Raw genomic sequence first — 143429 nt, forward strand, 5'->3', positions numbered from 1 at the left:
CCAGTCTGTTAGAGCCAGTAATCCTGTGTAAAATCGATGCAAAATTACCACTGTGCTTAACTACAATGTGCCATGGAACAACCAGGCACTGACAAATCTCTCTGTTTTCCCTGGGAAATCACATTCGTGGCACTTTCACCCCCAAATCTCAGCAGCAGCGTCTGTTAACACCGGTTAACAGCTTTGGGTACCCAGAGCTGCCTTCAGCTCACGTGAAAACGTCTCCTCACGCTCAGTGTGAGCCCAAGAACGACGCCTCCCCAATGCCCAAACTGAGGAACCTCAAGCAGTGCCCCCTTCTCCAAGGGCTGCGTTACAATCTGTGACAGAAAGGGGCTTCCACAGCCTGGAAAAGCTCCACAAGGAACTGGAGATTCCTGGGTCTCAGAGTAATTCTAGAGCTCAAGTGGTGACAGCCATCAGCTCCAGCTCAGACAATACATGCCAACGCCCATCACTGACCCAGGAAGGCAGCTCTTCCTGTCCTGCCCAACGCCTTCAAATCCAGCACACTTTGTCCCTCCAACAGGAGGCAGCTGATTGATTTCTAACACCACTCTTCTCTGTCTACTTCGAGATGAACCAGACATACGTTATACAAGCAACCAAGTCCCCGCCTGGAAGCAGCGGAGCCTTTTGCCTTCTCCTTCCCACCCCACTTTGCAGGAGAAGGAAAACAAACGGCAGAAGAGACGCTGAGAAATTCAACCACCAAATGGAGAGGGAACCTTTGAGAGCGGGAAAACTTATCCGTACAATGGAGAGAGCTACGCTGAATGAATAACACTGAAAATGAACCCTTCTTGCAGGGTAAAGTGCACAGCAATTCAAGACCTGCTGAACAGACCCCTGCCATTCTCAGCAATAAACAACCCCCAAGGCTCAACCAGCCAGCCAGGGTCACTGCTCTAAATCCAAGCGCAGCTGCACCGACCTGAGCCAACACGGACACAGCCGCCTCCCTTGGCCCACACGAAGCTGCACAGGCCACGCGCTGCTCCAACAGGAACGTGCTGGGGACACCCGGGTTTCTCATGGCGGCCTCTGCGCTGTCACCTGCACAAAGCACCAAGAGACCGGCAGCTGTGGGCTCAGCTCCGGGGGTTCCCGGGACCGGGGTCTCCAAGGGCCCGTTCGCACACGGATCCTTGTGCGCGCGCCCCGACCGCGGGCGCCTCTCCCGCCCCCATCCCGACCCGCCGCTCGCCTCCCCGGACCCGCCGCTCGCTCCCCCGGACCCGCCGCTCCCCGTCCCGGACCCGCCGCTCCCCGCCCCGGACCCGCCGCTCCCCGCCCCGGACCCGCCGCTCCCCGCCCCGGACCCGCCGCTCCCCGCCCCGGACCCGCCGCTCCCCGCCCCGGACCCGCCGCTCCCCGCCCCGGACCCGCCGCTCCCCGCCCCGGACCCGCCGCTCCCCGCCCCGGACCCGCCGCTCCCCGCCCCGGACCCGCCGCTCCCCGCCCCGGACCCGCCGCTCGCCCCCCCGGACCCGCCGCTCGCTCCCCCGGACCCGCCGCTCGCTCCCCGGACCCGCTCAGCAGCCTCCGCTCAGCAGCCTCCGCTCGCCCCAGCCCTGTAGCCGGAAATTGCGTCACCGGGAGGGGCGAGCCGAGCGGCGCTGCCGGCAGGACCCCGACAGAGCTGTCCGATTATTCGCCTGACCCGCCAAATTTTTATACGAAATGTGAATGAGTTGAACAGTTATTAAAATAACAAAGTCTCTGGCAGCCGTGCCGTCATGGTGGCTCAGAGAGTGGAAAACCCCCTGAACTGCAGGTCAGCCTCAGCTCTCAGATGAGCTCCTCCCCGCCCTCCGCACCGCTGACCCCGCAGCACAAAGCGCGACCGGCGCGTCCCGCGGGCGGACTCGGTGTCCGCGCTCGTTCGTCGCCTCCTCGCTGGCTGCAGCGGGACTGAGGGGCTGTGGGTTCCAAACCTGCGGTTTGCTGCCCTTGCACAGAGGAGAAGGCTCGGCTGCTGAGAACAGGTTCCGTGTTAAACTCGGCTGAAGAGAAGTTTCTCCTCCTGGGATCTCAGAACAGCAGCAGCTCCAAGGAACTGACAGAGCATGGGCCGCGGGCATTTCTCAGTGTCTGTGCTGAGAGGTTTGATCTGGGCGTTGTTAATGCCAGAAAGAGGTGGAAAGATAGAGAGATAAAGATGAGGGGTCGTGCTGCACAGAGTTACAGCATTTTTGCAAATGAGGAACTGAAATACGTAGCTTACGCTTTTTCTATGGATAAACAACATTTAATCCAATTCCTTAACTGTATTCCTTGAACACGTGTTCGTTAGAGCACAAGCCAAACAGCGCTGGGTGCACGGGCGATTCACTCTTTGTACTGGACATTCACATTAACAGTGCTGATAGTGGTTACATCACCAATCCCGTGTCCATTTCAATTTCAATTCCCCTGGTCCTTGGGTTACTCCCCAGGTTCTTTCTCCCGTCCGTGGTCCTTTAACTCAAGAGCCGTGTGTCCACCCTTTCTCTGCAGTCCGAACGGCTGGTTCTGTAGTTAATAAGGCAAGAAAAGGTCCTTCCCATCGTGGGGTCAGAGTTTCCTCTTCCAGGTTTTAATTAGTACTTTATCCCCAGGTTGTATTTTATGAATCGGAAACCCTAAAGGCAGAGTCTGATTTAAAATCTCTTTCTCCCTTCATTTAGTTCCTGCGACTATAAACTTCATATGCAATTTCAATTAGCTGAGCAATAGTTACATCCCTCAGCTCCTCCCTTTTGTAGTTTCTTACACTAATTTCAGACCCAGATCAGTCTGTGCGCAGAACAACACTGACTGCAACACAGCTAACCCAGAATTTCACATTCACATCGCTTCCCCCTCTCATTTACTCTCATGTGTACAGATGCATCTGAACGGGGAGCGTGGTGGCACTTTAATAATGGAACCGGTTCTCATTTTGTAATTATCTCCCCGAACAAAATTCTTTTGGTACCAAATATAAACGTGCGAAGTAAAAGGCTGAGCTCAGACACGCAAACCACACGCCAAGCTCAAATATACAAACAGATCACAATTACATTCATTGAAGACAATATCTCGATTTTAGCCTTGCGCCTTTGGGCCGCTCGCTGCTCAGCCGGGTGGAGGCACCGCTGGGGCTCCTGACAAACAGGGCAGTGCGGCTGGAGCCCCATCGGCACCCGCCCCGCTGCTCCAGCGAGCTGGGCTGGGCAAGGCTTTGATTGGTGTCCATCTGGGTGATACAACTGTTATCCCAAAACCAGGGGTCTGTACTCGGTGTGCACACGGAAGAAAAGCCACATTTAGTACACCGAGATGAGACACAGCCTGTCAAAAGCAGCACGAAAAACACACGTTCTCACTGTTTTCCCTACACACTACACTGAATTCTAAACAATGTAGCCTTGTATTAACTTTCCAAACATTAACATAATGTGTTTTCCAGTAAAACATAGGCTGTGTTGTAAATCCAAAGCGAGTAATGCCATGGTTTGCACAGTTCTGATGTGAATATTGGTGTTTGTGCCCAGCAACACATTGTATTTCATTGTGAATGTGCCGGAATATTTCCAGTCTGACTTTGTGTTGTACAGATAATGTCAGATTGTTTTTAGATCGTGTGGGTTCAAGGTTTGCACAGCTGAACGTGCTGCCGTGGTGTGCGTCTGTCTGTCCAGAGCCGGTAACGTGTATGTTTGTACAGCTTGTGTGTGATTTCTGTTTCTTGCAATAACAATTGTTTGGAGTGTGGTTTTTGCCATTTTCACATTGTATCACTCAGCTCTTGTTTTTCAATGCTTTTTTTTTTGCCTAATGGTTTTTGGAAAAGTTCTCAAAAACCACTGAGAAACCGTTATTGTTAAACTTGGTGCTGTTTCTTTCTTGTGAGTTGGGGCTTCAAAGAAATACCCAAACCAATACATTCCATACATTTGGAAGACAGTTCTGTGCAGCTAAATGATTCCTTTTCTTGTCCTTAAATACTTGGGCATTTGTGCTAGAACTGTGTAACAGGAGTGATATTGTTGGGGCACCTCTGAGTGTAAGTTTGTCTTGGATAGATTGCCATGAATGTAGACACTGCTGCTCCACAAAGTGATGTTCTGAAGTTCTGCATTTGATCTTTTCACTTCATCTGATGGAGCAGTGGAGTTTAATCATTTGTCTGCAAATGAAACTCCCTAAAAGGCAGTGTACAGGGAACCTGCGGCAGGGAGCTCCTGATTCCCACCTGACTCCTCCAAAGGCCTCTCTTAAAAGTGAACAAAAGCCAACAAAAGCTGCGGCCCCTCCCTCCTGGGCCACTGCGTTGGGCGCCTCCCCTGAGACCGCAGGAAGGTCCAGGCTCCTTGTCCTGAGTGGTCAGGGCATCGCTGGCAGGTGGCACCTGCTCGCCTGCTCAGGGCCACTCTTGGGTGCCTTCATGGCCCAAAATCCCCGGGGATGCCACAGGGCCACCCACTTTTTCCTCGCAGAGGGCACCAGTGCCCAGGAGGCCTGGACATAGAGGTGGGCAGGGAAATGGAGATAGGCTGGTGTCGAGGGTTAAGATTGCGGGGTGACAATCAAACCCTGGCAGATGTGTTGTCAACCTCCTCTCCCCCCCACTTCCCCCTTTTGCCCCTCCCTCTCCCCCCTTCCCACTCAGGATAGGCGATTGAGAGGGAAAGAAGGACAGAGAGAAGAGAGTTGGAAAAGTTAAAGATGTTTTACTAATGCTACTGATAAGAATAGAGAAAATAACACAAATATACAAAACCAATCTTGAAAGTCTCAGCAACTGCAGAGCCAGCACCCAAAGTCCTGGATTGGACTCTGTAGCCAACCGGAGCTGGATTCAGTCTCTCACTGGCCTCAGTTCGCAGGGACGACCAGCAAGGTCCTCTCCTGATGTCGGCCATAAGCAGAAGGGAAGGAAAAAGGCAAAAGGGAAGGAAAAGGGACGAGATCCTCGTGATCTCCCGCTTTTATATGAAGTATTCACGTGAATGGAATGTTATACACAGTTGGTCATCAGTTTCTCGTTGCCCCTCTCGTGAGATGTCCATCCGTGCTTATCAATAAGTTTTCATTCCATTGCTACGTTTATGTCCTGGTTTTGTTAAAAACAAGTTTCTCTTTTAGTGAATTTGCCTGTCAGCTCAAGCCTTCATGTCAGCTGCATTTTCCTGGAGAACCCAACACATGTTTTGGTTAAACCCAGCAAGGGAATGCAAACTTATTGATAAGCACGGATGGACATCTCGCGAGGGGGGCAATGAGAAAACTGATGACTGAGCGACTGACCAATGGTGAATAACATTCTGTTCACGTGAATACTTCATATAAAAGTGGGAGATCACGAGGATCTCGCCCCTTTTCCCTTTTCCCTTTCTTTCCTCATGGCCTTTTTCTTGTTTTGTTAACTACAGAACCAGCTGTTTGGAGGGCAGAGAAAAGATGGACACACGTCTCTCAAGCTAAAGGACCCCTGACGGAAGAAAGAACCTTGAAAGTATCTCAAGAACCGGGCAAACTGAAATTGAAGTTGACTCGGGGTTGTAAATGGACTGTGGTATAAGCATATCCACAAAGGGAACTTACCAACAGGATTGTGTAAGAAATGTCTAAGAACAGAAGATCAGGAAACCAGAGCTCGGTTGAGGATTCCAGTTGCCACTGGAAGAATAGAAAAAAAATAGCCAAGAATGGTGGGAGGTATTTACTGAAGGGGTGAATGGGAATTTAGAGCCCACCAGTGATGGAAAGAATAGAGTGCAGACAGAGAAATCAAATTCCATGTTGCTCCTGTTGTTCCTAGGAAGTGAAGGCCAAGAGTTGGGAAACGATAATCGCCACGCTAACGACAAAAACAGGAAAGGCGGGGACACGGCCCTCGCTGCCGAGAAGACGACGAACTCGGCTGCGGCTGCAACCTGCTCGGCCAGAGAGCGTGGAAACCTGGACCTGATCCTCTTGCCAGGAGCGGTGACTTATTCTTCCCAACTTAGCCTGGCTAATCCCTGTACCAAGTGCTACGAGCGTGTGAGAATAGGAAGACTAACCCAGTATGTTCTACATTATCACACTCGTATTAATTCTGGATGTTATGATAGAACAAAATTGGAGAAGCGTGAAATCCAAGGGCAGAAATTATGGGTAGCAACTAACCTAGAGAAAGGTGGACTCGCTGTAGGCTCTGCCTCCTGCCCTAGGGGAGAACAGAGGATCTGTTTTACACAAGCTGGTAGGAGGGGCTATTCAGATGGAGGGGGAGTGCAAGACAAAACTTGAAACAGAGAGGAGTTTAATAAATGCCCCATAGGAGGAATGCAAACTTGGAAAGATGGTGAATGGCCTGCACAAAGAATATTTGAATACTATGATCCAGCCACATGGGCCCAAGATGGAAACTGGGGATCCCGTACCCCTATATATATGCTAAACCAAATTATTCGGTTGCAAGCAGTGGTTGAAATAATAAGCAACCAGACGGCTGAGGCACCGAATCTCATAGCGAGACAATTGTCTCAGACCAGAGCTGCAGTGTACCAAAATCAGGGAGCGTGAGATTGGCTTTTAGCTGAAGAGAGGGGGGCGTCTGTGGGAAACTGAATACTTCGGAGTGTTGTTTGGAAAGAGATAACGATGGGGAAGCCATAATGAAAATAGCAGAGGAGATAAAACGCGTTGCACATGTACCAGTACAGAAATGGAATTCTATACTTACTAGCCATTGGTGGGGTAACTTATTTGGGGGAGCCTGGTGGAAGAAAATAGGCTTCATGATAGTATGTGCATTTCTGGGTTTACTGTTTGTGCCACGTATGACCCCGTGCTTTGTTCAGTTAATACATTCAGTAGTCCAAGCCATGCAAATCTCAGGCACGCCTATAGATCCTGAAATGGCAGCAAAAGGAACGGGGTATAAACTAATGATTTTAAAAGATAACACCAAACTGGACCTGGCCATCGCACTGGGAAGAAGAAACCCAAAAGGAAAGCGCTAGGAACTGCAGTGAGCGGGGTCACCACGCCAAAGAGCGCGAGCTCCCGCTGCAGCCCAACAGATGCCATTGCTGCCGGGGCACCAGCCACCCGGTCATCAGCTGCCCCAGAAGAGCCTGCCCCATTTCTGGCTCTTGACCTAATGTTTCTCTTTTGGGCCAGGCTGAGAAATCTTTGGAAAGGCAAGAAACTGCCTCCCCAGGTTAATCTCCTTTAATGCTCGAAGCCCTGAAATCTTGATATATTTGTTCACTGATAGCAGCCTTCTGTTCTCAGACTTTCCTGGAGGATGCATTAGCCGAATCCACTGCTCTGGGCTCAGGACAGGAAAAACCACTGGAGAGAAGGGAGCAAGTATGTGATCAATGGTCTCTTTGATGCACAAACCTGTAAGCTTATGTCATTGGGTCTTTGGTGCATTCAAATGTCCTCCCTAACAGACTCTGAGCCCAGCCTGAACTCCACAGTGGGACTCCAGAGCCATTTTTAGGCCTCTTGTTTTGCATTCGTCATGTCAGCCCTCACCATGAACAGCCAAATGCTCGGTGCAACCGCCCTGGCTGGTTCATCCTTCACCTCTATCCATTCTCCACACCTTCCCAACATCTTGAGGGGGAAGGTGAGTTTTAGTACGCAGCACATGGCTGTGCAGCAAAACCCACATCTGTAGGTGTGCTGGCTGGGGTGGTGGAAAATCTCTGAAGCTCTTCCAAAGCACCGGCCCCCCTGCTGTGACGTCCCTCTTCAACATCTCAGAGCTCAGTCTGGCTGGAAGGTCCCAATGTGAACACCAGTACTAATCCTTATTTGAAGCTCCACTCCTGTCCCGGCCTGCTCTCCCTATTTTGCCTGCTTTGCTGGGACACCGTCTCCTGCAACCAGAATCCCACCTGCCAGAAAAGGCACCCCACGGCCTCTGGGGTGAAGATGCTCTGATGTTTCCAACCCTCCCAGGAAACGGAGGGACACTTCAAAATCTTTGGTTATTTTAATAGTATGAAAGGGACTCAACAACTGGGCAGGACAAAACAGCTAGAAAGGTTCTGAAACTTCACTGACGTAACACAACATCCCTAGGGCTCTCTGTCCTCCTCTTGCCCTTAATGCTCGCGCTTAGCTGCTCGCCGGTGGCTCTCCATGCCCTTCCGTTTCACCTCCGTAACGATGCCTTTGAGGTCCGGGATAGACTGCTGAATCTAAGGTAGGGAAGAGAGATGGTAGAGGTCACAGCAGGGGTGGGAACAGGAGGCAGAGAGGAGCCCATTGGCCCTTTTGGAGTGCAAATTTCACCAACCAAAGTGAGCAGGAGGATGAAGGCAATTGCCCTGCTGGATCTGCACCACCACAATGGGCTTTTACAGGTAACTCAGAGGGGTGAATGAAGCCAGACTATAGCCATGGGTGTGTATGGGGATATAGGGGAAGATTTGGGGAGGAGGTTAGTTAAATGTAAATACGCTCAAGTGACTTGCACCTGTCTGTAGAAAAAGCACACACATCACACTAATTGTCTGACTGACCTTGTGTGCTTGATGAGTAGAAGCTCTGTGTTAGATAACACAGGCCTGGGAGAAACTCTGGGCACCTTATCACTGTGTCTGAGATTCCTGCTTTGTTGTGAGAAAGAGCGGGAGGCTGCGCCTGCCTGAAGCCTTGAAATACAGGCGAGCTCAGCAGGCCCAGCGATCTTCCAGCAGGGCTGAACTGACCAGCGCCTGCGTCCCCGTTTGTGTCACCTCTGCCTGGGAGCTCAGGTGTGGCTTCGGAGATCCCCCAGTAGAGAGGTAACTAAAATAAAACTTGCTCTTTGCAAATGCATCCGTGGCCTCTGGCTCTTCTTGCGATGTGCCTGCGTATGTGCACACAGCAACCAAGCGCCAGTGTGGTCTGAGTGGGGGTCCCTGGGGCAGGATGGCAGAAAGCCCCGCTGTGTTTGCTTTTCAGGAGAAAAATAAGCGCTAAAAAGGCACTTTGGGGGTGCCCAGGTGGATCCGGTGGTACCCAGGGCCCCCCCAGAGGGAGCACTGGCAGCAAACCGGTGGGCACCAGGGCAGAGCCAGCAAAGGCCCATCCTGCACCCCGGGTGGGGCTGAGGTGTCCATGGGCTTCAGAAACACCCCCTGGGACTAACTGGGGGGACGGGGTGAGGGGGTAACCAGGGGGCTGTGCAAGAAGCCGGGCTGACTGTCGGCAGCCGGAGGAGGGGAGCGCTTTGCTCTGGGTCGGGGGACCCAGAACTGGGGGGACGCAGCAGCTCCGCGCCCCGCCCCGGGGGGCCCACAGCCCCATGTCGCAGCACTTTGCAGCCGCAGGAAAGCGCCCGGCACTTCCGGTTGATGGGCGCTCTGGTCACGCCCACAGCCCTCGGCTGACAGACGTTTAGTGAAACGCCTGGGAGCGGAGAAGCTTCTGGAGCACTGACCGTATACGGGCCCAGCTCGGATTCCCTTGGGCTTGACAAGGAGGCTGTGGGACCTTCCGGCGGTTTCGGTGCGGGGCTGCGGGCGGAGCGTTGTCCTCAGACTGCGGACCCTGCGGGAGCATCCCGGGGAGAGCCCCCCCCGCCCCGCCGGCCGGTGGTTGTGTCTGCTGGGGACCCTGCGGAGCCGCCAGCTTTCGTGAGTGGGGATGTGCCTTTGGAATTGTCATTCAAAGGGTAGATGAGCACAGCTCGGCTTCAGCCGGGACGCCTCTGTGCCTTTAGTTTTTGTTTTTCCCTCACCTTCCCTTTCGCGCGGAGCGGCCCGGCCCGGGACGGGGGGGTGTGGGTGTGTGTGCTGAGGGAACACCTCGTACCCAGCAGCCTGCTCCGTGCCGCTGCTCCTTGTCCCTGCATTTATATACGATACACAAATGTAAAGCAAACGGGGGGGGTGCGTGGGAGCAGGAGCGGCTGGGGGCTCCCGGGCCGGGCCTGACGCCTGCAGCGCCTCACGCTTTCCCGCTCCCGTCGCGCCGCCATCTTGGGCGCGGGCAGTGAAGCCGCCGCACTGAGGCCGTGCCCCGTGCCGCCGGGGAGGAGGGGAGCTGGTCGCTCTGGGAGCCGCTCTTGGGAAGCGGGCGGCGCACCCCGCCGAGGAGGGGGAGTTAACGTCCTTCGAGTCCTCCTGCTCGGGTACCGGCGCCGTTCGGGCGGTGGCTGATGAGGTGTCTGTGGCGGGGCGGGGAGAGCGCGGCCGCTGTGCCCTCACTAGAGATGGCGGCGGGGCGGTCTCTGGCGCGGACAGGACGGCGGCCGCGGGGAGCGGCGCTCCAGCCCTATCTGTGATAATAAGAATTAAAAGTGTGTGGGGAAGGAATATATTAGTGGAAGATTCCCCAGCTTATTTATTAGAGACAAACGTTTTACAGGCTCTGGGTGTGGAAGCACAGTTACTGCCTGGGGGGGTGATAAGGAGAAAATTTGAGAGCTATTCTATTACCTGGAAGTTTGTGTTGGTTTTGGCCAGGGTGGAGTTAATGTTCTTTGTGGTACCTAGTATGGGACTATGTTTTTTGATTCGTGCTAAAAGCAGTGTTGATAATACAGAGATGTTTTTGGTACTGTTGAGCAATGCTTGCACAGGGTGGCCTGTTCTGCCTCCCACACTGCTCCACCAGCAAGTGGGCTGGGGGGAAGCGACAGCCAGTGGCACACTTATCTAAGCTCTTAGAGCCAGTGTCTTGAGTGTGTGCAAACTGCAGCAGTCACCGCTCTTCTGGTGAAAGAAAGCAGGAAATTAAACCCTGCTGCTTTCCTGTGGAGAGATGACAATGGGCTGCACCTCCTCATAGATGGGACTTCAGGGATAATTCAGGGGAAAAGACACAATGGGTGTGCCATCGTTGAAGGTGTGAGTGGTGAAATAAGAAACGGGCAGGTTACCTAATAACTGGTCAGCTCAAACATGCCAGCTATACGCTGTCAATCAGGCACTGCAAATGTTAGATGGAAAAGAAGGTACCATCTGTAACGGTTCTAGATATGCATTTGGAGTAGTGCACACCTTTGGGAAAATCTGGGAAGCATGGGGTCTAATTAATAGCAAAGGGAAAGAATTGGTTTGTGAAGAACCAGTTGGACAAGTGTTACATAATCTGATGTCACCAATAGAAGTGGCTGTAGTACATGATGTCCATTGGGACATCAGAGGGGAAACTCCTTTTGTGTCAGGGGAGATTGGTTATCAGATGAAATGGCCTGAGAAGCAGCCTTAAAACCTGAAGTGATAACTGTAAGTTATCTCACGCTTGAGGTCCTGGCCTCACAGGAAATTCCAGTTTTTGATGAAAAATAAGAAGTCCTCCAAGAATTAGGAGCCAGGGAACAGAGTGGGAAATGGGTACTCCCAGATGGTAGAGAAATGTTAAATAAGCAAACCATGAGGGAGGTATTAGCGATTCTACATCAGGAGAGTTATTGGGGAACACAAGCAATGTGTGACGTAATACGGGAATTTATACTATAGCCAAGCAAATTTGTGAAAGATGGGTGGTTTGTAAAAGAAGAAATAAAAAGGCACTTAAAAAGCAGCCTGCAGGAGGGCAGGGTCCAAGTTTACAACTCTCTCAAAATATTCAAGGTGATTTGCCTGTAGCTGGTCGAATTAAATACATACTAGTGTTGGTTGATCACCTTGCCAGCTGGGGAGAAGCTTTCCTCCTGAGCACTGCCGCAGCAGCAGTGGTAGCAAAAGTTTAATAACAGGTGGACCTCCACAGTTTGAAACTAAGGATTTATTTCTCAAAAACTGTATACTCGGGTTGTCTTACCTATCTTCTCTCAGGCACAAGGCCGTCTGGCACAAACTCTGCCTTTAGAGTTTGCAGCTCACAAGTTTCAGCCTGAAAACTGGGTCCTGGTCAAATCCTGGAAAGAAACGGAAGCTTCAGCCAGATTGGGAAGGAGCATTTCAAGTTCTGCTGCTCACCGAGACAGTGGTACGACCAGCTGAGAAAGGGTGGACTCATTAGACACGGATTAAAGAGCCAATGGAACCTCCAAAGGACAATGACGAGTGGCAAGTATTGACAACTGATGACCCCCTTCGACTAAAGATACAGAGATGAAAATGAAATGAAACCTTTGGGGATTGTTAATCCTGTGTATGTAGAATTTACAAATGGGTTACTTAACAAACGTCACTGAAACTGAAGGTTCCCTAACAATTTGAGTAGATGATTGCCACATCCTTAACTGTGGGGATGTACAGAGCTAAAGAGAATGGAGTTATGAAAAGAAACGTGTCCAAGGGGCCTGAGACTAAGGATGATTTAAATAAGTGCACAGTTTTTGTTACTGTCTCTCATTGCCCCTCCTGGTACAGTGTTATTTGGAGCACAGAGTTTAGGGGATGGACAGTGAGCAATGAACGGTTATAGAGTTGCAAAGAAAAATGACCCTATCTAAAGGACAGTCTCTCCCAGGATGTGAGTCTCTGCAGTGCAACCCTTTGCTAATTGCAAGGCAGAGAGCAGATGATTCAGTAAGTGGGGTTTATGGATCACAAATAGACATTAGTAGAAAAGATGCCCTGGGAAGGTTCAAAATATATGGAGGTACAAATGCCTGGGTAGAATGGATCAAATATATGGTGCAAAGCCTAAACAAGAACAATTGCTATGCCTGTGCAGCAGGAAGGCCTGTGGCCCTAGTGGTACCCTTCCCTCTGGGGTGGAGCGAAGATTGACAGGGGATGGAGTGCGTCTTAGCCTTATGCCAAGACTCTACGGCATGGAGAAATAAGTCGTGTCATACTCTCTCCCTCCTGTTTCCAGCTTTGCAGGGAAAAATATCAAAATTCCCCTGGCATTTTCAGGAATAATTGAAAATCATACTGCCTGTCTCTCACGACGCGGCAGGAATGATACCAAGTTCCTAGGAACATGAGTAGGTGTGCAGAGACACGGGAAGTTGGTCCTCATATGTCCTCAAATGCTTCTTGAGTGGATCTTTGGTGGTACTGTGGGAAGATGACACTTCATTCCATTTTATCCCCCACTGGGAAGGTACCTGTGACGCCGTACAATTGGAAATTCCTTTTACCCTGGCATTTGAACACTGTGATCCATCAGGGCAACAGAAAAAGGAGTTTAGGGCTTTCCCCTGATGACAGGGTTTATTTCAATTAGATTGGGGTCCCCAGAGGAGTCCCCAAGGATCACAAAGCAAGAAGTCAAGTTAGCTGCGGGTTCTGAGTCCTTTTTGTTTTGGTAGGTAACTACAAACAAGAATGTAGACGGGATAAATAACATTTATTTATAAGTTATACTAGACAAGCAATTAAATGAATCACCAAACAATTAGATGCTACTAGTAGAATGACATGGGAAAGTAACATGGTCCCAGATACGATGTTGGCAGAAAAAGGTGATATATGTCTAACCACAGCTTCAGCAGAAGAATTGGCTGAGAATTCAGGTGTAGATAGTCCACTCATGGGATTGTTAGAATCTTGGTTTGGAATATTGAGAGAAATTACTTCTTTAATCGAAGTAACAGAAGCACTGATTTCTATAGCATGCTACATCATTGCGTGTCTGCGAGGACTTGTTCAACACCTTATTGGACAGCTCTATCAAAGCAAGTGCCTTTAGGGCCACTGCCATGCTCAGATAAAATGATCCTGCTAAAAGAACAAGAAGAAAGAAAGAACAGCAAATGCATAACTCCAGAAGAAAAACGTGAAATCGTGTTGTCTAGGCTTGAAGCCACCTATACAACTGTATCATAAGAAAGTGCAAAACCTCCTCCATTTCAGTCCTGCAGCTCAGCACTAGTTTTTCCTCTTCCCTCCCTTTGTCCTGCTCCCTTTGCTTTCTACCTTTGTTCCATGTCCTTCTGCACAAAACCACCGTGACTCAGCCTAAGTAGATCTGCCGCTTATTCTTTTGTAGTGCCAGCAGATTGTGGAAGTAGAGTATAAAACCCATCCTTATGGAGAGATCTTTGCATTTTAGGCTTAGTCTAAGTGTCTCAAGTAGCCGGGGTTTTTGTTTGGGCCTAATCCATCAGGTCTGATGGCTTCCCTGCTCGTCTCCAGATGTATGTGGTAGAAAATATAAAGCAAGGAAACGTCCTTTGGCCCAGCCTTGCCTTATTTCCTTCTCATCCTGTTCTCTGTCCCAGCCTCTCTCACTAACCCCTCGTCTGGCTCCATGTCTCTTCTTTCCTCTCTCCTTTTCTGAAACTCTCCTGCTTCCTGGCTTTTGTCTTTCCATTCCTCCATTTCAGTCCTGCAGCCCGGCACTAGATTTTCCTCTTCCCTCCCTTTGGCTTGCTCCCTTCGCTTTCTCCCTTTGTTCCATATCCTTCTTTCCGACTTGTCTCTTGGAGACTTTTGGCCACGCTGGACCCAAGTCTGGGGATGTTTTGGAAACTTTTCCGAGGCCTCGCTGCTGACAGGGGGGACAGCAGGCAGTGACAGGCCCGGGGCTGACAGGCTCCCCCTCCCCTAGGGGGCGCTCGGCTGCCACACCCAGCTGACATAGAACCTTTGTCACAATGCCCGCTACCGTGGGGAGGATGCGGGCACTCTGCGGGTGACAGGGACACAGCCGGACTTGGTGTCAGCTCAGCAAGTTCTCAGTTCCCCAAAGAAGCTGAATGAGGTGTGTTTAATACAGTAAGGTGTTACGTATTCATAATGACCCCAGGAACGCCTCTACATATTCATAACCTTTCCCGCTTCTTCTTAAAATGAGTCCCAGGTGATCATTTCCGTAGTCTCCTCCTTGACCCCTCCCTGTTGCACCTGCGCAGTGCCATCTGGTGGTCTTGAGGAGGGTCTTTGGATGAAGGCTCCTTCAGCCTCGTCACAGTGACCTCTTTACCTTTGGCTCATTATGTTGAGTGGACTGGAACCCAAGCTGCCAAGTCGATTGAAATCAGACTGGTTCCCCCCTTTTGCTGTAAATCTTCGTTATCTCGTCTTCTCAAGTTTACATCTAGGTGCTGTAAAACCTCTTACCTTGGCATTCGACGAGGTTCTGTTTTTTCTTAACAGAATGGGTTAGTTAGTTAGTTAGTTAGTTCCCTCTGTCAGTTCCCCCCTTTTCGGGAAGGTTAGTAAATTCTTGTACTAACATGATGATTCCCTATTTAACCTTTTCTCGGACCACAAGTAAGAAGGCTGCTTCGACAGGAGAAGACTTATCTTTCTCCCTCAAAGAACAAACAAATTCTCATGTTGAACAAAACATTCGTGTTGCTCTTCTGGGGCAGCTGATGACCGGGTGGCTGGTGCCCCGGCAGCAATGGCATCTGTTGGGCTGCAGCGGGAGCTCGCGCTCTTTGGCGTGGTGACCCCGCTCACTGCAGTTCCTAGCGCTTTCCTTTTGGGTTTCTTCTTCCCAGTGCGATGGCCAGGTCCAGTTTGGTGTTATCTTTTAAAATCATTAGTTTATACCCCGTTCCTTTTGCTGCCATTTCAGGATCTATAGGCGTGCCTGAGATTTGCATGGCTTGGACTACTGAATGTATTAACCGAACAAAGCACGGGGTCACACGTGGCACAAACAGTAAACCCAGAAATGCACATACTATCATGAAGCCTATTTTCTTCCACCAGGCTCCCCCAAATAAGTTACCCCACCAATGGCTAGTAAGTATAGAATTCCACTTCTGTACTGGTACATGTGCAACGCGTTTTATCTCCTCTGCTATTTTCATTATGGCTTCCCCATCGTTCTCTCTTTCCAAACAACACTCCGAAGTATTCAGTTTCCCACAGACGCCCCCCTCTCTTCAGCTAAAAGCCAATCTCACGCTCCCTGATTTTGGTACACTGCAGCTCTGGTCTGAGACAATTGTCTCGCTATGAGATTCGGTGCCTCAGCCGCCTGGTTGCTTATTATTTCAATCACTGCTTGCAACCGAATAATTTGGTGTAGCATATATATAGGGGTACGGGATCCCCAGTTTCCATCTTGGGCCCATGTGGCTGGATCATAGTATTCAGATATTCTTTGTGCAGGCCATTCACCATCTTTCCAAGTTTGCATTCCTCCTATGGGGCATTTATTAAACTCCTCTCTGTTTCAAGTTTTGTCTTGCACTCCCCCTCCATCTGAATAGCCCCTCCTACCAGCTTGTGTAAAACAGATGCTCTGTTGTCCCCTAGGGCAGGAGGCAGAGCCTACAGCGAGTCCACCTTTCTCTAGGTTAGTTGCTACCCATAATTTCTGCCCTTGGATTTCACACTTCTCCAATTTTGTTCTATCATAACATCCAGAATTAATACGAGTGTGATAATGTAGAACATACTGGGTTAGTCTTCCTATTCTCACACGCTCGTAGCACTTGGTACAGGGATTAGCCAGGCTAAGTTGGGAAGAATAAGTCACCGCTCCTGGCAAGAGGATCAGGTCCAGGTTTCCACGCTCTCTGGCCGACCAGGTTGCAGCCGCAGCCGAGTTCGTCGTCTTCTCGGCAGCGAGGGCCGTGTCCCCGCCTTTCCCATTTTTGTCGTTAGCGTGGCGATTATCGTTTCCCAACTCTTGGCCTTCACTTCCTAGGAACAACAGGAGCAACACGGAATTTGATTTCTCTGTCTGCACTCTATTCTTTTCATCACTGGTGGACTCTCTAAATTCCCATTCAGCCCTTCAGTAAATACCTCCCACCATTCTTGGCTATTTTTTTTCTATTCTTCCAGTGGCAACTGGAATCCTCAACCGAGCTCTGGTTTCCTGATCTTCTGTTCTTAGACATTTCTTACACAATCCTGTTGGTAAGTTCCCTTTGTGGATATGCTTATACCACAGTCCATTTACAACCCCGAGTCAACTTCAATTTCAGTTTGCCCGGTTCTTGAGATACTTTCAAGGTTCTTTCTTCCGTCAGGGGTCCTTTAGCTTGAGAGACGTGTGTCCATCTTTTCTCTGCCCTCCAAACAGCTGGTTCTGTAGTTAACAAAACAAGAAAAAGGCCCCTCCCATCATGGGGTTGAAGTTTCTTCTGTCCAGGTTTTCATTAGTGTTGCCCCCATATCTACCAAAAATTCTACTTGTTTGTTCTTTTGGGTTTCTTCTTCCCAATGCGGGAAGCACCACCCAGGCTGGTCCCCCAGAAGGACCAAAAGGTGACTGTGAAAAACAGAGTTTTCCAGGTTGCGCCCGGGTTACCCTCCGTGGTGTTTCGCAGGCTTTCTTCACTCTAGAATGGCGAATCCAGGCATTCTGTTCTCTGATATTGGTAGCAGTCAGGGGGTCTTGAAATGGACCTTCCTATTATGGTTTCAAAGTTTTCTGCAAAAGACTTCACATACTCGTCAGTAAAATGTGGCCCTCAATCAGAGGATCTAACAGCTGGGCCTCCAAGCCTTGGTATTATTTTGTGTATCAGTGTTGTAGTCACCTCCTAAGCTTTTGCTGTCCTGGTAGGGAACGCTTCTGGCCAACCTGAAAAAACATCAGTTAATACCAACAAATATCGGTACCCCCCTTTTCCTGGGAGTTCTGAACAATCAGTTTGCCATTGTGGTCCAGGCCCATTCCCTTTCCCCATTTGACCCATTTCTAGCTTGGGCATATTTTTGGGATTAGTCTGGAGGCAAAGATCACACCGCTGTCACCTCTTCCACAGTGACAGACAAATCTCTAGCTCCTGTCTCCCTAATCAAATGTTTGCGTAGTGGTTCTAGTCCCCAAGGCCCCTTCTTCTGCTCTTCCCTTCCTAAAGGCCAAACCAGGTGGGAGAAAGCCCCACTGTGTTTGCTTTTTCAGGAGAAAAATAAGTGCTAAAAAGGCACTTTGGGGGTGCCCAGGTGGATCCAGTGGTATCCAGACCCCCCCCAGAGGGAGCATCCCCCAGCACCCCCAAGTCCTTCGCAGGGCTGCTCTCAGGCCCTCCATCCCCAGCTTGTGTTGATAGCCGTGGTTGCCCGGGGCAGCTGCGTCTCCCAGGCGAGCTGGGTCCCGCCCCGGCCCGCCCCCGGCTCCTCGCAGTGTCCCTTCCCCCGGGCAACGCGGCTCTTCCCCGCCAACACCCGCCGGTGCCGGCCGGATGGAGCAGGCGGTGGAGCCGGTGCCCGGCGCCGGGGCTGGGGGTGCCGGCGGAGCGCTGGGAGCGCTGGGCAGGCGGGGAGGCGGCGGGGCCGCTGCTGCGGAGCTTCCTGGCGGGGCCGGCGGGGCCGGCGCTGCTGCTGTGGCGGGGCCCGGCCGGGGAGCTGGAGCTGGGGCCGCCCCCGCCGCCCCCCGCCGCCCGCCGCAAGGGGCTGTTCTTCCTGCGGGCCCCCGGCGCCGGCCCCGGGGAGCTGCTCTGCGGGGACCTGCCCGCCGATGCCCTGCGGCACTTTGCCGCCCTCGTGGAGGAGGTGAGGATGAGGGGCCACGGGGGCAGGCTCAACATGAGGAGAAATTTGTTTGCTGGGAGATGGCAGAGCCTGGCCCAGGCTGCCCAGGGCGGGTGTGGAGTCTCCTTCTCTGAGACATTGAAACTCGCCTGGACCCACCTGTGTGATCTGCTCTGTGACCCTGCGTGAGCAGGGCTTGGACTGGGGGATCTGCAGAGATCCCTTCAACCTAACCAGGCTGGGATCCTGTGAGGCCTGGGCAGCCCCGGAGGTGCAGAGGGAGCCCTGGCACCCATGAGTACCGGGTGCCCCTCGCACATGGCAGCGGGGAAGGTGTCCCCTCCTACAGACAGGCTCCTTGGCCTCCCTCCCTTCTCTGCTGATGCACTTGTACCCTTAACTCTGCCCTTTGCAGTACCATGGACGGCTTTAGAACTCATATAAACCACCTGAATGCTGATCCACATCAGCTCTGTCTATCAGTGGGGTCCTTGTGAGACTGATGTACCCACAGGTGCTGGAGGGGACATCTGCAGGTCACCTACTCCAAACCCCTGCTCAAGCAGGGCCATCCAGAGCCAGTTGCCCAGGGCCATGTCCAGGTAGCTCTTCATTATCTCTAAGGATGGAGACTTCACAACCTCTTTGAGCAACCTGGGCCAGTGCTCGATTACTCTCATAGTGAAAAAGTGTTTTGTGATGTTCAGGAGCCTCCTGTAGCTCAGTGTCGGGTTATCTCAGGTGGGCTGATGTTTTCTTAAAGAGATCGTCAAGAGGTTCGAGTGCTTTTGCTTTGCTGTGTTATTAGCCTGAACTAGACAATGTTGTTTCGGTTTATTCCTGATGGCTCCTCACCTGGAGAAGTCTCAGGAATGAGGCTGTAATGGGAAAGCAGAGGAGCTGCTGGATTTGAGAAGCTCTGATCATGATGTTTGGTATATTAAGATGGTGACTGATAGATTGGATTCCCAAGAGCAGGCTGCCAGACTGGTTATCCTGGTTTTGTGAGAAAACACATTATTTATACGGGGAGCTTTTGTTTTGATGAGCCCCGTGGTCTTGCGAAGTCTGCACAAACAGTGGTTTTGCATCACGGCTGGCCAATAGCATTGCAAGCACCGTCTGCTATGGGTAGATGGTGGGGTAGGAACACTTTGGCAGATCCTGTTAAATCCTGTTTTCTGAATGCCTTTGGGAGCCGGGATTGTGCGTCCCAGCTGCGTGTTTGCAGGCTTTGCTCTCCCCTGTGCAGACATGCAGTATTTCTGCAGGGAGCAGATTGTGCCTGGTTTTCATCCTATTTTCCTCTCAAGCTTCACTTGAAGGCAAAAGCAGCGGTGGTGCTGGGTCAGGCAGATGGGGTGGGTCTGCGTGAGGGTGAAAAAGGTCTTGAATTTCCTGGGGTTGGGGTCGTGTGTTCCTCTGCCCACACTTTGTCTTTATTCGGTGAGGGGTCACAGCTGGTGACCTTGTCCACTTGTTGCTTCACTCCTGCGGTGCCGAAGGGAACACACCTGCTCTGTGGGCTGGGGCTTCATCCTGAGTCCAGTTATCATTTTAACAGTCAGAAAGAAAATGAACGGCTATCATTTGCCTGGTTACAACATCACTGGCATTAGCAGTCCACATGCTTTAAGTAATAGAGACACATCTTGCTAATAATGCAGCTAAAACTGCTGAAGGTGAACTCGTCAGCACCTGCCCGTGTGTTCCCTGGGGTTGTGCTCCCCCTTCCCACGGCTCCCTGGGCACGAAGGTGGCTGGTCGGGTCTTCTTCGGGTCTACAGAGCCAGCCACAGTTCCAAAGAGTCTTCAGCATCCTGGGACAGCACCATGGAGGTGCTGAGCTGCTTTATTCCGTTTCAATTTTATGTCCATTTGCAGCTATTTTTATGCCTTTAGTCACCTCCCCCCCCTCCCCTACCCCCACCCTGAGTCCAGTAACACAAAGGGCTGTTGTTTGTCACTAGGGACAACCTGGCTTTGTTAGGCTGTTGCCACAGGCTGGTCCCAGTGCAGAGCCAGCCAGGATAGGTGACAGACACGGTGTTGCTGTCACAGCTCAAACAAGCCAAAAGCAGCTCAAATCTGGGCAAACCCCGACCAGCCCCACAACCCCATGCTGCCGGGTCAGTAAAAGTGCTGATAAAGGCAAAGCTCCTGTTTGGTGGGCTGCAGCTGGGACCTGGGGGACCCTCACCACCAGTGTATCCCAGGGGGTACCAGCAGACCTTCCCTTGCAGCACACTGAGCTCAGCCCAGCCCTGGCAGGCTCAAAGGGCAGCCTGACGGCTGTGCCCATGGGCAGGGACATGGGGACCAAGCACCGGGGACAGTTGTGAGGGCAAGGGACAGCAGCCCATGGGGCCATCTCCAGTTGCGGGCTTGAAAGGCTGGGAGAGCCTGGGGATGGGGCTGCTCACTTTGCCTACTGGCTTCCACCCTCCTTGGCTGCTTGGATTTGGGGAAAAGGGTGTTCTGCTGTATAAAGTGGGCCTGTAGAGATGCCCGTTCATCATCAGCTGCCTCTATTTCACATGGGAACTGCTTGAGACAGCAATGAATATGGGTCTCCAGGCTTGGCCAAGCACAGACCTCAGAGCCTGGTGGCCCGTCCGTCTCCTGCTGCACTTTTTTCTCCATTGGTCTTCCGTGACTCCCGCTGTAGGTGATCGTGCCCATCCTAACGAACAAGAAGAACCATCAGGGCTGGCCACAAGTGGTGTCACAAGACATCGTGCGTCATGTCCACAACCTCAAAAGTACCATTTTCACACTTGTTGGCCAAGTAGACGGCAAGACCTTGCTGCCTCTCCCAGCTGGCTCAGAGGGAATTGAGGACATTGATCTGGAAAATGAGAAATCGTGAGTACCACCCCAAAATAACAGGTTCTGGAAGGTCCAGAGAAGCAGATGCGTTTGTACATCAAGTTGTCATCGTGTCTGGGCTGCGTGCGTGCCCCTGTGGAACCCCAGGAGATGTGTGGGTGCAGTGGAATGAATCACTCCTCAGACAGGACGTGGTGCGGGTGGGATTTTGTGAGAAGTTACTGCTTCCAAGGCAGTGGGGTGACCTGTCCTCAGCTTCCCAGCCCACTTGGTGGTGTTTCTTGCTGAATTAAGTGAGTTAATGACTGCAGGGATGTAGAATATTTTGAGGGAGAATGGTATGGGGAGAGAGAATCTTGCTGGATGTGTGAGTCTCCAGGTCAGATCCTGAACCTGAATGGATCTGATGTGACAATGACTGGCTGTGCAGAGAGGTGGCGACTGGCTCTTCATTTCCACCATTCACTTTATGAACAGTGTTGTTGCCCACACTGCTGCAGACATTCAGCCATTTTCTCCAGAGTGTAATTCCTATATTAAACCAGTGACAAAATCTTATGGGGTTTGATTGTTTTGTGGTTTTGAAATGTGAAACCCTGTAAAATCCAGCTGCCCACACGGCCATTGGAAGTAGATCCAACTGAGCAATGCACATCAACAAAGTTAATCACGTACTCTGTTTACTACAGCATGGAACGGATAGATAAATCTCTGGTGTATGCCATGGAGTCGGCCATCATAGACTGGAGCCACCAGATCCAGGAGGCACTGAAGAAAGAGTCTTCAGAGCCTCTCCTGCAAGGCAGCAATCCGAACCCGAAGGTGGAGCTGGAGTTCTGGAAGAACAGGTACCCAGAGCAGCCTGGCCAGTGCATGGTGCCCTGTGGTGCTGGTTTTGTGTAGAGGGAGAGTGCTGGTGGTGGAGCTGCTAATTCCATGAGTTGAGAAGAACAGGCCACTTGGGGTTCATGTAGGCTTCAACTAAGGAAAATTGCTCCCGCACAGAAAATCATCATGATCTGCAAAGTGCCTGGGAGGTCACTGGGCAGCTGGCTGTGTTTTAACTTAGCCCCACCACAGGGGCTACACCTCAAGGGACTTTTTTCAGAAATGCCCTTTACAGGATCCCAGGCTGGTTGGGCTGAAGGGACCTCTGCAGATCCCCCAGTCCAAGCCCTGCTCACGCAGGGTCACAGAGCAGATCACACAGGTGGGTCCAGGCGGGTTCGAATGTCTCAGAGAAGGAGACTCCACACCCGCTCTGGGCACTCTTTCGTCACTGTTCACTAGGAGCCATCCACAGGAGTAATTGCTGATGGACACCTGCTGGGGGCTGTCTGGAAATGGTGCATCTCAGCTGGCTGCTGTTCATCTGTCAGGGCCAGAGGGGCTTTAGATGCTCAGGAGCCTGGGAGTGGTATTTCCTCCTGCCCTTTGAAAACCTTTGTGCTGTACTGGTTCAGGCTGACTCGGGGCAAAGCCCTGCTGGCTGGAGAGCTGTTGCTAATGCCTGCAGAAACACGATGGCTTTTTTTCAGCGATGTTCTGTCAGTAGCAGAGCTGCTGTCATGCTGAACTCAGCACTTTCTGTCCTGTAGGGTTTGTCTGTGCCTCATGCAGCTTTCTCCCATTTCCACAGTCCATGTGTAGCTGGAGGAAGCCCTGAATCAGGCCCAGGGGAAACAGATGATGTTGGGGGACAGCTGATGGCCCAGTGTAGGTGGGTAACATGGCCACCAGCATCCTGGTGTGCATCAAGAACAGTGTGGCCAGCAGGCCCAGGGCAATGACTGTCCCACTGTACTCAGCGCTGGGGAAGCCAAACCTCAAATCAGTTTTGGGCCCCTCAGGCCAAGAAAGACCTTGAAGTAGTGGAGTGAGTTGAGAGAAGGGAATAGAGCTGGTGAGGGGCTGGAGCACAAGTGTGATGGGAGTGGCTGAGGGACCTGGGGGGTTCAGCTGGAGAACAGGAGGTGAGGGGAGACCTTCTGATCTCTGCACTGCCTGAAAGGAGCTTGGAGCCAGGGGGGGTCGGGCTCTGCTCCCCAGGAACAAGCGCCAGGAGCAGAGGAAACGGCCTCAAGTTGCGCCAGGGGAGGCTGAGGTTGGATATTAGGAAACATTTCTTCCCAGAAGGGGTTGTGAAGCATTGGAACAGGCTGCCCAGGGCAGTGGTGGAGTCACCATCCCTGGAGGGGTTGAACAGTCACAGAGATGACATTCTCAGGGACACGGGGCAGTGCCAGGGGTTAGGTTATGGTTGGACTCGATCTTGAGGGTCTCTTCCAACCAACTGATTCTGTGATTCTGTGTCTCGGTTGCTGTAGGTGTGATGACCTGGAATGCATTTACAACCAGCTGACAACGAGGAAGGTCAGGAACATGATGGAGCTGCTGGAGAGAGTTGAGAGCAGCTACATCCCAGCCTTCAAAACCATGCTAATGGATGTTGAGGCAGGTGAGATGCTGGGGCAACTTTACCACAGTGCTGGCTTCTGGCCTTTCTTCATGGCCTGGTGTGACTGATTTCAAGCCAAATCTTTCTAGTTTGTGAATTGAGACTGGGCTGCTTGTGCTTGAGTCTAGGCTTTTGTTTCCAGGCTGGGACAAGCTCCATCGCTGGTCTGTTGAGCCAGACTCTTGCCAAAGTTCAGGGTGAATGGGTTTGGGAATTTATTCTGCTGTAATAAAGTGTTTGCATTACTCTAACAGGACTCACCTCAACTTCCACCAGCTCCTCTGGTGTTATTATGCAGGAATGGGAGTTCAGACTAAGAGGACAGATCTTGTACCTAAGACTGCTTTGTTAGAGCGCTGCTTCTCAGGCTTTGGCCACTGCAGCCCGAATTTCCTTGCTTTGCTTTGCTTAGGGGAGTTGAGCGCAGCCCAAGGAAATATTGCAAATCCCTGTCTGTAGTGAAAAACAGTGTAGTCCTGCTGGTCTGTCCCTGCAGACCAACACAGCTGGACATCCATGTCCAACCCAGCTGCTCTCTGGCACAATGAAACCATCCAGACTGTGTTAGCTGTGCACGTGCTGGCAGAAAACACTGTTCTTCACCACTTCACGTGCAAACATTGAATCTCTTAAGGATCTGTGTCACACTCTGCATTGTGCAGTTTAGATGGGCTGGAGAAACACCCCTTATATAAGGAGCCAAGGGTTCATTGTTAAACTGATTAATACTTTAAGGGTTTAATCAAAATACAACAAATATTTGGTTTTAATCCGGCTACAGCGATACTAACCCTAATTGGATAATTTGGACTATAATTGTTAATTTCCATTACAGCGCAGTTCAGATTTGTGTGCACCTGCTTTTAAGTCTCTGCCCCTTTCCCTGGCATTGTACTGGTGTGGCTGCTGTTGGTGGATTTGCTGGGAGGGTGATGCTGATAGTGGGAGTCTCTTCTTCCTTGGTCTTGGGCCTTAGGGGTTATTTTTGCATGCATTCAAGCACTTCTGTCACTTCTTGTTGGTCCACAGGTTTAATTGCACAACGATCTGGTTTTATTAGTGCTTGCGCTCTGGGGTAATTCTTCAGGGTAAAACCACACAGCTGTACAGAGCTAAGCTAAAGCTTTCGACGAGTCAGACATCAGTTGCTTTACTGTTGACAGGTTTTCTATTACAGTCAGGACTAGTGGGGCCGTCGTCATCTGCCCACTGGACAAGGAGTTGCTTGAGCCAAAACTGAGCTAAAAAGGGCTCAGGCCAAGGCTGTACAGCCTGTCGTGCTGTCCAGCAAGGCCATGGCTCACAGCCATGGCAGCACTGTATTTTTGGTGCTGTTGGGCAAATTCCGTGTGACTTTTTAGCAGTTGTGGACTCAGGCTCTCCACGAAGCCCTGTCCCAGCTCCCTGTCCCCTGCCATCACATCAGCTTATTTCTGTTCTGGTTACTGCCGCAGGTGAGTGATGTTCACGAGTGAGTGACCTGCAGCACACAGGTGGCGGAGGGTGCTCAGTGCTTGTCAGGACAGTTTCTTTTCCCAGGCACTTTTCCATGTGGTGAGGCCAGCACCTAGCTGGGAACCCAGCACACCGCAGCTGGGTGGTTCTTACCGCTTCTCACGTCTCTCAACACAGCTTTGACTGAAGCTCAGGACGTTCACCTGCACCTGACACCCCTCAAGCGCCGCTTGGAAGACGTAGAGAGGGTTGAGTTCAGCGAGGTGAAGCCTTTCCTGCTCCCCCTGCTCCACGTGGTGTGTTTGATCTGGGTCACCTCCAAGCACTACAACATGCCCGTGCGGATAGTGGTGCTGCTCCAGGAGATCTGCAACCTTCTCATTGAGCAGGTCTGTGGCTGTGATGCCTGTGTTTGCAGTCCCCTGTGTCCCCTCTCCCCTTCTTCCTATTGTCCTTCCCTGGAAAAGTGATTCTTTAGGCAACATTTAACTTAATAAACAGGTTCAAATGTGTTCAACACAAGAAGCCCTTGTTTTCCATGATGGCAGAAGTGACCTCTCAGGTGTGATTTTGCTCTTCCAGGCCCTGGTGTACCTGTCTCCAGAAGACCTTCTGAAAGGGGACATGGAGGAGAGCCTGGGCAAGGTGCGAATGGTGCTCGGTATCCTGAACATGTTCAAAGAGGCATTTGAGGAGAGAAGGGAAAAACTGCACATGTATTATGAACCAGGCCAAGAAGTGAGGGAGTGGGACTTCAGCTCCACGATGGTGTTTGCGAGGCTGGACACCTTCCTGAAGAGACTGGAGATGGTGGAGGTGAGACTCTGGTCTTGAAAAACATTGCAAACCGTCAGGAGAACTCTGTAGCCAGGAGATCACTTGCTGGCATCTTTCCTTTCTATAGCTTCACCTGATACCAGGGAATGGGGCCACTCTTTTGCTGTTAGGTCTCCTGTTACAGCGAGTCTAAGACTGTGTTTTACTATGTCCTGCTCAGTGCATATGTAAGCTGGTCAGGTTGATAGGTGTGTTTTTTGCTCTCAGGAGTCCCGTTGGACTCCTTGCTCCTGTTGGGGCAAGAAAAGGAGGATTACTGGAGGTGTGGTTTGCACAGCTGTAAATAAAGCAATGTAATCTCCCAGGTCTCCTGGTGCCATCAGAGACAGATTTAGGTTATGGTTGGACTCAATGATCTTAAGGGTCTCTTGCAACTGAAATGGTTCTATGATTCTATGACACCCTAGAGCTGGGTCCTGCCTGTCTTGGAGAGGCCAGATGGCAGGATCCCCTTGGCTGTGCCACGTGGGCCTGGGGAGGAGCAGGGACACGTTCCTCACCAGGTTGTCCCTTCGCATCCTCATAGTCCATCAAACTGGGGTGCTGTGGCTCAGGGGTGTCCCTGTTTGCCAGATCTGTCACCTGAGGCAGGGACATTGGGGTGTCATCCCTGAGCTCCCAGTGTGGCCAAGGGCTCCTTGAGCCACAGGAGATGTTCTGCAGAGAGCAGGTCTGAGTGTGAATGTGGGAGCTCCCTATGCTCTCCTTACCACATGGCTGTGTCTGGAGACCACAGACATACAGACACCATATGTACCTGTTATACAGACACTGTATATACCTCTTATACAGATACTGTATGTACCTCTTGTACAGACCTTGCATGTACCTGTTATCTCTCACGTGGCTAACCACACACATTCATCTGCTCTCCACACACATCCCAAATGAATTTCTTTGTTGATTGTTGCTGCGTTCTCAGTGTGTAGGGTTGGATGGCCAGTGTACAGGTTGCTGGTGTTTGCAGTTTTACTGCTTTAAATGTGCCATATACTTTTATGTGTTCCTTAATTAACTATGTTGAAAACTGTCATGACTGGTGCCTATTTTAAAAGTATTCATAATGATGGTTTCCAGGAGGGTTTGATGTGAAATAAACCAAATTATGCTGGTCAGTGTAGAGAGGAATATAAATAGACACAGGAATAACTGCAGGTTATCATGAGGACAGTGTTGGTGACAGGTTTACTGGGACCCTGTAAAGGCTCTGGGGCACTGACTGCTGGGATTCCATGGATGCCATGGGCACACTGTGGATATGGGCTGCAGACAAAAGCCAGTGGGGAGGTTTTGAGCTGGGGCACTGTGCGTTTTGACCAGTGTCTGTTTCCTCCTTCCGTGGCTGTCCCACACTCCAGGGACAGTAGAAGCTGCAGTATCTGGAGTCAGAGGGAGAGCCTGCGGAGTGAGCTGTAAAACAATAATTAAAAGCATAGTGCACACCAGCCTGTTAATGAGGAAAACTGCTGCATCTCTCTCCGTCTCAATTTCCCCTCATCACTTCATTTCAAGCAACCTTGCAAGACAAAGCAAGGGACAACTGGTATTTCCACATTATTTTTTTGCCTTACTAGGTATTTGTTCAAGCGGATGTGCTGGTGTGTCGAAGTGAATATGAATGCATATGTGCATTTGTTTTCGAATTTTCATAAAAGCTGCAGTTACACTGGTGCATGGGTAGCCCATGAGCACGTGAAGAGGGAAGGATCCCTTTCCTTTGGTTCGTTGCACTGTTTCATATTACGTGTCTGTGGTAAAACCTGCTGCCCTGCTCGGGTGGCCCCAGGACAAGTGCAAGCAGAGAGTGGCCACCAGTACATTCCTGTGCACATTTCTCCTGGTCCTCTGAGACAATGGATGTTCAACCAGCCCTTACTTGGCCCTACCTAGGGAGACAGATGAGGTGGGATGGCAGCAGAGCTGCCCAGTGCTGCCACCACCACTGGGGGAGCGGGACATTTTCCCAAGAGGTGACACTGCCAGGCTGCAGAGGATGGGAAGGGAAGGGAAGGGAAGGACCCGTGTGCCACCTCAGCAGAGAGGGCCAGCGGGGCAGGTGCTGCAACACCCACTTGGACACGTGGAGGTTTGACTGCGCAGGAGCTTTGGACAGTTTGGGTACCTGTAAATATTAGAAATCTGTCCTTGGTTAATACCTATAAAATTGGGATTCTTAGCTATGCTGGATGACATATAAGAGTCTCATATCCTGCTTTGGATCTGTCCTTTAAATACACTTAAAAGCGATTTTACAGTTGTCATGGTATTTCTAGTGGCTGCAGCAGGTCTCACTGGGCAGGGACGTGTTATGAGCAGCCACTGATGCTCAGGACAGGCAGATCAGGCTCCCCCCTTCCCATCCCTGCCACCCAGCCTGAGCACCAGCGCTGTGCTTGGGAAGGTCCCTCAGCAAGTGCAACTCTGTCGTGACAACTGTTGTCATCTTCTTTTGTCAACATCATGACCTGTGTCTCCCTCCGTTGACTTTGAAGGATCTCCTGGCAACTTCCTTGGACTTGATGAAGCTGGAGAAAATTGAATTCAGTGGGATTAAAGGGAAGACCCTGGGCCAGCAGGTCCTGGACATGTATGAGGAATTCCAGGAGGCATACAAGGTGTTTTCAGAGCGAACCTATGACTGTCTTGACCTGACCAACACGGTAGGTGGGACCAGTTTGCGGGAACATCAGGAACATGTGCATGTTTCCAAAGCAGCAGTTTCCTGCTATCTTCTTCCCAGCTCTTTCCTCCTTTCATTATGATCTGATCTGGTACTGGAGGGAAGAGGGAGCCGCTGGCCTTTCCTGCAGAGATTTGGGACTTCTTGCACGTCTATATCTAACATATCTTGCTAGATCAGCACCTTAGATCAGTGCAGCTGGGAAACTGGGATTTCCATGAGTTATGCACAAGCTTTTGCTGTACATGGTGCTTGCTGAGGTATAAGAGCTATACCAACACCCACATCTCTTTGCTTTCCTGCTCTTGGTATTTACCATGTTTCCCCAAAAATAAGACCTACCCCAAAAACAAGCTATAGCGTGATTTTTCAGGATGCTTGAAATATGAACCCTATTCAAAAAATTAGCCCTAGTTACAGTTCATAAAAAAGTCAATTTAAATAGGGTCCAGGCAGCTATACATGTAAAAAAGTAAGCATCTTTTGCAGCAAAAATTAATATAAGACTCTGTCTTAGTTTTGGAAAAACAAGGTAGTTTGCCTGATGAGGGCCAACTCAGATCGTCTCTGGGATGTGTTCGCTCCTGCCTAGATGAACACATGGCATCTGGGGCTCTCAGAATTCAAGGATGCTCTATTTTATTATCAGTAGTGCTTTAATTAAAGGAATATTCCCAGCCCTCTGGGACCTGCCTGGTGTGGGGACGGGTGGCTCGTGCTTTGCTTCCTGCAGCTCCCAGTACATCTCTGCAGGGGGTGGCACGTCCCCAGTGTTTCTTGCTGGAAAGCTGCTTGCTCCATAGCACCCCTCCTTCAGCAGGGCAGGCACAGAGGAGAGGTGACAGTGGCTCTGCAGGAGGTGGCTTGGGTTTGGTGACCCCATGGCCATTTGTGTGACTCTGAGTCATGTTTGTTCTTTCAGTGCTCTAGTTTTGCACCCTCTGCCACTGCTGGAGCCGTTTTTTTTAGCTAAAACATGGCATCTGGATCTGCTGGAGCTCAGCAGTAGCAATAGTAAAAGCTATTTCCTTGCACTTTGTCCTTTGGAAAAGAGACACATGACCTCATTTTTAGTGGTTTTGTCCAAGCTAGAACAGAAGGACTGTCACGGACTGTCAAGTTCAGTCTTTGATTTGGACTCTTTTACGTGTAGGAAAACAAATATAGATGTTACTCTTGAAGTTCAAAGGATTTATTACAATTGAAGCAAGAAAAGCAGTGCAAGAAGATGATAGAAATTACAGAAACCCAGTACTGTTGAGTTTGAAAAGGACCTCTGGAGATCACCCAGTCCACCTTCCCTGCTCAAAGCAGGCTCAGCTAGAGCAGGACTGTGACTGGTCAGGTGAAATATCTCCAAGATTACCTATGTCCAAGTGTGGAGACTCCACAGCCTCTCTGGGCAACCTGTGCGAGTGTTTTGAAACTGCCTCACTCACAACCAGCTCACCATGGAACCACAGGCTTGTTTTGACTTGAAAGTAGGTTGGATTTGGGACTCAGCAGGTGCATCCGTGGGTTTTCTGGATGATGGTGTGGTCTTCAGGCCAAGTGGTGGGGGAGAGGGTGTGGAAATAGTCCATCTTGCCTGTAGGCTGAAGATAGTGCCATGTGGGCTGTGGAAAGGCCTCAGGACCAAAGGGTCCCTCCCAGAGAAAGGGCCAACATCTCAGCCATGGGACAGCACAGAAATGTTCTCAAGCTTCGTGAGGACTTTGCCACGTTGCGATGGCTGAAGATTGGCCAGAGGAGTGGCTTAGTTCACGGTGAATAAGAGAGGGCATCTCTGGATCGAGGAGTTACAGGTACCTTCCTAGTGCCATCTTGCAGCCTCACAGCTTGTGTTTTGCCTTTGTGCAGGACTTTGAGCAGGATGCCTTTGGTTTCCAGCAGAAAGTAGAAGACATGGACCGTCGGCTGGGCACCATTTTCATCCAGGCTTTTGATGACGCCTCCAACTTGGACCACGCCTTCAAGGTTTGTTTATCGCTCCCTTGCTCTTCCCTAAAAGGGAAATCAGGGCACCCGGCTCGGTGAGAATCACGCTGAGGAGACCAGGCAGTGCTGGAGCCACAGGCACATGGGGCTGGTGTTTGCTGGTGGGACAGTGGGACTTGTAGCTTTTGGGCTGCTCTTGGTTTGGGATGCTCAGGCTGGTGGGTCCCTCACAAAGCTTTTGGATGCCAGGAGATATATTTGTGTCTCTCTCTGCAAGTTGGGGGAAATCATGCTTTTTCTAGGATTTCCTGGTGAGAATTGATATTGTTAGTATCAATTTGTTAATATTATTAATACATGGATCTGTTTCAGTTTTGGAAACAGGTTTTCTAGAAACAAAGCTGGTTTATTTATCAATTAATCTATCTTGCAGAAATAATAAATGGTATTTTTTTAAAAAAATCAATATAAGCATTTGTAGAAAAGACTTTAGCAAGTGACAGTGTTTATCTTTGTAAGTTTTTTGAAGAAAATAGAAAATCTTGAAGCATTTGAAGAACAACAGTTGGAATGTGGTCCAACCCCAGAGAAAGTCTGAGAGGCCCCGTAACAAAGGGAGCAAATTTCCTTTTTCCAAAGTGCCCATCGGTGCGGACAGTATTGAAGCCTCTGGGCTGGGGAGGAAGGTCCCAGCTGATCTCTCTGCAGGAGTCGGGGTTGTAAATTTTTCCCCTCTTCTTTTCCTGCGTGTTCACCCCAACAGCTGCTGGACATGTTCGGGAGCCTTTTGGAGCGACCGGTAGTCGCTGCAGATGCTGCTGGCAAATACTCCGTCCTCATCAGCATGTTCAGCAGGGCCCTGGACCACGCCAGGCTGATCTACTCCCGGCACATCCAGGCAGAGCTGAAGCTCGGTAGGTAGAACGTGCTGAGTAAAATGGGTTTTACAGGGAGTTTGATTGAGATTAATTTGGGGGGGAAATGATTTATTTTTCTAAGGAACCCAAAACTTTACAAATTGCAGATGTTTTCAGCCTCTGTAGCTCCTAGTGGCAATGGAAATGCCTGGGAAAGCTCTGTTCTTAGTATTAAAGCAAATAATTGGTTAGGAGTAAAAATACCCTTTTTCAAATGTGTATGCATGATATGTGACTGGGAATGGAGACACATGCTGAGCTTTTCTCCCAGCGAGGCTGTGACAGGAGGTTTCTCTCCACATTTGTGTGCTGCCTCCAACACCCCATGGGACCTGCAAACCCACTCATGTGCTCCTCAGAATGAATTTATTTTGTTTCCCTTACAATGCTTAAAATGCAAAGTATGCGAGTGGGACTTTGTAACCAAGGGTTTAATCAGCCTTTTCCAAGTTTATTATTCCCCGTGACTGTTGGCACAGGGGGGAATGGGTGGATTTCTATCAGATTATGAGGATTCAAGTGTGTCATTTTGAACAATAACCTATTTACTTGCCTCAGAAAGATCATACTGGAACGAGACAAGTCCTGGACTGGAGAGAATCATGGAGAGAATCATTTGCTGTGAATTTGTGGTTATTGTTCTGTGGCTGTTAGATAAGACGGACAGAAGTAACTCCTGGTCAGAAATCCCTATGTCAGTGTTTGTGAGGGGCGGGGAATGTGTCCCAGGCAAGGGACACCTCACATCAGCTCAGGTTTGGACATAGTCTGGGCTTCTCGTTCGATCTCAGCTCCTTATTCAAGATCCAGAGGCACTCGCCTTGGTCACAGACCTACATCAGTGTGGCAGATGTTGGATTTAAGGAAGGAAGCTGGGAAATCAGAGCAGTTTTCTGCAAATGAGGTTCTGTTGTTGCCTCTTTGGGAGAAAGGAGAAACAAAAGTGGTTTTGCTGGGATTTACTTGGATTTGCTCAGAGGACTTGTTTACTTCCAGCAGGTTTCTCAGCACTTGCCCAGCGGTGACTGCTCAGGCGCTCCTTTTTTCCAGCTTTTGGTTAAGTTAATTCAAGTTTTGTCAATATGTCCTCCAAAATCAACAACCATCTTGAGGAAAACTTGGATATTGTAGATGAAACAGTGGGGAAAAGACAGCATGATAAGAATTCCTCTGGCCTGCTGTTCCCTGGGCTGTACAGCCCTGGCAGCGTGGCCAGGGCTCTGCCTCCCGCACTCTGGGACACCTTTGCTCTTCGGTTTGAGGGGCATGAATTGGGCACCGCCAAGAGCTTCATCTGCCGGGAGCCACACTCTGCTTCTTTCTGTGCCTCTTTGACCTCAGAAAGTGGTGGCTGGTGAGCAGAGGTTGCCCTGCTCTGTGCAAACACCGGAGCATTGAGTATGTTACGGAGACCAGTGTTCCTCCAGCAGCTCTGGGCCCTTGTTCTTCCCCCAGGACGTGGTTCTCATTTGCCAGTTGCCATGCAAACACCCGCAAAAGGGCGCACTGGGGCTTGGAGAGCTTTTGTGCAGTGAAATGGTTTTGGGCGATATGGTGGGGTTGGAATGTAAGATCCCCAGCCAGGCTCTGCCTGCAAGGTGGTGGGTGGTTTTGGGAAGGGGTAAATAGAGACTGCAGCCTCACAGGGCTAAATGTAACGCTGAGCTTGTCTGTTGTGCCACCAGCTGCTTGGACTCTGCTGAAGGAAGAAGGGTGATAGAGAAGTATGAAGAAATGATCCAGCTGCTCGACAGGTAAGTGGTGGCTCAGGCATGACTGTAACTATATGAAAAAAAGCCAAACCTTATAGAATCATAGAATTGTTTTGGTTGGAAGAGACCCTCATGTCCATCCATTAACACAACCCTGGCACTGCCCCGTGTCCCTGAGAACCTCGTCGCCACGTCTGTCCACCCCTCCAGGGATGATGACTCCACCACTGCCCTCGCAGCCTGTTCCAATGCCCGACAGCCCTTTGGGGAAGAAATGTTTCCTAATATCCAGTCTGAACCTCCCCTGGTGCAACTTGAGGCCATTTCCTTCTCCTTCTCTAAACCACCTTTCAGCACGTTTGCAAGCCCAGGGCCTGAGAATGTCTCTTTCTAAGCCAGAAGGAATTTTGTGATGAGAGAGGAGGAGGAATCCTTTGCTACACACCACAGTCTTTCTGTGATATCTTGAAATGAGAAGTTTGCATGGGAGGGACAGGGGCTGTGCAGCCCAGCAGAAATGTTGGAACGAGATTCTTTTGGATGTAGGAGATGCTGTGGTAGAAAACCTGAGCTGACCAGAAGTCTCAATCCACTTGTGCCCATTCACAGTGTACTTACCGTGGCTGTAATGTGTGTATTCCACAAGTGGGAGTGGGATTCGTTGCACCTCACTTAATATCTTAATGTTTGATGCTAAAACTGAACTGATTGCTCTGAGCTTTTGAATGTTTGTCCCCAAATTTGAATCCTCTGCTAAGAATGGTACTTGGGGGATCTTTGTTTTCCTGACTTGATGCTGTCACTGGTTTTCAGGTGTTTGTCTTTGAAGCCAAGATCTTTATGGAGGTGGTGTGGGTGGGTTTTAAATATTCCTTGATGTTCTTCAGCCCTCAGAAGTGGACTTGGCTTTTATTTGGTTCTATGTCTTGGTGTGCGGGCTTGGCAGCTACGTGGTGGATGTTTTAATTGGTTTGTTTGTTTTTCGGCAGGTATCAGGAGAAGCTCTATGCAGACTGGTCCCAGACAGTCTCTGAAAAATCACAGTACAACCTTACTCAACCGCTTATCCGGCGAGATCCAGAAACCAAACTGATCACAGTTAATTTTGATCCCCAGGTAAGAACTAGCTTTCCTGTCTGCTGGAGGGCACGTCTCCAAGCTGTGCCCCACCGTGCATGGCAAGTCTGGTGGGATCGCTACTAGATCTGTTCTGCTGAGGTCCCTGGAGCATCTGTTACGGGTGACATGAATTAACCATCCCCTTTGTGGGCTCTGTCTCCTGGTAAAATATCAGGATTACAGTTTAAGCAGCGCAGATTGTAATTAAAGCCAGAAAGTCTGTGAGTAGCCAGATGTTAACTGGTGTCAACATCTCCAGAGCAGGTTGGTTTGACGCTGGTGTGGGGAGCGTAGGAGCATCATCCTACAGACGTGGGTTCGTGTTATGTTTACCTGAAATCTGAGCTTCCTGAAAGGGTATAAAAATCCCAGGAAAGGTTTGTTTTGTTACTTCAGTGTTGTGGCTGTTGGATTTCCTTAATTGTGGTGCAGGAGGCTTCCAGTAGGTCTCTGTTCCCTAGGGCTGCCCTCTCCAGCACAGGGAGGCCTGACCATCCCCCTGCCCAAAGCAGAGGCAGGGTCCAAGCCAGCAGAGTGCAGAGGTGGATTCAAAGGTGCTGGGGCCTGATGAGAGCTGGGGCCTCTCAAATGTGAAATGCCATTTGCTGCGGAGGTGCTGAATCTCAGGGGCCTGGGAAAACATCAAACACTTCCCCCTTTCCCTGGGACTTGCTGCTGTTAGAGAAAAGTGTTGAGGTTCCAGAGCTCATTCCAGCTTGGCTCTCAGACAAAGGATTTGTCCAGCTCCTTGGAATCTCCTTGCTAAGGTGGGAAGCAAATGGCCCCAGGGGATGTTTTCCACCCTTCACCCTGGTGCCAGGGTTTGGAGCCTGTGACGTGCTGAGCATGTTCTCAGCTCCAGTCTCTGAGTGCTTCTGCGCTGCTCTCAGCTTTCCATACTGAGGACTGCCTCATGTCCTCAGGTGCCTGCTTAGCAGCCCCTTCATGCCCTTCAGAGCAGATAGGAGCACCTCATTTTGCCTAAAGGGAGGATGTATTTGCAACCCTTCAACATTAAAGAATCTTCCAGAGCTCACCTTCCATGGAGGAGAGGGAAAGAGGGTAAGACATCCTTGACACCATGGTGGGGATGTCTCAGACATTCCAGTGCATAAAAGGGAGGGGAGTTTGGTTCTATCTCACTTGGCCTCCTGCTCCCTCAATCCCCTGCTTTTCCCTTCCTCCCATCCCATCCTCTTCCATCCACCTCCTCAAACTGCTCCCTTCACCCTTCTGCGCTCCGTCTTTCTTTCCTCTTCTTGTCATTGTGGACATAGTCACTTTAGTATTGTAGATACTCCTCACCCCTGCCATTGCCCATACAATATACTGAATTTCTGTCACCCAGCCAAAATGTGCCGTTTCAGGAGCATTTTCCCTCTCACAAGCCACTAAACTGAGCAAAGATTTTTTTTTTTTGTCTTAGAAGTGATATATTGCGTTGGAAGACCTTGCTGCTCCGTTTGTTGCAGGGACTCACTTCTACTTGGGTTTATAGTTTAATAACCCACTCAATCCCGTTCCATCACAACTCAAAGATGCTTTTGGTTGTGCCTCCTCCTGCAGGCACAGTATTGCTGAAAGACTGTATTGATGAGGATAGCTGAGAAGACCAGAGATCATCATGGCTTTTAGAGGCTGCACAGGGTTTGCTGGCTGGGTAGTTAACAGAGCTATATGTCTTTGATTGGGAAGCAAATCAGAGGCAAAGATCAATGGGAGGGAGATGGTCTGGACTAGGAGGTGTCCAGGCCCTTCTCAGAGCGTACTGCTTTGTGAATAAAACAGCAGGAACCCCCTAAGATCCCCAGAATTGACGGGAGGGTGTCTACCAGGTGAATGGGGAGGATTGTCTCACATTCAGCTCTCTGCCTTGTTTCTGCAGCTGGTGTCGGTGCTGAGGGAGCTGAGCTACCTGTCTGGCAGCCGGCTGGGAGCCATCCCACCCACGGCAGCAGAAATCTATTCCTCCAAGGAGTCATACCGGCAGCTGGCGGCCAGCTTGGAGCTGATGGTGAACAGATACAACAAGGTCCTGAAGACAGTCCTGGAGGTCGAATACCCTCTCATACAGGAGCAGCTGTGGGATATTAACTTGAAGCTGAAGAAGGCAGAAGAAACACTCAACTGGAAGATGGAGGGTGAGCTAGCTCTGTGTTAGGGCAAAAGAGGCCGTACAGGATTTCACAGAATCCCAGACTGGTGAGGGCTGAAGAGACCTCTGGAGATCTCCCAGTCCAACCCCCCTGCTCATGCAGGGTCACAGAGCAGATCACACAGGTGGGTCCAGGCGGGTTTCAATGTCTCACAGAAGGAGACTCCACACCCGCTCTGGGCAGCCTGGGCCAGGCTCTGGCACCTCCCAGCAAACAAGTTTCTGCTCATGTTCAGATGGAGCCTCCTGTGTTTCAGTCTGTACCCGTTGCCCCTCACCCTGGTGCTGGGCACCACTGAACAGAGTCTGGTCCATCCTCTGACAGCCACCCTGAGATATTGATCCCATTGATCAGATCCCTCTCAGCTTCTCTTCTCCAGCTCAACAGCCCCAGCTCTCTCAGCCTTTCCTCAGAAGAAAAATGCTCTAGACCCCTCAGCATCTTGGTAGCCACCGCTGGGCTCTCCCCAGTAATTCCTTGTCCTTCTTAAACTGGGGTGCCCAGAACTGGACACACCACTCAGATGGGGCCTCACGAGTGCAGAGCAGAGGGGGAGGATTCACCTCCCTCGACCTGCTGGCCACACTCCTACTCACGCAGCCCAGGTACCATCAACCTTCTTGGCCACAGGGCACATTGCTCATGGTTAACCTGCTCACTTGGGTCTCATCAGATTCCTCCCATGTCCCCAGCCTCCATCACCTGGTTCCCAGTGACAGTTCACAGCAGGGCAGGGGACTCTCCAGCAGAGCCAGCACTGGGGAGACAAAGGGCAGCCCCCAGCCTGCCTGCTCCTTCCCATCTTACCTTGATCTGCTTGGGCTGGGGACAGGATCCTGATCCCTTCAGCTTCCCTCTGGGCTTTTGGGGAAGAGAGGCTGCCCTGTAAGCAGTGATGCTGAGGAAACGGCAAGATTGGCGTTTGTGAGAGCTGGCAAGGCTGGGGTTGAAGAGTCTGCTCCCTGCCCGTGCCAGCCCAAGTGACCCACTGTGTGGTCATGTCCCTGTGTCCCCAAGGCACTGCTTTCTCCCTGAGTTGTGCAGGGACTGGGACCCCTTGGCCCAGCCATCTGGCTTGGGACAGACTTCTCCCGGTGGGGGCCAGGGCCACCTCGTTATCCTTTCCAGCCAGATGAAATACTGTGGTTAGTGGTGAGGTTTGTGCACCGTGACTTTGGGATGATTTAACCAGTGTTCTTGCTTGATCAGTTTTAACTGCAAAGCAGAATGGAGGAAGACAATTTGTTTCCTCTTGGTGAAAGCAAACTGCTCGCTGTTGGAATATATATTTCTGTCATCAGGCTTGTGGTATGAACAGGAACAAGTGTCCTCCCTTGGGAACTTGCAAAGCAGAATTCCTCATGCTGAAAAACTCTTTCTCCATTGCACACCAAAGATGAAGGGACTTTCCTGCAGATGAAGTTCCCTGAATCTAAATGCAGCCCTCGCTGGTACCTTGGGCTGTCACAGCCTGTGTTTGTGGGGCTGTGGGTCCCTGCTCTAGTGACAGTGGCAGGAACACTCAGCCTGTTGTCCTTGTTCTCTCTCTGGTAGCAGATTAAATCTGGGTACGGGAAAGGGGGAAGTGTCAGACGTCCCCACGGTGCTGGTGCTCCTGGCAGAAAACAGAGGCTGCAGCTGTACCATGGATTGTTGGGGTAGGAGGGAGCTAGAAGTGACTCTTTTGGTTGAGGTGGTAAGTCTCTTGTGTTAATGATGGGTGAGAAATACATGAAACCGTGGGGGAAAAGTCTTATGGAGAGTGCACAAGAGCTTGGCCATGCAGCTCTGAAAAAAAGTAGTCAATCATCTCATTTTTTACCAGGTGTCTGGGATCACATCTCCATGGTGATGGATGATGTCCATGACCTCGAGCAGAGGATACAGAAAGCCAAAAACAATGTTGAGGAGATCCAGACCATCGTGGGATCGTGGGCGTCGCCCATATTTGTGAGAAGAGATTGTAAAAGAGAATCGCTGCTGAGCCTGGAGGACTGTCAGGACCGCCTGGAACGGCGTTACAGCCTTGTCCGAGAGTCAGGGCAGAGGATTCATCTGCTGGTGAAGGTGAGGGGGGACCTTCTCCAGGGGTTTGTTGACTCTTCATAGGCTCTGGGTGTCTCTCCGCTCTGGTGAAAATGTCCAGAGCTGCTTCACCTTAAAATTAACTCCCTTAACTCATTTGAAAAACTTACCTGTTGTTGATTAAGGAATACTTTGATGGGTGAGCTGGTACAGCTGAGTGTGCGGGGCTGCTGACCAGGCACCGAGTTTGGAGCAGGAGCGGGAGCCGATGCAGCCCAGTCTGGCTCCCAGTCCTGGTTCTTGTGAAGCCACTAGAGGGGAGTCGTGCATCAGGCTTTGGGATCCTGCTCAGAGGAAAAACTCCTCCGAAATATTCACCTTAAAATGGAGAGGCAGCTGGCTGTGGCTGACCTTTCTGCTTTAGGCTTGTTGTTCCTCTGTGGGAGCAGGAGGTGACGCTGTCAGTCCAGGGAGAAGCTGAGTAACAAGAAAAAAGCTGCTGTCTGAACCCTGGGTTTTTTCCAGTGGCTTTGCCAGAGCTGAGAGTCCTCTTTGCAGAGCAGGAGAAAGCCCAAATCTCTGCGCCTCACCTGCCCAGAGGTTTTAGCGTGTCAGGGACAGCACCTTGGCTGGAAGGCAGATGGATTTTAGGTCCAGCCCACTCCTGAGGGTCACCATCTGGCCTTGGACTCTGGAGAGACTGGGCTGACCCTCTCTGGGACACTGAGCCCTTGTTGCTCACCTTACTTCACTGTCTGCACTCAGCCTTGGGCTTCTGACCCACTTCTGTACCCTCTGAACCCACGGCGAGGATTTTACTATGCCCACGTTGTCCTGCTGCTACAGCTGTGACAGGCTCAACCACCTCCAGCTACACCCAAAAGATGGGAACACTTCCTAAATTGACCGGAGAGAACATGGGGCTGTGGCCAAGGCAGAAGGGCTGGCACCGCTGCTCTGGTGGCTCACAGGGCAGGACCAACTGCAAAGCAGCATGAAGGTCCTGGGGAGGGAAAGGCACCGTGGCCCAAAATAGGATGTCCCCATGCCTCTGTCCTGCTGTGCTGGTCAAACCTGGAGGAACAGCAGCAAAGGGGCCAAGAGCTGGTCTGCTGTGTTTCCCTTGGGTGTTCAGGTCTTCTTTTGAGCAGGGGAGTCTTGAGGCTGCTGAGAGAAGAGCACAGAGAGTTTGGGTACGTGCACTCACAAGCACAGGCAGGACAGTGAGATGCTGGCTTGCATTGCCCTTTTGCACCAGGATGAGGCCTCTGGAGTAAAGGTTCAGTAGAACACCAGTGACAAGGGGGCATTGTCAAATACAAGGGCATGGGACGGTGAAGAGGGGGTGGTGCTTTCAAATGGGCATTCCCATAGTGTTCAGTCCTGTGAAGTTCCCCTTTCTCTTGTGTCAGCAAAATGTGGAGGTGAGTCTGCAAGGCACCAGAGCCCTGGCTTGCTCTGTTAACAGTTTAATCACTCAGCGTTGATGTGTAAAGTTGGGGAGCAGCAACTCTGGGTTGACTCAAGCCCAATTGGCAATGCCACTCTATCTTGAGGAGGCTGAGGCCAGACCTTCTTGCTCTCTGCAACTGTCTGAAAGGAGGTTGGAGCATGGAGGGGGTTGGTCTCTTCTCCCAAGTAGTAAGAGATAGGATGAGAGGAAGTGGCCTCAAGTTGCACCAAGGAAAGGAATAGGCTTTGGAATAGGCTGCCCAGAGCAGTGGTGGAGTCACATCCCTGGAGGTGTTAACAAATGTACAGATGGGGTTCTTAGGGACATGGGTTAGTGGTGGAGTTAGGTTATGGTTGGATTCGATGATCTTGAGGGTCTCTTCCAACCAGAATGATTCTATGATCTCATGTGTGCCAAGCTGCCATGCCACTGGGAATGGCACCCTCTCCTGTGTCCCCAGAGATGAAATACAGCCAGCTTTGAACCCCTGGCAGCAGACTGCAAGCTGGACCTTACGTTTTTTTTGAGCCCGTGCCTGTGTTGAGAGCCCCTGGCAGGCTTAGGAGAAAGAGCCCTCAGAGGGCATAGCAAGGCCGGAACAGGATCACGGCAGAGCCTGGGAGGTGCAGGGGATGGATACCCAGGCTGGTCTTGTGGGTGTGGAAGAGGAGACGCAAGAAGGATGGGGCCATTCTGTGGCCTAGAAAACCGTGAATTTCCTGACTGTGAACTTGCCTGGAGGTAAGGAACGCAATAAGCTGAGAAGGGAGGCTGTAAGCCAACCCTTTGTCTTCTGATCCCAATCTTTAACTATTTTCACTTGGTTTATTTAAAAACCCTTTTCTGAATTTTAAAGTTCTCTTGTTTTGAGATGACCATTTGTAGGGCAGAGGTGTAAGCAGTCCACTTGGAAGGACTCATCCACCCAAGGTAACATTATACAGGCCACAAGGACTGAGGCTTCATGCATTGGGATGAGCCTTTGGCCCAGGTCTGCAAAGCACCCTTGAGCCCTTTGGCCTCAGAGAAGAGGGAGGAGAAGGTTGCAGGGCTGCTAAGTCTCTCACGCACTCCATTTTTACCTTGTGATTATTTTGAGTTGCTTCAGATGACAAAGCAGCCCTTGACAGAAGGAGAAAATTGTGGCCATGCTACCAGCAGCAACATCCGTCTGTCTGGTTTCTCACCCCCCGCAGGGCTGGTACCTGTGTGCTCATTGCCATGAGTCCTCAGCTGTGGGCAGCTCTTGTAGGACAGACTCAGCCCCGCTGTATTTCAAAGTGTCGTCTTTTTCTTCCAGGAAAACCAGAGCCTCTTACTTGCAGACCCAGCATCTGACATCTGGAAGGCCTATGTGGATTACGTGGATGAGATAGTTCTGGATGGATTCTTCACTGCCATTGAGTGCTCACTCAAGTACCTCCTCGAAAACACAGGTAACTGCTGGTTCCTCAGCTCTGGCCGTGATACCATCTTCAGTCTCACCAAAAGGAAGTTTCTGTTTTGTGCTTTGACTTGTGGTGGTCTTTCTACTCTGCCTCTTGCATTGTCTACAGCAAGTGCTGGAGGAGCCTCCAGACTCAGAGGGTAACTCTGTCCCCTGGTCACTGGAGCAAAGCCTTGCTCAAGGGAAGGGACAGAGATGACTGTGCACCATTTGCTGGGATTTGTGAACAGACAAAATTGAGGCATCATTCCAAGTCTGTTCTTGGGCATCAGCCATCTCCTGACCTCCCATGCACAAAGCATCAAGGTGACACAACCTTTCGTTTGTGGAGAGTCTCAAGAGTTGGTTCTGTGGATGAAAGACATGAAAGAAAAACCTCCATCACTGAGGAGTGAGGAGAGGGGTCACCAAAGCAGAGCTCCTGCCTAAGGCTGCCACGGAGGGTCACTCTGCTGAGAGCAGCTGTGTCCAGCTAAAGCACATCTTCAGAACGCTTCCCTCCTGGATGTGGAGGCACACTGAGCTGGAGAATTGCATCCAGTTCCTCACCATCTTGTTAAAAACAAGCACATAATTTCACATTTGTGAAACCAGTTGGTGTTTTATTTTTTCATGCCTTTCTCCACTAAATTAAAGAGCCTCTTGGTTCCTGTTGTTTTTCTCCTCTTTAAGTACTTATGCGCTGTAATTGTTCAGCTCTCAGACTCCCTTTTGATTAGCTGAAGAGCCTGGTCTCTTTAAGGCTTCCCTCCACAGCATTTTTCCGGTCCTTAAATCACTTGTGTCTCATCTGTTCTCCAGTATCTCCTGTGGGTACCAGAACACCAGCTGGTTTGGCAGCCTCCCCTCTGCGTTGTATGCAGACACAATGTCACTGGACCCAGCGAGTGGGTGTCCCACCTGCCTGGTGTCCCTGTGGGGCATGTGTGTGTCTTGTGGTGGGATGTTAGTGGTGGCTCTAGATCACTTTTCTCCCCTTCAAAAATAACCTGGCACCTCTGTTCTTCCCTACCAGATCCCAAGGCAGGGCTTCCTCCCCTGTTTGAGGTGCAGCTGGATTTGGTGATCCCAGATTTGATATTTCAACCCTCCTTGGACCCTGGCACAAACGACGGCTTCTACGACGTGGTGGAAGGTCTTCTCAACGACATCTACCGGATCTCATCGCTGGTGCCCAGGCTGGCTGAGCACAGCGGCTTCCTCCACTACCAGGTCCGTGGCTGTGGAGCTCCCTCACGCTGTGTGGCAGTGAGGAGGTGCCACGCTGTCCCCGCATCACTGCGAGCTCCTCTCCTCTTCTCTCCAGGCTGACATGGAGGACATGGCTGACCTGGCCGACATGCGCCATGAGCTGATGGGGCGTGTGCAGGCCGTGATGGCGGCCTGCTGTGATTACCGCAGTGCCTTCGACCACTACTCCTACCTGTACGGGGAGGACAGAAAGGAGTTCTTCCGCCAGTTCCTCCTCTACGGGCACATTCTCACTGCGGCAGAAATCGAGGCCCATGCAGAGAACGGGGTCCCTGAGTCACCTCCCACGCTGCAGCAGTTCCGAGAGCAGATTGACTCCTACGAGAAGATCTATGAGGAGGTGAATCGCATCGAGCCCATCAGCATTTTCCAGAGTTGGATGAAAGTTGATGCTCGGCCTTTCAAAGCGTCTCTGCTGAATGTGATTAAACGGTGGAGCTTGGTGTTCAAGCAGCATCTCATGGACCACGTCATGCACAGGTAGGAACCGTTCTACCTCTTCTTCCCAGAACCAAAGTGGGTTTCTCTTGTGTTGGCTGGGCTTTATCATTTCACACTGATAAGCAAAAGGCTAATACAGGAGCAAGAGGAGGGGGCACACACCCCCTGCCAGCTCCATCGCATCTCTGCTAACTTTCATCCCCTCGTCTCTGCTGGGAGCAGCTGGTCCAGCTGAGTGTGTAAAGTGCAAACAGTTCCACGAACTCGGTACCATCGACATCCTGCGAGCTGATGCTCCTACGACCTACTGTGTGGTGTTGGACAGGATGTCTGTTTGTCTGTTCATCCTGGTCCAACTAATCTAATCTCTTCTAGGGCTCTATGCTTATTTTGTTGAATTTGCCATCAGTAAAGCTGCATTAATGCCATGAGATACTTGCTCCGTTTCTAAATGCAGTGCTCTTTTGAGTGCACTCTTTGTAAAAAAAGTAATTTGGGTTGCCTGGCATGAGCAGTCATGGGGAGGCAGTTTCAAGGTTACAAAAAGGAGGAGCTTTGGATGTAAGTTTTGAATTAACATGTGTTCCCTGCTCTGAATAGCTGCTCAGCCGCCTGGTCTCTGCAGGATGATGTGTTAGGTGATTTATTTGAGTAGTAGCAGCTGAAGGATGCCACAGGGCTTGGATGCTTACGAAGAAATATTTACAGACATATGTACTAGTGAAGGCTGCTGCGTGTGGTGGCTGCTGTGATCTCTTGTGTTCTTTTCAGCACGATAATTCCTGTGCAAAGAGGTTTTTGCATAGGTTAGAACAGGCATTTAGGAGTTCTTATTAAGAGCTCCTGACTCAGCAGTTTAGTCTTTAATAGGTGAAGTGTTTAGGGCTATGTTTTGGTCCAGCAGCATCCACAGAATTTAAGCGGGCACTTCAAAAGTAAGCGTTTTGAGAAGGGAAGAATGGAAAGGACCAAAGATCCAGGAGCCCATCAAGCTCTGCTAACAGTGTCCAGCAGCTGGTGAGATCAAGAAGCAGGTAGGGAAACTTCCCCCAAATAGTCTCCTTGTCTCTAACCATTCATACCTGAGGACTTTGAGAGTCATGGGTTGTACCTTTGTATCTAAAGACCTGGATGGATTTTTTTTTCTCCCACAAATGTTCGGTTGCTTTTCTGAACCGCTGTGAATTTTTAACATCTGCATCCTTCTGCAGCAGAGACTTACCCTCTGAAATAAGGCAGCGTGTGAAGAAGAATCCCTGTTTGTTGTAGCTTTACAACCTACCAGGTTCATTTGTTGAATTCTTGTATTGGAAGAGATGACATGAAAACTGTCCTTTCACATTCACTCTCTTCAGACCACAGACCCGAGCTCACAGGTCTCCCTTATAGAATCATAGGATAGAGTCATAGAATCTGTTTGGTTGGAAGAGACCATCAAGATCACAGAGTCCAACCATAACCTAACTCTGGCACTACCCCATGTCCCTGAGAACCTCATCTATATGTCTATCCAACCCCTCCAGGGATGGTGACTCCACCACTGCCCAGGGCAGCCTGTTCCAAGGCCCGACAGCCATTTCTGTGAATAACTTTTTTCCTAATACCCAATCTGAACCTCCCCTGGAGAAATTTGAGGCCATTTTATCTTATCACTTGCTACCTGAGAGAAGAGACCAACCCCCTCCATGCTCCAACCTCCTTTCAGACAGTTGCAGAGATCAGGTCTCCCCTCATCTCCTGTTCTCCAGGCTGAACAGCCCCAGCTCCCTCAGCTGCTCCTCGTAAGACTTGTGCTCCTCAAATGCCTTTTCTCCAAGCTGTGAAGTCCCAACCCATTTATCCGTTCCTCACAGGAAGCTGTACCACATCTATGGATCCCTGTGAGCATGAACTGTGGTTCTGATGCCCTCAGCATGTTGCCATGTGATGGGCAGAGTTAGCCAGGCCTTTCCCTCTCCGTGCCAGTCCAGCTGCCTGGATGATTCCGGTAGGAACTGCTCTCATTTGGTGCTTTCCTGTTTTGTGTTCTACAGCTTGTCTGACCTGGACGAGTTCATAAAAACTGCTGACAAAGGTTTGAGCAAAAAGGTTGAAAAAGGCGATTATGATGGTTTGGTGGAGATCATGGGGCATCTCCTGGCCGTTAAGGAAAGGCACAGTGTCACCGATGCCATGTTCGAGCCCCTGAAGCAAACCGTCGAACTGCTGAAGACGTATGAGCAAGAGCTGCCGGAGGAAGTCTATAAGCAACTGGAGGTGGGTGAAAAGCTGCGGTGGGCACGGCGGTTTGCCAAGTAGCCAGCGTCAAAGAGTATGAGCTTAAGAGCATTGCAGGAATATTTAAAGCCCCACTCCCTGTCATTAGAGGGCCTCAGTGGATAGTATTTTACTATTGTGGGATGTGCCTTAATAGCTCTAAATTTTGGAGTTATATTGAGGTTTTTCTTTTAAAGCAGAGATTAAGCCTTTTGTTATGTATGAAAAACATAGAATTGCCTGCTCCAACTCTCAGCGATTACTCTTGAAAAAAATTAATGCATTTTCAAATACATCTGTTAATTAGTTTGAATTATAATTATTTTTAAATAAGCCAGTTCTTGGCAGCTGTGGAGATGGGAAGGATAATGTTGGCAGAGGAGTCGCCTTCTCATAGGACTTCAGTCCTCCACTAGGTCTATAACACCCAATCTGCTTGACCCAAAGGACATCACTGGGAGCACGTTATGAAAGTATTTCAGCACCTTTCCACATCTGGCCCTGATGAATCACTTTTTCTTTGGGGAATTCTTCTCATTTCTGGACAGGGGACCATGAGGTGAAGGTTGGAAAAGCCTGTGGGATGCCCAGCCAGCCTTGGGGAACTGGCAGCAGTCACCATGTTACGGTGGAGGAGCGTGTGGCTGCATACTGATGGATACCCCTTAGTCACGGGGCGTTGTGTGCAGAGGGCTCTGTGTAGGACACCAGGTTTAAGGCAGAGCTTTTTGGGGAGAAGTTCCTCCCTCTGCTGCAGGCTTGGATGGGACCTGAGCGGGGTTTGGCAATCCCCCAGTTTTCTGCTGGTGCAGCCGTGATCCACGGATGGTTGTATCACCAAATCTGACACGGGTAAGGGTCCTAAAGATAACTGGATTCCTACAGACACCCTGAAAAACAGAAGAGCTGCATTAAATGAATGTTTTGGCTGCTACAGCAGCTTCAGTTCAGCATAAAAAATGGTGCTATGGGGAACCCAGCTCTGCTGATTCCTCTGCCCAAGAGCTGCTTGCTTGGTGCCTGTTTGTGCGTGTAGATTTGAACAACTGATTTATTTTTCTGACAGAAGAAATGAGGTATGCAGGGCAGCCATTCAGATGGAGGAGATAACAAAACAGTTTCGTTCTTTCTGGCAAGTGACAGCAACACATAGTTGAATAATTCATTCACTGCTGTACACAGTAGGAAAACCAAAGTAAGTTCCTCCAGGTACCGCTCCCTCCATGGCCATGAAGATGGATGGGCTGGAGCTGATAGTTTGTATGAGAAGGACAAGGAAGCAGCTCCATGTGTGCCCTGCTATGGTCATGGATAGTGATTTCTACAGAGACTGGAACATGAAGTGCCAGAAAGAGACCCCTCAGGAGGGACTGGCCCTGCTCTGGCCGCCTCTGCTGCCTCCAGGTTATTTCGCTTCTTTGCATAGTGTTGGTGCATCTCCATTAGTCTTCTCAACTATGTGCACTGGGATGAAAAGAAGCCCAAAGTCTTTCCTGTAGGCTGGCACAGTACCTGGGGAAGTGGGAGAGCAAAGCTGTGGGACTTGAGGACAGCAGAGCCCTGGCTGGTGTCACTGTCTGGGGTGAGGATTTGGCTCGAGAAGTCTAGTGAGAAGAGAAGAAATCAAATCTCTTTCTGAATAAAATCCCAGGTGCAAAGGGTGGATTGTTAGCAGTGCTGTGCACCAGCAGCTTGGATGCAGTCCTGAGAAAGAAACTGTCTTATTTAGTACTAATATTATACAGGCAGGCTGGAGGGATTTGCCCCAGAAAGCTCTGTAGAAGTCCTTCTGGCATAATATCTTCTGCTCTAAGAGCTGGCTGGAAATTTCCCAGGCTCTGTTTCTTAATTAGCTCTGGGAAGCCGGACGATCTGATGAACTTGCATCCTCAGCCCACCCTCCTGCCTCCAGCCAGCTCTGGGTCCCGCTGGGCTCGGTGTCAGGAGAACTGTGCTCTCTCAACCACCGAGCCATCCTGGGAGCCCAGGATCTGGTCTGGGACCCTTCTTCTGAAGTTATTTAACATGTTTTTGCAATCAGAGCAGTCAGTTTTAAAGTCTCAGTCTTCATTCGTCTTCAAAATTGTGGATAACTGATAAGTTTTATCCCAAATTGTGTTTAGCTTTTGCATCACAACAAAACTTCCTTGCAGTTTTAGGCATGGAATCTGTTGCTTTTCCTGTTCTGTGATTGTCCATAAACAGATCAGTCACATCTTATATCAAATAGCAAATACTGCCTACCGTCATTTAAATTTTGCTTGCAGGAGCTGCCAGAAAAATGGAACAATGTAAAGAAGCTGGCGATAGCTGTGAAGCAGCATGTGGCTCCTCTGCAGGCGAACAAAATGACAGTTGTGCGCAAGAGCTGTGCGGCGTTTGATGTTGAGCAACACAGATTCAGAGAGCGATTTCGGAAAGAAGCACCATTCAGGTACAGTGAAATTATAACATCAGAGAAGCCCTGAGGAAGAAAAGCTTCATGGGATCATCTCGGAGTGTCCTGAGGATGTGTTCTTGAACCCTTGCATACATTTCCTACCTGCTCACGGTGTTGTATCTGTTATGCCCTGGGTGTTTTGTCCCTGCAAACACTGTAAGGTGTTAGCAAGAGATTCAATCTGGATGCTGAGTGCACAATATTGCTTAAAGGGGTTGTCAGCAGTGCCATGTGGCTGCACCATCAATGGGTGCTATAGATGTATCATGTCTGCTTTGTGTCTCAGAGGCACCATTTGTTTTATGTTTTCTTTAGAAGTTGTTACAATATCACTTATGAAGAATAAACATTTCTTTCTAGGTTTGACACCAAAAAGCCTTATCAACTGCTGGATACAAAGCACATTGAGATTAAACAAATGGAGTCAGCCATGACCTCGATTTATGAATCAGCTGGTCTGTTTGAAGTCATAGTGCCAGGCTATAAACAACTGAAGCAGTGCCGAAAGGAGCTGTGTCTTCTCAAAGAGCTCTGGGATATGATCTCCCTTGTGGGCACTTGCCTTGATGACTGGCAGACCACCAAATGGGCGGATATTAACGTGGAAAACATGGATCTGGAGTGTAAAAAGTTTGCAAGAGAGATTCGGAATTTGGATAAGGAGGTGAGGGCGTGGGATGCTTTCACTGGGCTGGACAGCAAGGTGAAGAACATGCTGACGGCCCTGAAAGCTGTGGCAGAACTTCAAAATCCCGCCATTAGGGAAAGGCACTGGAATCAGCTGATGCAGGTGACGGGTGTGAGGTTTGTGATGGACTCGGACACCACGCTGGCTGACCTCCTGAAGCTCAACCTCCGTAACTCTGAGGATGAGGTTCGTGGCATTGTGGACAAAGCGGTACGAGAAATGAGTATGGAGAAAGTCCTGAAGGAGCTAAAAATGACTTGGAGCACCATGGAGTTTCAGTATGAGCCTCACCCCCGGACGAACATCCCGTTGCTGAAGTCAGACGAGGAACTCATAGAAACTGTAGAAGACAACCAGGTGCAGCTGCAGAATTTAATGACATCCAAATGTATTGCTTTCTTCTTGGAGGAAGTGTCCATATGGCAGAGGAAGCTGTCCACAACAGATTCCGTCATTTCTCTCTGGTTCGAAGTGCAGCGTACGTGGTCTCACTTGGAGAGCATATTCATAGGCTCAGAAGATATACGGGCACAGCTTCCTAAGGTATGAAATCCCAAATCCTATTTTTCCTGTGTGGAAAGCGTTGAAGAAGAGCCTCCATTACACAGAAGAAGGTTGTCTATATTGCCGTGTTCCCCCAAGCAGGACTGTTCTCTTGCTGCATTGCTTTCTTGGAGGCTCCCTTAATGCTACAGCAGTTTCCCCAGTGTTGCCCCAGGCTGTTTTTGTACTGTTGGTTGTGCCTGAACCCTGCTGAGAAACTGTTTTTCCTCCCCTCCACCATTGCACAGCAGATGCAGAGTTCCTGGAGGCTGAGCAGGAGGCTGCTGGCTTCCTTCAGTGGTACAGGCATGTTCCCTCTTTCCTTGGAGGGGAGAAGACGGAGATAATTACTCAGATGGTGCAAATTGTCAAATCAGAGCTGGACCAGGCAGCTTTGCAGTATCCGCTTCCCTGCCTCCAGTGCTGGTGCAGCAGGAGAGCAGCTCTTCTCCCACTTCAGCTTCAGAAAATTGAGCAGAGTTGTCACTGATGCCCTCCTCAGGGTTGTGACCTCCTCAGGGCTGTCTTTGAGTCCAGCTTCCAGTCTTATTCCCTATTCTCTTGATTATTTAGAAAATCTTCCAAGCTTGTTCCTGGCCCCGCTGGACCACTCGCAGCCCTGTGGAGGAACCTGCCTTTCACTCACGAGTGACCCACAGTTGGCTGTGTGACCCCCGTCCCTGTTCACGAGCAGCATCGCTGACAGCACCACTGTGGGACGAGCACCCACGAGGGGATGTGCGCAGCCCATTGACCCCTGGACAACACACTGTTCTGTCTCCAACCCTGCACTCTGCTCTGCTTGGACTGTTCCTCCATCTGCTTCAGAGAGCACGCTGTGCTGAGTGTCCTGGGGGCAGTTTTTGGCCCCTCACACCAAGAAAGCCCTTGTGGTGCTGGAGCAAGTTGAGAGAAGGGAATGGAGCTGGTGAGGGGCTGGAGCACAAGTGTGATGGGAGCGGCTGAGGGACCTGGGGGGTTCAGCTGGAGAACAGGAGCTGAGGGGAGACCTTCTGATCTCTGAACTGCCTGAAGGGAGCTTGGAGCCAGGGGGGTCGGGCTCTGCTCCCCAGGAACAAGCGCCAGGAGCAGAGGAAACGGCCTCAAGTTGCGCCAGGGGAGGTTGAGGTTGGATCTGGGAACAATTTCTTCCCCAAAGGGCTGTGGGGCATTGGAACAGGCTGCCCAGGGCAGTGCTGGAGTCACCAGCCCTGGAAGATGTATAGATGAGGAACATGGTTTAGTACTAGATTTAGGTTATGGTTGGACTCAGTGATCTCAATGGTCTCCTCCAGCTAAATGATTCTATGATTCTGGGCACACCTCGCTCACTGGGCAATATATACAGGTGCTGATAACCAGTGCCCTGAGGCTGTACCATGTGCCAGCAAGCTCTTAATATCCAGGAGCTATCTAATGTCATGTATGAAATTGCATCATGATTTACATTTGCATCCTGCTGGGCAGCTGTCTGCATCTCAGTAGCTGTCTGGCAGTGGTATGAACCATAGAACCATAGGATGTCCTGACTTGGAAGGACCCATCAGGATTGTCAAGTCCAACTCCTGTCCCTGCACAGGACACCCCACAATTCACCCCATGTGTCTGAGGACGTTGCCCAGTCTCTCCTTGAACACTGTCAGGTTGGGGCTGTGACCCCTCCCTGGGAGCCTGTTCAGTGTCCAGCACCTCTGGGTGAAGAACCTTTTCCTCATGTCCCACTGCCCTCCCTGGCACATCTTCTGCCATTCCCTGGGTTCTGTCACTGTCACAGAGCAGAGCTCAGCCCTGCCCCTCCTGCTCCTGCTGAGGAACCTGCAGCCCCATGAGCTCTGCCCTCAGTCTGCTCTGCTCCAGCTGAGCAAACCCAGGGACTTCAGCCGCTCCTCATACGGTTTCCCCTCCGAACCCTTCACCAAGTTCATGTCCCTCCTCTGGACACCCTCCAGTAGCTTTATCTCCTTTTCTCCTGTGTCCCCAGCCCTGCACACAGTGAATGCTGCAGGTGAGGCCGCCCCAGCACAGAGCAGAGCGGGACAATCCCCTCCCTGCCCGGCTGGCCGTGCTGTGCTGGATGCACCAGGACACGGGGCCCTCTTGGCTCCAGGGACACAGGTGGCTCAGTCAGCAGCTTCTCTTCCGTAAAAGAAAGACTGAAGCTCAAATTCTCTGTAGCTGAGCACCCTCAGGATGCATCCAGGGCTGGGGGGATGTGCTGACAGGCTGTGGGATGCTCACCTGGAGCTGGATCTGTGGCGTGAGTGTAGGGAGGGCTCAACCTTCCAGATGGAGCCTTGCTCCTGGGGCTGAACACAGGGTAGCGTGGAAGTGTTACCTGGACTGCTTGGAACACTTGTTCAGTGTCCCGCCTCACTTAGGAGGCCTGACCTGGGAAGAAGGGAGGAGCAGAGATGTTTTGAACATAGCTTGCTTTATTCTTCAGTGTTTAGCTCCAGAAATTCAGAGTCCCTGTTAGATATGGAGCATAATTGTTGATGTGGGCCTCCGGTGCTGACATGGGGTTTCCGTACCCTCATTGAAGGCAAGGAAGGGCTCTCCTCTACAAGAGTCATCATACCCGTTTTGTGGATGGGTGTTGGGATTCCTGTGCTGTAGCAGGAGGGGAGGAGTGCACTCACATGAGGCTGGGAGCCTTTCCACGGTGTGGGAGCATCTCCTGCTGCTGCAGCCAGGGAAACTTGGTACTTCACCTGGACATGGGAGAGAGAGATTTATGAGGTTTTCCAAGGGGAATTAAATCCCATGAAAATGGTTGGTCCTAGACATTGCCTCCTGCATGGAGCACTTTATCCACAACCCCTTTGGGATACAGTGACAAGAAGGCAAGTGCCTGTTTGCAGACTAGTTTCAGGCAAGTCAGTGGAAGAGCCATTCTGGAATGGTGGAGGGGTCCCTGTCTGCACTGGACAGAAGGTTTTCCCCTCAACCCAAAGACAGCACCCAGAGGATGGAGACCTTTAGCACAAAATCCATGTTTTACCATGAGCATGTTTGTGTTGCTTTTTAGGACTCCAAACGCTTTGAAGGGATTGATGCGGACTTTAAAGAACTGGCCTATGAAACTCAGAAAACCCCAAATGTGGTTGAGGCCACCAATAAACCAGGTCTGTCCCAACAACTGGAGGACATTCAGAGTAGGTAGGTACAACTTCAGTCCCAGGATTTTGTCAGAGACTGGGATCAGCTCTAATAAGTTGGTTTAACCTGTGCTCCAAGGCTTTCCTTCTGGACTGTGCGTTCTTTGCATTCACACATTGAGTCTTTTTATTCATGATCCATCACCCTGAAGCCCCCAAGGTGGATTCTGGCTTTGCGTATGTGCAAACTCTTATCTTGAATATTGATTTGCACACATACAAAGCTAGGCACTCAGTTGGTTTTAATAACATGTGGCCTCACTGCCACCCCAAATTTGGTGTCTTAAATATCTATTTAGCAGTCCAAGCAGGGATATCTGCAGCAGAGCTGATCCCATGTGCTTTAATTAACAAAATTATCTTGGTGTGTGTACCCTTCACAGATGGTATAACTAAACTCCCTGAGAAAGACCTTAATGTCCAGAGATGGATACAGTTCTCACCTAACATATGAGCTACTCTACCTGGAACACACCTAACAAGTTAACGTGAGAGCTGTTGTGTCAGTAATAACTATCCATTTAAAATAGAGATCTAATTTTACTTCCTAAACAGATAAGGCCCGTGTTCCCCACAGAGGACTAACTGCATGTTATTTATGAACTTTGAAAGCTCAGCAGCAGTTTAACATGTAAACACTGAGAGATTCATTTTAGAACGGAGCAAACAAGTTTCTTTTCAGGCTTCACAAGCACAAAAAGCTGAGTAGGTTTGAATCAGACTTTAAAATGTGCTCATTAGAATAAAAGCAGTTTTGGAAACTTTCATCCTAGTGTGAAATCACCTGTGGCAGTTGAGAGCTTGTCTAAAACAGTAAGTCAGACTGCAAAGCCTTTCTAGCCTCTTCTTCCACCTGTGTTTCTGCTTTTTGGTGAGGATTCTCTGACTCTTTGTCTGTTTGACCCTTGGGAGTGGAGAGAGATCTATGAGTTACTATGTGCTTTGTTATCTATTTGGAAAATGCTGTAAAGGACCAGCCTGCAGGCTCAGCTCATGTCTGGCATTTCCCCATGGGAGGGGAGAATCTGCTCGATAACCCAAACTGTAGCACGACACATTAAAGGATATTCACCCGCCTGTCCTGGGCTCTATTTTTCTGCTCTTCTCCCCAGGTTGTCCCTGTGTGAGAAGGCTTTGGCTGAATATTTGGACATGAAAAGATTGGCCTTTCCCAGATTTTACTTTGTTTCTTCAGCAGATTTATTGGATATTCTTTCCAATGGCACCAACCCACAGCTGGTAAGCCTTGCACTATGTCACCTTCACATTTTCCAGCTGTCAGTAATGTCAGGGTGGAAGATGCTGTCTAGGGACTCAGCTGTAGCTTATCCTTTCTTGAGTGCCTTTTCTCCCACCCTCACTTGGATTAACAATAACTCTTTCACTGCTGGCCTTCATCTGTCGTCTCTGAAAGGCAATGCGCACACTGTATGTTGTCCCATCTGTCCCTGGTGATGCTTGCAGATGGTTCTGAAAGCACTGCACAGAGCAGAGCTATGTTCTTGATACCATAAAAACAGTGGGTTTGTTTCTGCTGGGATACAGTGAGGTTGGGGGAAACCATTTCTTGAGGATCTCAGCCAAAACTTGTTGCTGAGCTTGGTTCCCCAAGCTGGGATGCCAGCAAACAGCATCTGTTGTTGAAAGAGCCACAGACCGATCATTCAAATGTGGCAGTGTTGACAACCGAGGGCTTGGAGACGTCTCTGTTTTTAGGCAGAGGAGACATCTGCTGGTCAGCCGCTTCTTCCTTCCCCCATGCAAAGGTCTTTGGGATGGCCTGTTTACAGGGGAAGAGCAGAACACAGCCTGGAAGAGGTAAGACAGCTGGTGGTCAGACAGTGGCTGTGGCCAAGGCAGGACTTCCTTGGGTTGCCACCCACCCCTGCACAGCTCTGCTTGGCCTTGTTTGGGACGCATCTTTTATTCAGAGGTTGGTGCATAAAACCAGTCAAAACGTTCACAGCAAAAGGCGAGTGTTGGATGATGAACAAAGTCCTAATTCTGTCTTTTGGTAGCGAGTATTTTCACTTTCTTCAGGCTTTCCACCATTTTCAGTATTGATGTGAGCACAGGAATGGAGCAGGTTTGCATGTGTATTTGGAAATGCTGTTGTTTACCTCTAACCTTTAACGCTGCTTCTATCTGTGTCTGCTGCTGGGTGATTTCAGCCCACAGAGTATCATAAATACATAGTTGATTGATATTTAAAATGAAGAGGAAAAAAAAAACACAGGAAGCAAAGATACTGTGTTGAAATGCTCTATTGAGTAAGAAGAAATTCCTGGTGTTTTCTGTTATTCAAAAGTATTTGCAGTAAAATCAAAGTAAATGTCAAGCAGTATCGTACATAGATACACTCTCAGCCTTCCCAATGTAGTTTCAAAGTCTGATGATTCCTAAAGGAGGATTAAATACACAATGACATTATCCTCGTGAACTGGGTGCTGAACTTGTGCAGATTCAGGTGCGTTCGGGCTCTGGCAGCAGGATCGCAGCAAGTGCTGGGGTTGTGTCCGAACCCTCCAGACTGGACAGGGTCTGGGAAGGGGCAGCTGGGGATTTGTGACCAGAAGCTTCTACATGTAAGAAAAAGTTTCTACGGTTTACTTACGGTTTGAAAAGAGATAAGCTTATGGCCTCAAGATACGCTTAATGGCCTCAAGTTGTGCCAGGGGAGGTTCAGATTGGATATTGTAAAAAAATTCTTCCCAGAAAGGGCTGTGGGGCATGGGAACAGGCTGCCCAGGGCAGTGCTGGAGTCACCATCCCTGGAGGGGTTTAAAAGACATTTAGACGAGGTTCTTAGGGACATGGATTAGTGCCAGAGCTAGGGTATGGCTGGACTTGATCCTGAGGGTTTCTTCCACCCAAAATGATTCTGTGATCTGGGGGGATGCTGAGTGCCCTGTGCTTCTCAGAGTCACTTAGCACCTCCCAGGGTTTGGCCCTGCTTGTATGTGTGTGAGAAGCTGCGTCCACTTGCAGCACAGCTCATGAGAGGGAGGGTTGTAGTTCTTTGTGAGTCAGTGAGTCAGAATTAGATGGACAAATCCACCTCCACCCTTCCTTCTCTGAAAGCATCAGAGCATTGGGCATCTCACGCAGAATCCCAGAATGTCAGGGTTGGAAGGGACCTGGAAAGCTCATCCAGTGCAATCCCCCCATGGAGCAGGAACACCCAGCTGAGGTTCCACAGGAAGGGGTCCAGGGGGTTTGAATGTCTGCAGAGAAGGAGACTCCACAACCTCCCTGGGCAGCCTGGGCCAGGCTCTGACACCCTCACCATGAAGAAGTTTCTTCTCAAATTTAAGTGAAACCTCCTGTGTTCCAGTTTGAACCCATTCCCCCTTGTCCTATCACTGGTTGTCACCGAGGAGAGCCTGGCTCCATTCTCCTGACACTCCCCCTTTATATATCTGTAAACATGAATGAGTCCCCCCTCTGTCTCCTCTTCTCCAGCTCCAGAGCCCCAGCTCCCTCAGCCTTTCCTCACACGGGAGATGCTCCACTCCCTTCAGCATCTTGGTGGCTGCGCTGGACTCTCTGCAGCAGTTCCCTGTCCTTCTGGAACTGAGGGGCCACAACTGGACACAATATTCCAGGTGTGGTCTCCCCAGGGCAGAGCAGAGGGGCAGGAGAACCTCTCTGACCTACTGACCACCCCCTTCTAACCCACCCCAGGTACCATTGGCTTCCTGGCCACAAGGGCCCAGTGCTGGCTCATGGTCACCCTGCTGTCCCCAGGACCCCAGCTCCCTTTCCCTCATTTCTCATCTCCCCTATGGGAGTTTTTCTACCTCTCTGCTGTAATTGAGAGAGGCAGCTCCTGTCTGGGACTGCTTTGGGAGCTTCCCCTTTCTGTGGGGACGTCAATCCTAGGAGAATCTCACCTTCATTGGCGTGGGGCGCGCAGTGATGCAGTTGTGTGTTACGCAGTGGTCTGGAAGAAGTGCTGGTGACCTGCTCAGCTCCCAGCAGGCAGATGCTGATGTTGAGAGCCCACAGCATCTCCCTGTTGGCTTTGCAGACTCAGATGGAGGTGAACAGGAAAGAACTGAATTATTCTTTTCCTTCTGGAAGAGTGCTTTTGGTGAACATGGTTGTTCTATAGGAGGTCTGGGCTGTTTATCATAGGTCTTAGGCAGAAATAAAGATCTTTCTTCTCCATGAAAGAGAATTTAGGATATTTCACTAGCACAAAATCAGTTTCTAGTAGTGGAAAAACAGGAAAGTTCATAGTGAAGAAAACTCCACGTTGTGCTGAGAATAGGATGAGGTGGAGAAATGGCTACAGACTTCTCATCACTACATGTAGGGAAATTTGGGGTAGGAGTCATGAGGTGTTTCAATGTTTTCTATGCTTTTGCTCTGTATGGAAGATTTCCCAATGGAGAAACATGATTTATTAAGGCATGTCTGTTTTCTAAATTCCGTAGAAATAGGTGGAAGTATTACAAGAGACAGCAAGAGGCTTTTGTTGGCAGTATGTTGGCCACATTTGAGAAGATGTGGTGCTACCTAAATATCCAAGATATTTTGTTAACATGATTTTGCTTGTGACATGTATAGTGATCTTCATTCCGCTCGTCCTATCTCGGTTGCTTTATTTACACAACCCGTTTTGCAGGTGCAACGTCATCTTTCCAAACTCTTTGACAGCTTGGCCAGGATGAAATTCCAGCTGGACTCTGAGCAAAAGCCAACCAAGGTTGGCCTGGGAATGTACAGTAGAGAGGAGGAGTACGTCAGCTCCAGCGAGCCCTGGGACTGCAGTGGGCAGGTGAGAGGGAAGTCCTTGTCTATCAGAACTGTCCGGTGGAGTCTGCTCCCCTGCCCCTCGTGTGAGATCCCTTGCCAAGACGTCATAGAGCTTCACTGCTCTCCCCTGGTGCATGAGAAAAGCTGGAAGAGGTGGTGATTTAGTACCTCCTTACACCACAACCTTTCGTGTCACTCTGGATAGGTCCTCACTAAGGGGGGACGTGGATGTCGCAGTCCACTGTGAGAGAAAGAGCTGTGCCATTTTTCTGACTAGGTTTTTAATTTGATTTTTTCTAAGACCTTTTGAAGGTTAGTCTTAAAGCTTGCTACAAATATCCTCGGTGAGGGAGGGGATGCAGACTGAAAAGAGACTAAGCTATTCCATAGTACCTCTGCACGGGTGTGTTTGGCAGGAGAAGGCCTTTTACCTGTTTCTCAAGTCTTCATTATTTCATACCACGAGTGAAAGTATGAAATGTAAGAATCAAGCTACTGCTCAGCTTATCTATCCTGGTAGTTTCACCTTTCTGCATGGTCTATTACAGGAAGCTAAAGTACGTAATACCGGCTACTGAGCTCCCCAGCAATGGAGCTTGCTGCGTTCAGTCTGTCTTCTTGTTGAGGGCTTTGCCTGTGAAATATGAAATTCAGCAGGAATTGTGTTCCCAAGTTTGGCAGCATCTTTCTTCTGCTGCTGGCAGACTGCCCACATCCCACCAGGGATTCTGTCATGGCCTGGAGGTGGAACACACCTGACCAAATTATTCATTGACGGAGTTCATTTTGGTTCCTCCTGTAGCTAGAGTTCAAGAAAAAAATCTGTCTTCTGTTCTTGGTGTCTGGAAGTAGATGCTAATCCTACAGTACCAGAATTAGCCAAATCTACCCAGTCTGAAGGAGGCTGTGAGGTTTGGTTAACTCATAGAATGTCCTGAGCTGGAAGGGACCCACCAGGATCATGGAGTCCAAGTCCTGTCCCTGCAGTGACAACCCCACAGGTCACCCCGTGTGTCTGAGGACGTTGTCCAGTCTCTCCTTGAACACTGTCAGGTTGGGGCTGTGACACCTCCCTGGGAGCCTGTTCAGTGTCCAGCACCTCTGGGTGAAGAACCTTTCCCTCATGTCCAGTCTAAAGAGAACTGAGATGCTTGCCTCATTTCCTATCTTCACTAATTACCAAAGGCACTTAAGAAGAGCAAATGTGCTACTGGGATTTAATCTCTTTTCCAGGTTGAAGTCTGGCTCAGTCATGTACTAGACAGCATGAGGGCTACTGTGAGAGATGAGATGACAGAAGCCGTCATGGCTTATGAGAAAAACCAAGGGAACAATGGCTCTTTGACTATCCTGCCCAGGTATCTGCCACTGCTTCTTATCACCACTCAGGCTGGCTCGTGGAAAGGTAGCTCTTGGGTTCCCCATCAGTCCTGCCCTTCCCTTCTTTCAGCAGCTGTGGACAGGCATGTTTCTGGCCTCCACCTTGCTATCCAGGAGAGAGGGAGGATGAGTTGTCCTTTATCCTGGCGGTCTCCTGATGGAGTTTTCAGGCTGAGCTCCATGCTCTGGTTGGGGCTCTTGGTTGGGTGACAGAGCCCAGGGGCTTGGGCAGTGCAGTCTGTACAGCCAGAGCAGTGAGAGGTGCAGCAGGAAGGCAAAGTGGTGAGGCCTGATAAGAGTGAAGAGCCCCTCAGATGCACCTCTGACAACCTCGTGGTCTCCAACTCTTCCTCCTCTGCTGTGTCAGGCATGTGAAAGGTGCTGATTTACTTATAACTAGCTGCTAAATGTGTCTATCACTGATATGGTGTTTTAAATGAATGTCACGGAGCAGATCCTTGTTGTACTGTCTGCTGTGACTACTGTATGAAAAAATACTTAATTTCATGTCACGGATGTTTCATCCTTGATCTCCCTGTGGATCCGACACTCTTGAACATAAGGAAGCTTTGGTATTTTCCCTGATACTGAACCAGCCTATTTCCCTAGGTGGCGCTTTGCTGCACCCAGATCTGGTGGACAACCGAGGTTGGGATTGCCTTTGCCAGGGTGGAGGAAGGCTACGAGAATGCGATGAAGGAATATCACAAGAAGCAAGTGACCCAGCTGAACACCCTCGTTACCATGCTGATCGGGCAGCTCTCCAAGGGCGACAGACAGAAAATCATGACCATTTGCACCATCGACGTGCATGCTCGGGATGTGGTGGCAAAGATGATAGCACAGAAGGTTGGTGTTGGCAGTTCAGCACAGTTCTGTGGGTGCTGGAGAGGGGGCTTCAGGGGGCCCAACCACTGGCCATTCAGATCACTGCCGGTCTCAGTGGGAGACGTATGACTAAATTTATTTCTACAATGTTTGTAGTAAGTGTGCAGAAAGCCCCTGTAAGCCTGCAGAGCTGTGCTGTGTCATGGCCCTGCAACACCAACTTGTAGTTGCTGCAGATTCACACCAGGAGTGAGAGCGCGGCACTGCGTCCTGGTGCCAAGACATGTGCTGGTGGATGATGGTGGTGTGTTGGGAGGCTGCTGGACTCAGTCTCAGTTTTGACTTTAGAAAGTAAGAAAAAGCATTCAAGCTTTGTTCTTTGTAGCGTCCTTTGTCTGGTGTGGGGCCACAGGGACTTATGTGGGACTCCCTTCTCCTGCAACACCTCTCCCACACTACTCCCCTGTCCCTGACACCATGCCAAGTGTTTAGCCTTGCAGGTGGGTGGGAAGATGCCCTGAATGTATTGGGTTGTGGCTCTTCCCTCATCTGTGTCATCTCAGAGGCAGCCAGGCTGCTCACAGGGTTTCTGTCTTCAAGGCTCAGCTGGGCTCAGTGGTGCCTCGGTCCAGCCTGGGGTGAAGTGATGCATCTGGACCTGCCTGCTGGTTGTGCAGAGAGCGCTGGCCATGCCTGTCTTTGTCCACCTGTCCCCAGTCTGTTTCCTTGGTGCTGTCTGCAACCTCTTCCTTGTCTAGATGGCCTCTGCTCCTTCTCTCACTCTGGTTGCGTTATGAGACCTTCTTCATGACTTGCTGCTTCTTAAATCTATTCAGGAGTCTTTTTGTAAGGCTCTTTCTCTTGGCCATTAATTTTTTCCTCTCCCACCAATGTGGTCACTAATTTGGTTCCTCCCCTTTACTGATGGGAGATGGGGAGGTGACATTTCTCACCGCATTGCAAGGAGGCGGCCTTCCTCACCACACCTGCCTTGCAGTGAGGACCAGTCATCCCCCATGAAAATTTTATAGCAGTCGCTATTTTGGCCCCCGAGCTGCATGTGTCTGGCATCCCCGGCCTTCCTGTGATGGTGTTTGTGGGTGTGTTGCAGGTGGACAATGCCCAGGCCTTCATTTGGCTGTCACAGCTCCGGCACAGATGGTCAGATGAGGAACAGCACTGCTTTGCCAACATCTGTGACGCCCAGTTCCTGTACTCCTATGAATACCTTGGCAATACCCCTCGGCTTGTGATCACTCCGCTGACCGACAGGTAAGTCCCTGGGACACAATGTCATAGCTGGGCTTTGCCACACAGGTAGAGAGAGAGATGCCAACCAAAGATGGATTTAGTTCAGACACCTGTATCCCTCTTGTTCTGTCTCCATGTCCCAGCACTCCAGTGGTCGAGCTCTAACTCTTATCTGGTTTTTGGTGGTACCCTCTGGGGAATTTGTACATCAGATCCCTGGGTGGGATTCAGCTCACACATTAAAACACTTGTGGGTGTCTTCCTGTGCACAAGATGTCCACAGTCCATAAAGCTGGTGAGTCTAGAGAGCTTTCATCCCATCTTGAAGCAGACATCTACCTGGTTGCCTCAGTGGGGACACCTAGGGTTACTTGAGATACTCTGTGTTGTCCCACCTGGCTTCCAGCTGCCAATCCAGAAGTGTAAAAGTCTCCTATGGACCCCTTGTCATATCTCTCCACCCTATGTGACATTTCAGCAACCAAGAGCATCTCAGGTGGCTCTAGTCACCTGTGTTAGTCAGCTGCGTCAAGCCCCCAGGTATCATCAGGTTTTGTTGGCTATATTGACTACACCTCTGTGGCTTATACAGGTAGTATAGATACTCACATGTGGACACCACCCCAGTGTCCATCATCAACATGATGGAGAAACTTTGGGACTTGCTGCAGCTTTGAGTTGGGTTCACTCATAGGCCACCTGAGCAGGTTTCTGTCAGTGACAGGTCTTCCAGAAAAGTTGTCCTTTTCTCATACTGCCTGAGATGTGCCCAATATCCATGAGTTGTATGAGGATCCAGAGAGAACACAAGCTGGACATGAAGAGGTTTGGGCAGACCTTGGTGGAAGATGAGTATCTCTTGGAGAAAACAGAGCTGAGCAGAGGTGGTAATTAATGCCAAGAAGGCTTTCAGCTCAGACATGACCCCTGCTCACGTACAGCTTTTCAGAGGAGAGGCTCTGCTGAGTGCAATGCTCTAGTGCTATTGCCCTGCAGCCCACAGTTGACCTATTGGACATATTTCCTTTTTTCATTCATCATTCACTGTGACAGATGTTACATCACCCTGACCCAGTCACTGCACCTGACCATGAGCGGAGCACCTGCAGGCCCTGCGGGCACTGGCAGGACGGAGACTACGAAAGATTTGGGGCGAGCCCTGGGCATCATGGTGTACGTGTTTAACTGCTCCGAGCAGATGGACTACAAGGTATGGCTCCCACCTCGGCTGCAGTGCGGTCACATGGGGCTGGGGATGCTCAGGGCCCGAGCAAACCTGAAGGATGAGAGTAATCCAATGGTACCTGGGGTGCATTAGGAGAGGTATGACCAGCAGGTCAAGGGAGGTTGTTCCTTCCGCTCTGCTCTGCCCTGGTGATGCCACATCTGGAGTTGTGTCCAGTTCTGGGCTCCCCAGTTTAAGAAGGAATAACTGCACAGAGTCCAGCAGTGGGCTACAAAGATGCTGAGGGGTCTGGAGCTTCTTTCTTGTGAGGAGAGACTGAGAGAGCTGGAGCTGTTGAGCTGGAGAAGGGAAGCTGAGAGGGATCTGATCAATGGGATCAATATCTCAGGGTGGGTGTCAGAGGATGGACCAGAGTCTGTTCAGTGGTGCCCAACGCCAGGGTGAGGGGCAGCGGGCACAGACTGAAACACAGGAGGCTCCATCTGAACATGAGCAGAAACTTGTTTGCTGGGAGGTGCCAGAGCCTGGCCCAGGCTGCCCAGAGCGGGTGTGGAGTCTCCTTCTCTGAGACATTGAAACCCGCCTGGACCCACCTGTGTGGTCTGCTCTGTGACCCTGCGTGAGCAGGGCTTGGACTGGGGATCTGCAGAGGTCCCTTCAGCCCCACCAGGCTGGGATTCTGTGATCACCTCTCTCCAAATCCCTGCTACACTCCTTTAAGCTGAATGCCTTTTCCTTCTCCTCCCGTTCCTTCTCTAAGATTTGCACAAGGTTCTTCAGGAGGCAGAGACCCGAACTATCTTCTCTGCCTCATTATGCATTTCCCTTCCTTTCTGGAGTTAGATTTCATGTGTAATTCTTCAAAAATGTTGGTCTGTTCAGTTGAGACCAAGGCTGTGCTGATAGTTGGACCCTGGTCGTTTCTTCTCGGCGTGCTCGCGACCTGGCAGCCCCTGGCACGGGGAGGGACCTGTCCTGGTTTTCTCAGGATCCTCTCCCAGAATAAACCCAAAACATAGTGAACCTTCAGCCGCTACAGAGCACTGAATCATTAGGCTGAGTCTTGCTCTCTGCCAGTCTGGCACGGTACAGTGATTTTGGTAGCCTCGGATCATATTTCATTTAGCTTATGGGCTCTCCCAGGAAACGGGACCATCAGTAATTCAGCACAAGTGACCTTTAAATGAAACTGGTGCACAGATATATCGAGAAAGTGCAATTAGCAGATAAAGTGGCAAGCTGCGCAGAGCTATAAATATTATAATTGAGTTGTGCCTGCTGTTTCCATGCACTTTTCTAAATACCCACAATAGACTGTAAATTGCTATAAATAAACAGGCTGGGAAATAAAATCAATTTTTTGCTGGAGTTGATTCCATTTATGATTTCACTCCTGTAATCTTTGTTTTTGTTTTGTTTTTCCAGTCTTGTGGGAATATTTACAAAGGCCTTTCCCAGACGGGAGCCTGGGGCTGTTTTGATGAATTTAACAGGATCTCAGTTGAGGTCCTTTCTGTGGTTGCTGTACAGGTGAGTGGAGAAACCCTCATAAATAAATACAAACAGAGCAGAGCCATTCTGCAGTCTTTGGAGCAAGGGTAAAAATGGCAATTGCATATTGCCGGTTTCAGTTCTGTGTATAGGCAGGTGTGGGATTAGATCTCAAGATTAATCACATGAATATCACAGCACTGCCAAGATGTCGCAGTTACGTGCTGCAAAGATATTTGTCACTTTTCTTGCCCCAGTTACAGCATTTGTGCCAAGACAATTCTTTGTAGCATCTTTTCCCAGACCACTACGCACCATGGCTCTGTACCTGTTCCTCCTCAGGAAAGCACTCGTGTCATTAATCTGCTGTGAGATAATTGCAGCACATCGTTTCAAGACAGAGAAGCTGCCTTGACTTGCGGCTGCTCAGTCTGCAATGTAGGGAATAATTTTCACAGAGGGGAAGAGGGGTGTTTGGGGCAGATCCGCTGGACTTCCGGGGGTTCCTTATCACCCCTGGTCAGGCACAGGTTGTGTGTCATACTCAGGAAATGGGAATACATTCAGGATTAATTTTCTTAACCTGTCTCCAAAACTGTATGGCTGTGGATTTAGTTCTGGTGTCTGTAACGACAGCTCTGCCAAGTGGCTTTGGAAGGTATTCCTGGCCAACTGGCACCATTCCTTGGAGGAATGTGTGCAGCCCCGTGGTGCTCCCAAAAGCCAGTGTCGGCTGGTGACACTCGGGAGCTGGAATCTGGGGCAGATCTGCGGCCCTTGCTGACGCGCTTGCCCAGGGTACCCTGACACCGTGGGATTAAACCTGGGACAGAGCTATTGGAGCGGTGCCCAGCTGGGCATGGGTGTTTCCCCTGGCGAATGGTTTCTCATCTCCTCTGTAGTTTAGCTGCTCAGTGCATTGTGTTGGTGAGTCTCGTGTGAAGCGCAGCAGCATCCCTGGAGAAGGGCTGGAAGGGAGACTGGCCTCCCCATCGTGCCAGAAAGTCCTGTGCTCTCGTGCTTATATATATAATCTGTCACTTCGCGTCCTCCTTCCCCTCCTCTTACCAGCCCATGAGGAAACCTGGCATTATTTTATACAGGGGAAGCCTTGGGGGGCTTCAGTGCAGAAAACTGAGGTGCCAAAGTGCCCAAGTTCTTCAGGATCCAACTGTCAGCTGAGTGCGTGTTTTAGGATCCTAATATCTGATTGAGGTGCTGAATTGTTCCTGGACTCCCTTTTGGGCTCAGTGTTATAGAAAGATATAAAGCTCAGAAGTTTCTACACTTCTGTAAATGTTTCGGTCAAAGACATTGTTCTTAACCCCTCCATGAACTCCTCATTCTTCTCATCTGTTTCACTCATAATTGGTACCTTATGTGGCATCCCAGAGAAGCCCCAGGCAGGTACAAGAGTTTATGTATCATTCCCTCTCAATTTCTCTTCCGTCAGGTCCTAGTTTAAAGTTGTCATTGAAAAAAAGTCTTTGAGGATCTTGAAATAAAAAGGGAAGCTGAACAAAAGAAGCCCAGGAATGACTCAACTGCTGATGGTTCCCTCGCTCCTGGCTGGAGCGTGGCAGCTGAAGAAAGCGGCACGGCCGTCATTCCATCATGGTGTCTCCTGGCTGCTATTAGGAGTGTTACCATGGCGATGTTTAATTGGCTGTCTTACTCATGCAGCTGATGTTGATATGGTTCCTTACAGGGAAAAATTCGATTAATTGCTTTACTTTGAGATGGCAAACAGTAGTGAGGTTAGAGCGGTGAATAGAGAGAGATTTGCCCCTCGCTGAGGTGCTGTTTGCAGAGAGGTGAACTCTTCGGAAGGAGAGGAATGAGCAGAACAAAGCTGCAATCAGGCAAATATAAAAAACAATATAATATTAGTGAGTGAAGGTGTTAGGAGAGGTTTTACAGCTTCTGCCTTCTGGTTTTGGTTTTAAATCAAACGTCTGATGTCCCAAAATCTTTAAAAGTGGTATCAAGTGGTCAGTTTACAACTGAGCTGAGGCCAAGCTTATTGGGAGGTGCTACCCCTTCTCTGGGCCTGGTCAGGGAACGGAGCAGGCACAGGAGGGTTTTGGGATGTCCTGAAGAGCAACGCTGTGTGGGGAGAGGTGAGATGGGTAAAGGGAATAATGGGCCCATATTGCGATAGACTTTGGGGAGTGCGTTTGGGTGTTGGCTATGTTGTGGATACCTGTACTGCCCTGTGTCTCTCTCACACATCAGACCTCTGCTGGGCTGGCTGGTTCAGAGATGGTGGAGCCTTTGGTGGTGTTTTTGCTGTGAGATGTGCTGAGCAGTGTCCCACAGGTGATGTCAAAAGCCAAGGTGAATGCAGGCAGTGCTGGGGACATTTCCCGCTCCTGAGTTGCTCTTCCTGACCCACGTTCATCATTGTCTCATGGAGCAAAGGTGTGAAGTCTTGCAACTCCTTTGCATTTTGACTTTCCACTCTCTTCAGCTCTTTTTTCTGCTTTGCCAGAGTTTGACTGAGATGGGAAATTGATATTGCCATGCTGATGTACTCCAAACAGTGTATAAAGCTTTATGCTGCCGGTGAAAAATAAAACAGTGATTAGCCCCATTTGTCACGAGGCCAAGAGTAACGAAGGAAGCACCGTTGTCTGATGTGTTTTTCATAAGTGAACGCTGATACTATAGTACTGTCTTGATTTCTAGGTGAAGAGCGTGCAGGATGCAATACGGGAGAAGAAGAAATCCTTCAATTTTCTTGGAGAAGACATCAACTTAGTACCATCAGTAGGCATTTTCATCACCATGAACCCTGGTTACGCAGGGCGAACAGAGCTACCTGAGAATTTAAAAGCTCTCTTCAGGTGAGTCCAGGTCAGGGTTTGTGACCTGGCAGAAACTGTCTTTTGGAACATCCAGGCTCGACCTCACGTCCTTGGGGAATTCACTTGCACAGGGCATTCGCAGGTAGTTTAAGCCTTGCACAACAGGCCTGGGTCTGGGCACGCACAGGCAGGGCAAAGGAGCTCTGTCCCTTGTCGTGGGGAAGGCAGAGGGTGACCTGGCTCATAAAAGAAGGCCTAGAAGATGAAGCTGCAAATGCGCTGCCTGTAAGACCTGTAGTCAAGAAATACTTGTTCTGCAATGCCTCCTCACCTGTCATTTTAGGCCGTGTGCGATGGTTGTGCCAGACTTTGAGCTGATCTGTGAAATTATGTTGGTGGCTGAGGGATTCATCGAGGCCCGGGTGTTAGCCAGGAAGTTCATTACTCTCTACCAACTCTGCAAAGAGCTCCTGTCCAAGCAGGTGAGCCTGATTCTGTGGCTGAGTGGTATGATGAATCTCCAAAATCAGCAGAAACATGGCACTGTGCTGCTCAGCTCCATGGCTAACGTTTCACAGCTTTTATTTAATGGCTGCATTTGCACTGGCTGCTGGGGGAGGAGAGGGTTGGTGATCATCGGAGCAATAAAATTTCCAGACTGCTTTACTGGAGCATCTGCAGGGACAAAAGCGTTTGACCAGCTGCATTAATGGGAGACCTTTCAGTGAGTTTAAATGACACCATGTTTGGGGTAGTATTCAGTGACCTTTTGCTTTCCAGTCTCTTCCTATTGATTCTCCTGCCTGCAAAGGGTTTATGGTGTCCCTCTCTGAGTTCAGCCTTAGGCTGGTTCCAGGTCTTGTTAGAGTTACTGTCAGTGCAAAGCAAATCAGATTTTTCCTTGTCATTATTTGTGTAGATCGAAGCTGGGTCCAGAGGAGACCTGAATCAGGATTCCTGATGATACAAACCTGATCTTGGCTGTGCCAGCATGAGGCTGGGTGGGATATGCTCTGTCGCAGAAACTTGGTGCTGTGCCTTGAGGGGCCTGGTGGAAGCCATGGCCTCCCACACAGAGCAGTCAGCTGTCGAGCTGTGCTCTGGAGGGTGTTAACAGGACAGAAATATGAACAGTTGTTTGTTGGCTTGAGAGTTCTTCTCATGCCGTTTTGTGGTACTTTTTCAGCAATGTCTTTACTGACCCCTTATTCCTGGACCTCCTCTGAGACCAAACAGGCTTGTCATCTTGTGATGGGCAGGGTGGAGAAACTTGGGTCTTTGGGGCCTCATAATGGACTCACAAGCCTTTCACCTTGGTGGCTCCTGCAGATGCAGGGGGCTGGCTGGCCTTGCGATAGGTGCTTTATGATTTAGGTGAAACAAATTGCTTTGGTCTCTGGAGTGCAAATCCTGCTGCTGTCTTACTGCCAACTGTGAGCCCATGTGATGGTCTGAACAGCTGAATTATTTGACTCTTTAATACTGTCCCTGACGGGAATCTCACCTACTGAGATGGAAACCAGGTCACTCAGGCTGGAGAAGGTCTCTGGCCACAATGCAAATAACAGATTTAGATGTATTTTCATTGCTTACTAGTCTGGCAGTTTGGGAATGGTGGTTCTTCACCCTACATGGTACTGTCTAAGCATAAACTCATGCCTCTTTTTTTTTCTTCCTCTGGTGTAGGATCACTACGACTGGGGCTTGCGTGCCATTAAGTCAGTGCTAGTTGTTGCTGGCTCCCTCAAGCGAGATGACCCAGAGCGACCCGAAGACCAGGTTCTGATGCGCTCTCTTCGTGACTTCAACATCCCCAAGATTGTGACGGATGATGTGCCGGTGTTTATGGGGCTGATTGGGGATCTATTCCCTGCACTGGATGTGCCTCGGAAGCGTGACCTGAATTTTGAGTCGTTTGTGAGGCAGGCTGTGCTGGACCTCCGGCTGCAGGCTGAGGACAACTTTGTGCTCAAAGTAAGACCAAGAGATCTTCTGCTACACCCACATCGCCATCAAATCATTTGGGTTTTCTCAAACAGCTTTGCTTCTACAAAGAGAGCTCTGCACAGCATTGTCCTTGCAGGCAGATCTCGCTGGAGGGCAGTCAGCTGTGCTGGGTCTGAGGCAGTTGCACCTGCTCCTGAAGTCAGCACTGGATCAGTCTCTGGGCTTCCAAAGGGGCCAACTTTTGTAGGCTCATGAAAGTGTAGCCCCTGGAGAGCAGGGCCTCATCGGGTGGTGGTTGTCAAGTATAAACAGCGCTGAAAGTTTATCTGCAGGCTGAGGATTTCACCCATTGTGATTAGAGTGGCTGGACCAAACTCAATTGTCAAATCTGCTTGTGTCTCAGGGTCACGTCTTTCTAAAGAGGTGGCCCAGTGGGACCTATTTTATAGACCTGAACTTCAGTTTGGCATCTTTGTCTAAAATTTGGGAGTGTTTTTCTCAGGTGGTGCAGCTGGAGGAGTTGCTGACGGTCCGGCACTCTGTCTGCGTGGTGGGTAACGCGGGCACGGGCAAGTCTCAGGTGATGAGATCCCTGAACAGGACTTACCAGATAATGAAGCGACGTCCTGTCTGGACAGACCTCAACCCCAAGGCAGTCACCAATGATGAGCTCTTTGGCATCATTAACCCAGCAACAAGAGAATGGAAAGACGGTAGATGTCATTTCATGTCTGAAATATGTAGATAAAGACGGGTATTTTTAATGAATTTCCCGAGCAGCAGCAGGGTGACTGGTTCTTCATGTGCAGGTCTGAGAGCCCAGGTGCTTGTCTGCTGCCTACAGCCACATGACAGTTTGTTGTTGAAAGGATACACAGGATGTTTTAGCTCTTTGATCTTCAAATGGGAAATATAGCATAAGCCTACTTGATCCTATTGCCCTAAGAATAATTTTAATGCCCATTAATACCAACACTTACCAGTTCCTAAGTGGGGCAGGCAGTTTTTGGGAGTTGGCTGGACCGGTGATGGAAGAGATGTCCCTCCTGCACTGTGGTGTGCACTGGGACCCCAAAAAATGTCCCATCCCCAGGTTTTCATTGCTGATAGCACGCACAGCAGCCTTAACGTCAGTTTTTCCACTCAGTATGGCTGCCCGATCTCTGTAGCACACCAGCGTTTGCCAAGCTGTTGATCCTGCTTACTCCTGAGGAACATTTCAAACTTGCTGGAAGATTACAGAAAATCTGGAGTGGAAATGTTGGGTTGTGACTGATACATAAAGGCAGCTTCGATTTACGTGTGCGGCGGGTTTGGGAGGTGTGGGGGAGGTGAGGGAAGACATTACCATGAATCATCCACAGCAGCAGATGAGCTGCCACCCACCTCCCCTGGCCCCGCCATGGACCCTTCCCGACCCCCTGCTTTGCTCCAATGCCAGGTTAATTTCTTTCTAATTGTAATTAGGGAGCCTAAATCAAAGTGGCAGAGGGACGTGCAGGGTACAGCCTGAACTGTGCAGACTGGCTGCAGCAGTGGCTGCAGATCGAGGGCAGCGGTGACACCGAACAGCAGGAGGGACATTTTACAGGTGACTGTCCAGTGGTTTCTGGCCTGCGATGGTTTAAATGAAATAGTGGCACTCCTCCCTGAGCTTTCAAGGCAGATATTTTCTGCAGTAACCATTCCTGAAAATGTTGTTTCATGTTGTCAAAGACCAGCAAGGCAATCTTCACCACAGCCTAGCAAGAGGTGACCTGTTCCCTTACAGATCAGCCCCTGCTTTTCCGCTCCCCAGTTTTATCCTGTCACATTATCAGAAGTTGAAAAGGTCCTACATGTTAGGTGGTAAAAGGTCCCATATGGGAATCCCAAAAGTGTTCTTTGCAGAACAAAACTCTTCTTTTAAACCCCAAGAGAGCCGTGTGCTGTGGATGCACAAGGTCGGGACAGAGGCGCTTTCCTCTCCCCGCTGCCGCGGTGTATCCGAGGGAAGCCCTGATGCCCTGAGACAGCAACTGTTTCTGATGCTAATAATGTCGGAGTGGTTCCCGAGGCGTGTGTCCAACACGTAAGGAACTGGCTGGAGGCAGAGGCGCTGAAGCGTTATTTTTGTTGACCCAGTCTCGGGATCACACACCTGTTCCAGGTGAGCCGTTCTGCATTTGCTGAGCACAAGCTTTGTCTTCAGTCAGATGGTGCCACCAGCTGTTCCTGATCTGGATCACAAAGAAATAGCTTGTCCTGGAGAAAAAAAGAAAAAAAAAAAGAGTCCTTGTCACAATTCACTGGAAGAGAGGCTTTTTTTTAATGTTTGCCTGATGTTTTTTCATGAAGACCAGCATCTCCCGAGGTATTTTCACATGTAGAGGAGAGCAATAGTTTTGTGGAGTTTTCATTTGCTCTGCAGTGCTGCTGCTCTATTCCCAGCCTTCGTGGTCTTCTTAACATTCATTATTTACTCCCCTTGAGACTCTGTATCCTCTCTCTCCTTGATTTTACCAACATTTTGTTCTGTCATTCAATGTCATTCTGTGCTTGTTCTCCCCTCAGTCTCACTAAAGCCATGACCCAGCGTTTAATGCATCTTGATTGCCCTGATATACTTTGAGCCACAAAAAAATATTTATAAGGATTTCCTAGGCATATTCAGGTGGTTTTCTCTGCATTGTATAACTCATGCCGCCTTTTGCCTTTGAGTAGCTACTCTACATTTTTCTTATCCCTTATGATTCTCGGTGGGAATGAAGCTCGTGCGTAGGTCTGCAATCATTTTCAGTAGTGATAACTGATAACCCTTTTTTCACTTTAAAGCAAACTAGAACCGTATTGTGATATAGTAATATTTACGTATAGGCACATAGAGTTTTGCATGTTTGAGAGGAAAGCATTAATTAGAGTAATTTTTACTGTGTTGCTGGAGAAAACCGTTAGAGCAGGTGTCAAGTTCAGTGTTCATCACCATCTTCCTGTCACCCTCCCAGGCCTGTTTTCATCAATCATGCGAGAGCTGGCCAACATCACGCATGACGGTCCCAAGTGGATGGTACTAGATGGAGATATTGATCCAATGTGGATTGAGTCTCTTAATACTGTGATGGATGATAATAAGGTAATGAATATAAGTTAAAGAAGGAGATATTCTTTGACTGCGTGGCATGGTTCAGCCTAAAAATGCAGATGCTGAAATAACACCTCCTAGAATAATGCGGTTGTGTTTCTTCAGATACACCAAACAATATCACATATAGAAAATGGTGCATGAGGGGAAATAGCTCAAATCACGGTTTCATTGTAATTTCCCTTCCTGGAACTGGGCTCATGGATAATCACAGATGTCCTGATTGTAACTCCAGGCCCTTCAAAAATAGGGTGGGGTCATAATTCCACACCTTTTTCCGCCGCTCGAAGGGAGTGCTGTTCCTTTGAGTCATGGAAGACAGTTCTACTACCTGCTGGAAATCAGCTGCATTCCCTCAAGGAACTGTGCTGGCAGCAACCAAGCTTTTTAGTGCAAAGTGCTGAATGCTTTTCATTCCTGTTCCTGGGGAAGATGTCATTCTGTCTGTCTGTCTGTCTGCCCAATGCAGGTGCTGACCCTGGCGAGCAATGAGAGAATCCCTCTGAACCCAGCGATGCGGTTGGTGTTTGAGATCAGCCACCTGCGCACAGCCACCCCAGCAACCGTGTCCCGAGCGGGTGAGTCCTGGCCTGAGCTCCGCACTGGGATTTGCCGTGAACCCAGGAGGATCTAGTGCCATTAACCAGTCTTCTGTTGGCCAACTTGACTCCTGTTGCAAGTACCCAACCTGAGATCACAGCGGCCGTGGGTGGACAGGGCAGGTTTCTGACAGACAAACTGAGGATCCTGACCCCAAATGCACATGTGGAGCTGTCATCATCCTGGAGATTTACCCAGAGCACTCTGACTGTTGGTGGGTGATCATGGCTTCAGCGTTGCTGAGTGCTCCTGTTGTGCAAAGCCCTTTGGATGGACTTTATGAGGAGAAGGACAGTATCTGTCTCAAAGAGTTCTTGATCTTCTGAAGAAGTGCATGAAGTATGGGAGAAGGGAATGGAGGTGTCCCCTAGTTTTACACATGGGGAAATGGGGCCCAGAGCAATGAAACTGCTCAGACAAGACAATGTTCTGAATTTAGGGCAAGGTCATGAAAAGCGCCGTGGTTTCAAGGGTGAAGTTTCTTCACTGTTCATGTTTCTACTCTGCAGTGGGGCAGGAAAAGGGGGCAGGTAATGGGACGTCCCGTCATATTTGATAGGGTTTTAGTTGTGTGAAAGTACCTGGTAAACTCTGCTGGAAGAAAGGAACAGTTTCTGCTATGTCTTTACTATATGTTCTCTCTTACCCTGGGCCTAAAGGGATCCTGTACATCAACCCGTCGGATCTGGGCTGGAATCCTCCAGTGAGCAGCTGGATCGACAGGCGAGAGATCCAGTCCGAAAGAGCCAACCTGACCATTTTGTTTGATAAGTACCTGCCCATTTGCCTGGACACCCTCAGAACAAGGTACCATCTGATGAGTGATTGTGTCACCCGTGGTGAGGGCATGGGGACACCTGCCACTGTCCAGCCCAGCTGTGCTGCGCTGGGTTGTGCTGCACATGATCCTCCTTGCCCCTGGAAGCCCTGAGCATCATTGGCTTAAGCTCAGAGAACCAGCAGGGCGAGGTGGGCAAAGTGACGCTCCTGCCTGTATCGTGTTGGTCAGATCTGGTTTTCATCTGATTTTGATTTGATTTTTATTGTATTTCCTGTATCAACTCTCTATCTCTTGGAAAATAATTCCGGCAGATCCCAAAGAGAAAGCTTTTCAGCCTCCTGATGTGTCAGGCTAGACCTGAGCCCACTCCACAAGTTATTTTTCATTAAGAACTTGGGTATTTGGAAGGGTCCTAGTGCTTCTTGGCTTGATTTGGCTTTAAAGCAGTGTCCACAGGGAAGTCATGTGGTTCTTGCTTATCATCATGTGAAACCATTCTCTTTCTCATACTGTGGTGAGGACTGGCCAAAGTAGAGTCCCAGGAAACTTAAGGGAGCATCTCCCATCCTCTACTTGCTTCCTATAGTTGCACTTTCCTTTAAAAACAAAAGAAAAATCAGTGAGCATGGGAGATGTCAGCCAAAAGGGGGATGTGTCAGAAGGGTCTGGAATCAGGACTTAAACATTGTGCTAGGGAACTTCTCTCTGTGGGACCAAGTTGGTTTTGACTGTTGGTAGCAAAGTCAATCGGACGTTTCCCATTCTGTTTGCTGAACATTGTCTCAGAGCGTGAAATCCACGGGATTAGCTGCAGGCAACCCTGAGCTGAGTGTTTTGGTAGCTTGCTTAATTCAGAAATCGTAGAACCAACCTTTCAAATAGCTATAATTACTTTATGGAGGACTTCAGTGCAGCTACAATATTAGTTTGGAATTCTGTAAGTGTAGCTTAAATGAATGTAAAATGGCAAGATGAAAGGGTTTATTTTATTACTCCTCTATTTGACCGCTTTTGAACTCATCGTGCTCGCAGGAAATCATTGCCTTTAGCAAGTCTTCCATTCTGCTTCTTTCAAGAAGATCAAAGTTTTAAAATGCTTGAAACTTCTGATTATTGTTATTACTTGTATATGTGCCGGTGCCAGCGGGTCTGAGTGTGAGAATGGGTGTTCTCTTTATTGTACCTGGGAATAGGACACGTACCGCTGACAAGCAGAATGCCAGTGTTCTGAAAGAGCATTTCTAGTCTTCCTGGGTTGTGATGGACGTATTGCTTTCTAATTTCCATCCCTTAGATTTAAGAAGATTATTCCCATTCCTGAACAGAGTATGGTTCAGATGTTGTGCTACCTCCTTGAATGTCTCCTGGCAGAGGAGAACACACCTCCTGACTGTCCCAAGGAGCTTTATGAACTTTACTTTGTCTTTGCTGCCGTCTGGGCCTTTGGTGGATCAATGTTTCGAGATCAGGTAAGACGGAAGATGCCTCTTCAGCATCTTTCACACAGTTTGTTTGTGTGGTTTTGTGTTGTTTTGATTTCTTCATACTTTCTGAAACATAGTGCTGTGCCAGTAATGCTGTTTTCCTGGGGCTCTCATATAGGTGATAATAAACTAGAAACACAACAATTCCTTTTACGAAAGGCCTCGTTATCCAGGGTGTAACACCACCGGAGAACAGCTGAGGGGTCAGTGGTAAAGGTGGAGGGATGTTTGCTTATGCAGATGCATTTCACTGGGGAGAAACATAAGGTTAACTTATAGAAGCCTGTGGATGTGCATAATGTGATCAAATTAAGACTGATTTATCAGATGGATGTATCAGTGGAGCAGTCTTTCAGCCTTCTGACTGCACAGGTAGACGTGCTACATAACACAAACCAGCCGGTGTTTTGTCACCAGGGCAGAGCAGAGCCGGAGGAACAACCTCCCTTGACCTGCTGGTCATACTTTTCCTAAGGCACCCCAGGTGCCATTGACTTTCGTGGCCACAGGGGCACACCTACTCTTGGGTGGTTGCATCCCCTAGTCAGAGGACGCCTTATCCTCAGATCTAAAGTGTGCAGTCCTGATGTCTGGGTCTGCCCACACTGCACTGCTGTCAAGGGCTTGGAGATCCACGTCTGATCTCCGCTGGGCTTGTGTCAAACTCTGTGTTGTCTGGACTATGCGGGAGGTCTCTCCACGAATGTAACACCAGACACCCCTCCCCAGCTCGGGTGGAGGCACTGCCGTTCTTGATGGCTGCTCAAGTGCTCCCAGGGGTCTCTTTGTGTGTTTTCATGTACCTTAACGCCAGACCTAGAGTGTCTGCTGGTCTCTTCAGATTTGCTCCGTGCCAAGGATCAGATGCTTCAGGAAGTGCTGAACAACACAGCTCAAGCTCAGCTGGGTGCTCACTTGGTGCCATCACACCTTGTGACCATTGAATGACCTGTGCGAGACCAGCTTCCTTGGTCCTTGTGGAGCCTCCATTTCCCATGTGCCAGCTGGGAAATACTCAGCCTTAGTGTTGCCAGTCTAGGATGACTTAAAGAAACAAAACAAAACACAATAAAGCCTGGGAAGCACTACTTGTCTTTGCTTCAGCAGTACAAGCGCAAGTATGCTGGTGTGCGGTGCTGTGGCAGCTGGCCGCTGTGTTCCCCATGCCGCACAGTCAGTCTCGGGTGCATCAGGCCGGGCTCCTGCCTGCGGTAGTGGCTCTGGGTGGGCTGCAGGAGCAGCTGCAGGCACAGCGACCCTCCGGGAGGCTCCGCCGGGAGCCTGGCTGTGCGTTACTGCCCGCGATGCTCTGTAAATGTCAGAGCTGAGAGTGCGAGGATACAGCAGTCCGAGCAATGGGGAGCCTGATGAAAAATGATCCAATATAAAATCTGTTTATTGCTTTCCACTGAAGGTGCCCTTCGCGCTGACCTTTCGCGGCCGAAATGTCAGGAGAAACAGTCTGGGAGGCTTCCCACTACTCGGTGCTTGTTGGTGGGTAGCGGGGCCCCTGTATAAAAACAGATGATAGATTTGCCATTTCCTGGCTCTGAAATTAGCGGTAATCCATATGGGGTTTTTATTAAGGAAGTGGTTTGAATTCCACACCGTTCTGGCAATAGAGCTGGGGCTGGAGTGGCTCCATTGAACCGCGGGGTCAGGGAGGGCGGGCAGCGCGGCACAGCGCGCTTGCAGGCGGTTTGGCTGTGCGGGGTAAGGGCACCCTTGTGGGAAAGCTTTTAGCAGCCACGCACGTCCCGCTCCACTGCGGGCTACTCTGCTGCCGCTGCTGAGGAGTTATAACAACAGGAGAATGGAGAATTACAGGGATTCTGCCTCTCTGAATAGCATGAGTCTGCAAAATCGTGGATACTATTAATGTGTTTTTCAAATCCACTGGTCTTTTGAGGGACTGTGGCTCAGGAGGCTTTATGGAGGACACTTGGTTCAGTTCAGCAACAAACCCAGGTTTCCTTATGGAGGCCGAGCAGCCTATGGACAATGTGTTGGTGACCCCACATTGTATGGCTATGGGGAGGAGAGACCCGCAGACACCCCAGGAACAAACTGTGCTGTTAAAACGGGCTAAATGATGCGTCCGGTATTTCACAAACATCTTTCTCACAGCAATTTTCCTCTCCTCCTCCCCTCCACCTCTCTCCAGTTCCCATTGTCCACATGGGAAGGTGTTTGGGCAGAATGGCTGGCCCAATGTCATACAGGAGACCTAGGGCAGAGGAGGGGACTAAGCACATTTTGTGAGTCCTGACCCAGCATCTAAAGCAAAACTGTCACCCCAGTTGAAAAAATTCAGATGCTCCAAAATCTCCATGTGTAGAAAGATACAATGGGGAAAAGCAAGGAAACGGGTGCTTTGAGGGGAATGTGGCAGCGCAGAATCACGGCGGGGTCAAAGGGGCAGACCCTCGCTGCTGCTTTGGTACGCTGGTGTCTGCAGTCCTGCTTGTCTGAAACGTTGTGGCTTGAAAAGAAGCCAGAAGACAACAACTCACTCTGAATAGAGTGGTGTGATTGGTGAGGAAAGGCTTTGGTATGCATGCTGTGACTGACCGTGAGCACAGATGTAGACGGATGTTGTGTCCTTGTCTGTTGGAAGAAGTAGGCACCAAGAATCAATCAAGTGGTCTGTTTAGTCATAGGCACGTATTTCTCTTTTTCAAATTGATCCATCTATCTAGTCTCAGACATACCAAGAGTGATCAACACAGAGGATGAATTATTTAGATGAATAAATAGGACTGATGAGCAGAAATGAAGAAAATGAAAAATTAGGCTTAATAGCAGGAAAAATGATAAGAACTTTATGCTGTGGAATGTATTTTAAGGACTAATCCCGCTCTGGTGGACTGGGATAGATAACATTCTCCATTACTAATTAATTGATCCAGATTAGTGTATTTTCTCCACTTTTTGTCTTATAGCTTGTGGACTACAGAGTGGAGTTCAGCAAGTGGTGGGTGGCAGAATTCAAGACTATCAAGTTTCCCTCTCAGGGCACAGTCTTTGACTTCTACATTGATCCAGAAACGAAGAAGTTTGAACCTTGGTCTAAACTTATTCCTCAGTTTGAATTTGATCCAGAAATGCCCTTACAGGTATGTGAACCTTGCACGTGTTTTGTCTGGGAAGAGCACATGCATTTTAGTGACTGTATGCAGGCATTTCAATTGAAGTCTCATTCGAGGTCAAGCACTTCAGAATAAGAATGGCATTCCGTCCTGGTTTTGTTAAAAACAAGTTTCTCTTTTAGTGAATTTGCCTGTCAGGTAAAACCTTCATATCAGCTGCGTTTTCCTGGAGAACCAGATCCATGTTTTGGTAAACATAGCAATGGAATGTGAGGTTATTGATAAGGACAGATTCGCATCTCGCGAGAGGGGCAATGAGAAACAGGTGACCAAGAAGCTGACAAACAGAGTATAACATCCCATTCACGTGAATACTTCATATAAAAGTGGGAGATCACGAGGATCTCGTCCATTTTGCTTATGGCCGAGATTAGGAGAGGACCTTGCTGGTCGTCCCTGCGAACTGAGGCCTCATGACAGACTGAATCCAGCTCCGGTTGGCTGCACAGTCCAGTCCAGGACTTCAGGTGCCAGCTCTGCAGTTGCTGGGGCTTTCAAGATTGGTTTTGTATATTTTGTATTATTTTCTCTATTCTTATCAGTAGCGTTAGTAAAACATCTTTAATTTTTCCAATTCTCTTCTATCTATCCTTCTTTCCCTCCCAATCACCTGTCCTGAGTGGGAATGGGGGAGAGAGAGGGGCTGAAGGTGGGGGAGAGGGGGCTAACAACACATCTGCCATGGTTGTATTGTCACCCCACAATCAAAACCCTTGACACATTCTTTATGAAGTACAACTCAATTACCCATCTTTCTTTACTGTACTTTGACTGTGAAGACTCATCCTCCATCCATCTTCCAGAGCTGAGTGATGTACATGAGGCGCAGGCTCAGAGACACCTATGAGCCAGGGCTGGTGTGCCCAGGGTGCGGGATGGAGGTGCGTTTGGCCTGCAGAGAGAAGCAGGATGTGGGACAACGTAGTGACAAAGTCCCTGAGACACCATCTCGTCATTCTGCGTGGCTGAAAATAGGGTTGTTTATATGATTTGGACGAAAAATGAGAGTTGCTGCAGGTAGTGAATTGCGTTTGCCAGCTATGCCTTTCTTTCCTTTTAGAGGTGCCACAGTGAGCAGATGACTTGTAAAAATTGTTACCATTTTAGCAAAATGTGTGTTTGCGGGGAGATCCAGATGTTGCTCTCAGCATCCCGCTGTCATTGTTTCGTCTGTACAGATAGTTTGACTTGAATGGTTGGTAGCAGTGTATTGTTCCCTTCCTAGCGCCATCTAGAAACTCAGGTCACCGCACTCATTCCTGGCTCTCCCAGTTTGATGTCTCCTCAGAACATGGCAGTGGGGTGGTGCCACAGATGGGTACACTTACCTGCTCGTTTTGCCCCTCTCAGGCTTGCCTGGTGCCCACCACCGAGACGGTCCGTGTGCGGTACTTCATGGACAGGCTCCTGGAGCGCCGGCGCCCCGTGATGCTGGTGGGCAACGCCGGCACGGGGAAGTCTGTGCTGGTGGGGGACAAGCTCTGCTCACTGGATACAGACGCCCATGTGGTGAAGAAGGTCCCGTTTAACTACTACACCACCTCTGCCATGCTGCAAGGTAAGACAATGGCTGAGATGTGGGACTTCTGCCTGGCAGGTCACCAAATTCCTGGGGTGTCCGTCGGGGTTTGGAGCTGGGTGTGCACTGTGGGCACTGCACTGGCACCCACTGACTCTTAAATCCCACTGTGAAACTCACTGGTCCGCAGACTCCTGGTTTTATGGAAAATGGCATTTCCCAACATGAGGGATTGAATTCTGAACACCACGACTCTGGTTCAGGGCTGTGCAAAGCACACACTTAAATCTGCTGCTGTTCTCTACAGCACACAGCTCGTACTTGACTTGAGGTGTGTCTTTAATACGCTTGAATTTAAGCCCGTGCTGAATAGAATGGGTTGCTTGGCTGGGATCTAAGCTGTCCTCAGAGTGCAATGCTGGGAATTGCATCCCAGTTGTCAGTGAGGACAGTGCTAATGGGGATGTGCAGGTGCTGCTGGTTCCTGGGCTGTCCCCCGCATCCTGATGCAGCCCCGTGTGCTCCCACGGAGCGGGTGCCACATCCCACCGCCCCAGGGGACACGGCTGCTGACCCTGGGAGGCTCTGACCTGGGGAAGCCCATGAGAATATCTTTGATGAGGATTTTGGCACATCAGTGAAAGATGAAGTTTGAGACCAGGATAAGGTCAGTTCTGCTGTGTAGTCTTTTCACAGATGAAGAGAAAGAGGGAATTGTTGAAAAGTGACTCATTTTGGAATGGTATTTTCACTTTCAGTTGACCTAAAGAGAGAGGATAATTTTCTACATGTATTTATTAATCAGGAATGAAACAACCTTGCTTGTTTTGAGTTGAACAACAGCTGTGGGTCACTGTAAACCAAAATAACTTCCTTTATGGAGTTTGGTCTGACCCAAGTGTCCTGAAATCCCTTTACTCCCTCTACAGGACCAGCACCAGTGAGACCAAGGTTTTAACCTTCACCATGTGGGTTTTTCCTGGCCAGGTGGCCCTGGGGCGAACACGCTCACGGCCATGAGCATCACAGCCCCTGTCTGTGCTCTGCTGGGCTCCCGACACTGCAGATGTTTTAAGGAAGGTGTCAGAGTTTAAAGTTGCCCTGTGGGACTGATCCACTCGCAGAGGTGACAGCACAGGCTCAGCCCACGCTGTGTCACCTGGGGCTGTGTCGTGGAGTCACGGCAGCTTTCTGGGGCAGGTCTGAAGGGTTTTGGGTCTTGCTAGTGTGTGATGGCTGCAGTCTCCCTCCTCCCTCCCAGGTGCCCCTTTGCTTTTTTCCCTGTGTTGGGGTCTCTGCAAAATGCCCTTGAGCTGCTAAATGGGCTGAGCTGTCTGTCTGTCTGTCTGTCTGTCTGTCTGTCTGTCTCTCTGTCCAGCTGCCTGGGTGGGGGACAAAGATGCTGAGGGACCTAGAGATTCTTTCTTATGGGGAGAGACTGAGAGCTCTGGGGCTGTTGAGCTGGAGAAGAGAAGCTGAGAGGGATCTGATCAATGGGATCAATATCTCAGGGTGGGTGTCAGAGGATGGACCAGAGTCTGTTCAGTGGTGCCCAACGCCAGGGTGAGGGGCAGCGGGCACAGACTGAAACACAGGAGGCTCCATCTGAACATGAGCAGAAACTTGTTTGCTGGGAGGTGCCAGAGCCTGGCCCAGGCTGCCCAGAGCGGGTGTGGAGTCTCCTTCTGTGAGACATTGAAACCCGCCTGGACCCACCTGTGTGATCTGCTCTGTGACCCTGCGTGAGCAGGGCTTGGACTGGGGGATCTGCAGAGGTCCCTTCAGCCCAACCAGCCTGGGATCCTGTGATTCTGTGAATGTGCAGCCGTTTGTCTCCAGCTGGATGGGCGAGTGTGTGCAGGTGTTATTTGTACAGGCAGACCTGGCACCGTGTCCCTGGTCATGAGCTGTGGGCTGAGTCAGTGATTTTCTTCCCCTGCACAGAGGAGCAAGTTGTCTTGTGTGTGGATGAAGATGTGGTGGTGAGATTTGCATTGAGAAGCATGATTTATACTGCTTGGCCTGGATCCCTGCTGCTCATTTTTTAGAGTTAATTTGTCCCTTTTTGTGTAGTTTGTCACTTGGCTGCTTTATTCTTTTCCCCAGCAGGCACATCTTTAAATTTGTAAAACATGGGCACAAAGTAATTTTGGATTTTTTCTTACTTAAAAAAGATCCTAACCTGAGTTCCAGTAGTTCCTTAGACAAGGTGCCTGTTGCTGCAGAGATGTATAAGATGCAGCCCTTAGGGGAAGCAGAGTTGTTGTTCAACCCATCCCTGCATCCTGTGGCTTCCAGAAGCGCCATGTGCACAGGGGTTAAAAGGAGCCCAACACTCTCTCTGCCTGAACCTGGGGCCAGTTTGGGGATTTTCTGTAGTTTATTGTGACTTAATACCACATTCTGTGGCATTTGCCCTGGGCCTCGCTCTGCTTCGTGCCCTCTTGGGCCTCTGCCCCTCCATCAGATGTAGCCCTGGCTTCTGTCATTCAGAGAAATTGCAATAAATCTTGTGGTTTTTTTGTTTGGGTTCTTTTTTTCCCTCTCCCTTGCTCACCAACCAGAAGGTACGAGGTGTCCAGGCTGTTTCTTTGAGGTGCTGGTTTGAGTATGTGTCAGGATCTCACACAGACACACCGCCCCTTATTATTATTGTGAGATACGGCTTTGAATTAAAATACCACTTCCACGAACATGTCACTTGATCCCCAGTAATTGCATTTCAGTGTGATGAATCTCTTGCATACTTGTTTAACCTCAAAAAGGGCTGATTTTATATGTTAATTAGGGACTAATTAAATTTAAATTAAATGCTTATTTGAAACACTTAATTTAACTTGCTACCAGAAATTTCAAATATTGTGGTTTTATTGAACGGGGAGAGAGGCTCCGCTGAGGAAAGATTCATCATTTTCCGTAGCACAATCCATTCCTTTGTGCAGCAACTGTCTGTGACAAGAAATCAGCTGCGTTTTGAGTGGTGAGCAAGGCGAGCTGTCTGCAGTGCACCCAAGCAGGAAAAACCCAGCGTTTTGAAAGGTCTGTGATCTGAAACAAACCAACGGAATATAAATCTTCCTTAACAACTTTTGCACGTGATAATAAATGGCTTAAAAAAACTCCCAGTCCCCTTTACATTTGCCAGTCTTCCCTAATTACAAAGAATTGCTACTTACCGTGTGCTGCTTTATAGCACCTTATAGGTCTGTTGCCAACCCAAAACTGCTAATGAAACAAATTCTTCGAGTAAGCACAGGGCAGAAAACCCACCCGGGGTCTGGGCAGAGGAGCGTTGCTTCCGTTTGCTTTTCCACTTACTGAGACAGTAAAGGTTGCCTGGGCTGCAATCAGAGGAATCAATAACCTATAGAACATGATGTGCAGCGACGTGGGGTGATTTTTATTAAATATCAGCCCAGGATTATAAATATTCCCCACGTTTTATGAGCTAGAGCAACATATGACCCCAGCCTTCTGCTAAAACAAATTAAAGTCTTCCAAGGCTTTGAAATGCGAAACTGTTCTCTCCGTGCTTTCCTTTGCGTGTGCGTGACCCTACTTGAAACTAGGTGGTAATTTGACAGCTCGTGTTGGAATTAAGTCTTGTCACATTATCTGGAGGGTTGGGTAACGCTGGTGAGAAGATCAGGGAGCTTATGATTATTTGATGCATTTAAATAAAAGTGTCATGTTGGTTGTTCTGAAGATGTCCAGGAATTTGGCCCTGAGATCGCCTATTTTTGTCTAACAGGGTAAAAGATGCATATATTCACAAAACCAGCAGCTTTGCTCGTGGGCTTCTGTGCCCACAGCATCCATCTCCCTTTCTCCATCGCAGCGCCCAGCGCCTGCTGCCCTGGCCACGCTGCAGTTGCCGCATCGCCGGGGCAGGCAGCAGGGGATGCTCACTGCTCTGGCACAGCCACCTCTGCAAGCAAGATTTCGTTTAAAAAATTATGCAGAAGAGATTCAAAAGGCTTTATCTTGCATGAAAAGCTCTTGTTTGCTCTGAGGTAGACATGTTTTGTAGCAGACGAAGTTTGTTGTATTTTTGTTTGGAAGGAAGAGTTGAGAGCTTTCTGATTTAAGTCAAACCAAAGTGCTGACCAAGGGTCCCTGCAGGGCTCCCAGCTGCACTGTAGAATCATAGAATCAGTTTGGTTGGAAGAGACCTTCAGGATCATCGAGTCCAACCGTAACCCAGCTCTAGCACTCTAGTCCCTGAGAACCTCATCTCCACGTCTGTCCAACCCTCCAGGGCTGGTGACTCCAGCACTGCCCTGGGCAGCCTGTTCCAATGCCCCACAGCCCTTTGGGGAAGAAATTGTTCCCCAGATCCAGCCTCAGCCTCCCCTGGTGCAACTTGAGGCCGTTTCCTCTGCTCCTGGCGCTTGTTCCTGGGGAGCAGAGCCCGACCCCCCTGGCTCCAAGCTCCTTTCAGGCAGTTCAGAGATCAGAAGGTCTCCCCTCAGCTCCTGTTCTCCAGCTGAACCCCCAGGCCCCTCAGCTGCTCCTCATACAGCTGCAGCTGGGGGACATCTCAGCTCCTTGAGGGGCCGCTGTAGCTACACACAGCACAGCATTGAGCTGGGCTGAGAAATCATTTTTATTTTGCAGCAGTTGCTCTCCCAGTAGATGAGCTTTGCACCTCTGCCTCCCTACAGGTATGCTTGAGAAACCTCTGGAGAAAAAGGCTGGTAGGAATTATGGCCCTCCAGGTACCAAGAAGCTCGTGTACTTCATTGATGATCTCAACATGCCCGAGGTGGACGCTTACGGGACAGTGCAGCCCCATACGCTGATCCGGCAGCACCTGGACTACGGCCACTGGTAGGAGCCTGCTTGGGCTTGGTTGTCGGAGACCTTTTTGTTCAGCTCCAGTGCTGGGGAGTGGGTTTGAGAGAATCTCAAAGCGTGGGTCCCTCTTCCCATTGCATACTGCTGGGCTAGAGCTGGTTGGGAGGCTCTGGGTGAACTGAGAGTTGAGCACCCTCAGGGCTTCCCCTGTCCCCAGCAAACAAATTCACTTAGAATCACAAAACGTCCTGAGCTGGAAGGGACCCGCAAGGATCATCGAGTCCAGCTCCTGTCCCTGCACAGGACAACCCCACAGTTCACACCGTGTGTCCGAGGACGTTGTCCATCGCTTCTTTAATACCTCTTGATTGCTTACTCATAGCTGGGTTGAGAGGAGCTTTGCTCTGCTCTTGCTGTGGCTTGTGACTGTGGTCCCAGTGCAAAGCCTGCGAGGGGAGCGCGATGCTCGGCCTTGCTGCCCCGCGACGCTGAGAGCAGAGGCGGCTGTGGATTTGGCCTCAGCTGGGGTGAACCCCCCTGCTGTGAGCACCTAACATTGTCTTCTGTCAGGCAGCAGCAAACAACCATTATCTAGGCAGAGGTGATTTGAAGGACAAGCAGTGACTGTTTTGGAAGGAGATTGGTGTGTTTTACACTTTAGCCAGCAGCTCTGTGTGGGACATGAATATTTGCATCTCTCCACAGGGAATACAGGGCAGGGACGCATTGCAATTTCCACTCTCCTCAGCTGTGTGCATGCCTGAGCTCTGCCAAAAGCTTCCGAGGAACAGAGACAGTGGAGCGGAGGCAGAAATCTTGGGCTGTGGGTGTCAGGGAAGTCAGGCAGATAGAGGGTGAGGGAGCTGCGAGGGAGCGTTGGAGGCACAAGGGGCTGCAGCGAGGAGTAGGGGGATGCAGTGAGGCGCAGAGGGATGCAACGAGGTGTGGGGGATGGAGTGAGGCATGGGGGATGCAGCGAGGTGCGGTGGGATGCAGCAACGTACAGGGGATGCAGTGAGGTGCGGGCGGATGCAGCAACGTACAGGGGATGCAGCGAGGTGCGGGGGGATGCAGCAACGTACAGGGGATGCAGCGAGGTGCGGTGGGATGCAGCAACGTACAGGGGATGCAGCGAGGTGCGGGCGGATGCAGCAACGTACAGGGGATGCAGCGAGGTGCGGGCGGATGCAGCAACGTGCAGGGGATGCAGCGAGGTGCGGGCGGATGCAGCAACGTACAGGGGATGCAGCGAGGTGCGGGCGGATGCAGCAACGTACAGGGGATGCAGCGAGGTGCGGGCGGATGCAGCAACGTACAGGGGATGCAGCGAGGTGCGGGCGGATGCAGCAACGTACAGGGGATGCAGCGAGGTGCGGGCGGATGCAGCAACGTACAGGGGATGCAGCGAGGTGCGGGCGGATGCAGCAACGTACAGGGGATGCAGCGAGGTGCGGGCGGATGCAGCAACGTACAGGGGATGCAGCGAGGTGCGGGCGGATGCAGCAACGTACAGGGGATGCAGCGAGGTGCGGGGGGATGCAGCAACGTACAGGGGATGCAGCGAGGTGCGGGCGGATGCAGCAACGTACAGGGGATGCAGCGAGGTGCGGGCGGATGCAGCAACGTACAGGGGATGCAGCGAGGTGCGGGCGGATGCAGCAACGTACAGGGGATGCAGCGAGGTGCGGGCGGATGCAGCAACGTACAGGGGATGCAGCGAGGTGCGGGCGGATGCAGCAACGTACAGGGGATGCAGCGAGGTGCGGGCGGATGCACCATGCCATGGGTCCCCTCCCAGACACATCGAGGCCTTCTGCCCATGTGCTCAGCAGTGCCCACTGGGCACTGTATTGCATGCAGGAAGTTATCATCTCACCAATATAATAGGCTCAGGTAGGATCTCTCAGCAAAGCATATTTTATTAACGATTTTGCAAGGTCGGGTGTTCCACCTAAAGGTAGGCACACAAAACAGGGCAAAAAGCCACTGCTTATATCCACCCCTAATCCCAACTGCAAATTCCCTCCCCAGTTCCCCGTTGGTTGGGTACGGCAGGGTTTACAGACTACCTGACACTTCCTAGCTGCCAAGGCTCAGTTTACCTGTCTCACGACTCCATTCTAATAACCCTTCCCATTATTTCTTTATTTTCATTGAAGGTGTGTTTTCTTGACTGTCTGAATTTTAACCACTGGAATGGTTTTCAATTCCTCCACACCCGCTCTGGGCAGCCTGGGCCAGGCTCTGGCACCTCCCAGCAAACAAGTTTCTGCTCATGTTCAGATGGAGCCTCCTGTGTTTCAGTCTGTGCCCGCTGCCCCTCACCCTGGCGTTGGGCACCACTGAACAGAGTCTGGTCCATCCTCTGACACCCACCCTGAGATATTGATCCCATTGATCAGATCCCTCTCAGCTTCTCTTCTCCAGCTCAACAGCCCCAGCTCTCTCAGTTTCTTGTCACAAGAAAGGTGCTCCAGATCCCTTAGCATCTTTGTAGCCACCGCTGGACTCTCTCCAGTAATTCCTTGTCCTTCTTAAACCAGGGAGCCCAGGACTCCCTGTCCTCCCCCGGCAGCAGCAGCCTGCTGACCCTTGTCATGTCCCACCTGGCGCTATGGTTGGGGGAAGTGTGACTGAGATTTGTCAGTCCCCTGGGTTGGAAAAAAGTACATACAATCCTGAAGGTCCACAAACAAAAGACCTTTATTTTTTGTAGCTTGGTCCAATTGGCAAATGACTCAGTGGCAGAAGGATTTATGTTACTTAAGCTCAATCGATAAACAGTTTAGCAGCGAAAAGATTCACATGAAAGAGTTTTGTGGCACAAGTGGGGCTCTAAACCTTATGTTACTGTATTACTCACAAAAAGGAAGGCAAAGAAATAGGAATATAGGAAGGAAAGAGAGAGGAAGAAAAGAAGGGGAAAGGAAGGGGGAAGGAAATGGGAAGGGAAGGAAAAGGAAAGGGAAAGGAAAGGTCTCACCACCCTTAGGGCTCCGTGGTGTGTTTGAGGGGTTTGTAGTCTCAGGTCCAGTTCCTATGCAGGAATGCTTGGGTCTGTAGTCAGGGTTCAGCACCCTGTGGTGTGTGGTTCGGTTCCCGTGGTCAGCCCGGTGGGTGGAAGGGTCCCCAGGGTGGCACCCTGCCCGTGCTGGCACAGGTTTTATAGGGTTTATAGCCCTCGGGATCACCTGGGCTTTTGTGCAGGCGTCACTGGGGGTGATTGTGGAAGATGGGGGAGGCCCGAAGGGTCTCTCAGCCTGGGCCTTGACACCGTGTCGGGCCTGTCAGCGCACAGGCTGCGTGTCCTTCAACACAGCACTGCCTGTGTCACCCAGCCTTTGTCTGTGGCTGTCACCTCGGCCTTGACATGTAAATCACCATTCACCTGCTCACGATGGCCCGTCTCCCATGACTGGGTGTTACAGGGCTGGGTTTGCCACAGTGTTTGAGAGTCACCCTTGTAGTCTCTCACACCCTGTCCCGGGTTGGGATCAAACCAGAGACACTCCTGCTGTTTTCTGCCATTTCCATGCAAGTGAAGAGTATGGCCCAGGGGCTTTGCTCAGTGCTTATTACTGATAGAAATATTAGCTACAGGTTGTTGAAGCTGGAGGATTTCCACCAGGAGCAGGACTCGCGTGTGCCAGGCCGTGTACAGATAGGCCGGCAACCTGGGCCTGGGCCTCATCTTGGCAAGACGCAGAATTTGACCCCCTGAAGACAAGCGGCCTCTGGCAGCCCAGGGACACGTACTGAGAGAGGCAGTGGCCGTGGTCACTGTGCTGCTGCTTGTGTTTTGCCCGAAGGTACGACCGGACCAAGCTGTCGCTGAAGGAGATCACGAACGTGCAGTATGTGTCGTGCGTGAACCCGACGGCGGGGAGCTTCACCATCAACCCTCGGCTGCAGGTAAAGCCCTGCACAACGGCAGGTGCATCGCTGGGTTTATTTTGGGGTGGATCATTTAAACGTGAGGTTAGAGGACAACCACTGGCAGATCCTGCTGTTGTTTTATCAGTACAAATGGCACGAATCTGTCGAGTGACTGTGATTCCTAATAGTGAAGCACCGAACTGGGTCCCTTATTCCCTTGTTTGTTTTTCCTCGCATTCTGCAGCTCCGTCAGAGGAGGAAGTCAAAAGTTGCCAGCCAGCTTAACACCTACTTTCAGGAGAACCTTCTGGTCCATACAGGCAGATTTTGCCTTCATTTAGCTCGTATTTAGCTCTGAAGCATGGTGCATTAACGCCGCCTGCTTTCCAGAATTGTCTGCTGCAGCTGTCAGTAAAAAGAGGTGTGGGGGAGAAACCCAAACGAAGAAAACAGACAAAACTAAAAAAAAACCCAAGCCACACCAAAACACAACAACAACAAAAACCCCAACAAACCCCAAACCAAGCAACCAAACAAAACCAACAAAACAAAGAACACCAAAACCAACCAACCAACCAAATCCCCCCAAAAACCTAACCGAACAAAAAAACCCCAAGCCAAACAAAAAGCAGTTCAAGCGCTGCTGATAACAGAAGATTTGGGAAGAGATCTTAAACATTAGACTTTGATTTTTGGGAGCTGCCAACCGATGGAGGGACTGGGTAGCAGTGAGCAAAATTCATTTCATCATGGAGAAACCTAATGACCAGAGTCAGCTTGGACCCTGGCTCCTCTTCAGCAAGGTGTGGAGTTAAAATGAAGTGTCCCATGGGCAACTTTGCAAGTTCCAAATTAGTAAAGAGGTCCTCTGGGAGATGGCGCCTTCCAGGGGCTGCTCTTAATAGAGACAGTGACTGGGCTTTGTCAGCGGTCGGTGGGACCTTCAGAGCCCTTTGGCTCTTCAGTGGACTGCACTTCCAGTGTAGCATTGGTGAGATGCAGTTGAAAATCCCTGGTTTAGTGAGCAGAGTGATGTCACTTCCCACCTGAGCTCTGCTGGCAAACTGGGAGAGGGAAATAACCTTGTTCAGGTGGACTGCAAATCAGAGAATCATAGAACAACCCAGGTTGGAAGGGACCTCAAAAGATCATCTGGTCCAGCATTTCATGGGAAAGGGAGCCTAGATGAGATTATCACAGCAAATCCCCAAGGGCATTTTGCTTGAAAGGTGTTTTTCTACCTCTCTGACCTTTCCATGCCTTCCTTTCTCTCCCTCAGCGTCACTTCTGTGTCTTCGCGCTGTCCATCCCTGGGCAGGATGCCTTGTCCAGGATCTATAGCACCATTTGAACGCAGCACCTGACAAGTGGAAATTTCTCGGGGGCTGTGCAAAAATCAGCTCAGCAGCTGATTGCCCTTGCCCTGGGACTGCACCAGAAAGTAGCCGCTACATTCCTTCCAACAGCCATCAAGTTCCACTACATTTTCAACTTGAGAGACTTCTCCAATATCTTCCAAGTAAGTGCAGTTGCTGTCCTGTGGGACTTGAAGCTTGTCCCGATGCTACAAGAGGCTGCGGAGCTGTGTTCCTCTAGCTCTGGTGGGCAGAATGCAGTCTCCTACCTAAAAATGACACAGCACATGTGTGCCCTGAGTAAAGTGGGTGACCTTAGGCCATTCCTTAATTCCTTGTTAGTTTTGGATGGATTCCAGAACCATTGCCCATGGCTTTGAGAAGCTTAGTTACTTTCCAGCCTCTTGTGGTCAGCGGGGAGGGATGAGTAATTCCAGATGGATGTGCAGGTTTGGGGTGGGTTGAAACGCCCTCTGGCTGTAGAAGGGACCAGCTGAAGGGAGCTTTGGGCTTCCGACTTCAGCACTTAAATGACTGATGGTGAGTGCGATGGAGCTGCGCTCATCTTTGGGAGCCTCAGTTCCACACGTGTAAATGTGGGGATTAATGGCACTGTTCCACCACACAGGCAAAGTATTTTATTGTACTGAAGCAGGTGGTGGATAGTTAGTGGGTTACTGGCCCTGAAGTTAGATCCAGCTTAGCTTGTTGGCCTGTACTGGCATGTCCTCTTAGCTTCTTGATGGTCAGATGCTCAGTATGTGCATGAAGGGTGGCATTTAAAAAGGTGATAATTGAATCAAACCCAGCTTTGACTTAATTGCTAAAACTGAATTTCCACCAGAGCCAGTTCTGTACCAAGGGGAAGTTGTTCAGATTTAGGAATATTATCTTCCAACAACGGAGAGACTTTTTTTTCCCCTGAAATCTCATACTTTGAAGCAGTAGATATTACTGCTCAAAGAGCCTTTCAGAGTTTAAGGCTGATTAGTAAAATTTGAGAAGGTTCCCAGCAGCCGAATCGAGAGGTTTGGAACACCATAAACTCTTGTAGAACCCCGGTTTGTAACTTGTTGCTGTCCTTCTTAACACCTGTTCTCCTAAGTACGTACTGAAAGTTTGGTGCCTTGTGGTCTGGTCCATCACACAAGAACTGAAGTAATGACGTAGTGGGAAATGCAAAAACAGGGCCTTGAAAAAGTTAATAACTCTTTTGTGCCAAGAAAGAATCAGACCTGTCACTTATGCTCAGCTAAACATCAGCAGCTTTTGATGTTAGATGTGGGTCGTGTTAACTCCTGACTTCTAGTTAATCTGTGCTTTGAAAGGCAGAGAGAGAAAAGCAGCATTTCCATGGGAAGCTTTAATTTTAACTGTAACCTGCTTGAAAGGTGCTCAGGTTGTGGGATATTAGGAAATGTCCTGCCAGGTCTGGATGCTGGGGCAGGAGCAGCGACTGAGCTCAGGTGTTGTTTTGTTTATCGCGTGGCTTCAGGAGTGGGGGAGTCTGGCTCCTGGGCTTCATAATGTTTATTGAAATAGTGGTCCAATTTTTCTTGAAATCCTTCCTTACCTTTTGGATTCATTCTTGATTATTCCTTCACATTAAATATTCTTGAGTTTTTGAGATCTCCTGATATCCTGTTTGTCCCTACGGGAACACAATTTTCTTCCTGAAATTGAGTGTGAAAGAAGCTCTGGACTCCGGGAATGCATTTCCATGTGTTACTTTCATTCAATCTTCATAAACTCATAATTTAGCTCACACTCTCTTGTCCAAACCCTTCTTGTGCAGTGCTGGCTTCAAAGTCAGGTCAGGCTGATCAGCCAAGTTTTGAATGTTTCCATGACTGGAGTTCCCATAACCTCTCCGACCCTTGTCACACCACTAAACCCACTCCACGGTGAAGCTGATATATTTTTATTTCAGTTGGAATTTCCCTTCCTGCAGTTTGTTACCTCTTGTCCTTTTGCTATACACCTCCAAAAAAAATTGGCTCAGTCTTCTCTATAACTCCCTATTAGGTAGTTGTAGACAGAGTGTCGAGGGTTAGGATTGCGGGGTGACAATCAAACCCTGGCAGATGTATTGTTAACCTCTTCTCCCCCCCACTTCCCCCTTTTGCCCCTCCCTCTCCCCCCTTCCCACTCAGGACAGGCGATCGGGAGGGAAAGAAGGACAGAGAGAAGGGAGTTGGAAAAGTTAAAGATGTTTTACTAATGCTAGTAATAAGAATAGAGAAAATAATACAAAATATACAAAACCAATCTTGTAAGTCTCAGCAACTGCAGAGCCAGCACCCAAAGTCCTGGATTAGACTCTGTAGCCAACCGGAGCTGGATTCAGTCTGTCACTGGCCTCAGTTCGCAGGGACGACCAGCAAGGTCCTCTCCTGATGTCGGCCATGAGGAAAAAAAGGGAAAGAGACAAAAGGCAAAGGGGACGAGATCCTCGTGATCTCCCACTTTTATATGAAGTATTCACGTGAATGGAATGTTATTCACCGTTGGTCAGTCTCTCGATCACCAGTTTCTCGTTGCCCCTCTCGCGAGATGTCCATCCGTGCTTATCAATAAGTTTGCATTCCATTGCTGGGTTTAACCAAAACATGTGTCTGGTTCTCCAGGAAAATGCAGCTGACATGAAGGCTTTAGCTGACAGGCAAATTCACTAAAAGAGAAACTTGTTTTTAACAAAACCAGGACATTCCACCCCTTATCATATGACATTCACTGAATACTTAAACCTTATCAATACAATCTATCAATACAATCTAATTAATCACTACTACTATATATATATATACATATGTACATATATACACAGGAGTAATTAATCAGTGGACCATCCTTTGAAAAGTTCATTAAGTTCATTTTGTCACCACAGTCTCCCAGGGCAGGGAAAATGGTCCAAGTGCATCTCATGACCCCTGTTGGTGGGTTAAGGACACCAACTTCCAAGAAGGTGTCGGGCGCCACTCGAAGAAGCCAGCGCTGGTTTCATCACCATTGTCTCGATCTGAAAGACACTTATTAAACATTGTTAGTGCGGCAATTCACATCATACAGTTCAGCATTGCATATTTTCACCTAAAATCAAATCCCCTTGAGGTACACACCGAACTTCTCCATCCTTAAGCATCACCCACCAGGTGCTGCCAGGTCCCTGGGCAAAAACAATCCCACGAATAGGTTTGCCTGTGCCCGATGCAGGAGGAACCCAGACTGCCTTTCCTAACATATTTTCCATGTGTACTACAGGGACTTTATCTCCTTCTACAGTCCATAGAATTTCTGATTGGGCAGGCCCGGCTCGATTGGTTGATCCCCTGGTGTTGACCAACCAAGTGGCTTTTGCTAAATGTGAATCCCAGTTTTTAAAGGCTCCACCACCAAGTGCCTTTAGTGTAGTTTTTAACAAACCATTGTACCTTTCAATTTTCCCAGAGGCTGGTGCATGATATGGAATATGATACACCCACTCAATACCATGTTCTTTGGCCCAATTGTCTATAATACTGGTTTTGAAATGAGTACCATTGTCTGATTCAATTCTTTCTGGCGTACCCGGCCACCAAAGGACTTGCTTCTCAAGGCCCAAGATGGTATTTCGGGCTGTAGCAGGAGGTACGGCAGATGTTTCCAACCATCCAGTGGTTGCTTCCACCATTGTAAGTACATAACGCTTACCTTGACGTGTTTGTGGAAGTGTAATATAATCAATCTGCCAAGCTTCTCCATACTTATACTTTAACCATCGCCCCCCATACCATACAGGTTTTAACTGTTTTGCTTGTTTGATTTCGGCGCAAGTTTCACATTCATGAATAACCTGTGAAACAGTGTCCATAGTTAAATCCACCCCTCGATCACGAGCCCATTTGTATGTTGCATCTCTACCTTGATGCCCTGAAGCACCATGGGCCCACCGAGCTAGGAGAAGTTCACCTTTATGTTGCCAGTCCAAGTCCACCTCAGCTACTTTAATCTTAGCAGCTTGATCTGCTTGTTGGTTGTTTCGATGTTCCTCGGTGGCTCGACTTTTAGGCACATGAGCATCTACATGACCAACTTCCCCAGGCAGGCTCTCCAGCCGAGCAGCAATGTCTTCCCACAGCGTGGTTCCCAATGGTTTCACCTCTGCGCTGCCAGTTGCTTTTCTTCCATTGCTGTAGCCACCCCCACAAGGCATTTGCTCCCATCCATGAGTCAGTATAGAGACAAAGCATTGGCCACTTCTCTCGTTCAGCAATGTCCAAAGCCAGCTGGATGGCTTTCACTGCTGCAAACTGACTGGATTCACCTTGTCCTTCAGTGGCTTCTGTAACTTGTCGTGTGGGACTCCACACAGCAGCTTTCACCTTCGATGTTTTCCTACAGACGACAGGATCCACCTGTGAACAGTGCACACTGCTTATCAGTCTCTGAAAGCGGATTATATGGTGGTGCTTCTTCAGCACGTTTTACTTCCTCCTCATCTGCAGACATCCCAAAGTCTTTGCTTTCTGGCCAGTCTGTAATCACTTCTAATATCCCTGGACGGTTGGGACTCCCAATTCGAGCTCGTTGCGTGATCAGTGCGATCCATTTACTCCACGTAACTTCGGTTGCATGATGTGGAGAGGGAACCGTCCCTTTGAACACCCAGCTCAGCACCGGCAGTCGAGGTGCAGGAGGAGCTGTGCTTCAGTGCCCATCACTTCTGAAGCAGCTCCAACTCCTTCATATGCTGCCAGTATCTCCTTTTCAGTTGCAGTACAGTTGGCCTCAGATCCTTTGTATCCTCGACTCCAAAAACCTAAGGGTCGACCTCGGGTTTCTCCTGGTGCTTTGTGCCAGAGGCTCCAGGTAAGTCCATTATCTCCGGCTGCGGTGTAGAGCACATTTTTAACACCTAGTCCAGTTCGGACTGGTCCAAGGGCCACCGCATGAGTTATCTCACGCTTCATTTGTTCAAAGGCTTGGCGTTGTTCAGGGCCCCACTCAAATTGGTTCTTTTTACGAGTCACTCGATAGAGAGGCTCACAATGTGGCTGTAGTCAGGAATGTGCATTCTCCAAAAACCTACAACGCCCAAGAAAGTCTGTGTCTCCTTTTTATTAGTAGGTGGAGACATTGCTGCAATTTTGTTGATCACATCCATTGGGATCTGACGACGGCCATCTTGCCATTTTATTCCTAAAAACTGGATCTCTCGTGCAGGTCCCTTGACCTTGCTTCGTTTTATGGCAAAACCAGCATCCAAAAGAATAGGAATTATTCTCTCACTTTTTTGAAGACTTCTTTCGCTGTGTCGCCCCATACAATGATGTCATCAATATATTGCAAGTGTTCTGGAGCTTCACCTTGCTCCAGCGTGGTCTGGATCAGCCCATGGCAGATGGTAGCACTGTGTTTCCACCCCTGGGGCAAGTGATTCCATGTATACTGGATGCCCCTCCAGGTGAAAGCAAACTGCGGCCTGCACTCTGCTGCTGCAGGAATAGAGAAAAATGCATGAGCAATGTCAATTGTAGCATCGCACTTCACTGCCTTTGACTCCAGTTCAAATTGCAGTTCTAGCATGTCAGGCACAGCAGCATTCAGTGGTGGTGTAACTTCATTCAGGCCACGATAGCCTACAGTTGGTCTCCACTCGTCACCAGACTAACGCACTGGCCAGATTGGGCTGTTAAAAGGTGAGCGGGTCTTACTGATCACACCCTGGCTTTCCAATTGACGGATCAGCTTCTGGATAGGAATCAAAGAGTCTCGATTGGTGCGATATTGCCGGCGATGCACCGTCGTGGTAGCAATTGGCACCTGCTGATCGTCAACCATCAGCAGTCCTACAACAGAGGGGTCATCTGAAAGACCCGGTAAATGAGACAGTTGTTCAATTTTCTCAGTGTCCACAGCTGCTATACCAAATGCCCACCTATACCCTTTTGGGTCCTTAAAATACCCTCTCCTGAGGTGGTCTATGCCAAGGATGCACGGAGCATCTGGACCAGTCACAATGGGATGCTTTTGCCAGTTCTTTCCAGTTAGGCTCATTTCAGCCTCTACAACAGTCAGCTCCTGGGATCCCCCAGTCACTCCAACAATATTGATGGATTGCGTTCCTTTATAATCAGAAGGAATTATTGTGCACTGAGCACCAGTGTCCACTAAAGCTTTGTACTCCTGGGGTTGTGTTGTACCAGGCCATAGTATTTGTACAGTCCAATAAACTCTGTTATCCCTTTCCTCCACCTGGTTGGAGGCAGGGCACCTCTAATTCCTGTTTTGCACAGTCTCTGGGTGTGAATTAGAGGTTCCTTCAAGAGCATCAGAATCTCTTCTGCTCCTTTTGTAAACTGGAGCAGCCACCTTCCTAGGAGTTTTTCCTTTTATCTCACGTACTCGTTCCTGAAGTTCTGAGGTCGGCCTTCCATGCCACTTGTTCATGTTTTCTCCCTGCTCATGTAGGAAGAACCACAGTGAACCTCTTTTTGTGGGCTGTCTCTGCCCTCTCTCTCGAGATTGGAAACGCCTTCTCCTAACAGCTGAAACATAGGTTTGTGCAGGTCGTGAACGGTACGAGTCTGCTCTGAGCTCTTGGATTTCTTGCAGCAGCTTTTCAAACCGGTCATCAGATTTTTCACACAGTTTCTCCACAGCGGAGACACAAGCCCGTAGAGAACCAGCAAGGCTGTCCTCAAAGTACCGGAGCTGCTCAATCACTTCATTAATTTCTTGTGCACCTCTAGCTGACCAGACCATTCCTGCCAATGACTTAGCATATGCAGGTGGTGCACTTTGTACAAATCTGCGCCACATAGATTTTGTACAATTGATTCTATCTGGGTCTGTCCCCTCTTGGCTGTTTGGTCCTAGATAGATGATCTCTCGCACAGCTCATTCTCTCAGGAACTGGATACCTCTCTCCATAGTATTCCATTTCCCTAACGTGGATATACAATCTTCCTTGTAGGGAAATCTGACTTTCATAGCTGCAGGAGTCGGGTCCAGAGAGTAGCGGCATTAGACTCTCTTGAAATTACCCTATCAATGGCGGAATCTTTTGACAGAGATCCCAGTTGCCTGGCTTCACCACCTTCCAATTCAATTGTTTCTGCCCCATTGTCCCAGCATCGCAGCAGCCAGGTTAAAATATTCTCGCCTTCACGATGACTGAAGTCTTTTCGCAGGTCTCTCAGCTCACCTGGAGAAAAGGACCGAGTGGTGGTCACTTCATCTCCTCCCTGCCCTGATGATGCCCCTTGGGTTGATGTTGGCCCTGTGCCATCACCTGCTGCACGGGTGGTCTTTCTAGTGACTTTCTTACAACCAGCAACTGATGCTGATATGGGTTCACCATCATTTGATTCATTTCCAGAGTCTGAATGACTGTCACAGTGATTGCTGTGGTTACAGCAGCAACAGTGCCCAGTGTGTGAAGGCGGGGGGGCTGCCTTGTCAGCCTTTGAGGCTGGAGAAGTAACGTTATCTGCAGCGACCTTGGCAGAGGAGCAATGCGGAGGAGCTGGAGCTTCAGCCTGCGAAGCCGCGGTTGGGGGGCAGTGGCTGCAGCAGCAGCTTTGGCTGTTTTGCCTTTTCTCGAGCGGCCAGGAGTGCTTTTTGCTAAAGCTTCCGAAGGCGCACCGCAAATCTCAGGACTAAGAAGAGACGCAAACCTCCTATTGAACCTCATTTCTCTTAACAGTAACACAAACTGACACACATTCAGCAAACCAGATAACACCATCACAGTTCTATCAAAGCTCCAAGGGTATTCAAAGTTCTCTAACACATTTGCAAACTGTCCCAGCGAAATCACAAAAGTATTGTTAGTCAGCCTTTCTAAAGATTCGCTTGACCAATTAGCAAATATAGAGCCATTCTGCTCTTTAATCTCTCCTGGAGGTTTTTCAAGGTAAAGCAAAAACGAGTAAAAATACATTAGCGGCTGCAGTATAATGAAATAAACCAGTGCCAAACCACACAGGATCATCATCACGACTAAATAATATCCGAATCAAACAGACGCGCGAGTATCACAACTCTATGAGCTAGCACCGTGCCAAGAAAATTGGAAGGTACGTCAGAGCAGTAGAAAAGCCAAAAATCTCCAAATTTACCCCGTTCTCTGGCCCCACATTGGGCGCCAATTATCTGTCGAGGGTTAGGATTGCGGGGTGACAATCAAACCCTGGCAGATGTGTTGTCAACCTCCTCTCCCCCCCACTTCCCCCTTTTGCCCCTCCCTCTCCCCCCTTCCCACTCAGCACAGGCGATCGGGAGGGGAAGAAGCACAGAGGGGAGAGAGTTGGAAAAGTTCAAGATGTTTTACTGATGCTACTGATAAGAACAGAGAAAATAATACAAATATACAAAACCCATCTTGTAAGTCTGAGCAACTGCAGAGCCAGCACCCAAAGTCCTGGACTGGACTCTGCAGCCAACCGGAGCTGGATTCAGTCTGTCACTGGCCTCCGTTCGCAGGGACGACCAGCAAGGTCCTCTCCTGATGTCAGCCATGAGGAGAAAAGGGCCGAGATCCTCGTGATCTCCCGCTTTTATATGAAGTATTCACGTGAATGGAATGTTATTCACCGTTGGTCAGTCTCTCAGTCATCAGTTTTCTCATTGCCCCTCTCGCGAGATGTCCATCCGTGCTTATCAATAAGTTTCCATTCCCTTGCTGGGTTTAACCAAAACATGTGTCTGGTTCTCCAGGAAAATGCAGCTGACATGAAGGCTTTGGCTGACAGGCAAATTCACTAAAAAAGAAACTTGTTTTTAACAAAACCAGGACACACCCCCACACACTGCACCCCAAATCCTGCACCCCCAAATCCTCCAGCCCCATGTCCCAAACCCCCAAACCCTGCACCCTCAAGTCTTGCACCCTAATTCTGCCTCCCCAAGACCTGCACCCCCAAACCCTGCACCACTAAACCCTGCACCCCCAAACCCTGTACCCCAAATCCTGACCCCCACAAGTTGCACCCTAAAAACCTGCACCCCAAATCCTGTCCTACCAAACCCTTCACCCCAAACCCCTTCACCCCAAGATCCTGCTGCCCTAAACCCTGCACCCCAAAATCATCCCTCCCAACCCTGCCCCCCAAACCCTGTCCCCCTAAAGCCTGACCCCGAAACGCTGCTCCCCAAAACCCTGCTACCCCCAATCTTGCACCCCCCAACTCTGCACCCCCAGATTCTGCTGCTCCAAACCCTGCACCCCCAAATCCTCCAGCCCCACGTACCGATCTCCCAAACCCTGCACCCCACAACCCTGCACCCCACAACCCCTTCACCCCCAAATCCTGCACCCCCAGCCCTACCCAATAAAATTTCCACCCCCAAACCCTGCCCTACCAAGCCCCCCACCCCAAACCCCTGCACCCCAAGATCCTGCTCTCCTATACCCTGCACCCCCATATCCTCCTTCCCCAAACCCTGCACCCCAAAACACTGCACTCCAAACCACTGCACCCCTAAATCCTGCAACCCCAAATCCTGGCCCCCAAACCCAGCACCCCAAACTCCTGCACCCAAAGATCCTACTGCCCTAAACCCTGAACCCCCAAATCCTGCACCCCTGGAACCTGCAACCCCAGACTCTGCAGCCACAAATCAGGCCCCGCAAAATCCTTGCACCCCCAAATCCTGCACCACCTAATCCTCCAACCCCCTAACACAACCCCCTAAACCCTTCTCCCCAGGGTCCATTGTGACACCCTGGGGATCCCCCTTGTCCCCAGGGCCCATTGTGACACCATGGGGGACCCCCTTCTCACTGAGGACCCATTGTGACACCATGGGGACCTCCCCTTGTCCTCAGGGCCCATTGTGACATCCTGGGGACTCCCCTTTGTCCCCAGGGCCCATTGTGGCACCATGGGGACCCCCTTTGTCCCCAGGGCCAATTGTGACATCCCAGGACCCCCCTTTGTCCCCAGGGCCCATTGTGACAGGGTGGAGATCCCCCTTGTCCCCAGGCCTGTTGTGATGTCCCAGGACTCCCCATTGTCCCCAGGGCCCATTGTGACACCTTGGGGACCTCCCTTGTCCTAAGGGCCCATTGTGACATCCTGGGGACCCCCTTGTCCCCAGGGCCCATAGTGAAGTCCCAGGACCCCCTTTGTCCCCAGGGCCCATAGTGACATCCTGGGGACCACCCTTGTCACTGGGGACCCATTGTAACACTATGGGGACCCCCCCTTGTCCCCAGAGCCCATTGTGACATCCTGGGGACCCCCCCTTGTCCCCAGAGCCCATTGTGACATCCTGGGGACCCCCTTTTTCCCCAGGACCCATTGTGGCACCATTGGGACCCCCTTTGTCACTGGGGCCCATTGTGACGTCCTGGGGACCCCCTTTGTCCCCAGGGCCCATTGTGACGTCCCCGGATCCCCCATTGTCCCCAGAGCCCATTGTGACATCCTGGGGACCCCCATTGTCCACAGGGCCCATTGTGACATTCAGGGGACAGCCTTTGTCCCTAGGGCCCATTGTGACACCGTCGGGACCCCCGTTGTCCCCAGGGCCCATTGTGACATCCCAGGACCCCTCATTGTCTCCAGGGCCCATTGTGACATACTGGGGACTCCCCTTTGTCCCCAGAGCCCATTGTGACACCGTGGGGACCCCCTTTGTCCACAGGGCCCATTGTGGTATCTAAGGACCCCCCAATTGTGCCCAGGGTTCATTGTAACATATCAGGACGTCCCATTGTCCCCAGGGCCCATTGTGACGTCCCAGGACCCCCCGTCATCCCCAGGGCCCATTGTGTCATCCTGGGGACCTCCTTTGTCCCCAGAGCCCATTGTGACATCCTGGGGAACCCTTTGTCCCCAGGGCCCATTGTGACGTCCCAGGACCCCCCTTTGTCCCCAGGGTCCATTGTGAAATCCTGGGGACCCCTCTTTGTCCCCACGGCCCAATGTGACATCCTGAGGACCCCCTTGTCCCCAGGGCCCATTGTGACAACCTGGGGACCCCCTTTGTCCTCAGGGCCCATTGTGACACCGTGGGGACCCCCTTTGTCCCCAGGGCCCATTGTGACAACCTGGGGACCCCCTTTGTCCCCAGGGCCCATTGTGACATCCCAGGACCCCCTTTGTCCCCAGCCCCATTGTGACATCCAAGGGACCCCCCTTTGTCCCTAGGGACCATTGTGACATTCCAGGACCCCCAATTGTCCCCAGAGCCCATTGTGATATCCAGGGCACCATCCTTGATCCGCAGGGCCCATTGTGACGTCCCAGGACCCCCCTTTGTCCCCAGGGCCCATTGTGACATCCCAGGACCCCACTTTATACTGAAGGCCCATTGTGACATCCTGGGGACCCCCTTTGTCCCCAGGGCCCATTGTGACGTCCCCGGACCCCCCATTGTCCCCAGGGTCCATTGTGACATCCTGGGGACCCCCATTGTCCCCAGGGCCCATTGTGACATTCAGGGGACAGCCTTTGTCCCAAGGGCCCATTGTGACACCGTCGGGACCCCTGTTGTCCCCAGAGCCCATTGTGACATCCTGGAAACCCCCTTTGTGCCCAGGGCACATTGTGACCTCCCAGGACCCCACTTTGTCCCCAGGGCCCATTGTGACATCCTCGGGACGCCCCTGGTCCCCAGAGCCCGTTGTGACATCCTGGGGACTCCCCTCTGTCCCCTGGGCCCATTGTGACACCGTGGGGACCCCCTTTGTCCCCAGGGCCCATTGTGACATTTAGGGACCTCCCAGTTGTGCCCAGGGCTCATTGTGACATCCCAAGACCCCCCATTGTCCCCAGGGCCCATTGTGACGTCCCAGGACCCCCCGTCATCCCCAGGGCCCATTGTGACATCCTGGGGACCCCCTTGTCCCCAGTGCCCATTGTGACATTCCAGGACACCCCTTGTCCCCATGGCCCATTGTGAAATCCTGGGGACCTCCTTTGTCCCCAGGGCCCATTGTGACGTCCCAGGACCCCCCTTTGTCCCCAGGGCCCATTGTGACAGGGTGGGGACCCTCTTTGTCCCCAGGGCCCATTGTGACAGGGTGGGGACTCCCTTTGTCCCCAGGGCCCATTGTGATGTCCCAGGATCCCCCTTTGTCCCCAGGGCCCATTGCGACATCTCAGGACACCCCAATTGTTTCCAGGGCCCATTGTGACATCCTGGGGACCGCCCAGTTGTCCCCAGGGCCCATTGTGGCATCCTGGGTACCCCTTTTATCCCCGGGGCCCATTGTGACATCCTGGGGACTCCCCTTGTCACTGGGGACCCATTGTGACACCATGGGGACCACCCCTTTCTCCCCAGTGCCCATTGTGACATCCTGGGGACCCCTTTGTCCCCAGAGCCCATTGTGACATCCTGGTGAGCCCCCTTTGTCCCCAGGGCCCATTGTGACATCCCAGGACCCCCCTTTGTCACCAGGGCCCATTGTGACGTCCCAGGACCCCTCTTTGTCCCCAGGGCCCATTGTGACATCCCCGGACCCCCCATTGTCCCCAGAGCCCATTGTGACATCCTTGGGACCCCCATTGTCCCCAGGGCCCATTGTGACATTCAGGGGACAGCCTTTTTCCCAAGGGCCCATTGTGACACCATCGGGACCCCCGTTGTCCCCAGGGCCAATTGTGACACCATGGGGACCCTCCTCGTCACTGCGGACCCATTGTGACACCATGGGGACCTGCCCTTGTCCTCAGGGCCAATTGTGACATCCTGGGGACCCTCTTGTCCCCAGGGCCCATTGTGACATCCTGGGGACCCTCTTGTCCCCAGGGCCCATAGTTGCACCCTGGGGACCCCCTCTTTATTCCCAGTGCCCATTGTGACATCCCAGGACCCCCCTATGTCCCCAGGGCCCATTGTGACACCATGGGGACACCCCTTTGACTCCAGGGCCCATTGTCACATCCCAGGACCTCCCAATTGTCCCCAGGGCCCATTGTGACATCCTGGGGACCCGCCCTTGTCCGCAGGGCCCATTGTGAAGTCCCAGGACCCCCTTTGTCCCCAGGGCCCATTGTGACATCCTGGGGACCCCCCTTGTCACTGGGGACCCATTGTATACACCATGGGGACCCCAATTGTCCCCAGGGCCCATTGTGACATCCTGGGGACCCCCCCTTGTCACTGGTGACCCATTGTGACACCATGGGGACCCCCGTTTGTCCCCAGGGCTCATTGTGACATCCCAGGACCCCCCATTGTCCCAAGGACCCATTGTGACATCTCAGGACCCCACTTGTCACTGGGGACTCATTGTGACACCATAGGGACCCCCGTTTGTCCCCAGTGCTCATTGTGACATCCCAGGACCTCCCATTGTCCCCAGGGCCCATTGTGACATCATGGGGACCGCCTTGTCCCTCTGGCCCGTTGTGGCACCGTGGGGACCTCCTTTGTCCCCAGGGCCCATTGTGACACCATGGGGACCCCTTTTGTCACTGTGGTCCAATGTGACATCCCAGGACCCCACTTTGTACCCAAGGCCCATTGTGACACCGTGGGGACCCCCCTTGTCTCCAGGGCCCACCGTGGCACCGTGGGGACCACCGTTGTCACTGGGACCCATTGTAACACTATGGGGATCACCCCTTGTCCCCAGAGCCCATTGTGACATCCTGGGGACCCCCTTGTTCCCCAGGGCCCACTGTGATGTCCCAGGACCCCCCCTTGTCCCCAGGGCCCATTGTGACATCCTGGGGACGCCCTTTTTCCCCAGGACCCATTGTGGCACCATTGGGACCCCCTTTGTCACTGGGGCCCATTGTGACTTCCCAGGACCTCACTTTGTCCCCAGGGCCCATTGTGACGTCCCAGGACCCCCCATTGTCCCCAGGGTGCATTGTGACACCGTGGGGACCCCCTGTGTCCCCAGAGCCCATTGTGACATCCTGGGGAGCCCCCTTTGTCCCCAGGACCCATTGTGACATTTCTGGACCCCCCACTGTCTCCAGGGCCCATTGTGAACATCCTGGGGACCCCTCTTTGTCCCCAGGGCCCATTGTGACATCCTGGGCTGCCCCGTATGTCACCAGGGCCCATTTTGACACCGTGGGGACCCCCTGTTGTCCTCAGGGCCCATTGTGACATCCCAGGACCCCCAATTGTCCCCAGGGCCCATTGTGACACCATGGGGAACCCTCTTGTCACTGGGGACGCATTGTGACACAATGGGGACCCCACCTTTGTCTCAAGTGCCCATTGTGACATCCTGGGGACCCTCTTTATCCCCAGGACCCATTGTGACGTCCCAGGACCCCATTTGTCCCCAGGGCCCATTGTGACATCCCAGGGCCCCACTTTGTCCCCAGGGCCCATTGTTACAGGGTGGGACCCCCCTTGTCCCCAGGGCCCATTGTGACATCCTGGTGACTCCCTTTGTCCCCAGGGCCCATTGTGGCACCATGGGGACCCTCTTTGTCACTGGGGCCCATTGTGACATCCCAGGACCCCACTTTGTCTTAGAAGGCCACTGATCGGACTACTGGTACATCCTGACTCTGCTTTCTCAATAAACATTGAAGAACACCTGGGGTTTGTTTGCTCCAAGGGAAAACTTCCCTGCCACGGTTCCTGGTTCCCGGTCCTGTTTCCCGGTCCGGTTTGGCTTCGCTATCAGAACAGCTGCTGCCTCCACAGCCGCGCTCAAAGTCCCCGTTGTGACACCGGGATGGCGGGAGAAGGGGGGTGGCGGGGGCGGCAGCGGCGGCGATTGGGGGGGGGCAGTCGGGGCTGGGCGGACAAGCGGCGGCTGCTGCGGCTCCTCAGGCAGCGACAGCAGCAGCGATCGGGGGGACGTGGGGGGCGGACAAGCGGCGGCTGCTGCGGCTCCTCAGGCAGCGACAGCAGCAGCGATCGGGGGGACGTGGGGGGGCGGAAAAGCGGCGGCTGCTGCGGCTCCTCAGGCAGCAACAGCAGCAGCGATCGGGGGGACGTGGGGGGGCGGACAAGCGGCGGCTCCTGCGGCTCCTCAGGCAGCGACAGCAGCAGCGATCGCGGGGACGTGGGGGGCGGACAAGCGGCGGCTCCTCCGGCCGCGGCCAGGACGTGGCTTCGCCGGCACCGGGGCCCGAGACCGCGCGCTGTGGGGCTGCGGGGCGGGTGTGGGGCCGGGGGTCTCCGGGGGTCCCGCAGCGGCCGCTGTGGGGCGGGATGGGGCGGCTGTGGAATTACCTGTGGGGCACTCATGGGGCTGCTGTAGGGGCTCTTAAGAGGCATGTCTGGAGCACTTATGGGGCGACTATGGGGCAGGTGCTGGGCTGCTACAGCGGGACCTGTGGGGCAGCCATAGGGCTGCTATGGGGTTGGTTATGGGTCACAGATGGGAGGGGGCAGCTGGGTGTGGCCCCGCCTACATGGGGTGGGGTCAGTGCCGAGGGGCGGGTACTGAGAGGGCACGCCCACGGGGAGCCCCTCGGGGGGGCGGAGCCTCTGTGTCACGCCCCATGGGAGGTGGTCTGGGGGCGGGCATTCTCTGGGGCACGCCCCCATGGGAGGAGCCTCTTGGGGTAGGGAGAGGGTGCGGTCAACATGGCACGGCCCCAAGGGGGCGTGGCTTAGCTCGGGAAGAGGTGGAGCCGAGAAGGGGCTGCCCGACCCGGCTCTCCAGGGGGCTCTGAGACGGAGCGGAGCGGGCCGGGCGGGGCCGGACCGGGCACTCCCCGGGGCCTCGCAGAAACAGCGGCGCAGCGAGTCCGCTCCGGGCTCCAACGGTGCGCGCACGTGGCCGCCGAGAGCGCCCCGTGCACCTCGCAGCGCCCATTTCTGCGCATGCGCATTGGGAAGCCCTCGAGACAACCCCTCCCCCGCGGCCCGCCCCTTCTCTTCCCTCTCCGCAATCTGATTGGCCAGCTAAGCACGTCAATTTCCATTCTCTCCGCCTATCATCACCCGTCCCCGTTTGCCCCGCGCTGCGCTCTGATCCAGTGTCTATTTACACTTAAATACATTTAAACTTCCATTTTAACACTCAGGTATCTTTTCAAATTTACAGATTTTGACATATTTACAATTATATATATTTAGACTGGGATATCGATTTACATTTATTAATAAATTAAAGGTATGTATACGGGTGTGAGTGGATATATATAGATGATATTTATTACCTATTTAGACTATGTAACACGTAGTAATTATACAGAGCTCTGCCTACTCACACTTTTTTCTATTTTAAGTTCCTATCTAGATATTTTTTTCTTTTTCAAGTCCTTCACTTTTTAATCTACAAATAGATAAGATGTTTGTATTCTTAAAACCATCAACAGAAATTTTTTACATTCTAAAATCCTTTATATAACAGAGTAGAAAAGGGGTTTTATTTTAAAATCATTTTATATCTACATGAATACCATTCTGCAATATATAAATACAAACGACAGACTTCTCTCTGTTTGAAATTCTCACGCTCATATTTACAGGGTTTAATAAGTTTTATCCTCCCCCAGGAATTTTCAGGCATTTTTGGACTGTGACCCCCTCTTTTCAGGGGGACTCCCTTTTGAGCCCCACATTGTGGGGGATTTGAGGGATTTTCTTGCAGTCAGTGAACATTGTATGGAACTGAACTGAACTGAACAGGGCTCTGAGGCCTCTGTGTCCTGCAAGAGAGCTGGAGAGCAGGAGTGGAGCAGCCCCCGTGTCTACGTGACTGTACAGCCTTCTTCAGTGTCGGAACCGAGCTGCTTCGCCTTCTGTTTGTCCACGTGCACACACACCATTCCTCACTGGAAAACAGGCAGAAACCTTTCCACACGCACCCAGGTCTGTGCACCCAGGCCTTGTCTATTCCTGTCGGGTTTGCTGGGCTCTGTCAGGCTCCTCTGGCTCTGTCGTGCTTTGACAGCCTCTGTCAGGCCCTGCCAGACTCCACTGTTCGCTGTCAGGCGCTGTCGGGATTTGTCGGCCCCTGTTGAGTTCTATCAGGCTCTGTCAAGCCCTGTTGGGCTCTGTCGCGCTTTGTCAGGCTCTGCCTGGCTTTATCATGTTCCATAAGTGCTCCAAAAACTGGATGCTCTTGCGATGCTTGTATTCACACAATTATCGCATATTCATTACAATTTGGGGGAATTTTTAGCATCAAACGCATCTATAGTAAGAAAAAATGTCATAAACCTAGGGTTAGACTGAGGTTAATAATTTCATGGTCTTTGCTGCCATCTAGCGTCCCTTAAGAGAATGCACAGAACACACATTCGGAGGGTGCCTGCAGGTATGTGCCTGTTCTTGGACGAACCTGTGCGCGAAAGCCTTAGTGCCTATAAACGTTGGTCTGTCCACATGTGAGTGCCTTGATGTCAGCTCCATTTATGCTAAAGCTGGAGCATCATCGTTCAGACGTGTGCGTGTGTGCAGTGTGCCAAACATCCACGCACGTGTTTACCCTCAAGCACGTCAGTACATTTCACGTACGTCTTTCTGTCAATAGATGGGACTGGGCACGCTTGTGGAAGTGTGCGTGTGTGTGGCCACGTGTTTGCTTACACATCAGTGTGTAGCTGCGTGTGCGTGCACGCGGTGCTGGGTGCACATACCTGGGTGCCCCACAGGTCCCGCTGTAGCAGCCCAGCACCTGCCCCATAGTCGCCCCATAAGTGCTCCAGACATGCCTCTTAAGACCCCTACAGCAGCCCCATGAGTGCCCCACAGGTAATTCCACAGCCGCCCCATCCCGCCCCACAGCGGCCGCTGCGGGACCCCCGGAGCCCCCCGGCCCCACAGCCGCCCCGCAGCCCCACAGCGCGCGGTCTCGGGCCCCGGTGCCGGCGAAGCCACGTCCTGGCCGCGGCCGGAGGAGCCGCCGCTTGTCCGCCCCCCACGTCCCCCCGATCGCTGCTGCTGTCGCTGCCTGAGGAGCCGCAGCAGCCGCCGCTTGTCCGCCCCCCCACGTCCCCCCGATCGCTGCTGCTGTCGCTGCCTGAGGAGCCGCAGCAGCCGCCGCTTGTCCGCCCCCCACGTCCCCCCGATCGCTGCTGCTGTCGCTGCCTGAGGAGCCGCAGCAGCCGCCGCTTTTCCGCCCCCCCACGTCCCCCCGATCGCTGCTGCTGTCGCTGCCTGAGGAGCCGCAGCAGCCGCCGCTTGTCCGCCCCCCCACGTCCCCCCGATCGCTGCTGCTGTCGCTGCCTGAGGAGCCGCAGCAGCCGCCGCTTGTCCGCCCCCCCACGTCCCCCCGATCGCTGCTGCTGTCGCTGCCTGAGGAGCCGCAGCAGCCGCCGCTTGTCCGCCCCCCACGTCCCCCCGATCGCTGCTGCTGTCGCTGCCTGAGGAGCTGCAGCAGCCGCCGCTTTTCCGCCCCCCACGTCCCCCCGATCGCTGCTGCTGTCGCTGCCTGAGGAGCCGCAGCAGCCGCCGCTTGTCCGCCCCCCACGTCCCCCCGATCGCTGCTGCTGTCGCTGCCTGAGGAGCCGCAGCAGCCGCCGCTTGTCCGCCCCCCACGTCCCCCCGATCGCTGCTGCTGTCGCTGCCTGAGGAGCCGCAGCAGCCGCCGCTTGTCCGCCCCCCACGTCCCCCCGATCGCTGCTGCTGTCGCTGCCTGAGGAGCCGCAGCAGCCGCCGCTTGTCCGCCCAGCCCCGACTGCCCCCCCCCAATCGCCGCCGCTGCCGCCCCCGCCACCCCCCTTCTCCCGCCATCCCGGTGTCACAACGGGGACTTTGAGCGCGGCTGTGGAGGCAGCAGCTGTTCTGATAGCGAAGCCAAACCGGACCGGGAAACAGGACCGGGAACCAGGAACCGTGGCAGGGAAGTTTTCCCTTGGAGCAAACAAACCCCAGGTGTTCTTCAATGTTTATTGAGAAAGCAGAGTCAGGATGCACCAGTAGTCCGATCAGTGACCTTCTAAGACAAAGTGGGGTCCTGGGATGTCACAATGGGCCCCAGTGACAAAGAGGGTCCCCATGGTGCCACAATGGGCCCTGGGGACAAAGGGAGTCACCAGGATGTCACAATGGGCCCTGGGGACAAGGGGGGTCCCACCCTGTAACAATGGGCCCTGGGGACAAAGTGGGGCCCTGGGATGTCACAATGGGCCCTGGGGACAAACGGGGTCCTGGGACGTCACAATGGGCCCTGGGGACAAAGAGGGGTCCCCAGGATGTCACAATGGGCACTTGAGACAAAGGTGGGGTCCCCATTGTGTCACAATGCGTCCCCAGTGACAAGAGGGTTCCCCATGGTGTCACAATGGGCCCTGGGGACAATTGGGGGTCCTGGGATGTCACAATGGGCCGTGAGGACAACAGGGGGTCCCCACGGTGTCAAAATGGGCCCTGGTGACATATGGGGCAGCCCAGGATGTCACAATGGGCCCTGGGGACGAAGAGGGGTCCCCAGGATGTTCACAATGGGCCCTGGAGACAGTGGGGGGTCCAGAAATGTCACAATGGGCCCTGGGGACAAAGGGGGCTCCCCAGGATGCCACAATGGGCTCTGGGGACAAAGGGGGTCCCCACGGTGTCACAATGCACCCTGGGGACAATGGGGGGTCCTGGGACGTCACAATGGGCCCTGGGGACACAGGGGTCCCAAGGATGTGATAATGGGCTCTGGGGACAAGTGGGGTCCCCAGGATGTCACAATGGGCACTGGGGAGAAAGGGGTGGTCCCCATGGTGTCACAATGGGCCCTAGTGACAAGGAGGGTCCCCACGGTTCCACGATGGGCCCTGGGGACAAGGGGGTCCACCAGATGTCACAATGGGCCCTGGGGACAAAGGGAGGTCCTAGGACGTCACAGTGGGCCCTGGGGACAAAGTGGGGTCCCCTGAATGTCACATTGGGACCTGCAGACAAAGGGGGGTCCTGGGATGTCACAATGGGCCCCAGTGACAAAGGGGGTCCCCAGGATGTCACAACAGGCCCTGGGGACAAAGAGGGCTCTCCTGAATGTCAAAATGGGCCCTGGGGACAAGGGGGGACCCCAGGATGCAACAACGGGCCCTGGGGACAAAGAGGGGTCCCCTGAATGTCACAAAGGGCCCTGGAGACAAGGGGTGTCCTGGGATGTCACAATGGGCCCCAGTGACAAAGGGCGTCCCTGTGGTGCCAAAATGGGCCCTGGGGACAAAGGGGGTCCCCAGGATGTCACAATGGGTCCTGGGGACAAAGGGAATCCCCATGGTGCCACAATGGACCCTAGTGACAAACGAGGTCCCCAGGATGTCACAACGGGCCCTGGGGACAAAGGGGGGTCCTGGGATGTCACAATGGGCCCTGGGGACAAAGAGGGGTCCCCAGGATGTCACAATGGGCACTTGAGACAAAGGTGGGGTCCCCATTGTGTCACAATGCGTCCCCAGTGACAAGAGGGTTCCCCATGGTGTCACAATGGGCCCTGGGGACAATTGGGGGTCCTGGGATGTCACAATGGGCCGTGAGGACAACAGGGGGTCCCCACGGTGTCAAAATGGGCCCTGGTGACATACGGGGCAGCCCAGGATGTCACAATGGGCCCTGGGGACAAAGAGGGGTCCCCAGGATGTTCACAATGGGCCCTGGAGACAGTGGGGGGTCCAGAAATGTCACAATGGGCCCTGGGGACAAAGGGGGCTCCCCAGGATGTCACAATGGGCTCTGGAGACAAAGGGGGTCCCCACGGTGTCACAATGCACCCTGGGGACAATGGGGGGTCCTGGGACGTCACAATGGGCTCTGGGGACAAGTGGGGTCCCCAGGATGTCACAATGGGCACTGGGGAGAAAGGGGTGGTCCCCATGGTGTCACAATGGGCCCTAGTGACAAGGAGGGTCCCCACGGTTCCACGATGGGCCCTGGGGACAAGTGGGATCACCAGATGTCACAATGGGGCCTGGGGAAAACAGGGGGTCCCCACGGTGTCACAATGGGCCCTGGGGACAAAGGGAGGTCCTAGGACGTCACAGTGGGCCCTGGGGACAAAGTGGGGTCCCCTGAATGTCACATTGGGACCTGCAGACAAAGGGGGGTCCTGGGATGTCACAATGGGCCCCAGTGACAAAGGGGGTCCCCAGGATGTCACAACAGGCCCTGGGGACAAAGAGGGCTCTCCTGAATGTCAAAATGGGCCCTGGGGACAAGGGGGGACCCCAGGATGCAACAACGGGCCCTGGGGACAAAGAGGGGTCCCCTGAATGTCACAAAGGGCCCTGGAGACAAGGGGTGTCCTGGGATGTCACAATGGGCCCCAGTGACAAAGGGCGTCCCTGTGGTGCCAAAATGGGCCCTGGGGACAAAGGGGGTCCCCAGGATGTCACAATGGGTCTTGGGGACAAAGGGAATCCCCATGGTGCCACAATGGACCCTAGTGACAAACGAGGTCCCCAGGATGTCACAACGGGCCCTGGGGACAAAGGGGGGTCCTGGGATGTCACAATGGGCCCTGGGGACAAAGATGAGTCCCCTAAATGTCACAATGGGCCCTGGAGACAGAGGGGCTCCCCATGGTGCCACAATGGGCCCTGAGGAAAGAGCGGGGTCGCCAGGATGTCACAATGGGCTCTTGGAAAAATGGAGGGTCCAGGGACGTCACAATGGGCCCTGGGGACAAAGGAGGTCCCCAGTATGTCACAATGACCCCTTGGGACAACGGGGCCATTGTGGACATCACAATGGGTCCTGGGAACAAAGTGGGGTCCCCAGGATGTCACAATGGGCCCTGGGGACAAAGGGGGTCCCCAGAATTTCACAATGGACCCTGGGGACAAAGGGAGTCCCCACACTGTCACAATAGGCCCTGGGGACAAAGGGTGTGCCCAGGATGTCACAATGGGTCCTGGGGACAAAGGGGGTCCCCAGGATTTCACAATGGGCCCTGGGGACAAAGGGGGTCCCCATGGTGCCACAATGGACCCTGGGGACAAACGAGGTCCCCAGGATGTCACAATGGGCCCTAGGGACAAAGGGAGTCCCCACCCTGTCACAATAGGCCCTGGGGACAAAGGGGGTGCCCAGGATGTCACAATGGGTCCTGGGGACAAAGGGCATCCCCATGGTGCCACAATGGACCCTAGTGACAAACGAGGTCCCCAGGATGTCACAACGGGCCCTAGGGACAAATGGGGGTCCCCAGGATGTCAAAATAGGCCCTGGGGACAAAGGGGGGGCCTGGGACATCACAATGGGCCCTGGGGACAATGGGGGGTCCTGGGATGTCACAATGAGCCCTGGGCACAATTGGGGGGTCCTTAGATGTCACAACGGGCTCTGGGGACAAAGGGCGTCTCCAGGATGTCACAATGGGCCCTGGGCACAAAGGGGGTTCCCAGGATGTCACAATGGCCTCTGAGGACAACGGGGATTCCAACGGTGTCACAATGGGCCCTTGGGACAAAGGCTGTCCCCTGAATGTCACAATGGGCCCTGGGGACAAAGGGGGTCCCCAAGATGTCACAATGGGCTCTGGGGACAAGGGGGGGTCCTGGGACATCACAGTGGGCCATGGGGAACAAGGGGGTCCCCAGGATGTCACAATGGGCTCTGGGGACAAGGGGGGTCCCCACGGTGTCACAGTGGGCCTTGGGTACAAAGTGGGGTCCTGGGATGTCACATTGGACCACAGTGACAAAAGGGGTCCCCATGGTGTCACAATGGGCCCTGGGGACAAAGGAGGTCCCCACGGTGCCACAACGGGCCAGAGGGACAAGGCGGTCCCCATGATGTCACAATGGGCCCTGGGGACAATGGGAGGTCCTGGGATGTCACAATGAGCCCTGGGGACAAACGGGGGTCCCCATGGTGTCACAATGGGTCACCAGTGACAATGGGGGTCCCCAGGATGTCACAATGGGCCCTGGGGACAATGGGGGTCCCCATGGTGTATACAATGGGTCCCCACTGACAAGGGGGGTCCCCAGGATGTCACAATGGGCCCTGGCGACAAAGGGGGTCCTGGGACTTCACAATGGGCCCTGCGGACAAGGGCGGGTCCCCAGGATGTCACAATGGGCCCTGGGGACAATTGGGAGGTCCTGGGATGTGACAATGGGCCCTGGAGTCAAAGGGGTGTCCCCATGGTGTCACAATGGGCCCTGGGGACATAGGGGGGTCCTGGGATGTTACAATGGGCACTGGGAATAAAGAGGGGGTCCCCAGGGTGCAACTATGGGCCCTGGGGACAAGAGGGTCCCCAGGATGTCACAATGGGCCCTGAGGACAAGGGCAGGTCCCCATGGTGTCACAATGGGTCCGCAGTGACGAGGAGGGTCCCCATGGTGTCACAATTGGCCCTGGGGACAACGGGGGTCCCGATGGTGTCACAATGGGCCCTTGGGAAAAAGGCTGTCCCCTGAATGTCACAATGGGCCCTGGGGACAATGGGGGTCCCAAGGATGTCACAATGGGCTCTGGGGACAATGGGGGGTCCGGGGATGTCACAATGGGCCCTGGGGACAAAGAGGGGTCCTGGGACGTCACAATGGGCCCTGGTGACAAAGGGGGGTCCTGGGATGTCACAATGGGCCCTGGGGACAAAGGGGGCTCACCAGGATGTCACAATGGGCTCTGGGGACAAAGGGGTCCCCAGGATGTCACAATGGGCACTGGGGAGAAAGGGGTGGTCCCCATGGTGTCACAATGGGTCCCCAGTGACAAGGGGAGTCCCCAGGATGTCACAATGGGCCCCGGGGATAAAAGGGGTACCCAGGATGCCACAATGGGCCCTGGAGACAACTGGGCGGTCCCCAGGATGTCACAATGGGCCCTGGAAACAATTGGGGTATCCTGAGATGTCACAATGGGCCCTGGGGACAAAGGGGGATCCTGGGACATCACAATGGCCCCTGGGGACAAAGGGAGTCCCCACCCTGTCACAATGGGCCCTGGGGACAAAGAGGGTCCCCAGGATGTCACAATGGACCCTGGGGAAAAAGGGGGGTCCTGGGACGTCACAATGGGCCCTGGGGACAAAGGGGGTGCCCAGGATTTCACAATAGGCACTGGGGACAAGGGGGTCCCCAGGATGTCACAATGGGCCCTGGGGACAAAGAGCGTCCCCAGCATGTCACAATGGGCCCTGGGGACAAAGAGGGGTCCCCTGAATGTCACAATGGGCCCTGGGGACAAGGGGGTGCAGTGGATGTCACAATGGGCCCTGGGGACAATGGGGGGTGTCCAGGATGTGAGAATGAGTCCTGAGGACAAGGGGGGGTCCCCATGGTGTCACAATGGGTCCCCAGTGACAAGGAGGTGTCCCCATGGTGTCACAATAGGCCCTGGGGACAAAGTGGGGTCCAAGAATGTCACAATGGGCCCTGGGGACAAAAGGGCTTGCCATGGTGCCACAATGGGCCCTGGGGTCAAAGGGGGTGTCCCCATGGTGCCACAACGGGCCCTGGGAGCAAGGGGGTGGCCAGGATGTCACAATGGGTCCTGGGGAAAATGGGGGGTGCCCAGGATGTCACAATGGACCCTGAGGACAATGAGGGTCCCCAGGATGTCACAATGGGCCCTGGGGACAATGGCGGGTGCCCAGGATGTGAGAATGAGTCCTGAGGACAAGGAGGGGTCCCCATGGTGTCACAATAGGCCCTGGGGACAAAGTGGGGTCCTAGAATGTCACAATGGGCCCTGGGGACAAAAGTGGTCCCCATGGTGCTACAATGGCTCCTGGGGACAAAGGGGGGTCCTGGGATGTCACAATGGGCACCGGGGACAAGGGGGTGTCCCCATGGTGCCACAATGGGCCCTGGGAGCAAGGGGGTGGCCAGGATGTCACAATAGGTCCTGGGGACAATGGGGGGTCCTGGGACGTCACAATAGGCCCTGGGGTCAAGGAGGGATCCCCAGGATGTCACAATGGGCCCTGGGGACAAAAAGGGGTCCCCTGAATGTCACAATGGGCCCTGGGGACAAGGGGGTGCCGAGGATGTCACAATGGGCCCTGGGGACAATGGGGGTCCTGGGATGTCACAATGGGCCCTGGGGACAAGGGTGGGTCCCCAGGATGTCACAATGGGCCTTGGGAACAAGGGGTTCCCCCAGATAACACAATGGGCCCTGGGGACAATGTAAGGTCCTGGGCTGTCACAATGGACCCTGAGGACAAGGGGGGTCCCCAGGATGTCACAATGAAGTCCTGGGACAAAGGGGGTCCCCAGGATGTCACAATGGGGCCTGGGGACCAGGGGGGGTCCTGGGATGTCACAATGGGCCCCAGTGACAAAGGGGGTCCCTATGGTGCCACAATGGGCCCTGGGGACAAAGGGGGTCCCCAGGATGTCACAATGGGCCCTGCGGACAAAGAGCGTCCCCAGCATGTCACAATGGGCTCTGGGGACAAAGGGGGTCCCCTGAATGTCACAATGGGCCCTGGGGACAATGGGGGGTCCTGGGATGTCACAATGAGCCCTGCAGACAAGGGTGGTACCCACGGTGTCACTATGGGCCCTGGGCACAAGGGGGGGTCCCCATAGTGTCACAATGGACCCTGGGGACAAGTGGGGTCCCCACGATGTCACAATGGGCCCTGGGGACAATGCGGGGTACCCAGGATGTGAGAATGAGTCCTGAGGACAAGGAGGGGTCCCCATGGTGTCACAATATGCCCTGGGGACAAAGTTGGGTCCTAGAATGTCACAATGGGCCCTGGGGACAAGGGGGTATCCCCATGGTGCCACAATGGGCCCTGGGAGCAAGGGGGTGCCCAGTATGTCACAATGGACCCTGAGGACAAGCAGGGGTCTCCATGGTGTCACAATGGGCCCCCAGTGACAAGGGGGAGTCCCCATGGTGCCACAATACGCCGTGGGGAGAAACGGGTCCCCAGGATGTCACAATGGGCCCTAGGGACAAAGGGGGGTCCGCCGGATGTCACAATGGGCCCTGGGGACCAGGGGGGGTCCTGGGATGTCACAATGGGCCCCAGTGACAAAGTGGGTCCCTATGGTGCCACAATGGGCCCTGGGGACAAAGGGGGTCCCCTGGATGTCACAATGGGCTCTGGAGACACGGAGGATCCCCAGGATGTCACAATGGGCCCTGGGGACAAACGGGGTCCCCACGGTATCAGAATGGGCCCTGGCGACAAAGGGGGGTCCCCTGAATGTCACAATGGGCCCTGGGGACAATGGGGGGTCCTGGGATGTCACAATGAGCCCTGCAGACAAGGGTGGTACCCACGGTGTCACTATGGGCCCTGGGCACAAGGGGGGGGTCCCCATAGTGTCACAATGGACCCTGGGGACAAGTGGGGTCCCCACGATGTCACAATGGTCCCTGGGGACAATGGGGGGTACCCAGGATGTGAGAATGAGTCCTGAGGACAAGGAGGGGTCCCCATGGTGTCACAATAGGCCCTGGGGACAAGTGGGGTCCCCAGGATGTCACAATGGGCCCTGGGGACAATGTGGGGTCCTGGGATGTCACAATGGGCCCCAGAGACAAAGGGGGTCCCCCTGAATGTCACAATGGGTCCTGGGGACAATGGGGGGTCCTAGGACGTCAAAATGGGCCCTGGGGACAAGGAGGGATCCCCAGGATGTCACAATGGGCCCTGGGGACTATGGGGGGTCCTGGGATGTCACAATGGGCCCTGGGGATAAGGGGGGGTCCCCAGGATGTCACAGTGTGCCCTGGGTACAAAGAGGCGTCCCTGGAATGTCACAATGGGCCCCTGGGACAAGGGGGTGCCCTGAATGTCACAATGGGCCCTGGGGACAATGGGGGGTCCTGGGACATCACAATGGGCCCGAGTGACAAGGGGGGGTCCCCAGGATGTCACAATGGGCCCTGGGGACAAAGAGGGGTCCCCTGAATGTCAGAATGGGCCCTGGGGACAAGGGGGTGCCCTGAATGTCACAATGGGCCCTGGGGACAATGGGGGGTCCTGGGACGTCACAATGGGCCCGAGTGACAAGGGGGGGTCCCCAGGATGTCACAATGGGCCCTGGGGACAATGGCGGGTCCCCTGAATATCACAATGGGCCCTGGGGACAAGGGGGTGCAGTGGATGTCACAATGGGCCCTGGGGACAATGGGGGGTCCTGGAATGTCACAATGGGCCCTAGGGACAATGGGGGTCCCCAGGATGTCACAATGGGCCCTGGGGACAAAGAGGGGTCCTGGGATGTCACAATGGGCCCCAGTGACAAAGGGGGTCCCCATGGTGCCACAATGGGCCCTGGGGACAAGGGGGTTCCCCTGGATGTCACAATGGGCTCTGGGGACAAGGAGGGTCCCCAGGATGTCACAATGGGCCCTGGAGACAAAGGCGGTCCCCACCATATCAGAATGGGCCCTGGGGACAATGGGGGGTCCCGTGAATGTCACAATGGGCCCTAGGGACAAGGGGGTGCCGAGGAGGTCACAATGGGCCCTGGGGACAATAAGGGGTCCTGGGACGTCACAATGGGCCCTGGGGACAAGAGGGGATCCCTAGGATGTCACAATGGGCCCTGGGGACTAATGAGGTCCCCACGGTCTCACAATATGTCCTGGAGACAAAGGGGGGTCCCCTGAATGTCACAATGGGCCCTGGTGACAAGGGGGGATCCCCAGGATGTCACAATGGGCCCTGGGGACAATGGGGGGTCCTGGGACGTCACAATGGGCCCTGGGGACAAGAGGGGGTCCCCAGGATGTCACAATGGGCCCTGGGGACAAAGAGGGGTCCCCTGAATGTCACAATGGGCCCTGGGGACAAGGGGGTGCCGAGGATGTCACAATGGGCCCTGGGGACAATGGGGGTCCTGGGACGTCACAATGGGCCTTGGGGACACAGAGGGGCCCTAGGACGTCACAATCAGCCCTGGGGACAAGGGGGGATCCCCTGAAAGTCACAATGAGCCCTGGGAACAGAGGGGGGTCCTGGGACGTCACAATGGGCCCTGGGGACAAGGGGGGGTCTCCAGGATGTCACAATGGGCCCTGGGGACAAAGAGGGGTCCCTAAAGTGTCACAATGGGCCCTGGGGACACAGAGGGGCCCTGGGACGTCACAATCAGCCCTGGGGACAAAGTGGGGTCCTGGGATGTCACAATGGGCCCCAGTGACAAAGGGGGTCCCCATGGTGCCACAATGGGCCGTGGGGACAAAAGGGGTGCCCAGGATGTCATAATGGGCCCTGGGGACCAGGTTGGGTCCTGCGATGTCACAATGGGCCCTGGGGACAAAGGGGGTCCCCTGTATGTCACAATGGGCTCTGGGGAAAAAGGGGTTCCTGCGATGTCACAATGAGCCCTGCGGTCAAGGGTGGTACCCACGGTGTCACAATGGGCCCTGGGAACAAGGGGGGGTCCCCATAGGGTCACAATGGGTCCTGGGGAAAATGGGGTCCCTAGGATGTCACAATGGGCCCTGGGGACAATGGGCGGTCCTGGGATGTCACAATGGGCCCCAGTGACAAAGGGGTTCCCTGAATGTTACAATGGGTCCGGAGGACAATGGGGGGTCCTGGGACGTCACAATAGGCCCTGGGGACAAGGAGGGATCCCCAGGATGTCACAATGGGCCCTGGGGACAAGGGGGGGTCCCCAGGATGTCACAATGTGCCCTGGGTACAAAGAGGCGTCCCCTGAATGTCGCAATGGGCCCTGGGGACAATGGGGGGTCCTAAGACGCCACAATGGGCCCTGGGGACAAGGAGGGATCCCCAGGATGTCACAATGGGCCCTGGGGACAATGGGGGGTCCTGGGACGTCACAATGGGCCCCCGTGACAACGGGGGTCCCCAGGATGTCACAATGGGCCCTGGGGACAAAGAGGGGTCCCCTGAATGTCACAATGGTCCCTGGGGACAAGGGGGTGCAGTGGATGTCACAATGGGCCCTGGGGACAATGGGGGGTCCTGGAATGTCACAATGGGCCTTGGGGACAATGGGGGTCCCCAGGATGTCACAATGGGCCCTGGGGACAATGGGGTTGCCCAGGATGTCACAATGGGCCCTGGGGACAATGGGAGTCCCCAAGGTGTCAGAACGAGCCCTGGGGACAAAGTGAAATCCTGGAATGTCACAATGGCCCCCAGTGACAAAGGGGTTCCCCACGGTGTCACAATGGGCCCTGGGGACAAAAGGGGTCCCCAGGATTTCACAATAGCACTGGGGACAAAGGGGGGTCATGGGATGTCACAATGGGCCCTGGGGACAAGGGAGATCCCCATGGTGTCACAATAAGCCCTGGGGACAAAGTGGGGTCCTGGGATGTCACAATGGGCTCTGGGGACAAGGAGGGTCCCCAGGATGTCACAATAGGCCCTGGGGACAAAGGGGGGTCCTGGGATGTCACAATGGGCCCCAGTGACAAAGAGGGTCCTCATGGTGCCACAATGGGCCCTGGGGACAAAGGGGGTCCCCTGGATGTCACAATGGGCTCTGGGGACAAGGAGGGTCCCCAGGATGTCACAATGGGCCCTGTGGACAAAGAGCGTCCCCTGAATGTCACAATGGGCCCTGGGGACAAAGGGGGTCCCCACGGTATCAGAATGGGCCCTGGGGACAAAGGGGGTCCCCTGAATGTCACAATGGGCCCTGGGGACAGTGGGGGGTCCTGGGACGTCTCAATGGGCCCTGGGGACAAGGGGGGGTCCCCAGGATGTCACAATGGGCCCTGGGGACAAAGAGGGGTCCCCTGAATGTCACAATGGGCCCTGGGGACAAGGGGGTGCAGTGGATGTCACAATGGGCCCTGGGGACAATGGGGGGTGTCCAGGATGTGAGAATGAGTCCTGAGGACCAGACTGGGTCCCCATGGTGTCACAATGGGTCCCCAGTGACAAGGAGGGGTCCCCATGGTGTCACAATAGGCCCTGGGGACAAAGTGGGGTCCAAGAATGTCACAATGGGCCCTGGGGACAAAAGGGGTTGCCATGGTGCCACAATGGGCCCTGGGGTCAAAGGGGGTCCCCATGGTGCTACAATGGCCCTGGGGACAAAGGGGGGTCCTGGGATGTCACAATGGGTCCTGGGGACAAAGGGGGTGTCCCCATGGTGCCACAACGGGTCCTGGGAGCAAGGGGGTGGCCAGGATGTCACAATGGGTCCTGCGGAAAATGGGGGGTGCCCAGGATGTCACAATGGACCCTGAGGACAAGCGGGGGTCTCCATGGTGTCACAATGGGCCCCAGTGACAAAGGCGATCCCCTGAATGTCACAATAGGTCCTGGGGACAATGGGGGGTCCTGGGACGTCACAATGGGCCCTGGGGACAAGGAGGGATCCCCAGGATGTCACAATGGGCCCTGGGGACAAAGAGGGGTCCCCTGAATGTCACAATGGGCCCTGGGGACAATGGGGGGTCCCCTGAATTTCAAAATGGGCCCTGGGGACAAGGAGGGATTCCCAGGATGTCACAATGGGCCCTGGAGACAAGGGGGTGTCCCTAGGATGTCACAATGGGCCGTGCGGACAAGGGTGGTACCCACGGTGTCACAATGGTCACTGGGCACAAGGGGGGGTCCCTATAGTGTCACAATGGGTCCTGGGGACAAGTGGGGCCCTGGGATGTCACAATGGGCCCCAGTGACAAACGGGGGCCCCTGAATGTCACAATGGGCCCTGGGGACAATGGGGGTCCTGGGACGTCCCAATGGGCCCTGGGGACTAGGAGGGATCCCCAGGATGTCACAATGGGCCCTGGGGACAATAGCGGGTCCTGGGACGTCCCAAAGGGCCCTGGGGACAAGCAGGGATCCCCAGGATGTCACAATGGGCCCTGGGGACAATGGCGGGTTCTGGGACGTCACAATGGGCCCTGGGGACAAGGGGGGTCCCCAGGATGTCACAATGGGCCCTGGGGAAAAAGAGGGGTCCCCTGAATGTCACAATGGGCCCTGGGGACAAGGGGGTGCTGAGGATGTCACAATGGGCCCTGGGGACAATGGGGGGTCCTGGGACGTCACAATGGGCCCTGAGAACAATGGTGGGTCCCCTGAATGTCACAATGGGCCCTGGGGACAACGGGGGGTCCGCAGGACGTCACAATGGGCCCTGGGGACAATGGCGGGTTCTGGGACGTCACAATGGGCCCAAGTGACAAGGAGGGTCCCCACGGTGCCACGATGGGTCCTGGGGACAAGGGGGGTCCCCAGGATGTCACAATGGGCCCTGGGGAAAAAGAGGGGTCCCCTGAATGTCACAATGGGCCCTGGGGACAAGGGGGTGCTGAGGATGTCACAATGGGCCCTGGGGACAATGGGGGGTCCTGGGACGTCACAATGGGCCCTGAGAACAATGGTGGGTCCCCTGAATGTCACAATGGGCCCTGGGGACAACGGGGGGTCCGCAGGACGTCACAATGGGCCCTGGGGACAATGGCGGGTTCTGGGACGTCACAATGGGCCCAAGTGACAAGGAGGGTCCCCACGGTGCCACGATGGGTCCTGGGGACAAGGGCGTCCCCCAGATGTCACAATAAGCCCTGGGGACAAAGTGGGGTCCTGGGATGTCACAATGGGCCCTGGGGACAATGGGAGTCCCCAAGGTGTCAGAACGAGCCCTGGGGACAAAGTGGAATCCTGGAATGTCACAATGGCCCCCAGTGACAAAGGGGTTCCCCATGGTGCCACAATGGGCCCTGGGGACAAAAGGGGTCCCCAGGATTTCACAATGGCCCTGGGGACAAAGGGGGGTCCTGCGATGTCACAATGGGCCCTGGGGACAAAGGGGGTATCCCCATGGTGCCACAACGGGCCCTGGGAGCAAGGGGGTGGCCAGGATGTCACAATGGGTCCTGGGGAAAATGGGGGGTGCCCAGGATGACACAATGGACCCTGAGGACAAGCGGGGGTCTCCATGGTGTCACAATGGGCCCCAGTGACAAAGGGGCTCCCCTGAATGTCACGATAGGTCCTGGGGACAATGGGGGGTGCTGGGACGTCACAATGGGCCCTGGGGACAATGGGGGTCCCTTGGATGTCACAATGGGCTCTGGGGACAAGGAGGGTCCCCAGGATGTCACAATGGGCCGTGGGGACAAGGAGGGATCCCCAGGATGTCACAATGGGCCCTGGGGACAATGGGGGGTCCTTTGACTTCACAATGGGCCCTGGGGACAAAGAGGGGTCCCCTGAATGTCACAATGGGCCCTGGGGACAATGGGGGGTCCTGGGACGTCACAATGGGCCCCAGTGACAAGAGGGGGTCCCCAGGATGTCACAATGGGCCCTGGGAACAAAGGGGGTCCCCTGAATGTCACAATGGGCCCTGGGGACAAGGGGGTGCCGAGGATGTCACAATGGGCCCTGGGGACAATGGGAGGTCCTGGGACGTCACAATGGGCCCTGCGGACAAGGAGGGATCCCCAGGATGTCACAATGGGCCCTGGGGACAATGGGGGGTCCTGGGACGTCACAATGAGCCCTGCGGACAAGGGTGGTACCCAGGATGTCACAATGGGCCCTGGGAACAAGGGGGGGTCCCCATAGTGTCACAATGGGTCCTGGGGACAAGTGGGGTCCCCAGGATGTCACAATAGGTCCTGGGGACAATGTGGGGTCCTGGGATGTCACAATGGGCCCCAGTGACAAAGGGGCCCCCTGACTGTCACAATGGGCCCTGGGGACAATGGGGGGTCCTGGGACGTCACAATGGGCTCTGGGGACAAGGGGGGGTCCCCAGGATGTCACAATGTGCCCTGGGTTTCAAAGAGGCGTCCCCTGAATGTCACATTGGGCCCTGGGGACAATGGGGGGTCCTAAGACGTCACAATGGGCCCTGAGGACAAGGAGGGATCCCCAGGATGTCACAATGGGTCCTGGGGACAATGGGGGGTCCTGGGACGTCACAATGGGCCCCAGTGACAAGGGGGGGTCCCCAGGATGTCAGAATGGGCCCTGGGGACAAAGAGGGGTCCCCTGAATGTCACAATGGGCCCTGGGGACAAGGGGGTGCAGTGGATGTCACAATGGGCCCTGGGGACAATGGGGGGTCCTGGAATGTCACACTGGGCCCTGGGGACAAAGGGGATGTCCCCATGGTGCCACAATGGGCCCTGGGAGCAAGGGGGTCCCCAGGATGTCATAATGGGTCCTGGGGACAGTGGGAGGTGCCCAAGATGTCACAATGGACCCTGAGGACAAGCAGGGGTCTCCATGGTGTCACAATGGGTCCCCAGTGACAAGGGGGGGTCCCCATGGTGTCACAATGGGCCCTGGGGACAAACGTGGTTCCCCTCAATATCAAAATGGGTCCTGGGGACAAAGTGGGCTCCTCGGATGTCACAATGGACACTGGGGTCAACGGGAGGTCCTGGGACGTCACAATGGGCCCTGGGGACAAAGTTGGTCCCCACGATGTCTCAATGAGCCCCAGTGACAAAGGGGGGTACCCAGGATGTCACAATGGGCCGTGGGGACAATGAGGGGTCCTGGGACATCACAATGGGTCCTGGGGACAAGGGGGGGACCCCTGAATGTCACAATGGGCCCTGGGGACAATGTGGGGTCCTGGGATGTCACAATGGGCCCCAGTGACAAAGGGGGTCCCCTGAATGTCACAATGGGCCCTGGGGACAATGGGGGGTCCTAAGACGTCACAATGGGCCCTGCGGACAAGGAGGGATCCTGGGACGTCACAATGGGCCCCAGTGACAAGGGGGGGTCCCCAGGATGTCACAATGGGCCCTGGGGACAAAGAGGGGTCCCCAGGATGTCACAATGGGCCCTGGGGACAATGGGGGGTCCTAAGACGTCACAATGAACCATGGGGACAACGGGGGGTCCTGGGACGTCACAATGGGCCCCAGTGACAAGGGGGGGTCCCCAGGATGTCACAATGGGCCCTGGGGACAAAGAGGGTCCCCTGAATGTCACAATGGGCCCTGGGGACAAGGGGGTGCAGTGGATGTCACAATGGGCCCTGGGGACAATGGGGGGTCCTGGAATGTCACAATGGGCCCTGGGGACAATAGGAGGTTCTGGGATGTCACAATGGGCCCTGGGGACAATGAGGGTCCCCAGGATGTCACAATGGGCCCTGGGGACAATGGGGGGTGCCCAGGATGTGAGAATGAGTCCTGAGGAAAAGGGGGGTCCCCATGGTGTCATAATGGGTCCCCAGTGACAAGGAGGGGTCCCCATGGTGTCACAATATGCTCTGGGGACAAAGTGGGGTCCTAGAATGTCACAATGGGCCCTGGGGCAAAAGGGGTTGCCATGGTGCCACAATGGGCCCTGGGGTCAAAGGGGGTCCCCATGGTGCTACAATGGGCCCTGGGGACAAAGCGGGGTCCTGGGATGTCACAATGGTTCCTGGGGACAAAGGTGATGTCCTCATGGTGCCATAATGGGCCCTGGGAGCAAGGGGGTCCCCAGGATGTCACAATAGGTCCTGGGGACAATGGGAGGTGCCCAAGATGTCACAATGGACCCTGAGGACAAGCGGGGGTCTCCATGGTGTCACAATGGGTCCCCAGTGACAAGGGGGGGTCCCCATGGTGTCACAATGGGTCCTGGGGTCAATGGGAGGTGCCCAAGATGTCACAATGGACCCTGAGGACAAGCGGGGGTCTCCATGCCCGACAGATCCTGACAGGGCCCGAGCAAACCTGACAGGGCCCGACGGAGCCCGACAGGGCACGAGCATACCCGACAGGGCCTGACGGAGCCTGACAGGGAACGAAGGAGCCCGACAGGGCCCGAGCAAACCCGACAGGGCCCGACAGAGCCCAACAGGACCCGAGCAAACCCGACAGGGCCCGAGCAAACCCGACAGGGTTCGACAAAGCCTGACAGGGCTCGATGGAGCCCGACAGGGCCCGAGGAAACCCGACAGGGCCCGACGGAGCCTGACAGGGCCCGAGCAAACCCGACAGGGCCCGAGCAAACCTGACAGGGCACGAAGGAGCCCGACAGGGCCCGAGCAAACCCGACAAGGCCCAACGGATCCCGACAGGGCCTGAACAAACCTGACAGGGCCCGACGGAGCCCGACAGGGCACGAGCAAACCCGACAGGGCCTGACGGAGCCTGACAGGGCCTGAGCAAACCCGACAGGGCCCGAGCAAATCTGACAGGGCCCGACGGAGCCCGACAGGACGCGGGCAAACCCGACAGGTCCCGAGCAAACCCGACAGGGCCTGACAAGGCCTGACAGGGCCCGAGCAAACCCGACAGGGCCCGAGCAAACCTGATAGGGCACGAAGGAGCCCGACAGGGCCCGAGCAAACCCGACAAGGCCCAATGGATCCCGACAGGGCCCGAGCAACCTGACAGGGCCCGAGAGAACCTGACAGGGCCCGACGGAGCCCGACAGGGCGCGAGCAAACCCGACAGGGGCTGACAAGGCCCGACAGGGCCTGAGCAAACCCGACAGGAACCACCAAAGCCTGATAGGGTCCGATGGAGCCCGACAGGGCCCGAGCAAACCCGACAGGGTCTGACGAAGCCTGACAGGGCTTCAGCAAACCCGACAGGGCCCGAGCAAACCCGACAGGGCTAGACGGAGCCCGACAGGGCCCGAGGAAACCAGACAGGGCCCGACAGAGCCCGACAGGGCCCGAGCAAACCCGACAGGGCCCGAGCAAACCCGACAGGGTTCGACAAAGCCTGACAGGGCTTGATGGAGCCCGACAGGGCCCGAGGAAACCCGACAGGGGCCGACGGAGCCTGACAGAGCCCGAGCAAACCCGACAGGGCTCGACGGAGCCTGATAGGGCCCGAGCAAACCCGACAGGGCCTGACGGAGCCCGACAGGGCCCGAGCAAACCCGACAGGGCCCGACGAAGCCTGACAGGGCTCGATGGAGCCCGACAGGGCCCGAGGAAACCCGACAGGGCCCGACGGAGCCCGATAGGGCCCGAGCAAACCCGACAGGGCCCGATGGAGCCCGACAGGGCTCGAGCAAACCCGACAGGGTCCGACGAAGCCTGACAGGGCTTCAGCAAACCCGACAGGGTCCGACGAAGCCTGACAGGGCTTCAGCAAACCCGACATGGCCCGAGCAAACGCGACAGGGCCCGACGGAGCCCGACAGAGCCCGAGGAAACCGGACAGGGCCCGACGGAGCCCGACAGGGCCCGAGCAAACCCGACAGGGCCCGACAGAGCCCGACAGGGCCCGAGCAAACCCGAAAGGGCCCGACGGAGCCTGACAGGGCTCGATGGAGCCAGACAGGGCCCGAGGAAACCCGACAGGGCCTGATTGAACCCGATAGGGCCCGAGCAAACCCGACAGGGCCTGACGGAGCCTGACAGGGCCCGGGCAAACCCGACAGGGCACGCTGGAGCCCGACAGAGCCCGAGCAAACCCGACAGGGCCCGACAAGGCCCGACAGGGCCCGAGCAAACCTGACACGTCCTGACAAAGCCTGACAGGGCCCGATGGAGCCCGCCAGGGCCCGAGCAAACCCGAAAGAGCCCGACGGAGCCTGACAGGGCTCAGTGGAGTCCGACAGGGCCCGAGGAAACCCAACAGGGCCCGACGGAATCCGACAGGGCCTGAGCAAACCCGACAGGGCCCGAGCAAACCCGACAGGGCCCGAAGGAGCCTGACAAGGCCCGAGAAAACCTGACAGGGCTCGACGGAGCCCGACAGGGCCTGAGCAAACCAGAAAGAGCCCGACGGAGCCTGACAGGGCTCAATAGAGTCCGACAGGGCCCGAGGAAACCCGACAGGGCCCGACGGAACCCGAGAGGGCCCGAGGGAATCCGACAGGGCCCGATGGAGCCTGACAGGGCCCGAGCAAACCCGACAGGGCCTGACAGGGCCCGACAGGGCCCGACAGGACCCGAGCAAACCCGACAGGGCCCGAGCAAACCCGACAGGGTTCGACAAAGCCTGACAAAGCTCGATGGAGCCCGACAGGGCCCGAGGAAACCCGACAGGGCCCGACAGAGCCTGACAGGGCCCGAGCAAACCCGACAGGGCTCGACGGAGCCTGACAGGGCCCGAGCAAACCCGACAGGGCTCGACGGAGCCTGACAGGGCCCGAGCAAACCCGACAGGGCCCGAGCAAACCTGACAGGGCACGAAGGAGCCCGACAGGGCCCGAGCAAACCCGACAAGGCCCAACGGATCCCGACAGGGCCTGAGCAAACCTGACAGGGCCCGACGGAGCCTGACAGGGCCCGAGCAAACCCGACAGGGCCTGACGGAGCCTGACAGGGCCCGAGCAAACCCGACAAAGCCCGAGCGAATCTGACAGGGCCCGACGGAGCCCAACAGGACGCGGGCAAACCCGACAGGGACCGAGCAAACCCGACAGGGCCTGACAAAGCCCGACAGGGCCGAGCAAACCTGACAGGGCTCGATGGAGCCCGACAGGGCCCGAGGAAACCCGATAGGGCCTGACGGAGCCTGACAGGGCCCGAGCAAACCCGACAGGGTTCGACGGAGCCTGACAGGGCCCGAGCAAACCCGACAGGGTCGGACGAAGCCTGACAGGGCTTCAGCGAAGCCTGACAGGGCTTCAGCAACCCGACAGGGCCCGAGCAAACCCGACAGGGCCCGACGGAGCCCGACAGGGCCCGAGGAAACCAGACAGGGCCTGACGGAGCCCGACAGGGCCCGAGCAAACCCGACAGGGCCTGAGCAAACCCGACAGGGTTCGACAAAGCCTGACAGGGCCCGACGGAGCCCGACAGTGCCCAAGCAAACCTGACAGGGCCCGACGGAGCCCGACAGGGTACGAGCAAACCAGACAGGGCCTGACGGAGCCTGACAGGGCCCGAGCAGACCCGACAGGGCTCGACGGAGCCTGACAGGGCCTGAGCAAACCCGACAGGGCCCGAGCAAACCTGACAGGGCTCGACGGAGCCTGACAGGGCCCGAGCAAACCCGACAGGGCCCGAGCAAACCTGACAGGGCACGAAGGAGCCCGACAGGGCCCGAGCAAACCCGACAGGGCCCAACGGATCCCGACAGGGCCTGAGCAAACCTGACAGGGCCCGACGGAGCCTGACAGGGCCCGAGCAAACCCGACAGGGCCTGACGGAGCCTGACAGGGCCCGAGCAAACCCGACAGGGCCCGAGCGAATCTGACAGGGCCCGACGGAGCCCCACAGGACGCGGGCAAACCCGACAGGGCCCGACCAAACCCGACAGGGCCTGACAAGGCCCGACAGGGCCTGAGCAAACCCGACAGGACCCGACAAAGCCTGACGGGGTCCGATGGTGCCCGACAGGGCCTGAGCAAACCCGACAGGGCTCGATGGAGCCCGACAGGGCCCGAGGAAACCCGACAGGGCGCGACGGAGCCTGACAGGGCCCGAGCAAACCCGACAGGGCTCGACGGAGCCCAACAGGGCCTGAGGAAACCAGACAGGGCCCGACGGAGCCCGACAGGGCCCTAGCAAACCCGACAGGGCCTGAGCAAACCCGACAGGGCCCGACGGAGCCCGACAGGGCCTGAGGAAACCAGACAGGGCCCGACGGAGCCCGACAGGGCCCTAGCAAACCCGACAGGGCTTGACAAAGCCTGACAGGGCCTGAGCAAACCTGACAGGGCCCGAGCAAACCCGACAGGGCCCGACGGAGCCCGACAGGGCCCGAGCAAACCCGAAAGGGCCCGACGGAGCCTGACAGGGCTCGATGGAGCCCGACAGGGCCCGAGGAAACCCGACAGGGTTCGACGGAGCCCGATAGGGCCCGAGCAAACCCGACAGGGCCTGACGGAGCCCAACAGGGCCCGAGCAAACCCGAAAGGGCCCGACGAAGCCTGACAGGGCTTCATGGAGCCCGACAGGGCCCGAGGAAACCCGACAGGGCCCGACGGAGCCCGATAGGGCTTGAGCAAACCCGACAGGACCCGATGGAGCCCGACAGGGCTCCAGCAAACCCGACAGGGCCTGAGCAAATCCGACAGGGCCCGACGGAGCCCGACAGGCCCCGAGCAAACCCGAAAGGGCCCGACGGAGCCTGACAGGGCTCGATGGAGCCCGACAGGGCCCGAGGAAACCCGACAGGGCCCCACGGAGCCCGATAGGGCCCGAGCAAACCCGACAGGGCCTGATGGAGCCTGACAGGGCCCGGGCAAACCCGACAGGACACGCTGGAGCCCGACAGAGCCCGAGCAAACCCGACAGGGCCCGACAAGGCCTGACAGGGCCCGAGCAAACCTGACAGGACCTTACAAAGCCTGACAGGGCCCGACGGAGCCCGACAGGGCCTGAGCAAACCCGAAAGAGCCCGACGGAGCCTGACAGGGCCCGAGCAAACCCGACAGGGCCCGAGCAAACCTGACAGGGCACGAAGGAGCCCGACAGGGCCCGAGCAAACCCGACAAGGCCCAACGGATCCCGACAGGGCCTGAGCAAACCTGACAGGGCCCGACGGAGCCCGACAGGGCACGAGCAAACCCGACAGGGCCTGACGGAGCCTGACAGGGCCCGAGTAAACCCGACAGGGCCCGAACGAATCTGACAGGGCCCGACGGAGCCCGACAGGACGCGGGCAAACCCGACAGGTCCCGAGCAAACCCGACAGGGCCTGACAAGGCCCGACAGGGCCCGAGCAAACCTGACAGGGCCTGACGGAGCCCGACAGGGCTCGAGCAAACCCGATACGGCCTGACAAAGCCTGACAGGGCCCGAGCAAACCTGACAGGGCCCGAGAAAACCTGACAGGGCCCGACGGAGCCCAACAGGGTGCGAGCAAACCCGACAGGGGCTGACAAGGCCCGACAGGGCCTGAGCAAACCCGACAGGACCCGCCAAAGCCAGATAGGGTCCGATGGAGCCCGACAGGGCCCGAGCAAACCTGACAGGGCTCGATGGAGCCCGACAGGGCCCGAGGAAACCCGACAGGGCGCGACGGAGCCTGACAGAGCCCGAGCAAACCCGACAGGGTTCGACGGAGCCCGACAGGGCCCGAGCAAACCCGAAAGGGCCCGACGGAGCCTGACAGGGCTCGATGGAGCCAGACAGGGCCCGAGGAAACCCGACAGGGCCTGATTGAACCCGATAGGGCCCGAGCAAACCCGACAGGGCCTGACGGAGCCTGACAGGGCCCGGGCAAACCCGACAGGGCACGCTGGAGCCCGACAGAGCCCGAGCAAACCCGACAGGGCCCGACAAGGCCCGACAGGGCCCGAGCAAACCTGACACGTCCTGACAAAGCCTGACAGGGCCCGACGGAGCCCGCCAGGGCCCGAGCAAACCCGAAAGAGCCCGACGGAGCCTGACAGGGCTCAGTGGAGTCCGACAGGGCCCGAGGAAACCCAACAGGGCCCGACGGAATCCGACAGGGCCTGAGCAAACCCGACAGGGCCCGAGCAAACCCGACAGGGCCCGAAGGAGCCTGACAAGGCCCGAGAAAACCTGACAGGGCTCGACGGAGCCCGACAGGGCCCGAGCACACTTGACAGGGTCCGACGAAGCCTGACAGGGCTTCAGAAAACCCGACAGGGCCCGAGCAAGCCGACAGGGCCCAACGGAGCCTGACAGGGCCCGAGGAAACCCGACAGGGCCCGACGGAGCCTGACAGGGCCCGAGCAAACCCGACAGGGCCCGAGCAAACCTGACAGGGCACGAAGGAGCCCGACAGGGCCCGAGCAAACCCGACAAGGCCCAACGGATCCCGACAGGGCCTGAACAAACCTGACAGGGCCCGACGGAGCCCGACAGGGCACGAGCAAACCCGACAGGGCCTGACGGAGCCTGACAGGGCCTGAGCAAACCCGACAGGGCCCGAGCAAATCTGACAGGGCCCGACGGAGCCCGACAGGACGCGGGCAAACCCGACAGGTCCCGAGCAAACCCGACAGGGCCTGACAAGGCCTGACAGGGCCCGAGCAAACCCGACAGGGCCCGAGCAAACCTGATAGGGCACGAAGGAGCCCGACAGGGCCCGAGCAAACCCGACAAGGCCCAATGGATCCCGACAGGGCCCGAGCAACCTGACAGGGCCCGAGAGAACCTGACAGGGCCCGACGGAGCCCGACAGGGCGCGAGCAAACCCGACAGGGGCTGACAAGGCCCGACAGGGCCTGAGCAAACCCGACAGGAACCACCAAAGCCTGATAGGGTCCGATGGAGCCCGACAGGGCCCGAGCAAACCCGACAGGGTCTGACGAAGCCTGACAGGGCTTCAGCAAACCCGACAGGGCCCGAGCAAACCCGACAGGGCTAGACGGAGCCCGACAGGGCCCGAGGAAACCAGACAGGGCCCGACAGAGCCCGACAGGGCCCGAGCAAACCCGACAGGGCCCGAGCAAACCCGACAGGGTTCGACAAAGCCTGACAGGGCTTGATGGAGCCCGACAGGGCCCGAGGAAACCCGACAGGGGCCGACGGAGCCTGACAGAGCCCGAGCAAACCCGACAGGGCTCGACGGAGCCTGATAGGGCCCGAGCAAACCCGACAGGGCCTGACGGAGCCCGACAGGGCCCGAGCAAACCCGACAGGGCCCGACGAAGCCTGACAGGGCTCGATGGAGCCCGACAGGGCCCGAGGAAACCCGACAGGGCCCGACGGAGCCCGATAGGGCCCGAGCAAACCCGACAGGGCCCGATGGAGCCCGACAGGGCTCGAGCAAACCCGACAGGGTCCGACGAAGCCTGACAGGGCTTCAGCAAACCCGACAGGGTCCGACGAAGCCTGACAGGGCTTCAGCAAACCCGACATGGCCCGAGCAAACGCGACAGGGCCCGACGGAGCCCGACAGAGCCCGAGGAAACCGGACAGGGCCCGACGGAGCCCGACAGGGCCCGAGCAAACCCGACAGGGCCCGACAGAGCCCGACAGGGCCCGAGCAAACCCGAAAGGGCCCGACGGAGCCTGACAGGGCTCGATGGAGCCAGACAGGGCCCGAGGAAACCCGACAGGGCCTGATTGAACCCGATAGGGCCCGAGCAAACCCGACAGGGCCTGACGGAGCCTGACAGGGCCCGGGCAAACCCGACAGGGCACGCTGGAGCCCGACAGAGCCCGAGCAAACCCGACAGGGCCCGACAAGGCCCGACAGGGCCCGAGCAAACCTGACACGTCCTGACAAAGCCTGACAGGGCCCGATGGAGCCCGCCAGGGCCCGAGCAAACCCGAAAGAGCCCGACGGAGCCTGACAGGGCTCAGTGGAGTCCGACAGGGCCCGAGGAAACCCAACAGGGCCCGACGGAATCCGACAGGGCCTGAGCAAACCCGACAGGGCCCGAGCAAACCCGACAGGGCCCGAAGGAGCCTGACAAGGCCCGAGAAAACCTGACAGGGCTCGACGGAGCCCGACAGGGCCTGAGCAAACCAGAAAGAGCCCGACGGAGCCTGACAGGGCTCAATAGAGTCCGACAGGGCCCGAGGAAACCCGACAGGGCCCGACGGAACCCGAGAGGGCCCGAGGGAATCCGACAGGGCCCGATGGAGCCTGACAGGGCCCGAGCAAACCCGACAGGGCCTGACAGGGCCCGACAGGGCCCGACAGGACCCGAGCAAACCCGACAGGGCCCGAGCAAACCCGACAGGGTTCGACAAAGCCTGACAAAGCTCGATGGAGCCCGACAGGGCCCGAGGAAACCCGACAGGGCCCGACAGAGCCTGACAGGGCCCGAGCAAACCCGACAGGGCTCGACGGAGCCTGACAGGGCCCGAGCAAACCCGACAGGGCTCGACGGAGCCTGACAGGGCCCGAGCAAACCCGACAGGGCCCGAGCAAACCTGACAGGGCACGAAGGAGCCCGACAGGGCCCGAGCAAACCCGACAAGGCCCAACGGATCCCGACAGGGCCTGAGCAAACCTGACAGGGCCCGACGGAGCCTGACAGGGCCCGAGCAAACCCGACAGGGCCTGACGGAGCCTGACAGGGCCCGAGCAAACCCGACAAAGCCCGAGCGAATCTGACAGGGCCCGACGGAGCCCAACAGGACGCGGGCAAACCCGACAGGGACCGAGCAAACCCGACAGGGCCTGACAAAGCCCGACAGGGCCGAGCAAACCTGACAGGGCTCGATGGAGCCCGACAGGGCCCGAGGAAACCCGATAGGGCCTGACGGAGCCTGACAGGGCCCGAGCAAACCCGACAGGGTTCGACGGAGCCTGACAGGGCCCGAGCAAACCCGACAGGGTCGGACGAAGCCTGACAGGGCTTCAGCGAAGCCTGACAGGGCTTCAGCAACCCGACAGGGCCCGAGCAAACCCGACAGGGCCCGACGGAGCCCGACAGGGCCCGAGGAAACCAGACAGGGCCTGACGGAGCCCGACAGGGCCCGAGCAAACCCGACAGGGCCTGAGCAAACCCGACAGGGTTCGACAAAGCCTGACAGGGCCCGACGGAGCCCGACAGTGCCCAAGCAAACCTGACAGGGCCCGACGGAGCCCGACAGGGTACGAGCAAACCAGACAGGGCCTGACGGAGCCTGACAGGGCCCGAGCAGACCCGACAGGGCTCGACGGAGCCTGACAGGGCCTGAGCAAACCCGACAGGGCCCGAGCAAACCTGACAGGGCTCGACGGAGCCTGACAGGGCCCGAGCAAACCCGACAGGGCCCGAGCAAACCTGACAGGGCACGAAGGAGCCCGACAGGGCCCGAGCAAACCCGACAGGGCCCAACGGATCCCGACAGGGCCTGAGCAAACCTGACAGGGCCCGACGGAGCCTGACAGGGCCCGAGCAAACCCGACAGGGCCTGACGGAGCCTGACAGGGCCCGAGCAAACCCGACAGGGCCCGAGCGAATCTGACAGGGCCCGACGGAGCCCCACAGGACGCGGGCAAACCCGACAGGGCCCGACCAAACCCGACAGGGCCTGACAAGGCCCGACAGGGCCTGAGCAAACCCGACAGGACCCGACAAAGCCTGACGGGGTCCGATGGTGCCCGACAGGGCCTGAGCAAACCCGACAGGGCTCGATGGAGCCCGACAGGGCCCGAGGAAACCCGACAGGGCGCGACGGAGCCTGACAGGGCCCGAGCAAACCCGACAGGGCTCGACGGAGCCCAACAGGGCCTGAGGAAACCAGACAGGGCCCGACGGAGCCCGACAGGGCCCTAGCAAACCCGACAGGGCCTGAGCAAACCCGACAGGGCCCGACGGAGCCCGACAGGGCCTGAGGAAACCAGACAGGGCCCGACGGAGCCCGACAGGGCCCTAGCAAACCCGACAGGGCTTGACAAAGCCTGACAGGGCCTGAGCAAACCTGACAGGGCCCGAGCAAACCCGACAGGGCCCGACGGAGCCCGACAGGGCCCGAGCAAACCCGAAAGGGCCCGACGGAGCCTGACAGGGCTCGATGGAGCCCGACAGGGCCCGAGGAAACCCGACAGGGTTCGACGGAGCCCGATAGGGCCCGAGCAAACCCGACAGGGCCTGACGGAGCCCAACAGGGCCCGAGCAAACCCGAAAGGGCCCGACGAAGCCTGACAGGGCTTCATGGAGCCCGACAGGGCCCGAGGAAACCCGACAGGGCCCGACGGAGCCCGATAGGGCTTGAGCAAACCCGACAGGACCCGATGGAGCCCGACAGGGCTCCAGCAAACCCGACAGGGCCTGAGCAAATCCGACAGGGCCCGACGGAGCCCGACAGGCCCCGAGCAAACCCGAAAGGGCCCGACGGAGCCTGACAGGGCTCGATGGAGCCCGACAGGGCCCGAGGAAACCCGACAGGGCCCCACGGAGCCCGATAGGGCCCGAGCAAACCCGACAGGGCCTGATGGAGCCTGACAGGGCCCGGGCAAACCCGACAGGACACGCTGGAGCCCGACAGAGCCCGAGCAAACCCGACAGGGCCCGACAAGGCCTGACAGGGCCCGAGCAAACCTGACAGGACCTTACAAAGCCTGACAGGGCCCGACGGAGCCCGACAGGGCCTGAGCAAACCCGAAAGAGCCCGACGGAGCCTGACAGGGCCCGAGCAAACCCGACAGGGCCCGAGCAAACCTGACAGGGCACGAAGGAGCCCGACAGGGCCCGAGCAAACCCGACAAGGCCCAACGGATCCCGACAGGGCCTGAGCAAACCTGACAGGGCCCGACGGAGCCCGACAGGGCACGAGCAAACCCGACAGGGCCTGACGGAGCCTGACAGGGCCCGAGTAAACCCGACAGGGCCCGAACGAATCTGACAGGGCCCGACGGAGCCCGACAGGACGCGGGCAAACCCGACAGGTCCCGAGCAAACCCGACAGGGCCTGACAAGGCCCGACAGGGCCCGAGCAAACCTGACAGGGCCTGACGGAGCCCGACAGGGCTCGAGCAAACCCGATACGGCCTGACAAAGCCTGACAGGGCCCGAGCAAACCTGACAGGGCCCGAGAAAACCTGACAGGGCCCGACGGAGCCCAACAGGGTGCGAGCAAACCCGACAGGGGCTGACAAGGCCCGACAGGGCCTGAGCAAACCCGACAGGACCCGCCAAAGCCAGATAGGGTCCGATGGAGCCCGACAGGGCCCGAGCAAACCTGACAGGGCTCGATGGAGCCCGACAGGGCCCGAGGAAACCCGACAGGGCGCGACGGAGCCTGACAGAGCCCGAGCAAACCCGACAGGGTTCGACGGAGCCCGACAGGGCCCGAGCAAACCCGAAAGGGCCCGACGGAGCCTGACAGGGCTCGATGGAGCCAGACAGGGCCCGAGGAAACCCGACAGGGCCTGATTGAACCCGATAGGGCCCGAGCAAACCCGACAGGGCCTGACGGAGCCTGACAGGGCCCGGGCAAACCCGACAGGGCACGCTGGAGCCCGACAGAGCCCGAGCAAACCCGACAGGGCCCGACAAGGCCCGACAGGGCCCGAGCAAACCTGACACGTCCTGACAAAGCCTGACAGGGCCCGACGGAGCCCGCCAGGGCCCGAGCAAACCCGAAAGAGCCCGACGGAGCCTGACAGGGCTCAGTGGAGTCCGACAGGGCCCGAGGAAACCCAACAGGGCCCGACGGAATCCGACAGGGCCTGAGCAAACCCGACAGGGCCCGAGCAAACCCGACAGGGCCCGAAGGAGCCTGACAAGGCCCGAGAAAACCTGACAGGGCTCGACGGAGCCCGACAGGGCCCGAGCACACTTGACAGGGTCCGACGAAGCCTGACAGGGCTTCAGAAAACCCGACAGGGCCCGAGCAAGCCGACAGGGCCCAACGGAGCCTGACAGGGCCCGAGGAAACCCGACAGGGCCCGACGGAGCCCGATAGGGCCCGAGCAAACCCGACAGGACCCGATGGAGCCCGACAGGGCTCGAGCAAACCCGACAGGGCCTGAGCAAATCCGACAGGGCCCGACAGAGCCCGACAGGGCCCGAGCAAACCCGAAAGGGCCCGACGGAGCCTGACAGGGCTCGATGGAGCCCGACAGGGCCCGAGGAAACCCGACAGGGCCCCACGGAGCCCGATAGGACCCGAGCAAACTCGACAGGGCCTGATGGAGCCTGACAGGGCCCGGGCAAACCCGACAGGGCACGCTGGAGGCCGACAGAGCCCGAGCAAACCCGACAGGGCCCGACAAGGCCCGACAGGGCCCGAGCAAACCTGACAGGACCTGACAAAGCCTGACAGGGCCCGACGGAGCCCGACAGGGCTCAATAGAGTCCGACAGGGCCCGAGGAAACCCGACAGGGCCCGACGGAACCCGAGAGGGCCCGAGGGAATCCGACAGGGCCCGAGCAAACCCGAAAGGGCCCGAGCAAACCCGACAGGGCCCGACAGGGCCCGACAGGGCCCGACAGGACCCGAGCAAACCCGACAGGGCCCGAGCAAACCCGACAGGGTTCGACAAAGCCTGACAAAGCTCGATGGAGCCCGACAGGGCCCGAGGAAACCCGACAGGGCCCGACAGAGCCTGACAGGGCCCGAGCAGACCCGACAGGGCTCGACGGAGCCTGACAGGGCCCGAGCAAACCCGACAGGGCTCGACGGAGCCTGACAGGGCCCGAGCAAACCCGACAGGGCTCGAGCAAACCTGACAGGGCACGAAGGAGCCCGACAGGGCCCGAGCAAACCCGACAAGGCCCAACGGATCCCGACAGGGCCTGAGCAAACCTGACAGGGCCCGACGGAGCCCGACAGGGCACGAGCAAACCCGACAGGGCCTGACGGAGCCTGACAGGGCCCGAGCAAACCCGACAGGGCCCGAGCGAATCTGACAGGGCCCGACGGAGCCCGACAGGACGCGGGCAAACCCGACAGGTCCCGAGCAAAACCGACAGGGCCTGACAAGGCCCGACAGGGCCGAGCAAACCTGACAGGGCTCGATGGAGCCCGACAGGGCCCGAGCAACCCGATAGGGCCTGACGGAGCCCGACAGGGCCCGAGCAAACCCGACAGGGTTCGACGGAGCCCGACAGGGCCCGAGCAAACCCGACAGGGTCGGACGAAGCCTGACAGGGCTTCAGCAACCCGACAGGGCCCGAGCAAACCCGACAGGGCCCGACGGAGCCCGACAGGGCCCGATGAAACCAGACAGGGCCCGACAGAGCCCGACAGGGCCCGAGCAAACCCGACAGGGCCTGAGCAAACCCGACAGGGTTTGACAAAGCCTGATAGGGCCCGACGGAGCCCGACAGTGCCCAAGCAAACCTGACAGGGCCCGACGGAGCCCGACAGGGTACGAGCAAACCAGACAGGGCCTGACGGAGCCTGACAGGGCCCGAGCAAACCCGACAGGGCTCGACGGAGCCTGACAGGGCCTGAGCAAACCCGACAGGGCCCGAGCAAACCTGACAGGGCTCGACGGAGCCTGACAGGGCCCGAGCAAACCCGACAGGGCCCGAGCAAACCTGACAGGGCACGAAGGAGCCCGACAGGGCCCGAGCAAACCCGACAGGGCCCAACGGATCCCGACAGGGCCTGAGCAAACCTGACAGGGCCCGACGGAGCCTGACAGGGCCCGAGCAAACCCGACAGGGCCTGACGGAGCCTGACAGGGCCCGAGCAAACCCGACAAAGCCCGAGCGAATCTGACAGGGCCCGACGGAGCCCCACAGGACGCGGGCAAACCCGACAGGGACCGAGCAAACCCGACAGGGCCTGACAAGGCCCGACAGGGCCGAGCAAACCTGACAGGGCTCGATGGAGCCCGACAGGGCCCGAGGAAACCCGATAGGGCCTGACGGAGCCTGACAGGGCCCGAGAAAACCCGACAGGGTTCGACGGAGCCTGACAGGGCCCGAGCAAACCCGACAGGGTCGGACGAAGCCTGACAGGGCTTCAGCGAAGCCTGACAGGGCTTCAGCAACCCGACAGGGCCCGAGCAAACCCGACAGGGCCCGACGGAGCCCGACAGGGCCCGAGGAAACCAGACAGGGCCTGACGGAGCCCGACAGGGTGCGAGCAAACCCGACAGGGGCTGACAAGGCCTGACAGGGCCTGAGCAAACCCGACAGGACCCGCCAAAGCCAGATAGGGTCCGATGGAGCCCGACAGGGCCCGAGCAAACCCGACAGGGCCCGAGCAAACCTGACAGGGCTCGATGGAGCCCGACAGGGCCCGAGGAAACCCGACAGGGCGCGACGGAGCCTGACAGAGCCCGAGCAAACCCGACAGGGTTCGACGGAGCCCGACAGGGCCCGAGTAAACCCGACAGGGTCCGACGAAGCCTGACAGGGCTTCAGCAAACCCGACAGGGCCCGAGCAAATCCGACAGGGCCCGACGGAGCCCGACAGGGCCCGAGGAAACCAGACAGGGCCCGACAGAGCCCGACAGGGCCCGAGCAAACCCGAAAGGGCCCGACGAAGCCTGACAGGGCTCGATGGAGCCCGACAGGGCCCGAGGAAACCCGACAGGGCCCGACGGAGCCCGATAGGGCCCGAGCAAACCCGACAGGACCCGATGGAGCCCGACAAAGCTCAAGCAAACCCGACAGGGCCTGAGCAAATCCGACAGGGCCTGACGGAGCCCGACAGGGCCCGAGCAAACCCGAAAGGGCCCGACGGAGCCTCACAGGGCTCGATGGAGCCCGACAGGCCCCGAGGAAACCCGACAGGGCCCCACGGAGCCCGATAGGGCCCGAGCAAACCCGACAGGGCCTGATGGAGCCTGACAGGGCCCGGGCAAACCCGACAGGGCACGCTGGAGCCTGACAGAGCCCGAGCAAACCCGACAGGGCCCGACAAGGCCCGACAGGGCCCGAGCAAACCTGACAGGACCTTACAAAGCCTGACAGGGCCCGACGGAGCCCGACAGGGCCTGAGCAAACCCGAAAGAGCCCGACGGAGCCTGACAGGGCTCGATAGAGTCCGACAGGGCCCGAGGAAACTCGACAGGGCCGGACGGAACCCGAGAGGGCCCGACGGAACCCGAGAGGGCCCGAGGAAATCCGACAGGGCCCGACAGAGCCTGACAGCGCCCGAGCAAACATGACAGGGCCCGACAGAGCCCAACAGGACCCGAGCAATCCCGACAGGGCCCGAGCAAACCCGACAGGGTTCGACAAAGCCTGACAGGGCTCGATGGAGCCCGACAGGGCCCGAGGAAACCCGACAGGGCCCGACGGAGCCTGACAGGGCCCGAGCAAACCCGACAGGGCCCGAGCAAACCTGACAGGGCACGAAGGAGCCCGACAGGACCCGAGCAAACCCGACAAGGCCCAACGGATCCCGACAGGGCCCGAGCAAACCGACAGGGCCCAACAGAGCCCGACAGGGCCCGAGGAAACCCGACAGGGCCTGACGGAGCCTGACAGGGCCCGAGCAAACCCGACAGGGCCCGAGCGAATCTGACAGAGCCCGACGGAGCCCGACAGGACGCGGGCAAACCCGACAGGTCCCGAGCAAACCCGACAGGGCCAGACAAGGCCCGACAGGGCCCGAGCAAACCTGACAGGGCTTGACGGAGCCCGACAGGGCTCGAGCCAACCCGATAGGGCCTGACGGAGCCTGACAGGGCCCGAGCAAACCTGACAGGACCCGCCAAAGCCTGATAGGGTTCGATGGAGCCCGACAGGGCCCGAGCAAACCCGACAGGGCCCGAGCAAACCTGACAGGGCTCGATGGAGCCCGACAGGGCCCGAGGAAACCCGACAGGGCGCGACGGAGCCTGACAGGGCCCGAGCAAACCCGACAGGGTTCGACGGAGCCCGACAGGGCCCGAGCAAACCCGACAGGGTCCGACGAAGCCTGACAGGGCTTCAGCAAACCCGACAGGGCCCGAGCAAATCCGACAGGGCCCGACGGAGCCCGACAGGGCCCGAGGAAACCAGACAGGGCCCGACAGAGCCCGACAGGGCCCGAGCAAACGCGACAGGGCCCGAGCAAACCCGACAGGGTTAGACAAAGCCTGACAGGGCCTGACGGAGCCCGACAGGGCCCGAGCAAACCCGACAGGGCCCGACGGAGCCCGACAGGGCCCGAGCAAACCCGAAAGGGCCCGACGGAGCCTGACAGGGCTCGATGGAGCCCAACAGGGCCCGAGGAAACCCGACAGTGCTCGACGGAGCCCGATAGGGCCCGAGCAAACCCGACAGGGCCTGACGGAGCCCGACAGGGCCTGAGCAAACCCGAAAGGGCCCGACGAAGCCTGACAGGGCTTCAGCAACCCGACAGGGCCCGAGCAAACCCGACAGGGCCCGACGGAGCCCGACAGGGCCCGAGGAAACCAGACAGGGCCTGACGGAGCCCGACAGGGTGCGAGCAAACCCGACAGGGGCTGACAAGGCCCGACAGGGCCTGAGCAAACCCGACAGGACCCGCCAAAGCCAGATAGGGTCCGATGGAGCCCGACAGGGCCCGAGCAAACCCGACAGGGCCCGAGCAAACCTGACAGGGCTCGATGGAGCCCGACAGGGCCCGAGGAAACCCGACAGGGCGCGACGGAGCCTGACAGAGCCCGAGCAAACCCGACAGGGTTCGACGGAGCCCGACAGGGCCCGAGCAAACCCGACAGGGTCCGACGAAGCCTGACAGGGCTTCAGCAAACCCGACAGGGCCCGAGCAAATCCGACAGGGCCCGACGGAGCCCGACAGGGCCCGAGGAAACCAGACAGGGCCCGACAGAGCCCGACAGGGCCCGAGCAAACCCGAAAGGGCCCGACGAAGCCTGACAGGGCTCGATGGAGCCCGACAGGGCCCGAGGAAACCCGACAGGGCCCGACGGAGCCCGATAGGGCCCGAGCAAACCCGACAGGACCCGATGGAGCCCGACAAAGCTCAAGCAAACCCGACAGGGCCTGAGCAAATCCGACAGGGCCTGACGGAGCCCGACAGGGCCCGAGCAAACCCGAAAGGGCCCGACGGAGCCTTACAGGGCTCGATGGAGCCCGACAGGCCCCGAGGAAACCCGACAGGGCCCGACGGAGCCCGATAGGGCCCGAGCAAACCCGACAGGGCCTGATGGAGCCTGACAGGGCCCGGGCAAACCCGACAGGGCACGCTGGAGCCTGACAGAGCCCGAGCAAACCCGACAGGGCCCGACAAGGCCCGACAGGGCCCGAGCAAACCTGACAGGACCTTACAAAGCCTGACAGGGCCCGACGGAGCCCGACAGGGCCTGAGCAAACCCGAAAGAGCCCGACGGAGCCTGACAGGGCTCGATAGAGTCCGACAGGGCCCGAGGAAACTCGACAGGGCCGGACGGAACCCGAGAGGGCCCGACGGAACCCGAGAGGGCCCGAGGAAATCCGACAGGGCCCGACAGAGCCTGACAGCGCCCGAGCAAACATGACAGGGCCCGACAGAGCCCAACAGGACCCGAGCAATCCCGACAGGGCCCGAGCAAACCCGACAGGGTTCGACAAAGCCTGACAGGGCTCGATGGAGCCCGACAGGGCCCGAGGAAACCCGACAGGGCCCGACGGAGCCTGACAGGGCCCGAGCAAACCCGACAGGGCCCGAGCAAACCTGACAGGGCACGAAGGAGCCCGACAGGACCCGAGCAAACCCGACAAGGCCCAACGGATCCCGACAGGGCCCGAGCAAACCGACAGGGCCCAACAGAGCCCGACAGGGCCCGAGGAAACCCGACAGGGCCTGACGGAGCCTGACAGGGCCCGAGCAAACCCGACAGGGCCCGAGCGAATCTGACAGAGCCCGACGGAGCCCGACAGGACGCGGGCAAACCCGACAGGTCCCGAGCAAACCCGACAGGGCCAGACAAGGCCCGACAGGGCCCGAGCAAACCTGACAGGGCTTGACGGAGCCCGACAGGGCTCGAGCCAACCCGATAGGGCCTGACGGAGCCTGACAGGGCCCGAGCAAACCTGACAGGACCCGCCAAAGCCTGATAGGGTTCGATGGAGCCCGACAGGGCCCGAGCAAACCCGACAGGGCCCGAGCAAACCTGACAGGGCTCGATGGAGCCCGACAGGGCCCGAGGAAACCCGACAGGGCGCGACGGAGCCTGACAGGGCCCGAGCAAACCCGACAGGGTTCGACGGAGCCCGACAGGGCCCGAGCAAACCCGACAGGGTCCGACGAAGCCTGACAGGGCTTCAGCAAACCCGACAGGGCCCGAGCAAATCCGACAGGGCCCGACGGAGCCCGACAGGGCCCGAGGAAACCAGACAGGGCCCGACAGAGCCCGACAGGGCCCGAGCAAACGCGACAGGGCCCGAGCAAACCCGACAGGGTTAGACAAAGCCTGACAGGGCCTGACGGAGCCCGACAGGGCCCGAGCAAACCCGACAGGGCCCGACGGAGCCCGACAGGGCCCGAGCAAACCCGAAAGGGCCCGACGGAGCCTGACAGGGCTCGATGGAGCCCAACAGGGCCCGAGGAAACCCGACAGTGCTCGACGGAGCCCGATAGGGCCCGAGCAAACCCGACAGGGCCTGACGGAGCCCGACAGGGCCTGAGCAAACCCGAAAGGGCCCGACGAAGCCTGACAGGGCTCGATGGAGCCCGACAGGGCCCGAGGAAACCCGGCAGGGCCCGACGGAGCCTGATAGGGCCCGAGCAAACCCGACAGGACCCGATGGAGCCCGACAGGGCTCGAGCAAACCCGACAGGGCCTGAGCAAATCCGACAGGGCCCGACGGAGCCCGACAGGGCCCGAGCAAACCCGAAAGGGCCCGACGGAGCCTGACAGGGCCCGAGCAAACCCGAAAGGGCCTGACGGAGCCTTACAGGGCTCGATGGAGCCCGACAGGCCCCGAGGAAACCCGACAGGGCCCCACGGAGCCCGATAGGGCCCGAGCAAACCCGACAGGGCCTGATGGAGCCTGACAGGGCCCGGGCAAACCCGACAGGGCGCGCTGGAGCCTGACAGAGCCCGAGCAAACCCGACAGGGCCCGACAAGGCCCGACAGGGCCCGAGCAAACCTGACAGGACCTTACAAAGCCTGACAGGGCCCGACGGAGCCCGACAGGGCCTGAGCAAACCCGAAAGAGCCCGACGGAGCCTGACAGGGCTCGATAGAGTCCGACAGGGCCCGAGGAAACCTGACAGGGCCCGACGGAACCCGAGAGGGCCCGAGGAATTCTGACAGGGCCCGACGGAGCCTGACAGGGCCCGAGCAAACCCGACAGGGCCCGACAGAGCCCGACAGGACCCGAGCAAACCCGACATGGCCCGAGCAAACCCGACAGGGTTCGACAAAGTCTGACAGGGCCCGAGCAAACCCGACAGGGCCCGAGGAAACCCGACAGAGCCCGACGGAGCCTGACAGGGCCCGAGCAAACCCGACAGGGCCCGAGCAAAACCGACAGGGCCTGACAAGGCCTGACAGGGCCGAGCAAACCTGACAGGGCTCGATGGAGCCCGACAGGGCCCGAGCAACCCGATAGGGCCTGACGGAGCCCGACAGGGCCCGAGCAAACCCGACAGGGTTCGACGGAGCCCGACAGGGCCCGAGCAAACCCGACAGGGTCGGACGAAGCCTGACAGGGCTTCAGCAACCCGACAGGGCCCGAGCAAACCCGACAGGGCCCGACGGAGCCCGACAGGGCCCGATGAAACCAGACAGGGCCCGACAGAGCCCGACAGGGCCCGAGCAAACCCGACAGGGCCTGAGCAAACCCGACAGGGTTCGACAAAGCCTGATAGGGCCCGACGGAGCCCGACAGTGCCCAAGCAAACCTGACAGGGCCCGACGGAGCCCGACAGGGTACGAGCAAAGCAGACAGGGCCTGACGGAGCCTGACAGGGCCCGAGCAAACCCGACAGGGCTCGACGGAGCCTGACAGGGCCTGAGCAAACCCGACAGGGCCCGAGCAAACCTGACAGGGCTCGACGGAGCCTGACAGGGCCCGAGCAAACCCGACAGGGCCCGAGCAAACCTGACAGGGCACGAAGGAGCCCGACAGGGCCCGAGCAAACCCGACAGGGCCCAACGGATCCCGACAGGGCCTGAGCAAACCTGACAGGGCCCGACGGAGCCTGACAGGGCCCGAGCAAACCCGACAGGGCCTGACGGAGCCTGACAGGGCCCGAGCAAACCCGACAAAGCCCGAGCGAATCTGACAGGGCCCGACGGAGCCCCACAGGACGCGGGCAAACCCGACAGGGACCGAGGAAACCCGACAGGGCCTGACAAGGCCCGACAGGGCCGAGCAAACCTGACAGGGCTCGATGGAGCCCGACAGGGCCCGAGGAAACCCGATAGGGCCTGACGGAGCCTGACAGGGCCCGAGAAAACCCGACAGGGTTCGACGGAGCCTGACAGGGCCCGAGCAAACCCGACAGGGTCGGACGAAGCCTGACAGGGCTTCAGCGAAGCCTGACAGGGCTTCAGCAACCCGACAGGGCCCGAGCAAACCCGACAGGGCCCGACGGAGCCCGACAGGGCCCGAGGAAACCAGACAGGGCCTGACGGAGCCCGACAGGGTGCGAGCAAACCCGACAGGGGCTGACAAGGCCCGACAGGGCCTGAGCAAACCCGACAGGACCCGCCAAAGCCAGATAGGGTCCGATGGAGCCCGACAGGGCCCGAGCAAACCCGACAGGGCCCGAGCAAACCTGACAGGGCTCGATGGAGCCCGACAGGGCCCGAGGAAACCCGACAGGGCGCGACGGAGCCTGACAGAGCCCGAGCAAACCCGACAGGGTTCGACGGAGCCCGACAGGGCCCGAGCAAACCCGACAGGGTCCGACGAAGCCTGACAGGGCTTCAGCAAACCCGACAGGGCCCGAGCAAATCCGACAGGGCCCGACGGAGCCCGACAGGGCCCGAGGAAACCAGACAGGGCCCGACAGAGCCCGACAGGGCCCGAGCAAACCCGAAAGGGCCCGACGAAGCCTGACAGGGCTCGATGGAGCCCGACAGGGCCCGAGGAAACCCGACAGGGCCCGACGGAGCCCGATAGGGCCCGAGCAAACCCGACAGGACCCGATGGAGCCCGACAAAGCTCAAGCAAACCCGACAGGGCCTGAGCAAATCCGACAGGGCCTG

At 54.4% G+C, this 143429-nt stretch overlaps 1 non-coding gene and 1 pseudogene across 1 annotated transcript; one reads left to right on the forward strand and one right to left on the reverse strand.

Moving 5' to 3' along the window:
- Positions 1–378: 378 nt before the first annotated feature.
- On the reverse strand, positions 379–463 carry LOC136115830 (small nucleolar RNA SNORD45). Its single transcript, XR_010653296.1, has one exon. It is a non-coding gene; the product is annotated as a small nucleolar RNA SNORD45 (small nucleolar RNA).
- An 8884-nt stretch (positions 464–9347) lies between these two features.
- On the forward strand, positions 9348–90011 carry LOC136115818 (dynein axonemal heavy chain 9-like; annotated as a pseudogene).
- The last annotated feature ends 53418 nt before the right edge of the window (positions 90012–143429 follow it).

This window comes from Patagioenas fasciata, chromosome 33, assembly GCF_037038585.1.
Source record: "Patagioenas fasciata isolate bPatFas1 chromosome 33, bPatFas1.hap1, whole genome shotgun sequence".
Taxonomy (NCBI): Eukaryota; Metazoa; Chordata; class Aves; order Columbiformes; family Columbidae; genus Patagioenas; species Patagioenas fasciata.